The sequence below is a fragment of the Candoia aspera genome, chromosome 5, assembly GCF_035149785.1.
Source record: "Candoia aspera isolate rCanAsp1 chromosome 5, rCanAsp1.hap2, whole genome shotgun sequence".
Taxonomy (NCBI): domain Eukaryota; kingdom Metazoa; phylum Chordata; class Lepidosauria; order Squamata; family Boidae; genus Candoia; species Candoia aspera.
In genome coordinates this window covers 65,107,533-65,251,711 of record NC_086157.1, presented here as the reverse complement: position 1 = coordinate 65,251,711, position 144,179 = coordinate 65,107,533, and positions in this window count along the sequence as shown.

Here is a 144,179-nt window from a genome sequence, read left to right as displayed (position 1 = left end):
GCCCCCCTCAAAAACTTTACCTTCTCTTCAGGAAACCTCTCATACAGTACATAATAACCCATTCTTTTCCATGGCATTCCATCAGAAGATCAATTTCACTTATGGATTGCAACTCGATCTCTCCCTTTAATTTCTTCAACTTGACTATCCAATCTTCATCCAGCATTTCAACAGAAGTTGAAGAGACATTTCTGTCACTGTTAAATTCTTCAATTTCATCCACAACATCCCCAGCCAAGTGACACATTTTAAAGCTCATGTTTTCCACAATGTCCTGAATGCCTTGCATAAAAACTTGGTTAAGAATCAGAAATAATCTGTTTGAATATTGGTGGAAGTCAGAGAAAGTTTGTTTAAGATTCTCCATGTCTCAGGCAGTAGTTTATGGCACCCCCTAGGAGGTTAACAAGCGAAAATCGATGATATGAAGGAGATACAGAATGCGGTTACACAAGTGAAAGTGATAATCAGCCAGTTCCCCAGGGAAAGTAGAAGCAGAAAACTGAAAGTTCAAAACAGCCGATTAAATATGTAGGAAAATGCTAATATCTTCAAATTTAGTAAAACAAAACAAAACAGGGAAACAATTATTTACTCTTAGTCCTCCTTACTATTTGGATGGAAAACAAGCCAAAACTTAAAAATATTTTTTTTAAAAGAAAATCCCCAAAATAATGATAAGCACCAAGAGAACACCAAGAGAATATATATATTTTAAGTATATGTACCCTAAGAGAGACTTTCTTGCTGTAGAAAGTCTCTCTTAGGGTACATATACTTAAAATATATATATAAATTAGGTGATTTAGAAATGGGGTGGCTGGTCTTAGTGTCCCTTTAAGGCTACAGCATGGCTTGGAAAATGGTGATCTCCCAGCCTCCCAGCTACTCTTACCAGTCGAGCGCAAACTCTGTTTGTGATATTCTGGCTGCAAGCCCCCGTTTGGAGGGCAGATGGGGTGATTCCAAGTGTTTTCCTTTCCTGGAAAAACAATCCTGGGCTTCAGGAAAAACCTGCCTGAGCCTGAAAAAAATGCTGCGTTGTCAGTTCTGCCCGCTAAGCCCATGGGCACAGCTGTTCAGTCTGCCATATCCCCACCAGAAGTCCCTGGAGTTGGTTTCAAGTGATTGGAAAGGTCTTATAGGAGCCCAGCTTTGAGATATGTAGGCTCTAAACACAGATACACACCCTTTTAGTAGCTAGGGTAACACTTTTAGGATGGATTATTCAGAATGGTTTAATGATGTCATGCAAGTAGACAAGGTTATGTTTTGGGAAGCTTACATCCGGACTTTTTTATCTTTGCAAAGATTTCCAAAAACATGCACACTTTTAATATGCAAGGAAAGACATTATACCTTTGCATTTTTTTAAAAAATATATTTTTTATTTATTGGAGGCAAAAAAAATAACTATATAGGGTCTTCATGTGGTCTTGGATCATGGGTTATCCAGTCCTCCCCTAGGTTTATTTTTTAAAACAATTTATTATAATTAGGCCTTTGAACTGAGCCTGGAAGTGAATTGGAAGCTAGTTAAATCAATGTTCATATATGTGAATACAATGGGGGGGGGGAGCAGGCTGCAATTTCTAAATACTTCCCAAGGGCAGCTCATCATAGTACACATTTCTGAACTCTAACAGGGATGGATTTCAATAGCCAGAGTTCCTTGTGTATAGTACTCACCTATACATCAGTGCTAGATCTAACAGCATTATCAAAGGCTGTGTAAGCATCTTCAAAATGGCATCTTTGTCCAGTCAAAAGTACATAAAAACATGGCATCAACCTGCTTCTAAAAGTAGGTGCAGAGCAGCTGTCCCACTGTCCTGCAGCCAAGTGTTTCTGTGCATGTAGAATTGATGTGCTTGATCACATTAGATCAGCCATATCTCAACCCTTTGCAAAACCAGAGTGCTCTGCTTCCATAATGCAAGCATGCCTCCAGAAGCTGAGCACCTTATCTAAGCCAAGCAAAGTCCCTCTATAGCAGTGTTTCTCAACCTTGGCAACTTTAAGATGTGTGGACTTTAGCTCCCAGAATTCCCCAGCCAGCCAAGCATCTTAAAGTTGCCAAGGTTGAGAAACACTGCTCTACAGTTTTACAACCATAATTAAAACATTTTGTTACTGGTCTGCTTGTACATACTGTATAATCACATGTAATTTTACCTTTTAAAACAGGTATACTTATGGCAGACAAATGAAGGTGTCATTTCTTTTCAAAAGGAGGAGAAAAAGAGACTGGCTGCATCACAAGCCTGTTACATGATATTTGGGGAAAGATAAGTGTTCTCTGCCCTGCTGCATAAATGGACAAGACAATGTATATCCATCTTCACTAATGCGTTCTGAAAATGGAGAAGGATTATAATAACACAGACTACAATCTACCTCTCAGTGAAGTTAATGGCAAATTTCCAGTGATTCCATAATATACTCATTATTTTCATAGTTCTGGAATACACAAAGGATGTCTCAGCATATCTCTTCACCCTTTATTGCAGTAACATACATAGTATTTTAAAGTAAATGCAACAATATTGTGTTTTGCTTCACTAGAACGAGGTAGTAGATTCTCCTTTGCCAGAAGTCTTCCAGCAGAGGATGGATGGTCAGTCATCTGTCAGAGATCCACCTGTCTAGTGGATCCGGATCCTGCACTGTCCACTGAGTTGGGTTCTATGACCTCTATGATAACTTCCAATTCTATAATTCTTTGTTGCATTTGGAAGAATGATAATGTATCAATCAAATATAGTGTCACTTAGGAATAGTTCATTTCAGGTTAGGAAAATGAAGATGTTCCAAATAATTATATGATAAATGGAAAAAAATGACGTGTTTTATCACATAATTGCAACTTTCCCCAGTGCATGAAAATAGTTTCATTAAGGATAGATTTCAGGACAGGCATAGAGAATGCTGACCAAAAGCATTATAGAATTTGGTTCCTGGAAATTCAGGAAAAAACAGATAATGTAGTTAGAAAGAGAAAGTCTACACTGAAGGAAAAAAAAATCTGGAATACTTATAGTCCCTAACAGTATAAATGTACAGTTATTTATGTGTTAGTCTGACCCATTATTAGATGAAATACTATATCAAGCTGAAATAATTTGTTTTACAAGGAAATATGTCATTTCATCTGTCCTCTTTCTTTGTGAATGTATCCTTGCGTCTGCATAGCTAGAGCATGCCAATAAACATGAAAAGGGACAAAATGGTCAAAGGATCATCCTTTTTCCCTCCCATGTTTCCTGTACCAGCAATATAACAAAACCCTGAACAAATAAGTGCTGTCTCACTTCTGCAGTCTTTTCCTGAGTTTTTCCTCTGGTTTCAATTTTTCTTGGCTTTGTGATTTCAACCTTCATGCATTGATCTTGCCAGCCTTGGCTGATAGTATCTGCTTGACACAGATTGCTCACAAGAGTGAATGGAATATCCAAACCTTACTTTGAAGGTTAACTTGCAACAAATTAGTTACATTTTAGGAAGATGGAGTCTGTTTCAAGGTCTTCTTGTGTATTATGCAAAATGTTGTAACGGTCCTGTTCAGTACTCCAGCAGACATCCATGCTGTCTTGAAGGAAACTATATGATTCCATTTTTTAGCTCCCCATTCTTCAGCTCCTCACTCTCAAGCAACAGTTTATATTGGCATGCAGGTCTCTGCACCCCCACTGTCCATCTGTCTTTCCAACATTTCTCCTGCAAACTTTGGGTTTTCCATGATTATAATAATAACTTTCTTTTGAGCTGTGACATTTTAGTGAAACAGCCCAAACAATTCTTTCAAGAAGAAAGAAATACAAATTACATCTAAGTGATCTTCCACAGTACAGGTGGAGAACTTTAGACCCTGGATTTAATAATCTTATGGGTAGCCTTCCTTTAGACAACATTTGAAAAAAGACAAATATAGATCAAAAGTTGTAATTATATTGTATTAGAAAAATAATAAAATTAAGATTTATAATATTAAAAAGTTTTTAAAATAACCTGAAGAACATGAAGTTACAGCGAGCAACATCAATCTCATTGGTCCAGCAATCCTATCTCTGTCAGCCCTTCAAGGCAGATCAGACTAGGAAACCAATGTCATATAGACCAATATTATCTTTATTGTAAAGTAATGGTAACAGAATCTTGCAAGTCTAAATGTATTTTCACCCTTCCTCCTATCTCCTCAAGGCCATTTCTTCTCCGTTCTACAATCTCAGCCCAGGAATTGATGTTGGTCCTGTATGAATCTGTCCTGCCAACTTTGTTTCTTGTGTGCTAGTTGGGGGACCATAACTTTGATTTAAGGTCCAGCTCCCCCACTGATCACAATTTTTAGATATATCAGATGTTATAAATTAATTATATTTTAAGCATCAATTGGAAAAGTAGCCTTTTGTGTGTGTGTGTGTGTGTGTGTGTGGCTTTTGAACCATTGTTATCTGTTCATATTCATAGCTAAACATATAGGTCCTGCATGGTATTCAAGCAACAGAAAACATCTTTGTGAGTTGAGTTTGTAGTTTTTGGGGAGAATAGTAAGGAAGTAGTTTGTGGTTGCCTTCTGCCAGGATATTTTTCAATTTACCTATCTAGTCTACAGTCATGAACCCTGATGGTGTTCCATCCCAGTACTAACAAAGGTCAATCTTGCTTAGTTTCAGAGTCCAGACAACGTTAGGCAAAGACCACCACTTATGAATACGAAAATAAATATTTAATTTTGTCCTTTCTCAGAAATGAGTCTGAGAAGTTTTTATTTGATTTTATTATTCATTCCATAGTAATACTTCATATGTTGTAGCAATAGAAAATATAAGCTTTTTTGTAAAATCCAGAATTATTTGCAATTTTTGATCTAAACCAAATTTGGAAGTGAAAAACCAGTAAGCCTTCAGAAACAAAAAGTACTGAAAGAGAGAGTTCTAGACACAGAATAGTGCCAAGATATTACTGGAGCGATAAGGCTTATTTGGATGCCAGCTGACTAGTACTAATACCTAACAAGACATTATGGACATCACAGACCATTTGCCCTAGCCAGGTTTGGTGCACTACCTTCAATAATCAATAAAGGTGGGTACAGAAATATTCCCTATCAAAAACATTTCCCATTTGCCTCTCAAATGGTAGAGGATGAGCAACACAAATTATTACAATTTTTATAGGGACTTACGTGCTATATTAACTAATCCCCTCAGAAAAAAGTCCAAGTACAGATTATGTTGGTATACTGTATCTCTTTTTCCTGTCAGACTATAGGACCATTGCTACCCAATAATTCCAGAGTCCACTGAAGTTGGGCAGCCAATAAATTTGAATCAATAATAATAATAAATAAAATGTGATTATGTTTTGCCTAGCAACTATGAGAACTCATTAGCAAATATTATCCAACACACTGAACTTTTCAATGTTTATAATCCCCACAGAGATTATTTTTTTTTTTGCCTCTTGGATCCCTTTCTACTGTTGTATCTACAGATTATGAAGGATTTTATATGAATATGCTGATTACTTATTACTTAGCCATCATACTTTGCATCCTTTGTTATCTACAGTAAGTAGTGACAAAGTATGCTGTGATAAATATTGTAAAATTTGACCCTATAGAAATTATTTTGATAGTATAATATGTTTTTTGTGGAATCAGTTACTGTAGCAAAGTCAAATTAATATTTTAATTTGACAATACCTGGTCATGTTGATCCTTTGTGGTTTAGTTATTGTGTATTGTAATGGTTACTTAGCCAAGAAATCATTCTCAACTTTGTTTCTGCAATTGTGCCAGAAGAACTTTGTTAATAACTATTTCAGAGTAATGGAAAAGAAACATGAATATGTTGTATTTGTAATGTGCCAGAACTTAAAACAACAGTTGTAACAAAAATCAGTGTATACTACAGACTACAAGTTCATGTTCTTGTTCTAATGGAAACTTCCATGAATACAGAAGTGCATTTCCTAGACACTAGTTTTATTGATCTGTGTGCCAGCGTAATACTGCAGCTGACAGATATTTTACCAATGAATATCTTCAGCAGCCTCATTGTGTATAGATTAATAAAGAACTGAACTCATGCTATTTCTCCATCAATCAGCTGCATATACAAGGCTAAATGCATATTAGAAATTGCTTTGGAAATGGATGAAGAAGAGGGCTAAACAAGGAGCATCCATCAGAGAAAATGGGATTAAAAATGAAACTGATTAAATGATTTGGGAAGAAATTTCAGGGAGGGAATGCTGGAAGAAGGATTTTAGATATTTTTATGGGAGTAATATTATATTGAAGACAAATGAAACCAATGCTATAAATGATTGTGTCCTAAAAAAAAGACGAAAAGGAAGTAAGATATGTTGTAAGAGTGTTGAAAAATGATTAAGCTGCAGAAATATTAAAATATGAATATGACTTGCTGGTAAGTGTCTGCATGATTTTTTAATGGGTGTGAAGATTGCAGCTGCATCTGTTTATCTGAAATATGTTGCTATTCCTCTACACAAGGAAAAAAATAGCAAGAGTGAATGCAAAATCTATAGGAGAATTAGTATGTTAAGTTTGCCAGGGAAGGTGTTTCATGGAATTCAGACTGAAATGATATTAGAAGTGACAATGAACAAAAATTGTTAAGTGCAGCATGGTTTTATGCAGGCAACTGAGATCTGTATGATTATAACAAAGTATATTTGTATGTTCGTTGTCTAATAAAATGAATAGTTTTTAATTATATATTGTTTTGTATGAATATGAAGCTGATGGTTGGTTGCTGAATGTGGTAAGAGCAGTATATAATTAAATGTGCACAGGAATAAATGCAATGATACAACATTGAGCAGGAAGTGAGAAAAGGTTGTGTTATGCCCTCTCAGTTGTTTATATGTATTGTGATCATATTAGAAGTGTTGTTGGGATCATGAACTTACAGTCTAAGTTCAAAATACAGTTGAAAAGTTGAATGAACAATTATAAATTCTAAATATATGGCAAAAACTAGAATTGGTAGATGCATATTTTGGTGGAATGTTTACTAAAGATAAAATGGAAAAATTTTACAACATAAAAATATTGGTAGAAAGGTGGTAGATAGTATATAATGTATTTTGAGGAATGAATATTTGTTGAAATAAGTAAAAATGGCTATCTAAGGAAATCTTTCTGTTTTGTTGTATAGAAGGGAAATTTGGATATGTGTCAGGAAAAACATAAAAACAAATTCAGTGCAGTGGGAATGGGATATGTAAGACTATAAAGTACAGTAAAGCAAGATGATATACGCCCAAGAATGAATAGTTACTGAATACAAAAATAAGTGATTAGTACAATAAAAGTAGCTTGTGGTGGTTTGGTCCCATAAAGAAAACTTTTGAGGACTGAATCATAAAACAAAATATGAAGGATATGTATGATTTGATAAAAAAGGAGATTGGGAAGGAGCTGGCCAGATGGCCAGTTGAAGAAATCCTCAAAAAGAAATAGGCAAGAAGTTTAAAGAACAAAAGCTGGTATAGCTATATGATGGAATCAAAGGTTATTTGCAAGGATAGAAAATTATGGAGATACCAACTTTCAGTTTCACAGAGTGTCACAGGGAAAACTATTGCTTGCACTGTTCTGATCTTTGTAGCTATAAACTGAAGAAGCAGGATAGAAAAATGATCGATGCTTTTGAACTTTGGTATTGGAGAAGAGTCCTGAGAATACCATATATAGCCAAGAAAACAAACACATAGATCATAGAACCAACCAATCCAGTTTTCCCTCAAGGCACAAGTGACTAGGCTCAAATTATCATATTTTGGACTCATTATGTGAAGACATAGCTCTCTTGAAAAGTTTATAATGCTAGGAAGGGTGGAGGGAAAGAGAAGAAGAGGATGACCAGCAATGAGGAAGACAGAGTTGATTACAATAGCAATGAGTTCACCATTGAATGACCTGGAACACCAGGTTGGAGAAAGATCATCCTGGGGAAGCTCTATCTACGTGGTCACTTAGGCTGGATGGCACATAATCAATCAGTCAATCAACTATAAAAACCTTTACCGGACCACCTGCTTCAACCAGAATTAGCCCCACCCATTAGATCTTGTAGAGAGCAACTGCTTGTAGTCCCATACTTCTGGGAGGTGAGGGAAACCAAGGCTAGGAAGTACTGCTCTGCGATGGTCTCCCATGAATATCAGACTCAGCCTCTTCCCTGCTGGCTTTTAGGAAATTACTTAAAGCAGGTTATTCCAAAGGTCATTAACTTAATCATCATAGCACTTTTAATTTTTTATTCTTGTTTTTTGTTTTCCTGTCTTCATGGGGGTTTTATTATGTCCTTATTTGTTTTAATAATACAGTGATATTTTAACTATTGTTATATTGTATAATCTATAAGCCACCAAGAATCCTTAGATTGCTGTGGGTTTAATAAATAAAATAAGTACATTTTCTTCATTTTATATTCAATACTCTCTTGCTGAACTTCAAAGGTTGCTTACCCAAAAGGAAAAACCATGAAAGGCATGGATGGATGGATGGATGGATGGATTACTTATTGTAGTTTAATGAGATCTCTCTACCAAGAATATGTGATTATGCATCATGTGACTCTTGTACATATTGCATGTAACACAATGACTAAATCCACTACATTGATTATGGAAAAAAAATATTTTAAATAATTACCTTTTTCATAAAGATAAAATCATTCATTGTCTACCTGACAGTGACAGAAAACCATGATGGACATGTCAAAGGCCAATCACAGTGCAGGGTTTATTCTTATATGTTTGCTTATTGGAAGCATATTTTTGTAGAGTTCAAGTATCTTTAATTATATATTAGTTTCGAGTTATGATAAATGGATAGATCAAGATGCTGGTTAGAGATATGACATTATCATCAACATAGGCTGAAAATATTATAGCAATTACTTTTTTTTTTGAGTTCCATCATAGATGACCAAGAGGGCTGTTTATAATGCCAGCACTATACCAAGGTCAACAAATGTCTTTCCAAGACTTCCCTCCAAATTTTGGAAACATAGAGGATACTTCTTATTCTTGTGCTGTTAGATTCTGTTTACACAGCTTTCCCCAGTCTAGTGCTGTAGCTACCACTACATGAGCCATGCTGGCTGGCAATGATAAGATTTGCAATCTAACAAGATCTAGAGGATTCCAGGCTGGGAAACAGCGCTCTAATACTTTGCACAATAACCTTTTAGCTACCTGTAACAAAACAAATGGCAAAATCTGGCAAAGGATAGCATTCACCAGTGATAGCTCCATTCTAGAAAGAGAATGCTGAACTTTTGCCAACAGCATGTTCTATGAAAATTGACATGTTTACATGACAAGTGCAAACAATGATTTTATAGCTAGATTTTACAATGGGAGATGGAAAAAGTTTGATCTTCAATCATATTTAAAAAAAACAAAACATCCTGACGTAGGCTCCATGGTATCTCCCCTTGGAGAGGAAGACCCTGGACTGCAATCTTGCTTTGCAAAATTTACTGTGATGGCATATTCATTTTTTAAAAACAGGATATCAAAACAACTGCAGACCTAGAAATTAATTCAGGACAGGAAAACAGATTAATCAATTATGTATATGTGGCATTGCTTTCACTAGCATGTTGTTAGAAGTGAAGTATTCACTTCAGGGACAAATCAATATAGCCAATGTTTATAAATGAGCATATCTGAAAGTAGGGTAATAGAAACTATAAAGGTGTAAAATGTTTTGGCCCTTTACACATGAATTGTTTTGTACATAATTTTATGTGGAAAAAAGTTACTATGGCTTTTCAAATATACAGATAGACCTGGGATACATTTGGAAATATATAATTATTAGTGATGGTAGTTTATAATTGATCATGGAAAGCAGTATCCGCATTTAGATGTCACAATATGATTTATTTATTTAATTTTTATCTTGCTTTTATTATTTTTATAAATAACTCAAGGCGGTGAACATGCCTAATACTCCTTCCTCCTCCTATTTTCCCCACAACAACAACCCTGTGAAGTGAGTTGGACTGAGAGACAGTGACTGGCCCAAAGTCACCCATCCAGCTTTCATGCCTAAGGCAGCACTAGAACTCACAGTCTCCTGGTTTCTAGCCCAGCACCTTAACCACTAGACCAACTTCCTCAAAGGTAAGATCATTACTATCATGATAGGGCAGTTGGGTCTCTCTATTAAGTAATCAAATGTATAGTATTTGGCAGTTTTCCCCAACCTAATATTCCCTGGAAGTATTGGGGCTATAGCTCTTGATATTCTCCATCCACCTTTTAGTTGGCAATTCAAGGAGATGTAATCTGAACACACCTGGAAGTCACTTGCTTGAGTCTACTGAAAGGATGTCTTTTGATTTTTAATGAAAACAACTGTCATTTCATTTTCTGTTACTGGCAATTGATGCAGTTTTCAGATATGCTGATTTCCCAGCTAAAATTGCAATTCCATTTACAACTTTTCTCCAGCCATTCTAATAGGAGAAAGCTGTTACCAGTCACTTACGAGAAAGGATTTCAAAAACCCATCCATCCTCGTCCCTAATTTCTAACAAGTAATCTTATCTAGGTTTTTATTGTATTCACTGCAGACAAACTAGAAAAGTCTCCCAAATAATGGCTGCAATATGTGTTGAATGAAGCTAACTCACTAACAATAAGTTGCTTATTTGCTGCTCTTTTCTGTCTTCCAGGGTTGTCTGGACAGTTCAGAAATAAAAGTTAATAATTATATTGTAATTCAGATGTGGAGGAAACCTGACTCTGTTTCTGTAACAGATTTATATTTACCTAAAGTAGAAAAGATGGCTCTGATTTGTCTTGTACTGTTTGAAAAAACCTTGTCCTTTTCTGTTGCATCAGTGCACTTCAAATACAAGAAGGAAACCAAACTTTCTTTAGATATTTTGGCAATATGCCATGATAGGGAGTATTAGGTTCAGTTGTTTTAATAGTTTTGCTCTGAAAATAAATATATTTGCTTTCAGTGGTATGTTTGAATTTGGGTGTTCTGAATCCCACTTGATTAGAGGAATTAATTCACAAATATTCAAATATTGTAGCTTACTGGTTCAAGTTCCCTGGCATGTATGTGAATCTATGTCAAGGGCTGCAGGATGTTTTCGTTTTTCATTTTATTTTCTTTATAGTTGCTCTTCAGGTTAATATTATCAGTTATGGTCACTAATTTTAAAAAAATACTCAGTAAAAATAATCAAATACAACAGCATAAACATTAAAGCTAGACTAAAGATGTGAATCAACTAAAACAAAAGAAAAGCATGAGGAAAAAAAGAAAAGAAATAGTAAAACTGGCATCAGGGAAGCCTTGATGAAAAAGCTAAAGCAGCTCGATAGCAATTCCAGGAACTCTCAGTAAAAAAAATGGGGGGGGGGGTGGCAGAGGGAGGGAGAGTAACTGATGTTTAGGTCATATCTGCTTTGCCCTTATTTACAGGGTGAAATTTGTTTTGACTTTAACACCTAGATTTTGTATTTTCAAAAATGGAGAAACAATAATGATTTGCTCTTGGTTTTCTGTGTGTGTGTTTTCCTGGAAAGCTTTGGAATAATTTTGGTGGAACCCAACATCTCTTTAGTAGGCAATACAGAAGATTGTTGTTTATTCATTCAGTTGCTTCTGACTCTTCGTGACTTCATGGACCAGCCCACACCAGAGCTTCCTGTCAGTTGTCAACACCCCCAGCTCCCACAGGGACGAGTCCATCACCTCTAGAATATCATCCATCCATCTTGCCCTTGGTCGGCCCCTCTTCCTTTTGCCTTCCACTCTCCCTAGCATCAGCATCTTCTCCAGGGTGTCCTGTCTTTTCATTATGTGGCCAAAGTATTTCAGTTTTGCCTTTAAAATTATTCCCTCAAGTGAGCAGTCTGGCTTTATTTCTTGGAGTATGGACTGGTTTGATCTTCTTGCAGTCCAAGGAACTCTCAGAATTTTCCTCCAACACCACAGTTCCAAGGCATCTATCTTCCTTCTCTCAGCCTTCCTTATGGTCCAGCTCTTGCAGCCATATGTTACTACTGGGAATACCATTGCTTTAACTATGTGGACCTTTGTTGTCAATGTGATGTCTCTGCTCTTAACTATTTTATCGAGATTTGCCATCGCTCTTCTCCCAAGGATTAAACGTTTTCTGATTTCCTGACTGCAGTCAGCACCTGCAGAAATCTTTGCACCTAGAAATACGAAGTCTTTCACTGCCTCTACATTTTTTATCCCTCTATTTGCCAGTTAGCAATCAAGCTTGTTGCTATAATCTTGGTTTTTTTGAGGTTTAGCTGCAAACCAGCTTTTGCACTTTCTTCTTTCACCTTGATCATAAGGCTCCTCAGTTCCTCTTCGCTTTCAGCCATCAAAGTGGTATCATCTGCATATCTGAGATGGTTAATGTTTCTTCTGAAACTCCCTGGCTTTTTTCATTATCCAGAGGATATTGGCAATTTGGTCCCTAGTTCCTCTGCCTTTTCTAAACCCAGCTTGTACATCTAGCAATTCTCGCTCCATGAATTGCTGAAGTCTACCTTGCAAGATCTTGAGCATTACCTTACTGGCATGTGAAATGAGTGCCACTGTTCAATAGTTTGAACATTCTTTAATGTTTCCCTTTTTTGGTATGAAGATATGTTGATTTTTTCCAATCTGATGATCATTCTTGTGTTTTCCAAATTTGCTGGCATATAGCATGCATTACCTTGACAGCATCATCTTGCAAGATTTTGAACAGTTCAGCTGGGATGCCGTCATCTCCTGCTGCCTTGTTGTTAGCAATGCTTCTTAAGGCCCATTTAATCTCACTCTTCAGGATGTCTGGCTCTAGTTTACTTATGTCATGCACTGCCTACCGCTGAGTAAAGCACAGACACTGGTTCCGTTGAAGCAGGTTCTGTTTTATTCATCACGTAGTGTCAGTTGTAGAAAAAAGCTGAGAGTGAAGGGAGCGCGCCGGTGCGGGGTTTAAATACCCCGCGCCGGTCAGCGCCCCCTCTCCTTAGGTTACGTCACCCGCCCTTTGTCCCCCTTCCTTCTGCTTCCTTGTCTTTGTCATGTGTGCCGATGTGCTGATGTCTTCAGCTCATTGACACTCATGACAACTGACCACACCATCAAAGCTATCCCTCATATTGTTATCCTTCCTATACAGGTAATCTGTATATTCTTGCCACCTTAACTTGATCTCTTCTTCTGTTAGCTCCTTGCCATCTTTGTTTTTGGTTATACCCATTTTTGCCTGGAATTTACCTCCAATGTTTCTAATTTTCTGGAAGAGGTCTCTTGTCCTTCCTATTCTATTGTCTTCTTCCACTTCTGCGCATTGCTTGTTTAAAAACAATTCCTTATCTCTTCTGGCTAACCTCTGGAATTTTGCATTTAATTGAGCATATCTCCCCCTATCATTGTTGCGTTTTGCTTTCCTTCTTTGTTGGGCTACTTCTAGTGTCTCAGCAGACAGCCATTTTGCCTTCTTGGTTTTCTCTTTCTTTGGGATGTATTTTGTTGCCGCCTCCTGAACAATGTTGCGAACTTCTGTCCAGAGTTCTTCCGGGACCCTATCTACTAAGTCCAGTCCCTTAAATCTATTCTTCACCTCCACTGCATATTCCTTAGGAATATTAGTAAGCTCATATCTAGCTGATTAGGGTCTTCCCTAATCTCTTTAGTCTGATCCTAAATTGTGCAATAAGAAGTTCGTGATCTGAACTACAGTCAGCTCCAGGTCTTGTTTTTACCGACTGTACAGATGTCCGCCACCTTTGGCTGCAAAGGATGTAGTCAATCTGATTTCACTGTTGTCCATCTGGTAAAGTCCATGGATAAAGCCATCTCTTAGGTTGTTTGAAGAGAGTGTTTGTTATGCAGAGTGAGTTGTCTTGGCAAAATTCTATTAGCCTATGTCCTGCTTCATTTTTTTCTCCCAGGCCATGCTGACCTGTAATTCCAGGTGTCATCTGACTGTCCACCTTAGCATTCCAGTCTCCTGTGATGAAAATAACATCTCTTTTAGGTGTATTGTCCAGTAGGTGCTGCAGATCCTCATCGAACTGCTCTACCTCAGCTTCTTCAGCATCTGTGGTTGGGGCGTATATTTGGATCACTGTGATGTTAGATGGCTTGCCCTGAATTTGAATTGAGATCATTCTATCTTTTTTTGGATTTTATCCAAGCACTGCTTTAGCCACTTTACTATTAATTATAAAGGCTACTCCATTTCTTCTGTGGTCCTCTTGTCCACAGTAGTAGATCTTGTGGTCATCTGACGTGAAGTGGCCCATTCCAGTCCATTTCAGTTCACTGATGCCCAAAATGTCTATCTTTAATCTTGACATCTCACCAATAACCACATCCAATTTGCCCTGGCTCATAGATCTTACATTCCAGGTTCCAATGGTGTGTTGATCCTTAGAACATCGGATTTGCTGTTCACCACCAGCACCGTCGGCCGCTAGCCGTCCTTTCGGCTTTGAGCTAGCTGCGTCATCATGTCTGGGGCTAGTTGAACTCATCCTCTGTTCCTCCCCAGTAGCATTTTGACCATCTTCTGACCTGGGAGTCTCATCTTCCGATGGTATACCGAAATCTCTGGTTGTACTGATCCATTTAGTTGTCACGGCAAGAATACTGGGGTGGGTTGCCATTACCTTCCCCAGGGATCACATTTTGTCTGACCTCTCTGTCATGACCTTCCTGTCTTGGGTAGCCCTTCACGGTTTAGCTGATGACATCATTGAGGTGCTCAAGTTCCAGCACCACAGCAAGGTAATGATCCTTTGCTGAAGAATACAGAAGATACACTATAGATTTCCTAATGCCCCATCCAAGTCTAAAGCCTGAGGAGACATGACCTAAATGCCAATCACATATTTTGTCTTCCTCTCTTTTTTAAATAGACTAGCAGGTATTTTGTAAATCTTTCACTGGCCTCATAAAGTCCATTGATTTTGGATTTATTTTTTCCACTGAAAATAGCATTCCACTGAAGGGATGTGATGGCAGACATTATCTGCTATACTCCAAATAGCTGAGAGAGAAGCAAAAGGGCCTCCTTGAAAGATCTTAACATTTCAGACAAATTCCTGTGAAAGTCCTGATCCTGGAGATCCCAAACCATCCCTGTCATGGGACTGGATCCAGAAACAATCACTTAGCCTAAAAAAGTCATTCTAAGATCGCATGTCCTACTGCTTTGGCATATATTGTTTACATGTCTTTAATTTTCAGTATCTCTTCATTTCCTTCTCCCAGGAAGTAAGTCATAGAGCAGAACATACTTGGTTATCATTTAGACTAACCTTTCTTGTAGAATGGCTTATACCATCAGCTATTTTGTTAGACAGCCCTGAGGTGATTAGGTGTGAAACTGTATAACAATCAACCCAAATTACTCATCTTGAATCTGAGCAAGCTTTTAAAATCACATAGGGAATGATTACATCATTCTTGACTGTGAATTGCAGAGATTTCACAGGTAACATGCACATTTAATAGGCATTATTATGCAGCAAAGCATTAAGGCATTAAAATCCTGAGTCTTCCACTATTTTACTTCTTACATTTGCTCTGATTCCCAATCAGCAAAGACTGTTGCTCCAATACTACGGTGTTACAATTAACATGAAACAATTGGTTTTATGAGGAGCCTTAATGATGAGAAAATTATCAATAGAAGCTCATGAAACAGAAACAATCAGGAGGACAGCATAGAAAGAGATAGTCACTACTGTGTGTGAATAAGAAAAATTAATCATCTTTGCTGGCTGACTCAGAAAAAGTAACTTAATATGACAACCGAGTGGAGCCATTGAAATAATAATGACATACTTACAGTAATAACCCTAATAGTGCCATTAGTAAGTGTTACAAGAAATAAAGGAGAAATTTCATTTTCTAATTTCTCCAGTTCATGGGAAGTTTTCGAAAGAGTTGTGACTTTTCTTTAAAAATGCTAGACGTTGATGGAACTTGAATCTACTGGTAACAAGTCATATCAAGATTAAAATACTCATCTTAGAAAAATTCAATTCATTGGATATAATTGATATTACATTTAAAAGTGTAATATAAAAATGACTACTTTTTTATAATTAATTACAATGAGCTATAGATGCATCTGAGAAACTGTCATATATAGGCAGAAGTAAATATGATGGTAGCAGTTACATAATTTTTCCTTTTCCCATCCAAGGAACTATAGTGCTATAGTTTTCTGTGCTGATTGAGTTAATTTGTGTTTTGTGTTTGTTGTTGATCATTTTTGTACATCATCCAGACTAACGTTGCTTTAAATAAATGAATAGTCTATAGTCTGAAACGAATATATTAGTTTAAACTAAGACATTTCTGCATCTGTCTGAGCTGCTACTTTCTTCTGCCATTTGCAATGTTCCATGGAAGAAAACTGCTTAAGTCAAAAAATCACATTACTTGTTTTGGCCAAACTGGGAAACAATAATTACAAACTATCATTTGATTTGGTTTTAGAACCTGGGTTGTTCTGAACCTGGTAATCTTATTATCCAAGTATTCAGGTAGGAGAAAACTCCAGATAGCTAGACAAGAAAATATTCAATTGTGACATGGGGGCATGGAGTTTAATGAACGCAGACAGTCATTTTGCTGGGTCAATTCATTAGCTAAGTTCACATGACATACTGAGTTGCAAACTAACCAATCAAATATTTAAGCTAGTATGTTGTGTAAACCCAGTTCATGTAGTTAGCTACTGCTTAGTGTGCTGTACAAATCCTGTCAAATATGGGAAGTAAACCATGATTAAATTAACCATTTATTTATTTATTTATTTATTTATTTATTTATTTATTTATTTATTTTTAACATTTCTACCCTGCCCAATTCTTAAGGCACTCTGAGTAGTGAACAACATCAGATAATTAAAAAAAACCAAGTAAAATTAATGCATTTTGTTTATTTATAAACCTTATATTATAAGGTGCCTCACAATCAGCTCAGGCTAAAGACTCATTTTTCATACCTTTTTTTTTTTCCCCAATATGGATGTGCTTACTTACATAAGAAATACATACTGCTTGCAATTTATCACAGTAAAAAAAACATGGAAGTCCAATAGCTATGATGTAGACAATGTATCTGCTTATGTTGCATTGAGAATAACAAGTGTGTCCATGATATAAAAATAATGATTTTGTATTCTTTGGAGACAATTAAAGAGATTCGAACAAGTAACTCCCAGGGAGAGAACAACACCCCTACCAACACAAGCAAGGCAAGCCATTGTATATAAACAGAGAGCAAGGCCCACTCCCTCTTTGCACTGAAGATGTTGCCTAGTCTGGCAATGAAACGTCTGCAAGAAAATAACAAGGCTCAGAGAGCACCAAGGACTCCACAGTTCAACCCTGAGCTACAAATATTCTCTTCGATTAGATCCGAACAAGTCAGCAGATGGATTTAAAAAATATGTTTACAGCAAGTGTATATCTCAAAGACACTTAATTAAATAACTCATTTCCACTGAATCTTGCTCCAGTTCTGCCTTGAAAATGTAACTGGCAGCTTCTGTATCATTTAGTACTTTAAATAAAAACTTTGGACATTTCAGTGAGAATTCTAGAAGTCTTTTATGATATGACTACAGAAAAAAGCTCTCAGTTAAAACGTCTAATGATAATTCAGAACATAAAATACAAATAGTAGTAATTCTTTTGTGACCATCCTAGGTTGATCAGTCAATTTTCCTTTTTTCCTATTAGCAAACACTGATATAGATGTTTCATAAAAGAGGACCAGTGGTTTACTGTAAACATATATGCAAGTTCTATAGTAGGCAAACTATATCTTGGGTACAAAGATATATAGCCAATGAAGACAAGCACTCAGCTGCAGCAAAGAGATACGGAAATTTTTCTTGTACCCTTTAAAAATCATCCTGATTTTTGCAGCCCACTTAAAGTAGCCCTATCCTATAAAGAAGCATAAAATGATTAAATGATAATTAAAATTCAAGATGGATAATGGATAATTTCAAATTCATGGCCTAAATGTAATGTAGAGATAGGCTGATTGCTCTAAGAAATAGAAAAAAGTTGAAAACTGTAGTGTAAGCAGTTATATCTGTAACTTGTTTTTATTTTTATAGGATTTTAATTGTTTATTATTATAGTGTTAATTTTATTGTAATTTGCCCAGAGTCCCTCTTTTGGGGGAGATGGGCAGTAACAAAATTTGAATAATTAATAATAATAATAATTACAATTAAAAACACCCCTAAAAACACTGCAAACCCCTTTCTCCCTCAGATGTGTGAGTCAGTTTTCTGAACAATGCTAAGTGTGTTGTTTGGTAACCAAATATTACTCAACCATTTTTTTTTTTAATCTGTTCAATCGTGTCCAATTCTCAGAGCCTGCCTGAACAAGTCCTTCCAGTTTTCTTGGCAGTTTTTTCCAGAGGTGGTTTGCCATTGCCTCCTTCCTGAGGAAGAGAGTGACTGGCCCAACGTCACCCAGCTGGCTTTGTGCCCAAGGTGGGAGTAGAACTTCTCTCCCAGTTTCTAGCCTGATATCTTAACCACTACACCAAACTGGTTCTCAACTCAACCTTTAGGAAATACTTACTTGTGATCACATTCCTAATGCATTGTTTCTACAGGTGACCAGGATGTTGACTGTTGATGCAGAACAGAAACACAAATAAAGCAAGTTGAAGTTCTGCGCCTGGAATTGATCAGAGAATGCCTGCAGATGCTGTAGTTGGCTTCCCTTAGAGGAACATTTTGCGAACAGACCCCACAGCCACATTCAGAACAAATGGAACCTGTTCACCATGGTGACTGTATTATTACCAGAACAAGCAGCCATTTCTCAGGTAGCTAAGAATTCTTTCTGGTTCAGTGAGGAAATATATATAGCAAAAGTTTCAAAATATTTACCCATGATTAAAATATTAAATGGTAAAAATGGTAAAAAATATTATAAATTTACCCATGATTAACTGTGAAATGATTTCGCTATTGAGTTGTGCAACATACACAACCATAAATTAACTACACAGGCTGAGTTTTTGCAGCACACTAGGTTAGCATGTAGTTGGTTTGTTTCTGGTTCACTGTGTTTTATAAATAGAGTTCACATGTTATTTTGGTCTGAATTTCAAAGCCCATGGCAATTGTCTAAACTGCTACTGCCTAACAGTCCAGAAGTTTTCCAAATGCTTCTTTTATATCTTAAGAAAGGGATTCTCTCTCTCTCTCTCTTTCCCTCTCTCTCTCTGTCCCCTTGATTGTCGACTCTTCTTGTTCTTTATTAGCAGTGACATTTCTTTTCTAGAAGAGATTGTGTTGGTGCTCTTAAAAGCTAACCCAAAAAATTTATTTAAGGGCTTCTATTTGCTCTGCAGCATTTTTTAACTCTTCTAAAACAACAATTTTATACAAGTAAAAATAAAATTTGCTGTTTGGTTTGGAGGATGGGGAGTGGATGATAGGTCTGTGGAACTGATTTGAACAGGTGCTTCAAAGCATGTATAAATCTGAACTCAGCACCTATTAATAATTCGTTAAAGAAGCCACATCTTTTTCCATTATCATACACCTCTATCTTCATTGACAAGTGATACATTTTCAGATCCATGCTCTCCAAAGCACATTTTTGAATGGAATCCAAAGCATCGCACAACTCTGGAAACATGGACCTTTGTAAAGATAAAGAAAAGCAGGTAGACTATCTAGAAGTGATGGGTGATGGATTTTCAAAGAACAGCTTGTTCAAGGAGCTTTACTGCTTCTCTTGTTACTCTTTCCCCAAATTATTAATTGGATCCAGGCTCAACTACCTGCACTTAATTTCTACTGAAATCAATGCAACTCAATCATTACTAATTGTTCACAGTGATTTCAGTGGAATCTAAGTTTAATAGGATTAAATTCTATAGTGACTTAAACAGGAGTGGATATTTGCTTTCCTGTTTATGATGTGTTACAGTATATTTATTCCTGCATTGCTCCTTATACATATATAAAATCAAATCTGTCTCACAGATATGTTCTCCCTGCATATTGATCGTCCCTTTTAACAATAATAAACACTTAAACTTAATTTCAGAAGTGTAGCAAGGGCTTCATAACTGAAACAAAACCAGTTTTTTTTCCAAACCATTCTTAGGAGGAAAGGATTAGGTTGATGATTAATATAACATTTTGGCCAATCAGAGCTATGATTCCTGGAAACCAGAAGAACAAATCCCTTGATTCTAATGTTGGAAAGAAGGACATATATCTACATAACTTCTACAGAGAGCTGGTGTCTAAGATCATGTGCCACATTTGTGAATATAATTATGTTATTGCAGCAAAACAAGAAACCATAGCTGGATTAGCTCTTTCATAGAGCAGCTTTAATGATTGGCTAAAGGTAAATGCTTTGAGTGTCAGCACAAATATTCCAGCACCTTGCGTACTTAAGTTGAAGCTTTAATTGATGATCTAACAAAATACTAATAAGGGAAAAGATGTAGTTTTGAAATGTTATCTTCTTGCGTTTTATATTGTTCTTATGTTTCAAATTTCAAGGAACAGGGAGGTGAAAACTGAAAAGAAATGGAATTGTTGTTATTTATAATTGAGTATTATATCTTGGCAAATACCAATGTACAGGGCATTGTGACATAGTGTGATATTATTTGGTTGTAAGGAAAAACACTTTTCATGGGATAAAGCAGAGGCAATAGGAAAAAGTTTGTAGTATCCATCAATCACAATTCAGTGGATAGATGCTATATATAAGTAGCATATCCAAACTTAATGTCTTCTTAATGTGTTGTATTACAGCTGGACATAATCACTGGGTGTGTGTCCAACAAGTCAGAATAGGAGCAGGCTAATATAAACAACACAGAAATAATACACCATAGATTTTTCAAACTACCTGTAAATATTCTCAGAACAGCTGAATAATTCTAATTACATTTCTACCATATTTTTGCACATTCTTTCTTCAGTCAGAAGCATATGAATGGATCTTTTCCTTTTGAACTGGAGGTTCCTCTATTCTACATTGGAATCACAAAGGGAGGCATTCATCTACACATGTAGAAAAATGAGCTGATGAAACAGGAAGTGTTAGAGTAGGGAAATTCTAATTTTTAATGCTCTACCAAGTGTGAGTATCTGTGTATTTATGTATAAAGCCTTACATGGTATGGGACCTTGTTATCTGAGGGACTGCTTATCTCCATGGTGTCAGCCTGGCCACTACAAGCTATTAGGATTGATGTAAATCAGTATCAATCTCTTACTCCAATTCATATTATAGTAAACATTATTTCTATAAAGCATTTAGATTCTCATTATTGCATTCCCTTCTAAAACAAAATTACCCTCCCAATTAAAGATAAACATATAAAACCCTTCAAACATGATTTGGGATCTAATACAGTAACAAACACTACCCTTCATCACTATAATTTGCTCCTATCTGCCAACTAAACTAACATTAACCAAAAATATAAAAATTATCCAAACAGCATAAACATTTATCCAAACCCTTAAAAAACCATCTGGATAACCACATTTAAACAATAATTTAGGCATTTACCAAAAATGTAAAAATTTGCAAAACAGCATAACCATTTATTCAAACCTTTAAGAAACCATCCCGATAAACATGTATAAACAATTATCCCACTTCAAAGTAAACCAAGGCATTTACATATCTCAGTATTATCTACTGAGCTTTCTTCTTGTCAATTTCAAACTCTACAACCTGCTTTAAAAAGCTCAAATATTTGTCCAAAATCTTCCAGCCTCTAGAGTTTAATTTTCTTCCTTGATCATGGTGTGGCGGCAACACTGTCTTCTTATCTTCAACTTTTGACAACTCAATTTTCTTTTGACTATTTAAACGTAAGTCACCAATTCTCATCTTTTTCTCTGGAGAAACCACTTTACTCTTAAGGTAGTTTTCAGCCTTATCAGTTTCTCTCTATTCTTGTGACAATTTGGACTCGACAAATTCTGAGAATTCCTCCAAGACTTGAATAACAGCATTGTAGAGATCTTTAAATATCAAATTAATTTCCTCCTTATTTCTTAACAGTAGGATAGATTATGGTGTCCTCTAGTGCCTCAGGAAGGTAAAGTCATTAACTCTGTAACTGAACACTCTCTCCAGCCTTTTTATCTCTGGTGTGGCCAATCAGGAAAATAAAAAGTAATAACAAACAGCATTCCCATGGGAAAGTGAAAGCAAATAGATCTCCCATCTGCAGATTTTCTCTCAACGAAAAAGAGAAAGTTTTATATTCCTCAAAAATCACTTTAATAAAAAAAGAAATAAAAAAACAAAATTCTTTAAATCTCAATTTAACAAATTATATATAAAAAGCCAAATTACCAAGTTAATAATTTTCAAAAATAATGAGTCTCACCAAGAAATTCCAAATTTCTTTGTTGTAGAAAGTGTCTCTTTGGTAAAATTCAAACAAAAAAACCCTTAGTGCTGTAGAAATGGGGTGGGCAGCTTTAAGATCCATTTTGGCTTCATAGTGGCTTGGGAAGAAGATGAGAGCCCCGCCTCCCAGATGATTGCTTACTAGTCGATTGTGAAATTCTTTTTTGCGGTCTTCTGGCTGTGACCAGCCATCTGGAGAACACATGGGGTGATTCCTGGGGTTCTCCTTAATCCAGAGAACACTTCTGGGCTCCAAGGAAGCCTGCCTGAGCCCCAAAAAAGCCACTCTGACAGGTCAGTCTGCAGACAGGAGAAAAAAACCAGCTAAATCCGCCATTGTCCCCACTGGAAGTCTGTGTGGCTCCCATTCTTGGCCTTCTGTAAAGTTTTAAAGACCTGCATTTCTTCTAGCTTTGTGATGGGTGGATGGAGCCCTTGTGGGCTGTCTTTTCTTGTTGGTGAACTGCTATTTTCTTTTGATTCTTGTTCTTTATTCTTTTAATTTCTTTTCTTTTTTCCCTTTATTTTGTCTCTGATAATTTATATTGTATTTTATTATTGTTTCATTGTGATAATAAATCAAATTACATCTGTGCTGTGTCTATCTATCTATCATCCATTTTCCTGAAAGAAAATTGGCATAGCAGAATAAAAGTGTGTCCTGAGCCCAGCCATCACATTTTTCAAGGAATAGGTAATTATTCTGATAATGGTAAGGTTCTGCCTGCTCCCCAGGAAAAAAATAGGGGAGGGTGATTAAACAGCTTAGCCCAGTTCTTCCTTGAGGGTTGGTTGAAATGGCCAAACTATGAATAATGAGTGTAAAATAAGCGTTTAATAACTAGGGTGAGGATTTTTATGACCTAAAATGTGAGAAATATGGAAGCATTTGTGACCTTAAAACCATTTAAATATGACCAATTAAACCAAAAATATGACTTTTAAAGCAAAGATATGACTTTTTTGACAATTTTGACAAAAATATGACAATTTTTCTGAAATTAGCACCCAATTTTTAAAAATCTGTGCTTACACACACATACACAAACACAAATTAAAAGTTTTATTCTTTTTCACTTCCAATGCAGAAGTGCTAGTATTGAAAGACTCAAATGAACATTTTGAGAGTAAAATGGTCATCCCTGGATTAGTTTTCATTAACAGCAGAATTGCACTGGATGACCATGTGCATCTTGAGGTTATCAAACTCAAAACTCCTTCTGTTGTCCGCCAGTATGTTTGTGTATCTGGAGAACTCTGTTCAACATCATTCAACATCACAAGAGGTTATAGGAACAAATTTGAAAAAAAGCAAACTCATCTGGAGAAAATTCTGGCTCGAAATCTTCAAACTTTGCTTTGAGTCCATTTAGAACGTTACTTATTTTGCAAAGTGTTGAATATCCCAGATTAGATTGCAGCACTCTTTGCAGTTTATCACTAACTTTTTCAGCCACTTTCCCCTTTGCTTGCTTTAAATCACTCTCAGGTTGTTTTACAATGTTCAGGGCATCTCTATGTTCCATTCCTACAATTTCAAGGCAACTGACTGATAATCCACTGAAGTTAGATCCTATATATGCTAATTTTCCAGCCAACGTTTCAGAAAAGGAATCTTGCACAATCTTGTTGGAGAAAGATTCACATTCTTTAACTATCCACTGCAAGGAAGCATAATTTGTGAAATAATACATAGCTGCATCCAACCAAGTCCCCCAATGTGTCACAACAGGTTGGGGAAGGAGAGCCAAAGTAGGAACAATTTCTTTGAACTTTTGTACTTGAAGTGGAGCTTTAATGAACATTTTTCCCATTCAAAATTATCTATATCAGGATAGTTGCTTCGAATCTCTTTGGCCACTCTGTGTAAACCATGTGCAAGGCATGTGATATGGATCATTTTTGGATAAAGAAGTTTAAGTCCCTTGGCTGCTTTAGTCATGTATGGAGCAGCATCTGTTACAAAGAGAAGGATATTTCCCCTTTTTACACCAACTGGCCAGCATAGTTTCATAGAATCGTCAAAGAGCATAGCAATTGTGGAATTGTTTACATTTTGTAGAGTTTCACATGTTAGAAGAAATACTTCACCAGGCTTGTCACATTTCAGAGTGCCAATAATAACATTGGCTACATATTTTCCATTTACATCACTTGTTTCATCTATTGAAACCCATATCTTCTTGTTGTCAACAGCAGATCTTATCTTTTCTAACACATCTTCATAGTAGGCAGAGATCTAATTTTTTCTTACAGTTGATTCATTTGTAATCGGGTGACTGGTGTACTTCTCCAAAAAATGCCTGTGTCTACCACTATCTTCTTTCTTTAGGGGAATATTTGAAGTAACCATCATTGTACAGAGGTCCTTACAAAATTCTGACTGGGTATTTGATGAGCCTGCAGTTGAAGAAGAAGCTCTCTCAAAAAGGAGATGTTGCCTGTTCTCAGTGAAGGTAAATCTTGCTAAACAACTCTTGTGTTTCACAGTGTCACAATGTTGTTGAATATTAAAATGCTTTTGGGCCAATACCTTAACTTCACACAATTTACAAAACAAAATATCACCATCACTACTGAAAATTGGCTCCCCAAACATGATGCCATAATTTCACACTCACTAAACAGCTACTTTTAGGCATGCTGATATCAGAATGCAGCTCTCACGTGACTCCACCACCTCAAACACACATACACCTGAGTTGGGGAGGAAATGAGAAAAAGAAAAAAAAAGGCAAATTTTCACTCTTTTTTTCAGGCCTGGTCAGGGGAGAAGCCTCTGCCTGCTGAAGTCATTTTAAAAAAGGTTGCTCTCCCTCTCTTACACACACACACACACACACACCCTTGAGTTGGGGAGCAAATAAGAAAAAGAAAAAACAGGCAAATTCTCACCTTTTTTTCAGGCCTGGTCAGGGGAGAAGCCTTTGTTCCCACTTCTCTCTCTCTCTCTCTCTCTCGCACACACACACACACCTCCCTGAGTTGGGGACAGAATAAGAAGAAAAAGGAAAAAAAAGGCAAATTCTCACTTTCTTTGCTGGCTCGAATTTGCTGGCTTATCAGGAGGGTTGCCAATGACCAAAATATGACCAATATAAGACATTTGTTACAAAATTAAGTAGAAATATGGCATAATACCTTTAAAAAGTCAAAATATGACTTTTCAGGCAAAATAAAAAGCATCTAATTCTCACCAGATTACTCTAAAACATGTTTTAACTTGCTTATAAATTCAAATTAAGGGTCCAGAAAAAAATATGATATGTCATAGAAATCTTCGCCCTATTAATAACTTTAGCCAGTGGCTGTAATCACATACTATGCTTAGCTAAAATGAAGATTTTGTCTGGGTTCAGTTTATTACGTGAATCCAACCATTTTTGTATTAAGTCATGGTTTATGTGTGCTTTTGATCTTAAATGATGTTGAATGGATATATGCTATTTTTCATGCACTGTTATTAATAATAAATTAATTTAGTTTTTTGTTGTAAACTGTCAGATTTACAGTAGCACACTAAACTGGAAAACCAAATATATCTTTCTTCAGATCAATGGTGTTTAAAAGTGTGGGAAATGGTAGTGGCTTAAACAACAGCAAAGAATTGTAAAGAAGTATTTAATTAAAGATTGTGACATCCACATTTGATATCTACTTTAGAGTTATATCAATAATGTAATTTTCAATAGATTAGCTTATATTATAATGTCATTCTGGATAAAAATATTGAATATGGACATTTAAAATTCTGTACTTGATCGAAGATGTATATTCAGTCCCAAGCTATGTATTTGTTTTTGAACAGTTCCTATTTTGGGGGGTGGGGTGGGGTGGGGTCTTATGCTTTTTAAATTTTCAATATTTTGTTGATCACTGCCTGTTTAATTTTTTTTTTTTTATGTGTAAGAAAAATGTAAAAATACATTTAATGAGACATGGCAGTTAAGTACCATTAACCTCAAAAATTGATCTTTGTAATCAATATAGTAAAAGCTGAAAAATACATTGGTATGTCAATAGCACCAATCATTCACTAAGCTATTATTTTATTACAACCCTATACAAGCCGATTGAATAAACAAAACATATTTTACTCATTCTTACGTCATAAGGCTTTCAGCATTTCCATTACTGTGACCTCTTGGGAAACATCTAAGAGTCACAATTTGTATTTATGTCTAGAGAAATGGGGGCTATACAAACATCACTGTAAAGCACTTGTTTCCTTGGACAGTCTTAAAAGGCAATTTATCTTATGTGTGGGTTTAGTAATATTAATACATTTTTTTTTTAAATTTCTGGCCCTATGTCCAATCGCTATTCAGTGTGGTAATACAATACAATTGTTAATCTGCAAGCTGTCTTAATATTTAGTAATGCATCCCTTGGATAACTCATTTTTACATTATGAATAAATATATGAATACAAACACTGGAAGTTTTTTTGAACACAAAATATCTAATATGTCTGTGCTGAGAATACTGTTGAAGATTTTGCCACAATACTGGCTGGCAGGCAGGCATGCACACACACACATACATAATGACTTTTGATGCTGTATTGGATTTTTAATAAGCACAAATCTGGTTACGTAGCAAATTGTAGCAGGCTATTTTTTTTTTAAATAAAAACATTAATGCATGCAATAGTACCCTTAGATTATAAAAGGGAAAAATTTAGAGCAAATCATCCTGTGTAGATAAAGTTTACTTTTTCTCTGCTCCAAATCTCTGCCATCGTTTAGCTCTTTCACTTGGTGGTATTGGTAGGGGGCTGGGTTTGGTAGGCAATAAGCAGTTAAAAACCTTAGGTGTTCTGTGTCCATTGTCACTTGCCTACCTTAACTTATACTCCTGAACTATGATTTAACATTTGGCATGAAAACCCTGCTACTTACAAATTAGCTACTTCTCTGAGAAGTTGAAAAGCATCCCGAAAGAAAGAAGTGGTATTGTTACCAAGCTAATGACCCAAATGTCCATGTAAATACAAGGAAACATGCTTGACTTGAAAGAGTCTTTACTTTTCACTTATTCTTCATTTAATACTGTGTCTAGCACAATGGATAATTCTTTAAGTACTCTGCACCCAGACAGTGCATGTTATTTATTATAATCATAACAAAATCGGAATGGAACAGACACTTAAAGGCACATTTTGGCTGCTATTGCAAATTTTGTGGTGCAAGTCACACAATAGCCAGATTCGGATTTAATTACCAATTCTGCTTGTTGTCATGAGAATGAGCTGCAATGAGCTTCTAATTTATACATCTTCCCTTTTATGCCTAAAGGAAAGAACTGTGATGTTTCAGTTAACAGTGTATCAGAATTCAAGTTTCCTATTTTTTTTTTCCAAATGAATAAAAGAGTTGGTTGGGGCAACTTTTAACTGAAACATATTTATCATACCTTTGATCCAAAATGTGTTATCATAGAATCACTGAGTTGGAAGGGACTTAAGAAGTTATCAGGTCCAACCCCCTGCAGGATTCACTACACCATTCCCAATAGATGACTATCCAGCCTCTATCCAGTGAAGGAGAAGAAACTACTCCATGAGGTAACCGATTCCACTCATTGACAGATCTTAATGTCAAGAATTTGTCCCCAATATCTAAACTGTATCTATATTCTTGAAGTTTTATCAGGTTTATGTATTTATACACCATCTTTCCTTTAGAAGCTGAAGCTGGCATGCATAGCATTCTCAGCTCTTCCCCACAACAACACTGCGTTGAGAGAAAGTGACTGGTTCAAAGTCACCCAGTGACTTTCACGGTGAGGATGAACTTGATCCAAGGTCACCCTGGTTTTAACCCTACACTACATCAGCTTCCAGAGTGTCTTGTAGATATGGGTAGTGAGTTCTCATTGCATGTGTACATGGTAATTGGTGTAAGCCCATTGGGAACAAAATAGTTAAATTATGTATCAAAATATGAATGACAGATTAATGTTTCTTCCAGAAAAACAGTGTATTTTCATTGTAAATTTGTGTACTGTAATGTGTCTTGAAAGTGATCTTTGAGGGAATTTATAATGGCCTAGCATTTTAGAAATGAGCTCTGAACGGCTTTATAATGTACCTGATAATGTCTTAGCTTCTTATTTTGTAAAGAATCTGAGTCAATGACTGGATTCACATATTAGGCTAACGTAATGCTATCTGCTGGCTTGCTTGTTTGTAACTTCGTATTTTGTGTAAAGCAGATGTTTTGCTTTTTAAGTCATGGTTTAGAGTTTCCAATTATATATGAACCAAGTAAACTAAAGTTTAATCAGTAAGATATGACTCAAGAAAGCATAGCTTAGCACAGAATGTGAAGTCAGCTAGTATGCCTGTCTTGGTTACAGTTGCTATACAGTGAAACTTCAAAGTATTGCATTAGAAATGACAAGTCAGCATGGAAGGAACAAGGTAGTATAGTACTGAAGTACCCAGAAAAATCCTTCTCTTCAGCTTATCTTATCATTAAATCATAATACTGCATCATTTTAAGCATATACAGGAGGAAAAGCCTTCATAATATGGCAGGTATGGAGAGAGAAAATGGATGACTATTTGTCACTGCTTATGAGAAATCCTCCCTCCCTTATTCCCACCTGCACCTCTAGATGTGACCTTTTGTTCACATGTAATGCCACTGCTGCCTATTGACAGAACCCTTCCACTATGAGGGATTAAACAAACAACTAGACTTCCTTTTGAGAGTTGATGAGATAACAAACCTCATCAGTGTTGATCACCTTGAATACAAGAGGAAGAGGATGTTTTAAAGACAATTGGAAATTGGGAAGCCTTCTGCCCTGGATGACTAAGGAACAGCTCTGGATTATTTACATTAGACAACTATAAAAACCCTGACTTTCGGCCAACTAGTGAGAAAAGAATTTTTTCATTCTGTGCTTTTCTTTCCATCTTCAGATGAAGTCACTCAGTCAGAAACTGGATTGCCTTGAGTGCTTCCTCTCCTTACAAGGCTTTGCTTAGTCTAAAGAGAAACCTCATTTTAAGATCATCTTTCCTGTTGTGGGAAAAATGCCAAATTACTTAAGGGACCAAAACATTTGAAGATAAATGCAACAACAAATCTTTTATTGGCATGCACAAGTACAGTGATCACTGGGTTCCTATCCAAAAGTATGCTAAAGAGCCTGAACTAGGCAAGATTATGGGTTGTATACTCTATGAAATTTATGTAGGAATGATAAGGAAAGTAATGTAAATCAAACTGTGACCTTTACAACAGGAATATAACATCAGGGGAGCTGGCAAGGTTGCAGGAGGAGACTGTGGTAAAACAGCGGAGCGGAATTCCCTGACCCTGAGCTGGAAAACTGGAAGAAGCTAGGGCACATGGCCCTACTGGAACTGGAGGCAATCGTCCACGATCTGAAACACCACTCGAACTAGGCTGGCACCAGGAAGCTGGGCGAGACGGAACTGGAACCACTTGGCTCTAGAGGCAGGACTGGACTAGACTAGGTGACTCAGGCTGGACTGCAGGCTCTGGGCTCGGATTTGGAACAAGGCTGATAATTTGAAGCAAGGCTGGACTCAGCTGAAGATTCTGGGCTGGACTGGAAGCTTGGCACACGAATAGGCTGGACTGGAAGTTCTGGACTAGATGAAGGTCTTGAAACAGGACCAGACTGGACCACAGGTTCTAGACATGGCAAGATAGATCCTGAACAACATTGGGCAACCAGGACATGGTTAGACTGGACTGGAGATCCTAGGCAAGACTGGAGGTCAAAAGCACAATGAAGCTGTACTGGAGACTCTGGATGCTAGAAGCCTGGCAAGGCTGGGAGCTGGAAGTGCGACAAGGCTGAACTGGAGACTCAGGGCAAGGCTGAGGACTTGGAGCACAATGAAGCTGGGCTGAAGATTCTGCACATGACTGGAAGCTCAAAGCAAGGCTGGAAGCATGCCTGGAATGCGCAGAATGGCGATGAAGAGGTCCAAAGCTGGACATGAGGCTGAGGTTGCAGGGTTCGGCAGGGAGAAGATCCTCTGTGGCAGCAGTTGCAGAATACAAGTCCTCTCCAATAGGAAACACTGGCACTGATTCCCCTCCGGCTACAGACAAGGTTTCCAACGTGGGTAATTACTCTTCTGTTAGAACTGCAAGCTTGAAGGATTGGTTGTCTCCAGCAGCTTGCTCTTTGCACCTCTACCTTTTATGCTGATCCTTTGCATGCCTATTCCCTTCTGCAGCCAATCGGGCTGCCTTTTCCTTCGCACACCTTTTCTGCATGCCTTTTGTGAGGGCTGATTGGAGGATTCAAATCCTCCTCTGAAGACTGGCCAATCAGCATCCGTGACTTTTCCTGCGCTGCTGAGTCATTTCTGGGTTTTGCTTTTCCGGTTTCTGCCTGGTAAGTTTCTGTTTCCCCTTCTGTCTCAGAAGGAGTTTTGTTTTCTTAGTCAGAGGGTGGCTGGAACCTCACAACATACACAGTCATATTACACCAGGTCTCCCTCTGCTGGAAATGGGATAAGTTTGATCCTTTGAAAAATAAAGGACAAAAGTCACAGAACTAAGGCTGGAAAAGAGTGGGGCTTAGGATCACTCCTATGGCCTGTTACAGTTTGGGAATTTCCAAGAAGCTTGAACAGTCCATTTAACTGAAGCAGGGGGAATATGTCTTTCAAGAATGTGTTATCTGTAGGAGAAATTTAAAAAATTCAACCAATAATTGTGCTAGGGTTAATTTCTGTTTCTTTGTGTTGTCAAATCTAATTTCCTATATTTCTCTGAACAAGCTACTTTGTAATATCAGTCTTTATCCATCCTTCAGGATAAATATGATTAGTAGTATTTACAGTATGATCTTCACATGATCTGAAATAAGTAGAAATCCCTGCAGAATCTTTCAAGTTTCTAGCACAGAATATTCTACTTTGTAATATCTTCCGGTCTGCCTAGAGCACTGCATTTTCTTTTGTAATTTTCCTTTTAAGTTGCTGTTTTAGCTTGATCTGAATGGCTTTTGCAGTTTATCTTTTTCTTCTCTGAATGTTTGCATTTTAATACTAAAAGTTAATGAGGGTTTATATCTTGTTATTTTTAAATAAAAAATACTGCTTTTCTTATTTCTAGTGAGATTTGTCTGTCTTTAAAAGAGGGAAGGAAGTGTTGAATAACCCTAACTTCTATGCTATTGGAATTATTTCACATTTTGTTTACTTTTCATGTACCAGCAAGGCACCTCTCTCTCACACACACCAGGATAAAGAAGAGGGTGCCAGGGGAAGTACTTCCTGAAAGATAAATGGTAGACATAATAGCTACTGCCTTTATTTATTCATTTATTTATTTATTTCTCATATTTCTTCACCACCCATCTCACCAAGTGACTCTGGGCAGTTTACAATTCATACTTTGCTTAATAGTTCTGCATACAAGATAGATCAAAGAAACCAATATTCACATTTGTATTTGGCATATAAATGAAACAATCTGATTAAAAAAGTCCAGCCTACTAAAGATAAAAGGTGTCATTATGAATTATAACAGCCCAATGATCATCTGAACTTTTTGTCACCTGTAATTCTCTAAAGTGAAGACTCACCAATTTAAATTATGTGGTTTTATTTGGAGGACACTGATTTGTCATTAGACATGCTATACAAACATTACCATCCTTTAGTAGTATCCTATAACTGTAATTTAATTAGTGAAGGTAGTTTGGCAGAATTACATGTTAAAGTAGTAATTATAGTATGTTATTCCTGATAGTTTTACTAGCTTTTCAAGCCTAAGTTGTTTCACCAAGAAGAAAACCACCAACAACATTGAAACTCTGAGCCAAGGTTTTCTACGTGATAAAAATATAATTGAGTTCCTGTTTTAGATCAAACTTCCTAATATGGTTTTGAACAACTCACAGGTTCTCTATATCTGATGTGGCAATCTTTGATAAATTAAAAAAGTAAAGTTACCTATTCAGAACTAAAGACAATGCCATGAGATTATTTGTATAAATGCTTATTGACAAGGATGCATTGTGGAACTACTCACAATGTCAGCTATTACTTCTTCTGTAACTGTTATGAATAAGGAGGATTTAGGTTGAAGAATCTGGTCACAACAGGCCATATACTACTTATGACCTTTCTATCAACATTTTCACGTGTTAAAACTTTTCCATCTACATCCCCATCTTTAACAAACATTCCATCAAGATGCACAAGTTCTTCTATTTCAGGGTTTCTCAACCAGTGTTCCATGGAACCCTAGGCTTCCGCAAGACGTCACTAGGGAGATCTTGATTTATTTAAAAAAATATTTCAGATTTGGGCAACTTCACATTAAAGAACTAAGTTTCATTATTTTTAGTTTAAGAACACTGTTAATGCATATATACAGGCCTACACATGAAATGAATATAATAATTTTGTAATGTCTGGCCTATATTTGAGCGTGAATGTGCAGGGCTTCCCTGAGGCCTGAAAAATATTTCAAGGATTCCTCCAGGGTCAAAAACTTGAGAAAGGCTGATCTATTTGTTTTAGTTTTTCACCAGTTATGTATAACTTGAATTGTTCATACAATTTTTCCAGTCAAATGCAACAACCATGGTCTTTGATACAGAAAATTTCTGATCTGTGTTCTTCATTTCATCATACATCATCTATCCTGAAACTATTTTTTTTTCTCTGTGTGTCCCTTTGTTAAGTTTACCCACACATTTACCCCCACAGACTTGACCTGCACAAAAGCCCCCTAGCTCTTATTTTTTATTTAAGATTGCTTTATCAATTTCTGTTCCTACTTTTTCTACAGTCAGTCTAGGTCACTGACCACTGTGGCCTTCAACCTCTGTGTTAGATTTTATGTTCTTCACTGCTGGAGATCTCTGTATTAACCTCTAGACTGTTAATATTGAAAAATTTCTTGTCTTGTTAATTTGCTTTTTACCTCTTGACACTGAACTGAATGCATTAAATTCCTTATAGATGGTTAATTACTTAATTTCTCCACATTAGCCTGAGAACTATTAATCTTCAGCAGCATAACAACAAAAGGGGGAATACTGAGGAATTTTACTGAACTTGTTTGAAAATCTTATAACTCATAATATTGAAAAATTGTTAGGCACATGTTATAATTTATTAGTGAAATACAACTTGAACAAGTAAAATATTGTATGATTAAATGGATGCAAATTTTGAATATAGTTACAGAGAGGGAACAGTGGGAATTTCAATGGAAAGAGAATAGTTAATTTATCTCAAACTTTATACTTAGAGAGAATTGATATAAAATATTTTACCACTAGTATATTATTCCAGTCTTGGTTGTTAAAATAAGTAATTCCTTTTCTACGAAATGATGAAAATATTCAGTTCCGTATGTGGTGGTAATGTTGCAAAACTCAACATTACTGGAAAATAATTTATTGTAAAATGAAACAAATTTTGAAAGTAGTAATCCCATTTTATCCCAAGATTTTGTTGTTTATTCGTTTAGTCGCTTCCGACTCTTCGTGACTTCATGGACCAGCCTACGCCAGAGCTTCCTGTCAGTCGTCAACACCCCCAGCTCCCCCAGGGACGAGTCCATCACCTCTAGAATATCATCCATCCATCTTGCCCTTGGTCGGCCCCTCTTCCTTTTGCCTTCCACTCTCCCTAGCATCAGCATCTTCTCCAGGGTGTCCTGTCTTCTCATTATGTGGCCAAAGTATTTCAGTTTTGCCTTTAATATCATTCCCTCAAGTGAGCAGTCTGGCTTTATTTCCTGGAGGATGGACTGGTTTGATCTTCTTGCAGTCCAAGGCACTCTCAGAATTTTCCTCCAACACCACAGTTCAAAAGCATCGATCTTCCTTCGCTCAGCCTTCCTTATGGTCCAGCTCTCGCAGCCATATGTTACTACAGGGAACACCATTGCTTTAACTATGCGGGCCTTTGTTGTCAGTGTGATGTCTCTGCTCTTAACTATTTTATCGAGATTTGTCATTGCTCTTCTCCCAAGGATTAAGCGTCTTCTGATTTCCTGACTGCAGTCAGCATCTGCAGTAATCTTTGCACTTGGAATACAAAGTCTTTCACTGCTTCTACATTTTCTCCCTCTATTTGCCAGTTATCAATCAAGCTGGTTGCCATAATCTTGGTTTTTTTTGAGGTTTAGCTGCAAACCAGCTTTTGCACTTTCTTCTTTCACCTTCATCATAAGGCTCCTCAGTTCCTCTTCACTTTCAGCCATCAAAGTGGTATCATCTGCATATCTGAGATTGTTAATGTTTCTTCCAGAGATTTTAACTCCAGCCTTGGATTCCTCAAGGCCAGCTTGTCGCATGATGTGTTCTGCATACAAGTTGAATAGGTAGGGTGAGAGTATACAGCCCTGCCGTACTCCTTTCCCAATCTTAAACCAGTCTGTTGTTCCGTGGTCTGTTCTTACTGTTGCTACTTGGTCGTTATACAGATTCTTCAGGAGGCAGACAAGATGACTTGGTATCCCCATACCACTAAGAACTTGCCACAATTTGTTATGGTCCACACAGTCAAAGGCTTTAGAATAGTCAATAAAACAGAAATAGATGTTTTTCTGAAACTCCCTGGCTTTTTCCATTATCCAGCGGATATTGGCAATTTGGTCTCTAGTTCCTCTGCCTTTTCTAAACCCAGCTTGTACATCTGGCAATTCTCGCTCCATGAACTGCTGAAGTCTACCTTGCAGGATCTTGAGCATTACCTTACTGGCATGTGAAATGAGTGCCACTGTTCGATAGTTTGAACATTCTTTAGTGTTTCCCTTTTTTGGTATGGGGATATAAGTTGATTTTTTCCAGTCTGATGGCCATTCTTGTGTTTTCCAAATTTGCTGACATATAGCATGCATTACCTTGACAGCATCATCTTGCAAGATTTTGAACAGTTCAGCTGGGATGCCATCGTCTCCTGTTGCCTTGTTATTAGCAATGCTTCTTAAGGCCCACTCAACCTCACTCTTCAGGATGTCTGGCTCTAGCTCACCAACCACACCGTCAAAGCTATCCCCGATATTGTTATCCTTCCTATACAGGTCTTCTGTATATTCTTGCCACCTTTTCTTGATCTCTTCTTCTTCTGTTAGGTCCTTGCCATCTTTGTTTTTGATCATACCCATTTTGGCCTGGCACTTACCTCCGATGTTTCTAATTTTCTGGAAGAGGTCTCTTGTCCTTCCTATTCTGTTGTCTTCTTCCACTTCCGCGCATTGCTTGTTTAAAAATAATTCCTTATCTCTTCTGGCTAACCTCTGGAATTTTGCATTTAATTGGGCATATCTCCCCCTATCACTGTTGCCTTTTGCTTTCCTTCTTTCTTGGGCTACTTCTAGTGTCTCAGCAGACAGCCATTTTGCCTTCTTGGTTTTCTCTTTCTTTGGGATGTATTTTGTTGCCGCCTCCTGAACAATGCTGCCAACTTCTGTCCAGAGTTCTTCCGGGACTCTATCTACTAAGTCCAGTCCCTTAAATCTATTCTTCACCTCCACTGCATATTCCTTAGGAATATTAGTGAGCTCATATCTAGCTGATCTGTGGGTCTTCCCTAATCTCTTTAGTCTGATCCTAAATTGTGCAAGAAGAAGTTCGTGATCTGAACTACAGTCAGCTCCAGGCCTTGTTTTTACCAACTGTACAGATGTCCGCCACCTTTGGCTGCAAAGGATGTAATCAATCTGATTTCGGTGTTGTCCATCTGGTGAAGTCCATGTATAAAGCCGTCTCTTAGGTTGTTGGAAGAGAGTGTTTGTTATGCAGAGTGAATTGTCTTGGCAAAATTCTATCAGCCTGTGTCCTGCTTCGTTTTGTTCTCCCAGGCCATACTTACCTGTAATTCGAGGTGTCATTTGACTGCCCACCTTAGCATTCCAGTCTCCTGTGATGAAAATAACATCCCTTTTAGGCGTGTTGTCCAGTAGGTGCTGCAGATCCTCATAGAACTGCTCTACTTCAGCTTCTTCCGCATTTGTGGTTGGGGCGTATATTTGGATCACTGTGATGTTAGATGGCTTGCCCTGAATTCGAATTGAGATCATTCTGTCGTTTTTTGGGTTGTATCCAAGCACTGCTTTAGCCACTTTACTATTAATTATGAAGGCTACTCCGTTTCTTCTGTGGTTCTCTTGTCCGCAGTAGTAGATCTGGTGGTCATTTGATGTGAAGTGGCCCATTCCAGTCCATCTCAGTTCACTGACGCCCAGAATGTCTATCTTTAATCTTGACATCTCACCAATAACCACATCCAATTTGCCCTGGCTCATAGATCTTACATTCCAGGTTCCGATGGTGTGTTGATCCTTAGAACATCGGATTTGCCGTTCACCACCAGCACCGTCGGCCGCTAGCCGTCCTTTCAGCTTTGAGCTAGCTGCGTCATCACGTCTGGGGCTAGTTGAGCTCATCCTCTGTTCCTCCCCAGTAGCATTTTGACCATCTTCCAACCTGGGGGTCTCATCTTCCGATGGTATACCGACATATCTCTGGTTGTACTGATCCATTTAGTTTTCACGGCAAGAATACTGAGGTGGGTTGCCATTACCTTCCCCAGGGATCGCATTTAGTCTGACCTCTCTGTCATGACCTTCCCGTCTTGGGTGGCCCTTCACGGTTTAGCTCATGGCATCATTGAGGTGCTCAAGCTCCAGCACCACGACAAGGTAACGATCCTTTGCTGAAGTATCCCAAGATATTTTTATTAAATTTAAACAAACCATATATTTCTTCAAACATAAATCTGATGTAGAATTCAATTCTATTTGGAAACCATTTTAGACTACAATTCCACACATGTGCCACATGAAAAAATAGAATTTATATTTTAATTTGACAGATAATCTATATATAATTGGCAGTGTATTATTTATTACCTGTAATTTTTATCTCTTCTTCTTATTCACTTTACTTGTGTTAACCAATTACTGTCAAAATTTAATGGAGACATCTTTTGATTAGAATATTTCATACCAATATTTCATTTGGTATGAAATATTTTATAGTATTTTTAGCTTCTAAAGATCTATTAAATAGATCAGTCATACAGTACTTTAGGTTTGTTGATTATCTGCCTGTATTTTGTTATTATATTGGGATTTTTAGTATCTGTAACAACTATTTTTATATTATTTTGAACTTGTATTATTTATTTTTCCTTTATTCTTTAAAAATTATGAAGCTTGTAAAAATAAATAAATACATAAGAATGAAAAATAAAACTAAGTGGGAGAAAACTGTTAATATGTTTTCTACTACAGATTAAGGTTACTATGGTAACTAATCATTTTGGCCGGGTGAAGAGGTTGAATTTAATTGTCCTCTTTTCGGATGTTAATTTTTGCACCTGGGGAGAAGAACTTGCCTGGACTTGTTTTAGGTTCAGTTCCCCTTCTGTGCAGGCTTGCAGAGAATATGCAGCTGAGAGAAATCTCTCCTCTCAGCAAACAGCCTTTAAATATGTTTGTTTTCTGTAAATAAAATTATTTTTATAGAAATGCCTGGTGTGTGACTTTTCTGATCTCTCCTGGGCCAAAGGCTTTTCTAGCACTCTGCCAACACAAACTTCACTGAAGCACATATAACTTAGGTCATTCATTATGTATGTATGTATGTATGTATGTATGTATGTATGTATGTATGATGCTATCTCAGTTTTAAAAAGGAAATCATTCTGGAACAACACATTTGAAGACAGATTTCCTGAAATATTTAATATAACTGCTTCAGTTATGTTAGAGTAAGCTTAACATCTAGCAAATCTAATATTCACAAGAACTGACATCAAAGTCCATAAACATATATGACAGCTTTTATAACTTGTGCCAATGAATTTAGAATGACACAAAGTAATTTTATGAAACTTGGCACTTTTCATATGCTATGCATGTTAAAGCATTTCAAACTGAGGACATTTTGCAGTTATTTAAATAATGTTCCCCAGGGCTTTAAGAATGTTTTTTCAGTGTGTAAGAGTTGCCCAAATGGATCTCAAAACATGACATATTTCAGATAATTTATTTTCTCTAATTTTAATCCTTCATATGTTATATGGTTTTAAGAAATATACAAAGGATTTTCTAATCCAACATCTCAAGGAAGTATAGTAAATTAACCATTTGATGGCTGTATGAAAATTTAGGGAAGAACCATGATTATGGAGCGAAGAAGTTCCATTGTGGCACTGAGCAAGCATAAAATTCTTTTGCTCATCCAATTTAATAATGCTGTTTGATTGGTAAATGTAAACACTCCATGAGATAGCCATACTACTGTAAAAGGAATGCTAATCCTCAAAGGAATATTTGCAGGATATGTTGGCTGCAGTGAATTAGTCAAACCTGTTGTTTTATATAGAAATGCTTTCTGCTGTAACTGAAGTAATCATGCAATCTTTTACTTTCTAAAGCATTTTCTTTCATCATCTCTTTCTCTTCATAGTAATAACAAATGCCTCAGCAGGTGAGGTCATGGCTAGAGAATACTTGCAATTCTGGACAAAAAGGTGCTTTGAAAAGTGTGTGGGCACGAATAGAGCACCTGTCAGCAACTTTCTAAATTAATAAAGAATATAGGTTGCTCTTCTCCAACCATGAAAATACAAATATCACCCCCACCCCCATTTGTCTCCTGCTGTAGCAAAGCAACAATGATGTTTAATATTTCTACCACCATGGCTAGAAAAGAATTTTGGTTTATGCACTCAGTCAGAAGTCATTAAGCATAGTATTACCGATGTGTTAAAGGGAACTAAAAACTCAAAATATGATATGCTTCTTTAAGTTGACAAAAATAATTTTCCTCTGTATTAACATCTTACTTGATGAAGAGTTCTGGAGAAATGAAAAGCTTCTATGTGCTGTTGTGTCATTTTATTGAAATGATTAATTATGTTGTTCTCATTTCTCATAGAAGTAATCAAAGGAAAGGGTTAAGCTACTGTATGTGAAAATGGTGTGTGTGTGTGTGTGTGTTTAAGAATTTAACAAACTGTTAAATGTGCATTATATTTTATGAATTGAGCAAATGGTTATTCTGTCCTGACTTATTATAAGCTAAATTAAAATATTAAAATAATTAAATTATATACTTTTATTATTTATTTACAACTCTTTATGCTGTTTTAGTCATGAGAATCAAGTGACTTACAAAGGCTTTATAATAATAAAAACAAGAAAATATGCACACACAGCACGTACGCATATATGCACATAGTCATTTAATATCAGTAACACTAAACAAAATAAAATAAGCAGTGCCTTTACACATCAAGTACATATTTCATCATATTCTCATATTCCAAATGTTTCATGCTCATTATACTGTAATCAGTAGTAATAAAAAGTCCAACATAGTCCCAGTTTAAAAATTTAATATATTTACAATATTTTGATTCAGAATTGTTGACTGTTGAAATATAATACCCTTTACAGAGGGCCAGAAAAATCTCTAGCTATTGAATGAGATATTGAGTAAATAGATTTTCTGCATCTTCTGAAAAACAGTGAATCCTTATGTAAAGGAGCAAAAAAACAAACCTTAATTTCATTGTCTTAATTATGGAAATCAAATATTTTTCAGCTTTTCTTGACTGATTGTAAAATACTACTTTTTCTTTGTAAAATCAAAATAATATGGTTAGTTCTTCTTTTTACAAGTAAAGATAAGCGACATTTTCCAGTATTTATCTCTCTGCACTCAAGTGGAAAATCAATTATCATTTTGAAAGGTCTATGTGTTAGGAACTGACATTTGGGTAACGTGAACCTCAGACATACACAGAATGCCTGTTTTTACACATGCTGAGTAATACTCCTGGATGGCCACCTTCAAGAAGTTATTTTTACACACACATATACACAAAATTGTTGTTTGAATATATATCCTGTTCTCTTTCCTTGGCAAGTGTAAACAACATGCTGCACTCTAGCCCTGCTTCTCTTAGTCTCAACCTTTTTACCCTGGAGGAATCCTTGAAATTTTCAGGCCTCAGGGAACCCCTGCACACTCAGGCTCAAATATAGGCTAGAATTTACAAAATTATTATATTTGTTTCACATGTAGGCCTGTATATATACATTAACAGTGTTCTTAAACTAAAAATAATGAAACTTACCTCTTTAATGTGAAGTTGCCTGAATCTGAAATAATTTTTTAAATAAATTGTGATCTTCCATAGAATCTCTAGTTATCTCTCGCAGAACCTCAGGGTTCCATGGAACTCTGGTTGAGAAACCCTGGTCTACATTAAGAGAATTATCTCAGGTTGGGTCTCAACTATATTTCTGATCAATTCAATGAAATTGTTTTAAGAATGGATTTCTATTGAGGTTAATGTTTCTATTTTGTTCTAAGACAAAATATAATTAATTGTTCTTATAAAACACTAAGCTTTTTAACTAATAGGGGCAGTTCGAAGATTATTAGTTTATTCTTCTTTATAAACCAAATAACCAAACCTGGGATATAAAAAGTTAAATAATTTTTACTGCCCAATAAATTGATTTCTCTTGAGACTTGGAATTGTCACTGGCATCAAGAGTTCTACAATTTATGATCCAATGTGAGACATAGCTGAAATATTGAACTTGTGCTTGTGGGTATTTCCACAGATAGAATATCAATTTCAACCACAATTACTATATACACTATCAAAGCAAAAGTCTGAACTAGAGAACCTTCCTCAGTAAGAGGAGACTATTCTAAGTGTCATCTGACCAATGCAGAATAGAAAGGAATGTTGATGCATTCAACATCACATTTTGGTTTTTTTGCAGGCACATCACACTGTTGGCTTATGTTCAGTTTATGGTCTACCAAGATATTTATTTATTTATTAATTATCAAATTTTATCACTGTCCATCTCCCCCAAAAGGGGGACTCTGGGCAGTTTACAACAAGAAATATACTTATACCTTCTTTGCATGTGCTGCTGCCCACTATGGTTTTCCCTATTCTATCCTCATGTTGTTGTTTTTTTATTTTTCCTATACAAATGAAGGTCCTGGCATTTATCCCAATTTAAATTTATCTTATTGGTTGCTGCCCATTGTTACAGCTTGTCAAGAACCTGCTGAATCTTGATGCTGTCCCTTAAGGTGTTTGCTGTCACCCTATCTAGTTGTCATTCACACATTTGATAATCCTATTTTCTAATCCTTCATCTAAACAGCATAGTTCAGCCCACATTTTGCCATCTTCTTCACTGGTATCATGTGGGAGACTTTCTACAATGTTTTGCTGGAAATCAAATAAAAGAATGGTTCCAGTAGTATCTGAAGTGGCAAGCTATGGCTTTGGTTACCAGGTAACAAGATATATAAACATGTAAAGCTGCTTTATGCTGATTCCAGCTGCTGGTCCTTTTAGTCCGGTACTATCTGATCTGACTATTCAGAGAATATGTGGAGAATATTTTCCAACAAAGACCAGTTTTTGGGAAAGAAAACACAAATTTATTTCAATCTTATGTGTAAATGTATTCTTGCTATAATGCTTAGATATGAGATAGAAAACTAGACATGAAGAGAAATACCTGAAAAGCAGGGAAGTCCTGTATCAATGTTATTTGTCAGTGCAAATGCATTGATTAGACTGGCCTTATAACTGTTGCTATGTACAATGGAGATGTGCAAATTATTATTAGTGCGGAATTAAACAAGCAACCCCTCTCCCAGAAAAGGAAACACACGTATCATTTACTTTTGTATCCCTTCCATTTCTACGTTTTTGATTTGATGTTAAATTTCCTTGACAAGTAGAGCTTTTTTATCTTATTTGAGAAAATGTGTTTAAGCTCAAGGCAAGTTTAAGTATTAAAAGTATATCCCTCTGCTCTATACCTAATATTGGCATGCATACTTCTGACCACACTAAGAACCTATAAAACAAAAAATGTATTGGGGGGTTGAAATAAATGTGATATTTAATATTTAATTTAATATTTCATATTAGAATTCCCTGAAATTATATGAAGTGTTGATAGTAGCCATCACAGTGATCCAAATATACGCCCCAACCACAAATGCTGAAGAAGCTGAAGTAGAGCAGTTCTATGAGGATCTGTAGCACCTACTGGACAACATGCCTAAAAGAGATGTTATTTTCATCACAGGAGACTGGAATGCTAAGGTGGGCAGTCAAATGACACCTGGAATTACAGGTAAGCATGGCCTGGGAGAACAAAACGAAGCAGGACATAGGCTGATAGAATTTTGCCAAGACAATTCACTCTGCATAACAAACACTCTCTTCAAACAACCTAAGAGACAGCTTTATACATGGACTTCACCAGATGGACAACACCGAAATCAGATTGATTACATCCTTTGCAGCCAGAGGTGGTGGACATCTGTACAGTCGGTAAAAACAAGGCCTGGAGCTGACTGTAGTTCAGATCACAAACTTCTTCTTGCACAATTTAGGATCAGACTCAAGAGATTAGGGAAGACCCACAGATCAGCTAGATATGAGCTCACTAATATTCCTAAGGAATATGCAGTGGAGGTGAAGAATAGATTTAAGGGACTGGACTTAGTAGATAGGATCCTGGAAGAACTATGGACAGAAGTTGGCAGCATTATTCAGGAGGTGGCAACAAAATACATCCCAAAGAAAGAGAAAACCAAGAAGGCAAAATGGCTGTCTGCTGAGACACTAGAAGTAGCCCAAGAAAGAAGGAAAGCAAAAGGCAACAGTGATAGGGGGAGATATGCCCAATTAAATGCAAAATTCCAGAGGTTAGCCAGAAGAGATAAGGAATTATTTTTAAACAAGCAATGCGCGGAAGTGGAAGAAGACAATAGAATAGGAAGGACAAGAGACCTCTTCCAGAAAATTAGAAACATTGGAGGTAAATTCCAGGCAAAAATGGGTATGATCAAAAACAAAGATGGCAAGGACCTAACAGAAGAAGAAGAGATCAAGAAAAGGTGGCAAGAATATACAGAAGACCTGTATAGGAAGGATAACAATATCGGGCATAGCTTTGACAGTGTGGTCAGTGAGCTAGAGCCAGACATCCTGAAGAGTGAGGTTGAGTGGGCCTTAAGAAGCATTGCTAAGAACAAGGCAGCAGGAGATGACGGCATCCCAGCTGAACTGTTCAAAATCTTGCAAGATGATGCTGTCAAGGTAATGCATGCTATATGCCAGCAAATTTGGAAAACACAAGAATGGCCATCAGATTGGAAAAAATCAACTTATATCCCCATACCAAAAAAGGGAAACACTAAAGAATGTTCAAACTATCAAACAGTGGCACTCATTTCACATGCCAGTAAGGTAATGCTCAAGATCCTGCAAGGTAGACTTCAGCAGTTCATGGAGCGAGAATTGCCAGATGTACAAGCTGGGTTTAGAAAAGGCAGAGGAACTAGAGACCAAATTGCCAATATCCGCTGGATAATGGAAAAAGCCAGGGAGTTTCAGAAAAACATCTATTTCTGTTTTATTGACTATTCTAAAGCCTTGACTGTGTGGACCACAACAAATTGTGGCAAGTTCTTACTGGTATGGGGATACCAAGTCATCTTGTCTGCCTCCTGAAGAATCTGTATAACGACCAAGTAGCAACAGTAAGAACAGACCACGGAACAACGGACTGGTTTAAGATTGGGAAAGGAGTACGGCAGGGCTGTATACTCTCACCCTACCTATTCAACTTGTATGCAGAACACATCATGCGACAAGCTGGCCTTGAGGAATCCAAGGCTGGAGTTAAAATCTCTGGAAGAAACATTAACAATCTCAGATATGCAGATGATACCACTTTGATGGCTGAAAGTGAAGAGGAACTGAGGAGCCTTATGATGAAGGTGAAAGAAGAAAGTGCAAAAGCTGGTTTGCAGCTAAACCTCAAAAAAACCAAGATTATGGCAACCAGCTTGATTGATAACTGGCAAATAGAGGGAGAAAATGTAGAAGCAGTGAAAGACTTTGTATTCCTAGGTGCAAAGATTACTGCAGATGCTGACTGCAGTCAGGAAATCAGAAGACGCTTAATCCTTGGGAGAAGAGCAATGACAAATCTCGATAAAATAGTTAAGAGCAGAGACATCACACTGACAACAAAGGCCCGCATAGTTAAAGCAATGGTGTTCCCTGTAGTAACATATGGCTGTGAGAGCTGGACCATAAGGAAGGCTGAGCGAAGGAAGATCGATGCTTTTGAACTGTGGTGTTGGAGGAAAATTCTGAGAGTGCCTTGGACTGCAAGGAGATCAAACCATTCCATCCTCCAGGAAATAAAGCCAGACTGCTCACTTGAGGGAATGATATTAAAGGCAAAACTGAAATACTTTGGCCACATAATGAGAAGACAGGACACCCTGGAGAAGATGCTGATGCTAGGGAGAGTGGAAGGCAAAAGGAATAGTGGCCGACCAAGGGCAAGATGGATGGATGATATTCTAGAGGTGATGGACTCGTCCCTGGGGGAGCTGGGGGTGTTGACAACCGACAGGAAGCTCTGGCGTGGGCTGGTCCATGAAGTCACGAAGAGTCGGAAGCGACTAAACGAATAAACAGCAACAACATAGAGAGAAGACCACTTAAAATGCTCTCTTGGATCTGCTGTTTGTTCCATGATCTCTATGACTTTATTTTATTTTGCTTCATGGGAGAAATACAAGCTTTAAGGAAAATGTGAGAAAATAGCATAAGGAAAAACATTGGTTTATCCTCTAGTTAATTAAATAATTAAAGGCTTTAATAAACTTAGTGCTTATTGATTTTATTTTTTAATGATTCATGTTTAGGAAGTCCCTGAGCCTCTTAAGAAAAAATGTTTGGAATCATTTAATGAAAAATTTGATGAGAAATCTTTGTTGTGATGTCACCCAGCATTCATAACATTGACAGCTACTTCCCAGACACAGGATACATGAATGTCTGAAGCAAGATCTTTCTTTTTTCTGTTTTTTCTTATTAATTAATGTGACATGCTCTAACTCACATAGGCAGGAAGATATTCCATCTGACTCAGAAACTGAAGAAAGAGACCTGATAGATTGTCAGGCCAGAGTGCCAGTAGATAATCACATAGCTGAAGCAACTCCCAGACACAATGAATCAGAGCATGCATGGAATCAAAAAATGAAGGGACAGACACTGACAGGAAGTTAAGGAGGACAGAGCAGAGGTGATCAGCCTGTCTACTCAAGAGGAGAGGGCAGCAAATCCCTAATTGTTATTCTAGCAACTTTGGCTATGTAAAAAAAACCCAAACAAACTCCAAATTCTTTTGTTTTTTCTGGAAACAGCTCTTCTACTTTGGAACTTCATTTCTGTGGCATTCTGCACAGAACAAGTTCCTCTTGTTCCTTGCCTATGCTTGGACCCCAAGCTTGACTCTGGTACTAGTTTGTGTAACTCTCTGGCTATAAACCTTTGGACTGCTTCATACTATTCTCATGTCTCTGCCTCTGAATTCTTCCTGTTAGCAGCGTGGGTACTGCTTAAGCTACAAAGTAGCAAAAAACTCCTTGAACTTACTAAGCTTTAACTGCTCTCTGTCTATCAATGTATCTCATCACCAGTTACTTCAAAATATTTACTAAGCAGTAATCAAGACTCTCAGACTCTTTACTGCCTCATCTGCTGTTTATATAAGCCAAACATTGTGTAAGATTGCTTTTATTTTGAGTTACTTTGAGTTCATGTTTGTCTAATGTTTTTGTTTCTGGAATTTACTTTCTCTGCACTAGTTCAGTTATGGTATGTTACTTGAAATTTCTTTATAAAAGTGGTTCCTCTAAGTAGTATCAAACCACCAACATCTTGTTGCCTGCCTCAAAGCTTTAATTTTCCTTCAGATTTTTCCATTGGAGGTTCTTTTAAAATCTAGTTTGTTATTTGAACATCTACATATTTTTATGAGTTTCATATATTTGTTGCATGATAATACTTAAAGTTAAAAAGGAATTTTTACATTCTCTTCTCTTTTTTAAAAAATAAGTTTGATTTTATTGATCTTTTTTGAGATTAGTTTAATTCCCAAAAAAGAAGAAGAAAGGGTTGATTTCTCTGGCCACATAGCTCAATACTATACTGCTAGGAAGTTGCTATAGAATTTATTTCATTTTTTTCCCTTTTAGTTTGCCAGAAAGTAACTATAGATAGTATGAAAGATGATCTTGATGGAAATATGCAGAAACCTGTTACCTAGGCAAAAGGTACAGAAATAATTTTTAAGTCAAGAACAATGAGATAACATTCGGAAGCTGCTCAGGCAGATGCCTCCCTAATTCACTGAAGTATAAGAAGGAGAAGGATATACAGCATAATCAGTCTTGCAAGATTCAATTATTGTAGCAGTGTCAATAAAAGTAGTTTTAGCTTGACTGTGGAGTTGATTTCCTGGTCTGCTCTACCTAGTGGGGATGACAATAATACAGTATGTGAAGCCATATATTTGTTACACCTTAGGATTAAAGAAAGGACACCACGAGGCACTTCTAAGAACGTAGTAGCAGAAGAAACTACCCACATGCATAACAAGACAGGAAGCAGAACTAAAACATAGATAGTAGAGGGTTACTGGGAGATCCTCCAACCTTTCTCTCTTTGGGCAGGAGCTGTGCTGCTACAGTTGTAAGGTATAAAGATCCACTAAATTTTAATTTTCAGTGTATAGGATCTTGAAAATATTAATTCAGATTTATGGCAAATGGGATTCTTCAATAGATGTGGTCCAATTTCATCTACTTGATGATGTATAACTTGGCAGGACAAGTTTTTTTTATTTATTTATTATTTATGTATTTTTATTTATTATTCAGATTTTATTACTGCCCATCTCTCCCAAGAGGGACTCTGGGCCAAGTTACCATGGCCAGGATTGGATTTTTTTTCCCCTTCTTTATTAAGGGTTGTTGAATTGTGTGTGTGCGTGTGTGTGTTTTGTCTCTCTGCTAGATGCATGACTTCTACCATATAGTTGCATCTGGAAAGAACTTTGTTGTTTATTCATTCAGTCGCTTCCAACTCTTCGTGACTTCATGGACCAGCCCACGCCAGAGCTTCCTGTCGGTTGTCGCCACCCCCAGCTTAGGCACCTTAAAATACCCCTGGAGAACAGGTTTTTGTTGAAAAGGGTTTAGCAGGCAAGGGGGGAGTTCTTGGTTATCTGTTAAAGTGCTGTCTGTTTGAAGTGAGCCTGACTGACAGAAAAGGCTAAATAAATAAGATGACCCAGATCAAAGCCTTGGGAAGCAGGAAAGATGGAGCCAGCTGGACAGCTGGTAGCAGAGCTAGAGGCAGCTCTAAACTCATAAGCTAGAAGGAGGATCATAATTTCCCTCCTTCAGTTCATAATGGATTGTTATATTTATGCTTTCCTACACATGAGTTCTCTCAAGATGATATTCCTCAAAGAACTAATGTATATAGAATGTTTAAAAAATGTAAATACTTATATAAACTCCCAACAATGCTATGAATATAAGGATAACTATATATTTGAAGAGCCTTATTACTGAAAGATCAAAGAATAAAAGCAATAACATGTCTGAACACCAGCAGGTTGAATAACAGGCAAGATGAATTTAATTCTGAAGTTGATTTAAATTTGAAGAAATCTTCCTCTTTTTGTCTATGCTATTTCAAGTGAATTTATAGTTAAAATAACTTTCTCTGGCAGAGATATTACTCAAGATACTCACTATATAAATTACAATTACCTGTTGATAAAGGTCAATTGATTTTTCCACATTTCTGGGTTTATCACAGGGCATTCATTTTCATTCAGTTGTTATTGAAATAAAGATTTTCAGAATTCACCCCCTTTTTATACTCAGTTTGGAAGCTACTACATGATCCCACTGAAGTCCTGGCAACTGTTAGGACTCTTGTTTGTTTGTGGATTCAAGTTCCAAACCTAATACTAAAGGAGGCATATGAAAAGTATTAGGATGCAGACATAATTTTTATCTTCTTACATTATGATAATATTTTCCATTTTCAAATAGAAAGTGTACTTTTAGGAGGGGTTATAAATTGTTGTCAACATCCAAGATACCTTAAAAGATATTCCCTACTTACAAGAACTTCTAATATTAGAAGATGAAGCTATATCAGCACTTCAGTTATTACCAAGTCCAGAGTCTACAAGAATTCATGGAATATTTGCAGAAATATGTCACACGACAGAAGAAGAATCGTTAAAGGTTCTAATCAAGCCGTGTGCATTGTTATTATTATTTGGTTGATTGCTAGAGTTATGGGCCCAAAAATATTCCATGGAAAATTTTCTGCTTTAGGTTTGGCAGTTTCAAAGTTGCACTGATGTTTGCTTTTCAGGTAATTTCTTTAAAAATGGGGAAGCTAGAAGTACCTTGCAATTACTTATTATTTTATTGCATGTTTTTAAAATGGTTTCCAACATTCCAATAAACATATTTTTGCCACATTTACAGATGGTAGTTCCTTTAAATGCAAATTCAAATCTCATGAAATAGGCTATAGAGACAAATATAGTAATTCCAATCATACTCAAATGCAAAAAAATCAGAAATTCCCAGAAAACCCACAACTCTATTGATTGCAGGTGCTGACCTAGCTCTGCCAAATTCAGATCTTATTTATGCATATGAAATGGATGCAAATTTCTTTTGAGTGAGAGGGAATTGCCAGTTCTTCCATGTGGTGGAGGCCCCAACTATATACACTTTGGTATCTGAAATTACCAGATAATACTTTTATCTGTTAGAATATAATCCTCAAAGTTATTTCAGCACTTGGGATTCCATTTGCTGAGTCATCGATTTCAAGAAGTGAAAAATACATTATAATAACTGTAAGAAAAAGAGGAGTCTTGAATGAATATTCTCTCCTGAGCCTTTACTGACCTCTGAAGGAATGGTAGTTCCTTTTTCTGATATTATAAAATCTGGGAGGAGATAATTTTGTATTTTGGAAATAGATAAAGATTAGTATTAATTTCTAATGAAACAAGCTGGTCTTGGTACCATTCTGATTTCTGGCCTGCACAATATCTGGGAATGTATATGCACTTTTGGACAATTTTGTCCAGCATCCTCACTGTTTCCATGTTCTAATGATCAGCAAGATGTAAAACAGAAACCATTAAATGGATCATTTTCTTCCACTGCCTTTGCATAAAGACACTGAGATAGCAGCTTTTCAAATTATTTTAGTATTTTCTACTTCTCAATATCATTTGGCATTACTTTAATAAATATTTTATTCTGTGAGTTTACACTAAATTGGGTTTTAAGTTTAACAATCTTGTCATGCATTTCACTGATTCATCCTACTGTCATTTTATCCAAAACGCTTCATGAAAATGCTCCCTTATGGAATGGTATGTTTAGCTTTAGGATGCTTCTTCTGGGGCCATGAGTACATTTCAGCTATTTAGAGAAAGGCTAAACACTATAAACAGTTTCAAAACAACTGTGTTTAACAACTAATGGAAAAACAGGCACTTTACTATCAGTTTATTTTATTTTCTTGACAAGCTATTACCTATTAGAACTGTCAAACTCTGTTAGCCATCAGAGATGACTCAAAACCTTTCACCTCCATAACATCAAAATTTATATACTGTTCAAAGTCATTTGTGTATATGAGGTAGAAAATCCCCAAAGGACCATGATAATAAAATATAACCATATCAAATTAAATACCTAACAATATCCTACTCTTTCATAACATCCACTTCACTCTGATGTGACAGTGCTATCTTTTTAGAACTCCAAGGAGCTTCATCTGATGGACTGTTTATTTCTGAAGATCTGTTAAACTTCTTTCCAAGAAGAGTCTTGAACACTGATTTCTTTATATCTTAATGCTTGCACTGCAGTAAGTAAAGTTGATTATATAATTATATTTGTTTTTAAATCTTACAAAAATTATAAGGGATCTTTGAGATAAAAATATCTATTTTTCAACACCAATCACGTCCTCTGAATGCATATAAAGTCATCCATTTTTTTCATTAACCCCCCCGACTGACGCAATTGTCTGCTCATGAATATTTGCATCTGCATCCTTCTATTCTCTGCAAATGATGTCCCTGAATACTTACAACTAGGCAGACTTGTATATCTACATGCCTATGTATGTCAGCTTTCCACAATATCTACTCAGCACCCAATCATGCAATCGTATATAATGATCATAGAGGGAAGTAAATATACCTAATTTAGAAAGTAGCTCATAAAGAGAATACTGTATGTCCTAGAAGATGTGAGCCAAAGGACTTAATATCTGAATACTTTAATGATCAGGATTGTAAATCTCAAACGCTAAATGTGAATCCTAGTTACAGCTGAGAGCAAACACTTCGGAAATATTTAATGTCAAGTCCTGAATGCAAAGTTTATATTAATGGCTTCATATTACCTGCAGATGCTGGCACAGCAACAAGTCAATAACTCTAATTACAACTATTTAACAGGAGGCTTTATGATCTCAGCAGAAAGTTGTTTAGATTGTTAAACTGATACAATACTTAAGAGATCTGAGACAATTTTGTTGCAATCATTGCTCCCTCAGCAGAAGTCCAGTTTGAAGAATTATGGTAATTAGGAATGCGCTTCAGATACAGTTGCTAGATAAAGGAAGACACAAGAAAATCTAAATATAGTTGCATGATGAGAAAAAATATTCTGTGCCATGCATTAATGATGGCCCACATCAAACTGAGACTGCAGATGGCAAAAGTTTCCTTTTTTCATTTCGTTTCATTCTGTTTTTGCTTTCTTAGTGTTAGGAGGTCTTTCAGGCATAAAAATTTAAAATCAAATTAAGTTACAAAGCTGAAGAAGACAAGATGTTTAGTGGCAAGCAAATAAAGCAACATGCTGTCTGAACAATCCAGTGCATATTGGAAGTTTTCTTGTGAGAAATCATGCAAAACTGTCTGATACTAAGTCAGTCTATTTCACCATTCTAGCTAAGTTTTGGTGACAGGCAGCAGCTGCCCCATGTCTTCAGCAGAACTAGTTAATCTTTTATTTTAAAATTGTAAAGCTTGGAGATTTAACTTGACATTTTCTGTACATAAAGTACAATTCTCATTCAATATGCCATGGTCTTTTAAAATAACGATTAATTATATTAGGGTTATTTCTGCTGCCTGTCTCTCCCCTCACCCCCAGGACTGCCAGATTAAATCCCATCTCTGACCTTGGACTGGAATGGATGGCCCCATTCAAGGGTGGTGCACAATTGGGGGACCTTCCTGGAATCACAGCTCAGTGAGCAGATGGCAGCTGTAGCCATGAAGGCCTTTGCATGGCTCTATCTGGTACACCAGTTGTGCCCTTTCCTAAATAGGGGGCCCTTCAGACAGTCAATCACATCCTGGTCACCTTGCTGCTTAACTACTGCAGTGTGATCTATATGGGGATGCTCTTGAAGACCACCCAGAAGCTTCAGCTGGTCCATAATGCAGAGGTGCAGATAGTAACATCCTTGCTTTTTGACCTACACTGGTTGCCAGTTTGAGTCCCATTGCAATTTAAGGTGCTTATTATTACCTATAAAGCCCTACCTAGCACAGGACCTGGTTATTGAGACTGCCTGTCTCCCATAGTATCTGGCTGGTCAGTCTGGCAGGGTTGCGCACTCTGGGTTCCTTTGATGAACCATTGCTATCTATCAAGACCCAGAAATATATCTTCTGTGTAGCAGCACCTTTCTCTGGAATGAGGTTCTACTAATATCCTGATAGCCCCTAAACCGTTGCTTAGAAGGGCTGTGAGGACCCTTTTGGACTATGTGCGTTTGCTTCCTTATGTTCCCATTCAGTTTTTTATTACCCTTCCCATCTTCACTCTTCATTTTTTGTCTATTGTCATACTTCTTCCCTTTGGTTTTTAATGTTTTTATTTGTAACTACTCAAAGTTGTTGGAAGTTGGATGGTATATAAATTTAAGCAGGTTATCTGGACTATTTCAGTTGGGATTTAGGCTGTGGTATAGTACAAAGACAGCATTGATTGCACTTGTTAATGACCTTAAGTGGAGCCAGGATGGGGCTGATGTATTCATTCCGTCCATCTTTATCTCTTAAAAACTTTTGATATTATCAACAGTATCCTTTTGCACTGGCTGTGAGATTTGGGAGTGGGAGGCATTGTATTATGGTAATTCTTCTTCTTCCTCTGAAGCTGGTTCCAGTTACTGCAGATATTTGGCGTTGGGTGGCTTCTAAATCTAAATTAATAAACAAATGAAACAAGCCCCAAAGGCCATAACCCCAATCTCATTTGTTCCAACATCTCAATTCCTATATCTTACATTCAGTGAAAAAGGACAGATGAACATCCACATTTCTCTTTCAAATATTGTGCTAAAAATGCAAGAAATATGGACAGGAACAGAGAGGGTGTGAAAGATGGACTGTTTTAAGATGCAGCCCATTCTCACATGCATATTACACTGGATGGAATTTGTTTGGACATTCCTTCATCTCTAAGAACTTCAATATAGCACTGCCTATATAATAATCTTGTTTACATTTTTGCTGGATCCTGCTCTTTCAAATGAACTCCCGTCTGATATTTGGTTGGCCCTGACCCTCCTGTCCTTTAGGCAGGGCCACAACTATGGGGAGGCAACTGGGCGCTGTGCTGGGGGAATGCAAAAAGGAGCGCTGGGGGGGTACCAAAATAGGTGTGGAATCCATGTTTGCCACGGGTGACACAGACCCTAGTTGCAGCTCTGCCTTTAGGAAGGGTTTAAAAATATGTTTATTTCTCTAAGCACTGTGGCCAGGATAGTAAATTCCCACAGGAAGAAGTAGGAATATGAGCCAGGTCACACATTAGTGATGATTACTGTATTGTTTTTGAAATAGAGTCACATTGTTGAGTTGGGGGACAATATACATTTTTAAAGTAAATGGCTGGCAGTATTTTTCCTTAAAGAAAAGGAAGTTATGGGGAAGTTTTGAGAAGAACAGTTTCCATATGAGAAAGGAATATTGGATGCTTATGGAAAAAACCATTCATACTTTATTTCCAGTGTGCAAATGAGAAAATAGGAAGCCAATGTGCATCACAGAAATGCTAGTTCTCAGCAAAAGCATTGTGCTAGCCCTGTAACATTAAGACTACTGAGTCAGTAAGGTATTCCAGCCCAGAAATGGCACCATCAGTGCACTGAAGGAAGGTGAGGCTTGTTGTTAGCAGTCCCTGTTGTTCACAATGAAATGTACATCTACATCTACAAGTGCCCCCCAAACATTATTACATAGAATACTTACATAATACCCTTTCACTTTCCACTCACCCAGCAATGTGGAAACAAATCATAACCAGAAATCAAGGACAAGGAAAAAGCAAAGTTAGAGATGGATGCTAGAAATGTTAACATTTCAAACACTTAATCCATAACCTTTTCCTTTCCGCATCTGGAGCAGAAAAAGCAAGACGGAGCAAACAGGGAGAGGAAAGACTTACAGGCTTTGATGCACAAACAACCACATCTTTCAGCTTAAGTTAAGCATGTTTACATAATCCAGTAGTTCAGAAGAATTAGTCACATGGAGAAGCTGCATTTATGCACAGGCACCTTTCACACTAACAATAAGTGCTTAGGAAATCACAGATACAGCCAGGACCTTTTTCTGCCTGGGACAGCATTCAGGTACACAAATTCTTTTGGCAGTTGATACCAAAATTACCTCTCCTCATCTCTAATAGTAGTTATTTAATAATAACAACTTAGATGATGTACAATTTGCCTCAACTTCATAACATTTAAAATGTGTTATATGATCCACACTGGCTAAGTACAGGGCTTGCTCTAGATGGAGCCATCAACCACAAGCCCATTTCTCGATGGATCATCTTCAAGGTTTGAGGTTGGGCTTTGTTCTCAAAAGTGAAAGTAAGTGTTGGATCCTACCTTCTATTTGTCTGGCAGACTTCAAGTCTCATTTCAGAATATTTGAGTTTTACAAAGTCTTAAAAGGAGGAGTGGGAGAGGAGGGAGAGGCAAGCTCTGAAGACATGGTCCAAATTAATTTCTTCCATTGCTTCACAATGGGAATCATTAAAAAAAAACTGCAGCAAAGGCAACAAATGCCATTTTCCTTTCTTCCCTGCCATTTGTTGCTGCAGGGCACTGAGCTTCCAGAAGCACTCCAGGGTCACAGTATTCCAATTCAGTGATGGGATTGTGCAGTAAGTATCCAGCTGAATATCTTTCAAAAGCTGAAATTCTTTTTATTTCTACACTTTAGGTTGAAACCCTTTAATTAGGTAAGAAATTTAAGCAAAGATATCTGGGGGAAACTGGTCTTTATCCTTTTTGCCACATGTGAAGTGAGAATATTCTGTAATGTTGAAATGTATATTTTTAATAAACCACTAATGCAAAATTAATTAGAAGAGTGAGTAAGGTAATAAAGAAACCTGAGGCAATATTAAGGCATTCTTCACAGTTGAGAATCTAAAGATGGCCTCTAAGTAAACAGATTATGGTGCACAGGGCAGACCCCAACAGGCAATCTGTAATTACACCTGCCCACAAAACTGCTGTATTGTGTTATTGTGGGCAGTCCCAAAGAGAGGGATGTAGTGACATAATGATTATTACAGATGCATTATTAAATCTCCGTTTCTCCTCAACTATAACTAGGTGCTAACTGCATCTTCCCCTCTCTGTTAGGTGGCAAATTAAAAAAGCTGGCAACTGGAATACCCAGTAATTATTCTATGAATACAGAAATACTTTATGTAGTATGCTTGGAAAACTAAAATGAATAAGTTTTTAATACAATTTTCTAATTTTTAACCTATCAAACATTTTTTCAGAAAACATTTTTTAGGGATTCCCTTCCTATCCCCTTCATTGTCTTGTGCATATTTGCATGGAATAATTTCAGTTATTACGATAAATTACTTCTAAAGATTTCTAAAATTAAGTAAAGGGAAATCAATTTACATAAACATAGTTTAATTATAGAACACATTGTATATACATTTATTCACCCTAGCATTAGGAGAATTGAGAGACAAAAAGGTGTATGAATCATTCTATCATTTCTGGAGCAGAAGGCAGTTACCTTTTGTAGCAGATCCCTGGGCCAGCTCTGGGATGGAAGGCTCGAGGTCTCAAACTTTTCCCAGTAGCCATGTGGATTTTCACATCTTCATAGCCTGTCCTTAATCCTACTTTGGCATAGCCACTTGGTAATTTCTGATACCATAATCTATCTTCCAGGGAGCACCTTGTATGATATCTTAATTCTGGAGTGTAAGAGATATGGTTCTCATATCTTGTGCTAACAATTTGGCAACTAAATATAAAAATAGGAATAATGGAATAATTCATATAGCGGACACTTTCTGGTCATATCGTATTGAGGCATGTTACTAGAAATTTTAGCCCTTCCGTGGGAGATTGATCAATCTCACAAGACAGAAATAAAATAAAAATTTATTAAAAAGAAAAGAAAATATACAGCATAACAACTCTATACTTTATATGTTGAAATGGCAACACTTAATATTGAAGGAGGCAAATATGGGGCTGTTCAAATGATAGGAAAACAGCAGTTTTCAAAAAAGTTTTTTTTTTTAAAAAAGGTAATCCAGACAGACACCAGAGTGCTGATAGATAGATAGATAGATAGATAGATAGATAGATAGATAGATAGATAAAAACTTGCTGTAAAGAAGTTGGAGTAGGATTTCAAATTCATATTCTGAATCACAAAGACTCTAAAGCTAAATATTACTCCTGCGCAATCTGATAAAAGGCTGAAATACACACAATTATTAATTCTGCACAGAAAAATAAGTCAGGAAACTTATGCAGTATTGAGAAAGTATTAGAATAACATTCTAATGCAAATGCCTTCTTAGACTTGTTCCTTCAGAAATAGTAACTCAAACCTCTATTCCCCTATTTCAATTTTCAAGAATTTCCGTTTTTCCTGGACATTTCAGATTTTAATATAAGGCACAGGATGATGTCAATCTTCTCTTTTCTCAGGTTGAGTTCAGTAACTTCTGCCTAATAATGACAAAAACAAAGCTTTATACTCCAGAATAGAAGAAAAGGCTGAATCATCTATGTGTATTTGTGGGATGGGGCTTCTATCCCAATGTCACAACTGATATTTTGCTTGTTTTGATTCTCTCCATAGATGCTGCTGGCCAAAGCAGTTGAAGGAGAAATTCTTATCTTAAAATAACTGCAGTGTTTGGATTAATTCAACTACAACAGCTGATTGATTGATTAATGTGCTTTCTATTTTTTTATTCTATAAATCACCTTGAATAATAAAAGAAATATATACAGGCAAACTATGACTTATGGCATTGTTTATCCAACTTGTAGAGAACATCGTGTTGCTTGTTGATGCACTAGAATAGAAAGCAAAAGAAGAAGAATTTAGAGGCAAAGATGAAGTTAATTCTTTCTGCTTGATGGCAATGCATTCTTTTTTCTATCTTGGAAATTATATATTAGATGGTAAATAAGCTACCCAACCAGAATCTAGATGCCTATAAAACTGATCTTGCTGAATCTTAAGGCATTCTACTTCCAAGAACAAAGAGATGCTCATTCTTAAGCTTGACTTTCAAGGAAATGAAAAACATAAAATATTTTTATACAAGAAGAACAACAGTCCTGTCCTTTGTTGTGTTTTTATTCCTTATCTGACGATTACAAACTTGCTATCGGACCACTGATCACACCACAGTTTCCTTTATTATTGCTGCACTTTTATTATATGCGCTTTTTGATCTTCTGAGTGTTTTTTTTTTTATAATGTTACATGGAAAAGCAACAAGCAATAGCTATTGGATTAATTGGCAAACTAGTAAATGATATGAGAATCAGTTTAATCCATATTATTGGTGCCATGTGAATTCATTTATATGTCAATCTGTCACTTTTTATTTTTTTATTGAAATAACCTACTTTTATTTAGATTGGGGCTTATTAAATATATGTTCAGTTGTATGAAATTTTAGAGCTATGCATATTATGCTGGCAATATCTGTGCATTTTTGCCATCTGTGCAATGACCAAGTACATATTGCCAAACCAATTCTGCTCTAAAAGAAATCTGTGGGCACATTCTGTTTTATTTTGTTTTTTAACATCCTACCAAGCGTATCAGCAATTTCAGTATACTGAGTATCACTATTTCCCAGCTTAACCTCCCTGCTAAATGTTTTGTGAGGGGAATAGGGAGAGTAATGAAAAAACCCATTCCCTTGGGTAATGAAAAACAGCAATAAATGCCTTAACAGCTGTGTTGAGAGATTTTTTTCCCCTGCATTTTTCTCACTGCTTCTCCATTCTTTCTCTGGCAGAAACTTTGGGGCTCATTTGCAAGAACCCTGAATGGCTACAGCAAGCATGGTCCTGGACTGGCTAGGGATGACAGATTTGTAGCCAACTCATTTTGATAGCAGTCTGAGAGCACTGATTTAAAATATCAAGGTGATTTTTCCAAGATATTCTGTGATAAGGTCAGCACTGTGTATATTTTATAGCACATATTTCCTTAGGTTTATATACATAATAGTCTCACCCCATGATGTATGCTCAAGGGCTTCTTAAAACATGATTTTTAACTCTCCTCTTGAATCATATAAGTACTGCTTAGACTCACCTTGGGGCACATAACAAAAGGGTGTGCTTTCCTACTGAATTTCCCCTAATGAATAGGACCTATAAAAAGGAATTATGTTCACTGTAAATTATTCATTCTTCAGCAACTAAATGATGCATCCTCAATTTATGGCTCCACTCCACAGCAGCCATAAAGAGCCATTTTAGTAAGATTGCAATGCATGTTTCTCACTGCCAATTAAAATATATATCATGCACAATGCAATACAGAGTGACAACTCAAAAGGGGAGATAAGACCATTTGGAGAATACAAAGCCAAGCCAAGCCAGGTTTCTACAGAACTCTTATCTACAAGCAGTTTGCTTTGAAACAGTGACCTCCAGTTTTAACAGAAAAACAAATCTGTTCTTCCCTCCTTGTTAAATATTCTCTGGTATCTAGTTATAATTTACAGTTGAACATAGTAAAAGCACAACACTGGGCACCAAAAAATTGGCTTATAGAAGATTCCAGTATAGTTTGTATTACAAGAACTAGTTGCTCTTTATTTTTGACACATTGGTATCAAGACATCAAGACTTTATAAGACTGAACCTATCTTTCTTCTGGCCTATGGTATATCCACAAGGTTATCCCAGCTGAATTTGTGACATGAAAGATTGCCTTACTTTCATGGTGCTGGTTAAGGTTTTCATGTGTTAGCGGGAAAAGACATCTGGCCAAGACCACGAAAAAGTCATCTCCTAGTGTACTGTTTCTCAACCTTGGTAACTGGAAGGTGTGTAGACTTCAACTCCAAACTCCACATGGCTGGCTGGGGAATTCTGGGAGTTAAAGTCCACATACTGACAACAAAGGTCTGCATAGTTAAAGCAATGGTGTTCCCCGTAGTAACATATGGCTGCGAGAGCTGGACCATAAGGAAGGCTGAGCGAAGGAAGATCGATGCTTTTGAACTGTGGTGTTGGAGGAAAATTCTGAGAGTGCCTTGGACTGCAAGAAGATCAAACCATTCCATCCTCCAGGAAATAAAGCCAGACTGCTCACTTGAGGGAATGATATTAAAGGCAAAACTGAAATACTTTGGCCACATAATGAGAAGACAGGACACCCTGGAGAAGATGCTGATGCTAGGGAGAGTGGAGGGCAAAAGGAAGAGGGGCCGACCAAGGGCAAGGTGGATGGATGATATTCTAGAGGTGACGGACTTGTCCCTGGGGGAACTGGGGGTGTTGACGACCGACAGGAAGCTCTGGCGTGGGCTGGTCCATGAAGTCACGAAGAGTCGGAAGCGACTAAACGAATAAACAACAACAACAACAAAGTCCACATATCTTCCAGTGGCCAAGGTTGAGAAACACTGCCCTGGTGTGACTGGCAGTTACAAAAAAGATGTCAAGAGGCAGAGAGGCTAGCAGTTAGTCATGGCTAGGCAGCTGGCATACAGAAAGACTAAGTGAATTACAGATTTCATATACCAAAGGATAATCTTTGCAATGAATTGTCCACACTGAGGCATTGCAACAAAAATTGAAGACCACATCTTATTCCCAGATTCAAGACAATGACAACTTGAAAATAAAATGATTCTGGAAGCTGCCACTTTGCTTTGTAGTATACCTTTTAAAAAAAATAGAATATTTCCATTTTTTTTAAACAGCTAAAGAGTTAGGGATTGTCTCAACATACTGGGCATTCTGGGATTAAGGTAAAGGTCTGGAACAAGGGAAACCCAGATTCAAATTCCTATTTAATCAGAGTCTTGATTAAATGTTTGAATAACATTGTCAGTGTCTTTTACAATAGCCCAGCTTATAGGTTATTGTGAGAGCCCCCCCCCCCCCAGTTGTTACTTTGAGGTCCAAGAGAAATGACTTTTTCTCTCATTACTAATGCTGCAAACCATTTGTATAGTAGCAAGATTATGAACTGTGGTTTATACCAATGTTTGTGTTTTAATTCTCAAATGTTATAACACAGCAGTTTATAATGATAACAAATCATTTATTAAGCATAGGTAAAGGTAAGGCTTTCCCTTGACATTAAGTCCAGTCGTGTCCGACTCTAGGGGGCGGTGCTCATCTCTGTTTCAAAGCCGAAGAGCCGGCATTTGTCCGTAGACACTTCCGTGGTCATGTGGCTGGCATGACTAAACAGAATGCTGTTACCTGCCTGCCAAAGCGGTACCTATTCATCTACTCACATTTGCTTGTTTTCGAACTGCTAGGTTGGCAGGAGCTGGGACTAGCAACGGGAGCTCACCCTGTCACGTGGATTCGAACCACCGACCTTCCAATCGGCAAGCTCAGCAGCTCAGCGGTTTAACCTGCAGCGCCACCACGTCCCTTTTATTAAGTATATCAATAGATAAAAAATGAGACAAAAAAACCCTTAATATTTTATAAACAAATATTATGTTCAGTTATCATATTACAATGTTCTGCCTCTACCACTGTGTTTGCCAAACAGCAACTTCAGAAGCACTAAAGTTTATATATATGACATGCAGTTCTACCTTCTGTTGCAAAAGAATATCCCCCAGCACTAATTCCAGTCACCACTAGACATAATAAAATATGATAAATCCTATGACAAGCCCATATAAGTTAATTCCAACTGAGAGGTCCGTATATATGGAATTCAGCTTTTCTTTCCCAAAAGAATTCTCCCATGCAATCTCATTTATATCAAGGCAGAATGTGGGAAACCAGACTGTGGCTTCTTAAATTCTGTTATGGGTCATTGGGGCAGGAGCTTAATTAATAAATAATATCTGATTTGCTGGCTAGATCTTGCTCTTGACTAAACAAAGCAACTATCAGTTTCCCAAAGACTTTAAATTCCACTAATCCTCCATGTTCTATAAAACTGGAGAAGTGCTCAGAGAAGAGACAAGAGAAAAGGAAAGAAGAAAGAATGAAGAGCCTACCTATGAACATCCAAACAAGAGGCCCAGATAATCTCTCTGCCATCATTCTTGCTGTAGTGCATGGGAGAGCTTATTCAAGGAGTAAATGAGTAACTAAATTAGCTAGATTGACTAATGATTTTATCTGGACTTGTGATCATTACTTTCCCATTTTATCTATATTCCTTTCCCCCCATAAACTAATTTTTATACTTAGAGATTTTGCTTCATTGGTCTTATAAGAGAATTTCTCATAATTATATTTTACTGGAAACCTCTTGGAAGATGGAGTCTGCCAGAGAACTTTGTAATTATTCCCCTTCCTAGATCTTAACAAGTTTCTCAAATAGATTATTAGCTCTGGGGCAGATACTTCTTACTGGTGTCTTATGTGCTTTAAGAGATATATTAATAATTATAGACACACTGGGTGAATGATAATTCAGTCTATGTGAATAAAACTCTTAAGAAAAACTTTGAAAAGCACACAGAAAAAATGACCTATTTCACTATTATTAAAACATTCCAAAATAAATCACTTCTGAATTTTGCTGAACAAACATTTGATGCGGCCTGATTCTTGGCCAGCCCCAAGATAAAGGGCAAATCCAGACAGCTGGTTGAATGGGCTTTCTTCCAATCTGTGACACAGCACAAAGTATGCCAGTACTGTATAAATTTGCTCTTTCTACTTGCCTCGTTAATGAAGCAGGAAAGTAATGTTTTCCTAAATAATGAGGGTCAAGTTAAGGTAGAAATTGGCTATTTCCCCTCTTACTAGCATTCCCGCACCACCAAGCATTTCCCATTCTCAGTGGAAAAATCAAGTACCAATCACTTACATTTACATAATAGTGGGCTTTTTGACTGAATGCTAAAATCAACAGCAGGATCACCACAAAGATCAATCTTCTCTGCTGCATGCAATGGGGCAGGACTGAAAAACAATCTGTGTAGGAACTGAGCAGCCAACTTCCATGCATTTCATAAAGCACCAGTAAGAGAATACAGCATGGGTAGTGTGTGTGGAGCTGACAGTGGGCAAAAAGATGGATACAGACTAGGAAAGTGATGTTGTATAAGGCTGCCCTTATCTTGCCAGATTATATAAACATAGCTGGAGGTAGATGATATAAGGACTAAGGTTGTTACTGAAGTGTCAAATATTATACCTTTAGCAAACTTCAGTTGGGATAAATTGGAAAATACCATTTTGTTCCTTTGGAGCAAATAAATACAAGGTTAGGCAGCTATGGATAAGAGGGAGCTCTATGGATAAAAGGATCACATAGGACATAATATTATTAAAGAATGGTTAGCAAGGCATCTTTGAGTCATAATTAAGGAAATGTGGATATACAAAGTCACGCAGACTTCTTATAAAAATGTGGGCAAGAAAAATAATTTCAGTCAAAATACTTCTTAAAGTCTTTGGATTTGTTTATTTACCTTCCCATATCTTTAAACAACCAGCAATAAGATCCATACCTTGATTGTAGATTCAGAATACCAAATTGGTCTCTGATGGCTCCTGTGTCAGTTAGGGCACAAGAAATTTCCATTGACATATGATTTATGAAGTGTAATGCACCTACATTTCCTGTGGCTGGATAGCTTGAGAGAAGGGACAAAAATAAATGGAGAGTTAGCCATTAGTCAAAGGAGGCCCTGTGTAAGCTATAAAGCTAGTAGCATCATTTGTACAACACTTACAGTATGAAGTCTGAAGGTCAGCATTGAATTGACTGCAAACTAAAAATAGTGGCATTGTCTACCACCAGATCCAGTGGTTGAGTTGCAAGCCACAAGACTACACCATATTATACCCTAGCAGAATAAGATCTATTAGATGGCAGAATCAAAATGTAGACGTTCTTAATCTTGCCATAATTTATTGGATAGCAGATTAGTTAGAACGGCTTAGAAATTATTTGTGACCAACACTTAGCAAGGATGGTAAGAGATATACTGTATCATATTCATTTTCACTGTTTCCATTTTCTCTTTAGAGAAACCTATAAATCCCCAAGGAACATTTTCATTTATCATCAGGGAAAATAATCACCCAAGTAGATAGAGCAACTGAGTATGGATAGGCAATGTGTGATGTGTGTCTCTGTGTGTGTGTTTGTGTGTTTTGAGTACAGAAGCCACTGAAATAAACCTTACTTTCTTTATGTAAGTATATATAAATATACTTACAGAATAATTATGCAAAGGTAGCAGTTGAGGAATAAATATGCTTTGATGTTATAAAATGGCTACTGTATCTTACATCCATTCTGGATACGAATGAATATAGAATTAAGCAGTAAATCTGAAAATGCCATTAAAATAGCAGCCACACTCCCAATACCCATAGAAACTCTGCCAAAGTACACCAATCAGACAGATATTATCCACAGCTGCTGTCCAGACAAAGAGAGAGCCTTGATAGAGAACACATCCCAGCCACACCCCTGTATAACACTGGTGTCATGCCCAAGGAGACCATAGATCACCCAATACTTTATTTCAATGACACATCCTTGTGCTTATCACAAACACTGTTTTGGAGCACAATGTAGCAAGGTTGAAATGCTCAGACAGGAACCTATGTGATACCATATCCTAGACTTCGTCAGAGAAGTAGTCAGGGCTAAGTTAATAGGTGGTGATGGCTTTTGGAATTCCCTCTCCTCCAGTCTAAGGGATGTTGATGGGGAATGGCCAAGGACTGTAATGATATAAGGTTGGACAGTTCTATGCTCCTCTTCAGTGCCACTCATGTCCTGCATTGTTTTCACTCTGTTTTGACTACTCTAAAATTTAATATTTACCTTTACTAGAGGTGTCTTGCCAATGTACCAGCAGAGTTTGGCCAGCTTTTCTTTCTTGCTGACATGATATGTCAAGTTTCACACCATCCATGGTGTTTCCATCTTATTCCATAGCTCTTAAGCTGGTATACAGAAGCAAACAGTCTGAACTTTAAGGGGAAGAAAGTTCATCAAAGGTGGTGCTGCTAACAAGAAAGCCCTCACCCTACAAGATTCCAAAAGGGTCTCCTTCCAAGGGCATTCCTGCAATAAATCTTCAACAATGACTGGAGCTTCCAGTTAGTAATACTTGGGGCAAGCCACACCTTTAGGGAGGCAGGATCCAAGCCATTTAGGGATTTACAGTATATATCAAGACAAACTCTTTATCTTAATCCAGATATCTACAGGCATTTAATGTAGCTTTGCCAGAACAGTTGTCATATGCTTTCAGCTGGAAGCATCCAATAGAATTCCCCCCACATTCTAGACATACTGCAGTTTCTAAGTTTCCTTCAAGAAGCTCTGCATATAAAGTGCATTACAACAATTTAATCTGAAGATAATGAATGCATGGAGAATAGTGCCTAGATCAAAGGAAGGGAGATGGTATATCAATTGCAGCTGAAATTAGGCACTCCATCTCAGCATGCTGACCAGGGCCCTAAAGGGCAGCACAGTATCGAAAAAATCCCTAACCTGCCTCTTCAATGGGGAAGTCACCTAGTCCCACCCATATGGATTGAGTCTCCTTCAATCACCAAACCTTCTGTTTTGTCTGAATTTGGTTTTAGTCTATTGCACATAATCTAGTCCAGAATTGCCAGCCTTTCCAAATAGCCAAACAGATTCACAAATCTGACTGGAACTACACTTATTATATCAATAGATATAAGCTATAGTAACAGAATCCTAAAAGCCTGGCTGAATTCTCCTGTCTATTCTTCTTATACTGTAGTGAATTAGGGAGGTCCTTCTTTCTCACACTTTTGCTGTTGCCAGACTTAAATAAGGTTTTGCTTATGTAACCATTGCTGCTTCTGCTTAGCTTCAAGATCATCTCCATGGCTCTCTATAAGAATCCAGCCTAAGTAGGAACACCCCAAAGACTCTGGAACATCTTATGAAGAAAGGAGAAGTAGATTTGAGTGTCATTTGCATAACATGGGCCCTAGTTCCACACCACCAACAGGTTCATGTAGATGTTAAAAAGAATGTGGGACAAATGGAACTTTGGACATCCTGCAGCCCAAGGGCTGTGGTGTAAACCCGTAATGTCAAGACTAATATTTGGAATCCATTCTCAAGGGAGAAGTAGAGCCACAACAAAGCTGCGCCTCTAAGCCCCAACTACTTAAAGCATCCAGGACAAATGTTATCTTTAGTAGTGTGTCAGCCTGAAATGAAAGTGAAACAGATCTAGAAAATCAATTTTATCTAGAAGTACCTGGAGCTCCTCAGCCACACATACTCAAACCATCTTGGTCAAGAATAATACATATGAAACCAGACTAGGGTTGCCAAAAAGGGAGGCATCCAATGATGGTTTCTTCAGCAAGGCATATCACTTCTTTCTTCTATCTTGCTAGCATGTACCCAAATTAAGATTGGAAAATGGATGAATTTTGAAATAGTGGATAGGGCATGGTATGTTATGAGAACTGAACACTTGTTGAAAGAAGCAAAAATGACTGTTCTTAAAAGTCTGCTTCTCCCCACTTCGTTATATGAAAATAAGATATGGATATATCAGCAAAACATAAAAATGAATTGGCTACAATGGAAATGGATTATTTAAGAAGAATGTATGGTAAAACAAGTAGAGATAGGGTCAAAAAGGAATGAGTTTTAAATGAATATGGATTGAGTACCAAAGTGATTAGTATGAAGGAAGTTACTTTGAGGTGGTTTACTCATATACAGAAGATGAATGAAATCTGAATTGTCAAACAAATATTTAAGGAAGGTGAATAGGTTGAAAGACCAAAAAATCCATTGTTAGATATAGTTGATGATATCTCAAAAGACAGAGGTAAGAAGAACAAAAGACAGTGGATGTAGTGCTGTATGGGCATGGTAGAATGAAGGATGTTTTTCAAAGATAGAAAAGTTTAAAAAGCTATAGTGAATGGTATGGGTATAAGCTAGTTTGGTCATGTTTTGTTTTCTTTTTCTTATCTCATGTTTTAAATTTCTTTGGCTTCTTACTCCTTTCCTGCACTCTACATAATGCTGTTTATTGTAAAAGGTATTGTCACAAATCACTTTCTAATTAAATCTTTCTATGTTTTACAAAGCTTTTAAGAGCAGATTACAGAGTTATCTTTCCTCTTTCCTCCTCCTCCTCTTCTGGTTTAGGCATAAAAACATAAAGTCAAAATACAATATACAATAGGACAAGAGGCATCGCTAAACAATCTGGGTCAAAAATCAGCACAATCTTTACAATAGCCAGGGTCCAGCTTAGAACTCATGACAGTCAAGTCCAGTGTGAGCAGTAAAGACTTGCTAGATCCAGTTAAAGGTCTTTGCTAAAAGTTTATAGCAGGCTTGGAATCATGAAACAATTACAGATTGTCAAATGATTCAGCAGTTGAATGAACCTAGACAAAGGCATTTATCAGTGAAACACCTGGTCTCCACCTAAGCATGATTGGTGTTGATACATAGGATCTGTAGCTTCATGATTGATGTTTAGGAGCTGTAGCCTACTTAGGAGCAACAATCTACTTCTAATTACTCCCCACATGCTCATCCCAGCAATCTTGATGATGATGATGATAATTATGAGACATCAAGTCATTTCTGATTCCTAGCAACTACATAGATACATTTTTCCCATGACCATCTGTCCTCCAGGTCTTCCAATGGTACACCCTTTGCCAATGTAACCAAGTCCATCCACATCGCTGGCCATTCTCTTATTCTCTTTCCTTCTATCTTTCCCAGCATTATAAATATATAATGTATATATTATAGATATATAGATATATATACATTATAGATATATAGCATTAGAGTGTTCTCTAGCAAGGTAGGTCTTTGCATAATGTGTCCAAAGTAGGATATTTTGAACCTGGTCACTTGTGCCTTGAGTGAGAACTCTGGGCTGATTTGTTTGATGATCCATTTGTTTGTTGTTGTTTTGGCTATCCAGAGTACTCTCAGGAGTCTTCTCCAAGTTTAAAAATGTCATATTCTTCCTATCTTCAAAGTCCAGTTTATATCTTTACCTGTTGGCTCTTGATGCAGTGCCTCTAATGTAGTACTACAAATCTCAGGACACACTGAAACTAGAAAGGAAAAGGAAGGAATTAGGACTGGGAGAGAGAGGTAAATGACTAACTGTTAGAGTACACTGTCTAAAACTGTTATGTAATAACAAATGTTAAGTTATGACTTTCCCTGGAATCAGTGTTAAGAGCCCTTCAAGCTAGAATACAGAATATTGGTATGAATCCTGGAATGTCACATAAGCATGGCTAATTCTGTCCTAGTGGCTCACCAGCCTCTGAATATGAATGTAGATGAACTGTATACAGGCTGTTTACATTGGGAGTGAGCAAGGCCCACACCCTCTTTGCACTGAAGATGTTGCCTAGTCTGGCAATGAAACGTCTGCAAGAAAATAACAAGGCTCAGAGAGCACCAAGGACTCCACTGTTTACATTCTATTAAATTGCTATCAAGCTGGACCAGGAAGAATATGCTGTTTTAAGGACCACACTGCTGCATTGCTTGGACCTCTAGTACAATGAATAAGTTTTTAAATGTATGAGAAGGGGAAAAAAACCCCATTTTTTACACAAGCTAATTCTGCTTTCTTCAGCAAAGGATCGTTACCTTGTCGTGGTGCTGGAGCTTGAGCACCTCAGTGATGCCATGAGCTAAACAGTAAAGGGCCACCCAAGACGGGAAGGTCATGACAGAGAGGTGAGACAAATGAGATCACTGGGGAAGGTAATGGCAACCCACCCCAGTATTCTTGCTGTGAAAACTAAATGGATCAGTACAACCAGAGATATGTCGGTATACCATCGGAAGATGAGAACCCCAGGTCGGAAGATAGTCAAAATGCTACTGGGGAGGAACAGAGGATGAGTTCAACTAGCCCCAGATGTGATGACGCAGCTAGCTCAAAGCCAAAAGGACGGCTAGCAGCTGACGGTGCTGGTGGTGAACGGCGAATCCGATGTTCTAAGGATGAACACACCATTGGAACCTGGAATGTAAGATCTATGAGCCAGGGCAAATTGGATGTGGTTATTGCTGAGATGTCAAGATTAAAGATAGACATTTTGGGCGTCAGTGAACTGAAATGGACTGGAATGGGCCACTTCACATCAAATGACCACCAGATCTACTACTGTGGACAAGAGGACCACAGAAGAAATGGAGTAGCCTTCATAATTAATAGTAAAGTGGCTGAAGCAGTGCTTGGATACAATCCAAAAAATGATAGAATGATCTCAATTCGAATTCAGGGCAAGCCATCTAACAGCACAGTGATCCAAATATATACCCCAACCACAGATGCTGAAGAAGCTGAAGTAGAGCAGTTTTATGAGGTTCTGCAGCACCTACTGGACAACACGCCTAAAAGAGATGTTATTTTCATCACAGGAGACTGGAATGCTAAGGTGGGCAGTCAGTTGACACCTGGAATTACAGGTAAGCATGGCCTGGGAGAACAAAACGAAGCAGGACATAGGCTGATAGAATTTTGCCAAGACAACTCACTCTGCATAAGAAACACTCTCTTCCAACAACCTAAGAGACAACTTTATACATGGACTTCACCAGATGGACAACACCGAAATCAGATTGACTACATCCTTTGCAGCCAAAGGTGGCGGACATCTATACAGTCGGTAAAAACAAGACCTGGAGCTGACTATAGTTCCGATCACGAACTTCTTATTGCACAATTTAGGATCAGACTAAAGAGATTAGGGAAGACCCACAGATCAGCTAGATATGAGCTTACTAATATTCCTAAGGAATATGCAGTGGAGGTGAAGAATAGATTTAAGGGACTGGACTTAGTAGATAGGGTCCCAGAAGAACTGTGGACAAAAGTTTGCAACATTGTTCAGGAGGTGGCAACAAAATACATCCCAAAGAAAGAGAAAACCAAGAAGGCAAAATGACTGTCTGCTGAGACACTAGAAGTAGCCCAAGAAAGAAGGAAAGCAAAAGGCAACAGTGATAGGGGGAGATATGCCCAATTAAATGCAAAATTCCAGAGGTTAGCCAGAAGAGATAAGGAATTGTTTTTAAACAAGCAATGTGCAGAAGTGGAAGAAGACAATAGAATAGGAAGGACAAGAGACCTCTTCCAGAAAATTAGAAACATTGGAAGTAAATTCCAGGCAAAAATGGGTATGATCAAAGACAAAGATGGCAAGGACCTAACAGAAGAAGAAGAGATCAAGAAAAGGTGGCAAGAATATGGGGGTGTTGATGACCGACAGGAAGCTCTGGCGTGGGCTGGTCCATGAAGTCACAAAGAGTCGGAAGCGACTAAACGAATAAACAACAATTCTGCTTTGGATCAATATTTCCCTCCATGCAGAAATGTTGTAATAGAATAGCTTAAATGTATACACTGAATACAAACACCTAATGAATCTATAGATGTATATGTTAATACTCTTGGGGGATTAGCTAAATCATATGAGTATATGTTCTTTACCCAACTACTGCTCTTCCCACCCTTCTTCCCCCCCGCCTCCTTAAAAAAGACTTGTCTGAGGTAGGGACAAGTTGGGAATGGTAAAGAAATAAATACAACATCTCTATCAGCAGAAACTATAGCTCGTTATCTAAATAATTACTGTCTTGGATCAACACTGTTTTGGAATAAGTTCTCTACTGTTGTAACGGAAAGACTGATCAATATTATTCCATGTGCTCAAGATTGTATTATGTGTTAAAAAATTAGGTTGAATGATTTTTCTTTATGCAATATGCTTTTTGTTGTTGTTGTTTCTTGTTTTCTTTTCCTCTGTTTGGTTTGTGTCTGTTTTAATGTTTTCTTTTTTATTTTTTTCCCATCTTGCCTCTATTTGTATATTAAAGCAATAATTATAAATCTTTAAAAGATTTGAGAAACAAATGAAAGAAAATTAAATATTGCTGTGTGAATATGTGAACTGATTGACCAGTATAGATAAAACTAAAGTATGAACTGGGAAATGTCTGTAAAAACTGAGCCCAGCAGTGGTTCCCAGCAACCGTTAATCTTACGAGGTAGTCCAAACAAGGAGCAAAACCAGGAGTAAAACCAGGAGTACTAGCTCAATCTTTATTGTAAGGTTACATTAACAGAATCTTGTAAGTCTGAAAGTACCACTCCCATCCCACATTTTTACTCTCCTGAAAACTAGAGACACTTTTTCCTCCTCCTTTGGGCTCAGATTTCATTTATTAGTCCATTGTCTAGGCTGCTGCTCTTCTTCCTGTCTCCCAAGGTCATTCCCATATACCATTACACTTACAGCTACTAGATCTATACTTTCCTTTCTCAGGCCATGCACCCAGAAACACACAGAGGGGTCATTGCAAACTTTATTGAGAAGTTTGTGAAGTAGATAAACAAGTGGCAAGTTTGTGAAGTAAATAAACAAGGAAATGTGAGTACAAATGCATAAGCACACACACTAGATAGCCCCAAAGTTCAGCAAGCTTGCCTTGAGAGAGTACCAAATCCAAAACAACAGGCATAAGAGTTGTCAAGCGAAGTCCAAGGGTCCAGGTGTTGCAGAAGGGTTGTCAGCCAGTCCAGGTCCAGAGTCAAAGTCACGAGGTTTCAAGTCAGGAGACCAGGCACACGGAGTCTGGGTAAATGAATTGTTGCTGCCAATGGAGAGTTGCTCTCCTCTCTGCATGGCAAGCCCTTGCCCCGGGAGGGGGTGGCAGCTCAGACTCTTCATTTTCAAGGACTGGCAACAGCTGTGTCTCCTGGTTACCAGGTAGCGCAGCCTCTTCTGGCTGCATCTGCTGAGGCAAAGTGTCGTGGGCTTCTCCCCTAAGGATCAGCCCCATATCATATTATAACGTTCCTCGGCCAATTGACCACATATATGAAGAAATGGAGAATCCTTTGTCTCCACCTACTGGTGAAGGAACGAGCTCTCAGCAGACTATTGTTGCACCATCACCTCCTGTTCCTCCACCAAGGCCCTTAATAATTCCTACTACACCAAACTGGCACTCCCCAGCAGAGGTAAACGCATGGGTGGATACATTTCTTCCTGAAGGTACTGCAATTATTTTACCTGAAGGAAAAGGTCATAGCCAAAGGTGATACATAGCTGGGCCTTTCCCTTCCCCTAGTGGAGGTTTTTCCCCTAGGCGTAGTTATTGGCAACCCTTTAAACGTAGTAACAAGAAAGCGAATGACACAAAATAGTTTAGCAAGTTGCTACAAGAAGAAAAAGCTATGCTAAAGGCAACTTATATTTAGTTAAGCCCTTAATTCCCAATAGTCCCTGTACAACATCCCAGACGCTGAAATTGAACAAAGTTGGTTCAAGTCTCCACAATGATTAAAAGGGAATTAAGTGTCTACATGACCTAAGCCTCTCTCTTGTAATAACTATGACGTTCAAGACTTGGTCTAGGTCTCATGGGTATTTTTATGGAAAAATGCTTGTTGCTTTGCTTTACCTACAAGTATTAGTCATAATCAAGTTATCTTAAACTAATGGTCATAGTAAGGATAAGATATCTTGACTGCTAATGAATCATTATTAGATTGTATAAATACTACTGTAAAAGATTGTATGGGCAGCTTCTCTCCTATCTGGCTGCGTCTAGAGAGAGGACTCCTGCTCAGGATTGGTAATGTATTACTTATCTTTGTAAAAGCTTGTTCTATATTCATATATGACTTAGCCTAAGATTTTATTCTGTACTGATATACTGCATCTTGCTCTCCCCTAAATCCTCTTCTAATAACTGTTTCAATAAACACTTTATAATTAGGAAATATTGAGTCTAGCTACTCTTTTGAATATAAGATACTTGCTTAGGTTTACCTATGGCCTCAGGGTCATATATTTAACTTAAGAGTCTCCAAAAGTGTTTGACCCGCGACAAAAGGTTCATCCAGCAACTCTGGAACTGGCTGCTCATTGTCAGCCTCTTCGTCAGAGTCTGAGCTGACCATGACATATACTGCAAAAAGCCAGACAACCAGCAAAACAAGATGGCAGCAAACCATTTGAATTTTCTCTATCTCTTTGCTGCTATCTACTAGCTCTCTAGATTTCTGAAGCTCAGACATGGTAGTCTGACATTAAGAGACTGGTGAAACATTTATACTCTGGCTATTGAAAAATGGGACATAGTTTTCTAATGGAACTAAAAATTAAATACAGAAAAGATAACCTAAATATCAAGAATTAGGTACCACTGGAACTCTGCAGTACTATTAATCTGAGTAATGAAGCATAAGGAAGTAATTGGCACATCAATCACACATGGAGAATCTTAGAACGTAGCAATATCTTACAGGTACATCTTCTGAAACAGAGTTGTGGCTTTATGACATGCCTTTGCTAACCCTTTGAAATGATCAGTATTATATTCAATTGTTTGGCCAGTCTACTGAAAAGGTTAGCTTTTAAGACATGGATTTAATGCATACAAAGTGCCAGAATACTGCACCTAACCACAAAAATTACTGAAATGAATCTTTCATCTTTGTTATTAACAATGCATAGAAGAATTATTGGGATAAAAATAACTTTGTAATTATTATTTTGTTGAAACCATTTATCCTAACAAAAATTGTCATTCCTCATAGACCTTCCTTGGTAAAGAAGAAGGAAGAAAAGAAGCTAGGATTTAAAAAATGGACTGTAGGTAAAATGGGACCTATAGAAGAAAGAATAAGCTCCTATTTCCCCAATATCTGTTTATGGGTCTGAGTTGAAGTGGTATATTCATCCTTGAATTGTCAGAAAACTAAATGGCATGAAATTTGCTTTTCTCATTGGAATTCCTAATTTGCCTCTGTTGCCTCAGTTTCAAGTCACTATAGTCATTTGACCTTTCTCTGAAGGTCAAAATCCTAACAGATGCTATACCCCTTGAGCCTGCCCTTAGATGGCATTGGAATAAGGATAAAAACACTACTTTAATATAGCCAAGGATGGCTTAAGCCTATCTTACTCCTGGGCTGGATATAATATATTAGGATGTTATTACTGATTTACTTTACATGCTTGTGATCTTGCACTGTTAGTTGATTACCCTAGTCTGCCTGTATATGTTGTAATTATTGAAAACTCATTGGAATTAGTTCTTCTAAAAGTTTCAAGCAAGTAAGGAGTAGAAAAAACTATTAGCTTTATGTTTGATCAGTAGAAAAGATGCAACATTGCGGTGAAATGATATGATGTCACAGGTACGTGGCAGCATTATGACAGGTGAAGGAAGGTCTTGTATCTGGGATCAAAATATCTACTTGACATGTACAGGGTCTGAAAAGCAACTATGGGTGCTTATGCGGGTAATTCATATTCTACAGTAATTTAATGAAGCTTGGTCAAGTCCTTCTTTGATAAAAGTTCATACGCATTTATTTGACTGAAAGGCAATTTGCTATCAATGAAATAAATATTAAACACATTCAAAAGATGGTTATTTTTATATATACAATCGAAATGTTATGTTTAATAACGACTATTCTTTAATTTGTGGTAAGAGAGTAAAACTTGAACTTGTAGATCTAAGTAACTTTTTAAATATGGTGGAACCATAATCATATTGCTTTTAGATCAGCCCAATGAGGGTCAGAACTTTCACATGTTATCTGTACAAGGCACATTTACCTCCTTCTATATTTTATCCTAGATTCTGTATCAAGAGAATGTATCATTTCTTTCCCTAATGCATATTTCCCTGATTTTTTTCTCCAGAATTCCTGTTTTATTCTTCAGTGCTCAACTACTGATGATTCTTGGATGCTGAAAAAGCCTTGTCAGCAGTTTTATGGTTGTAACTGCTAATGATGCCTCTCTTTAGTGCTCATTTCAATTGGGCAAAGTAATGCTCCTATCATGAGGATGATTATAATCAGGTCTACCAGAGTGGCATTGTAAAATTAGAAGAAGGAAAGGTAAAGCATATATGTAAGAATCTGTGGTGAGATGAAAAATGGAAATCTGGCTGTGTAATTGAATATGAAGCTTGCCCCAAAAGTGTAACATTGATTGGGACTATAGTAATCAGCTTTAGGGTATCAATGGGCAAGCTTTCTATGAATCAGATTTGATGACATATTAAAACTAGATATGTTTTTAGCTATTGTAACTTAAAAGTAAGAACTGTGATGCCACAGCATGTGAGGAAGGGAGACAGCATTTGCCATGAAACATAGTCCCAATAAATTTGTCCCTCACCTGGAGCAGGGAGTTGATTTCACCAAGACTACAGAGCAGGAAGAAAAGGAAGAAGAAAAGTGGAGTCCTCTCTTCACTCAAGCACTCTATTTTTGTATTTTTTTAGAGTTGTGAGATGATTAAAGGGTAACAACGGTACTTTAAGCCTTAAATCACTGAGTCTTTCCTTCAAATGTCCTTTGATCCTAACCACTTTTGGAATGTGGCACTCAACCTGTCATGGAAAGTCTGGTGCAGCTCTCAGATTGATGCAAGGTGTATAGAACAGCTTTAAATGGACCCTCTAATTTTATTATTCTAGGGTATTGGTAACACAAGCACTGATATTTCCTTTCGGAGAAAAAGCTGCTACATTATAATGCATGAATGCTAGATTGAATTTCTCCTATGTTCCATTTTTTTTTCCTTTTGTATATTTACTTAGCCTCTGACCAGGGAAATGATAAGATTGATGAGCATCATTCTATTTTAAGCAATTCAATTCTCATGGTGCTCTTCACAAGGTAGAATATAATCCTATTAACTCCAATTACAACATAACACTAAATATAATTCCAGCTATTGCTATACTATAATACATTGTTCAAAATGAATTATTCATAAAAATACAAACTCACCCCTATTAAACACAGTTGTACTTCAAAATAAAGATGTGTAAGACTGCACAGTTAATATTACAATAGCTGAAGAAGAAAAAATCTCTGTATGTTTCGGCTTTTCTCTGGCTTACAAGATGCTTTGGAAAAGATGTTGTACTACAGAAGTTAGCTTGGAAAACTGCCCAAATGGATATCGCTGTAGGGTTTGTTTTGTTTTTTGTTTTAAATCTGGCAAAAGCATTATGCATGTTATAAATAGTACGATTTGCTGGCTTGTATGCAAATTAAGTGAGAAAGATTTTTGTTTGTTTTTTGAAGTTTCTTTTCTCCATGCAGCCCTTTGGATCTTTGGAATATGTGTGTTCTGGAATGTTGTATACTATGTGGAATAGAGAGGGATGTGATTATTTAGGTCGGTAGTAAGTGGAGGAGGAAATCCACAAAAAGTGCATGCTTCCTTCAATCAGAAAAATCTCCATGTTTCATTAAAATGCCTTTCATGGAGAAAGGAAGCCTTCTGTGAATGGAGAGTAAATATGGACCAAATGCAGTGTGACTGTAGTGTCAGGTTATATGGCAACAGAACATAATGGGTTGTGTCCAGTGTTTATACAAACAGAAGATCAATCTCTCAATTCATATCTCCCTCATACTCGCTCATTGGCTCTTCCTCCCAGCAAAAGCCGGGTTCTGGAAGGTTGGGAAACTTTTTGAATATCATAGGCTGATTTACAAAGATGCAGGAGAGGAAAGGCATTTTCATAATAAACTGGCATACCATTCTAGAGAAAGTGAAAAATTCGTTGCTTAGGCAGTCTTCTATCTGTGGCCTTCTTTGAAAATAGTTCAGTGTCTTATTTTTCATTTTCTCTGTCGCAACTCTAATTTGTTTTATTTTTGCCACTATTTTAGGTTACCTTCATATGTTTGTTGCTAATTTATTTTAGATGTGCATTGAATGTTATACTTAATGTAAGTCACTTATATGAGAGGCCTATATAACAAGATTATATGGTTCTTTTCCTTTATGGACAATGCTGAATAATAATAATTGTAACTTCTATAATTATTTAATGCTAAAATTGCTGGATGGTCAAATATCTGAAGAAAAATTAATACATTATTGATATAAATTAATATACTATAAATGAAGATAACCAGTAACATTTCCAGCTCAAGCAAATATTAAAAGGTCAGTTATGATGGATAAAGAAGTTGTTTAGAGTGACTACCATATACCTGTACTGCTTGAGAAAAACAAGTTAAATTCAAGCTATTCTACTCTGTATGAACCACTTATAAACCAACAAATACTGCAATCAGTCTTCATTGCCTAGTTGGACAGCTTTCAGCCATGTCGTACAGATACAAATGCTATAGGTGAGTGATCCATAAGGAATCTCTATCAAACTATTCATAAAGGTTTATAGAGTAGAAAAATTTATTTTTATATTTTAGAAATATAATTAAGAATATGGTAAGATGAATTCAAAAGGTTCACTGCCAGTTGTCACTGCCAGAATGGTTAAGCATGAGAATCAAAACAGAAATGCTATCAATTTTAGGATCTACCAACCAGAAGTCCAGTTTTCAGTTAAGTCCTCTACTGTGTTGGAATTAGATGTCAACAAGCTGCTAGTTACTCTCAGACTACATTTGAACAACCCATTTTCTGGGTTTGTGCAACTTGCTAAGTCACCCAAAAACCTAACCAAAGGACATATTAACTAAGTTTAGTATGTTGTTGTCACCTATTTCATTAAGTATGCTGAGTCACCTATTTCATTAAGTATCCTTTAGCTGTCTGACCACTGATAGTTACTGTGTGTAGACAATTCCAGTCCTGGAGAAGCCAGATAGATAAATCTATACATTTCGTAGTAAATTGCAAGTCACTACTTTTGTACAGTAGGCTTTTGGTAGGATCCAATTTATTCTGATATTGTATGAACAGTCTATATATAAATGAAAGCTTGTTCCATTTATACAGGTAAATGAAGAAATTTGCACCTGACATGAAAAATCCACTTGAGACAGAAACTTAACTGTTTTTTTTAAAAAGTGGTAGTATTTCTGTCTCTTTTTGTAAAATTTGATGGATTTGAGGCCTCTAGAAAGGAAAATTATGGTCTGTAATCGGCACCTTGGTCTGTTTTGCCATCACTTCAGTGCTGCCTGCATCCCAATCTAGCAACCAACAAGCAAAATTTGTCCAAAGAATTGAAGCTATTTCCTTTACCATGTAGTTGATCTTTCATTCCATTCATAATTTGTGTCATATACTGGATTTTTGTTACTACTGGTTTATTAACACATCTGTGATCCAGCATTATTGCTTGGTTACCTTGGCCTGCTATGATCCTTTTTAGGGTCTGTTAATCATTATTCAGATTACAGCCAATTTTAACCACTGTGATCTACCATTGAACACTGTGCTATATATAGGAAGAACATTGCAGTGAACAAAACATGGGGATAGACTTTCACAGAAGGAAAGAAAAAGTGACATGGTAGTCACATGTTATAATCTGCACTTACCAGTGAAATTGGTTTGTGATACCTCAGCATATAGCGTTGGTATAGTAGTGTCAATCATGGAAGTGGCAAGTGTGAACACCAAAGAAAAATTATCCATAAATAGAAAGGGAAGCATTGAATTTGGTTTAGGAAATTAAACATTTCTGCTAGTACTTCTATAGAAAAATTTATCCTCATCACTGCTTAACAGCCACTACTGCCAATCCTCGGTCCACAAGAAGGAATACTGATTAGAGCAGCTGCTTGAATGCAACAAGGGCTTTGTTCCTTGGAAGGCACAAATACAAAATAGAATTCAAATGGGATAGCAGTCATGCAATTATAGACTGGTTGTCTTTTACTTTTAGAGGATAAACAATCCAAAAAAAACACATCTGGAATTCCTGTGATGTGTTTTCTTTCAGAGATTGAGTCTTCCCATCACAAATTTTATCTAGTCTCCAATCTTCTATTTTTAGGGAAAGATGTTTTAAATGGGGTAGTACTCTTTGGATAGTACTAGTGTGCAGCTTAGGGATCCTCCTGGACTCACAGCTCCTACTTGAAAACTAATGGCAGCTATGGCCATGGGGGCTTTGTCTGGTGCACCAGTTTTGCCCATTCCTGGACCAGGAATCCTTTGTGACAGTCACTCTCAAGCCTTAGTCACCTCGCATATGGAGTATTGCAATGTACTCTACATGGGGCTGCCACTTGGAAGTTGTAGCTGGTCCAGAGCACCCTTATAACATCGCTGTTATGCAAATTCCGCTGGTTACCACAAAGCTTCCAGGTGAAATTCCAGGTTCTGCTTGTGACATATAAATCCCTTAATGGCATAACATTCTAAGGATATGGCTTAAGGGACCACGGGTCTCCCATTGTTTCTACCCATCCAGTAAAATCGATCAGTGTCATGGTCCCTGCCTTCTGGAATAGAATGTCCCCAAGAAGTCCTTGCCATCCTTTAAATGGGCCTTGAAGACTAGAGTTTTCCCCCAGGGGCTAAGTTAGGAAGTGTGTGCTACTGTTGGATGTTTATTGTGTTTTGAATGTTATTTTCCAGTTATCTTCTTTTGTCTGGATTGGATTGGATTTATTTTATCTGGTATAGTGCCTTGAGCTGCTGTGAGTTCAGTGACCTGTACATTTGATTTGTAAATAAACAAATCTTTATCTGAACAGTTTCAGACATGCCTAGAAAGAATAGAATCAAGCATATCTTCAGCATCATATTATCCAGCTACAAACAGAGTGGATGAAAAGTTTCTTTAAAGATTTAAGAAAATTTTGTGAATGATACCCTATAGAAAACATTACACTGAATCAATAGCTTGGCTTTTTTTCCCTGTCTGCTTATCACAACACTGTGCACACAACAACAAATCAAGTACAAACAATGTTGTTGTGTCACCCCTTAAATTCAGGACTGGACCTTCTCTAAATAAGAAGTGTTTGGGACAAACAGCTGGAACTAACTGACCAAGCTGATCGAGCTGAAATATGACACACTGATCAGCTGAAGGAAACAGATACAGAAAGAAGATGTGACTGATGTGCTTAAAGACTCAATTGTAATTCCTGAGTTCATTATCAGCAGTACTTTCCCCAAAGTAGACACAAAACTGCTGATTGCTCTACAGTTGCCAGGAGATTTCGGCACACAGGTGTTCCTGTTTCTGGAGCAGACATCCTATTCTCATATAAAAGCCACCACAGTGCATAGATTTGAAAATATAACAGGTTCTGTATCTTTATATGGAGTGGTGTAATTATTGAGTTATTCTTATTGAATGATTAGGCACATCTATGAATCTAGTACTGTTGCTGAAATATATTGATCTGCCCCCTATGTTATAATTCTTACAGGCCCCCTGAAGTTGATTCTTCACTTTAAAAAATGAAAATAAATCCATATAATAGTAGTATCGAAATTCAATATTCTTGTTAATAATGTTCCATAATCCAATTTTTCTAGAACATTATTTTTAGTCCTTTAGAAAAATTAACTTGGGTGTACTAGTTGCCCTAAAAAAATAATAATAAAAAAGCAATCCAACTCAAAGCTAAAAACACAAGAAGACTTGTATTTGTATAATAATCTAAACTGCTGAAAAATGCAAGGTATGATTAACAGAATTTACAGTTTATTTAGCTATCTAGCTTTTTTCTTGGGTGCAAAATTGTCAGTCCATAAAACAAATGATGCAAAAAATAAACTGCTGGTGTAATGGGAAACACACAAATGTAACTGTCTCTTATCTCTGTTGAGATTTCTTTTGACATTTCTACAATAGCTGTACAATATAATAAATGCTTCATTTGTTATAAATTATTGGAGAACACGTGACACTTCTCTCTTACAATTCAAGAATAAATCATGGTGACCTTTCTCAGGGTAAACCAGTATAAAATTGTAGAAAACCACCTGGTAGAAACTATCTGCTATATATCTTAGCACCAGAAGCTGTGCTAAGATATGTAACAGATGTCTGTATCTAACACATTTAAAATAACATTAATTTGAATTTTGCAATTAATTCACATCTGTTTTATTATATAAACAATCAGTGGCTCAAACTCAACTCCGCTAGAAAAAGAATTTTGAGTGAAACTCTAGAAAGGAACGTTTCTATCAATAGAAAAAAAGTTGGGTCCAATCCAATGATTCTTAAATTCCAGGAATGGATTACTATGCCCCTTTTCTTAGTTTCTTTCTGTAAGTTTCTTGTCCTTATCCAGGTTTGTTTTCACTACAATCTCTGTTCCTTTGTTTTCTGTTGTTTTTGTGTTTTTGCATTGTTCCTTGTTTTTAAATGATTTTAACAATTTGTAAACTGCCCAGAGACACTGGGAGTCAGGCAGCATATTACTATTATTATTATTATTATTATTACTACTGCTACTATTAATCCAAGAAAACTAATTTCATTTTGTGAAAATGACCCATAAATATCCTGAGAGTATTGTCCAATTCCTCTTTTCTTCTGTGCTTCCAAACTGTATCTAAGTGGGGTGAAGGTGGCATTAAAAGACAGAATGATGAATGCAGTGTCTTGATGCTAGCTTCTCTCCTTTTGGGTGCTGTGTTGTTGACTGCATGTTCAAATGTGGCAGAGATTGTGGTACAATACTGCAGTGCTGCTTTTGTCATTCTAATGAAAGCAAGCCCCTGTGGATGCTTTTAGTGCTTCTTGAAAATTCATTTTGAAAGATGGGAGTACCCAGTTGGTCATGAGAAGATTCAGGAAAAAACTGCCTTCCCCTTTTTTTCATGTCTACCAGTCTTTCTTGAACTCTTCCCAAATTTACTCTGGGTGTAAGCCCTTTAAAATAAGTTTTGAAAATGCATTACTCAACTGATGGGATGACTTTTATTTGAAATATTTAAACAAATCAACCTAATTAAAAGTTACAGCCTATACATATTCATTACTCATACATATTTCTCAGGGTCCATATTTCCAAAACAGCAACCACTGCAGATTGTTTCAAAACAAAATGGCAGCATGGCTGTCAACTAGAGATAGACAATAATAAAATAATAATAATAAAAATGAACAATAATTAGGTTTCAGTTTTAGTAATTGGCATTTCATGCAATTTTACTTTTTGGGGTCATGAAGTCCCACAGTGGTTATTTCTTTATTTAGCAGCATTCTAAAATTCCAAAGGAACTGCAAATATCAGCAGATAACAGTACTTATGGACTGAATACTCAAGCAGAGTGTAAGCTGTTATTACAGTGAATCAGAAGTGCACAAAAATATACCTTTTATCTAAATTATTTGTAACTATTGTGCTTCAAAGGATGGCAACAGTATTAGGATCTACTTTACAGGAAAAGAAGAAAAGAAAAGTTGCAGATGAAAACACATAATGGCAGGCTGAGACCAGACACAATTTTAAGAGAAGAGAATGTTTTGGGAGAGATTTAGTCAAAGTGAGAAAGTTGAATATTTAGCATTTCCCCATGTGAATTCTTCAAGGCTATGAACAGCTCATTCTCTAGATTTCAGTAGTGAATTATGGACTAGAATGTACAGACTCAGCCATACTTAATTAACCATTGTTAGAATTGGGCTATAATTCCAACAGTTCCCCAGCCATATAGTCCCAACATCTTCTGAGGTTGAAGACTGGCAAAGGCAGATTCTGATGTACAGAGAACAAATTAGAGTGTTGCTTGCCCATTCCCAAATTACAGTTTCAGAGTATATACGTTAAATTATTAAGGCCAAGTTAGAGTAACCTTCCAAAAGTTATCATTTGCAGAGGAATTTCATAACCAGTGGGCCAAATACAGTTCAGGCAGAAGGACCTCAAATACTACCGATTGGAAGGTCGGCGGTTCGAATCCGCACGACGGGGTGAGCTCCCGTTGCTAGTCCCAGCTCCTGCTCACCTAGCAGTTCGAAAACATGCAAATATGAGTAGATCAATAGGTACCGCTTCAGCGGGAAGGTAAAGGCATTCCGTGTCGTCATGCCGGCCACATGACCATGGACGGGTCTACGGACAATGCCGGCTCTAACGGCTTAGAAACGGAGATGAGCACTGTCCCCTAGAGTCGGACATGACTGGACTTTACGTCGAGGGAAACCTTTACCTTTACCTAGCTATTCATATGCTGAAGATACTTCTTACCATAAGTGGAGACAGAACATGATCCTGCAGGGATATATGTTCTTATATCAAAGGATATTGTCTATAATCACTATTATCAAAATGCCTTGCTTCGACTCTGAACTGAGAAGCTGAATTTGAATTCCACAGGCCACCTCAACCTAAAGATATATTGCCTTTCCACACTACTTTTGTTGTTCTATTTTATTCTATCAGTCCTACTCTCTTTCCTTTTAGCATGTTTGTTTCTAGTTTCTGTTTACTTTTATAAATCACTGGAAGTAACTTCTTGGACTATGTCAATACACAAGAACTTGATGGAATCCTATGTGATCAACCAGAGATGATGGTGACCTTTGAATGTAAAAGCTGAGGAGTGGAAAAAGTTCTCACTGCCACTTCTCTCTCTGTTTTTCTCTGCAGCATTTTTTTAGGCCAGTGCTGTTATAACACCATTAATAACATAATATAGAATACCATAAATTATTAAAAATAGAATACAAAATAAAATAACATTAAATTTAAACTATAAAAGGCTTGTGAACCCATGCTTGCCATGCAAAGTCCAGTCTGGACTTCTTTCCTTCCTTCCTTCCTTCCTTCCTTCCTTCCTTCCTTCCTTCCTTCCTTCCTTCCTTCTCCCTCCTAAGGAGGGACTCTGGGTGGTTTACAATAAAAAACAAAATTAAAATCAGAACAGTTATAAATACAATAAAAATAAAAATGTGATGGAATCTAGATAGCTGAGAGTTCTTTATCAGTCCGTGAGTGTAAATAGTTCATCAAAAGTCACTCTAGGGCGCTAGCCATCCCCAGGTGTGGCTATTCCCCCTCCCATTCCAAGCCTGCTGGCAAAACCAGGTCTCTAATCTTTTTCGAAAGTCCAGGAGCAAGGGGGCCTGTCTCACCTCTGGGAGAAGGTTATTCAAAAGGGCAGGAGCTACTGCAGAGAAGGCATGTTTCCGAGACCCCGCTAGATGGAATTCTTTTACGCATGGGGTCCATAACATGCTCTCCCTGCATGACTGGATGGGGCAGGTCGATGTAGTAGGGATGAGACGGTCATCCCTACTCAGATATCCTGGTCCCATGCCATGTAGGGCTTTAAAGGTGATAACCAACACCTTGAATTGGACCTGGAAGCAGACTGGAAGCCAGTACAGCTCATGCAACAAAGGTGTTACATGTGCAAACCCTGGAGCACCCAAGATTGCCCACGCAGCTGCATTCTGGACCAGTTGTAGCTTTCAGATATTCTTCAAGGGTAGCCCCATGTAGAGCGCATTACAGTAGTCTATATGGGAGATGACCAGGGCATGAGTGACCGTTCAAAGGGCCTCTTGCCTTTATGCTGAGGGAAGATACACATCCCTGTTGATAGCTGTTTTACTTCCAACCCCAGTTAAATTACAATTACAATTTCCATAGGTTTTAGTAGCTTTATTTCATTCTCTAATCTGCTTAGTTTGTCTATTATCTTTTAGTCAACTTCCCTATAACTCACTCGTTTAACTGTATTTTATTCTATTAAAGTTTTGTGTCTAGTTGCAAATATACCTTCAGTGAAATGTCTACTTTTTGAAAGACTATATGTTTGTGCGGTTTTGTTTTATGAGAAAGCAGGACTTCAGTTCTTAATTTAGAATATGGACCATACAATATTGTCTGATTTCTTTAACTTTTCTATTTGTTTACTTCTAGTAAAAATACTTTAGGTTAACTGGTATTATAGATTAGTGAAAACTTTTCTTAGCTTTGTTAGAAAATATAATAATTACCCACAGACCTTCTAAAAAGAGAAGCTTAAACATCAATTTCTATAAAACTTCCATCACTGAAACCATGAAGTTGTTTGTTATGACCTGTGGTTGAAATAAGAAACAGATTAAATTGAATTGAAACCATGAAGTTTCTGACTTATAAATTATTGAAAAGAAATTTAAGTATGATTTGAAGGATTGATTTAAAACAAATAAAAAAATTGTCATTTTTAGCCTTTGCAGTTTTTCTTTAGTACTTGCAACTCCTGCATAGTGTGGAAAAACTGTGCCATTGTTTTATAATTCAAGTCTCACTCATTGTCTCTATATGACCAAGATACCTAACACACTTCATTCATACTTTATGTTTCTATTCAATTTACATTCATTCAGTACCCACTTATTTGACCATATTTTGTTTTTGTTTTACTACATACATTTCTAGCTACCCACTCCAACAACATTCACCTTATTTTTTATATTCCTTGTGATATATCAAACTTTTACAACAGAAGCATGCTGTCATGAACAGCCATTTCACTTTCTTTCAAAAAACAATTCTCACAATAGGCCACATGAGACTCACTATCTTTGTACCAGCATTTGCACACCTTAAACTTTCTCTAACCCTTTTCCTTTCTTTAATGAATATTCTACCTAGGCAATTAAAATTAAACTACATGGACTTATTTTCTTTATTTATGCATAACTTGTAATTGTTTGCTCCATTTTCTCTATTAAACACAGCTTCTGTAGTCACTGATACACTGATTTTCAGATTCATACTTGATGTTGCTTAATATAATCTATGAAACATTTGCTGCGCACATTTGGGTTCTCAACTAACACCTCACCATCACATGTGCTTAACCAATATACCTTTAACATTACCACATTCCTTATATATTTGTTCATAAATATATTAAATAACTAAAGGGACAGCACACATTCTTCTACTTCCTTGGGCCATTCACTAAACATTTCATTACATGCTTTATTTTTTTATCATACACTGCTGCTATCACATTCACCATCCAACCTTCCATATTTGTGCAAAACATTCCATAATTTAAGATCATTCACTTTCTCATATATTCTCTCTAAATCAACAAGTGCTCAAGAAATATTATTTTTCATATTCATGTATTTCTGAGGATCCTATAGAACAAAAGGCTGGCCTTACACCATCTTTTTAGCATAAAATTACACTTAGAATACAGGTAAAAACAATGGTTCCAGAGGCAGGAAAAATGGTTTTTCATTGTTATAGAAGATGTTGTAGATCTCAATGTTCCTTCATGCAATGATGCAATGCTTGGCCCCTACAGTTTTTAAAAAGAAACTACTGATACATATTTTTAAAAAATCTCTGCCCAATTAAAACCTGATAGCTCTTAGTCAATCAAAATGGTTTAATAAATTAATCTAATCAATAAATTAATTAAACATTTCAAGCTTATTAATCACTGTGACTGCTGAACTGTACATTGGATGAAAAATGACTAAATTTTATCTTTTCAATAACCTTGATCTATATCTTCATTTACTAATTAAAAATGAATATCATATTTACATAGATTACATGTGAAGCAGCAAGGATCATTTATTTATTAGATGACTTTTGTTTACACTTTTTGCCACTATGTTCTTTTCGAACATTTGAAAGAATCTAAAATGTAAAACTCAACTCAAAGCATCTACTATAAAAGAAGATTTTTGCCAGAAACAAATGATGATGATGGATGCAGTTGTCTATCAAAAGGAATCAAGATGAATGATTAAAACACTCAGGAGAAACCAACTGGTTTCTAACAGTCATTTATAGATAACTGCTGTCCTAATGTTGGACAATCTTTAGTTCACAGTAAAATCTATGTTATATAATATATTACCTATGTATAATATCATCTGTTGACAGAAACTCTTTGCTGTGTTTTGAAAAAACTATAATCCTCCATGGAATAAATTTTCCTTCTCCACTGCATGTCTTTAAACAAAAATTCCCTAAGAAAAAGATCCTGTCCTAACAAGCAGGAACCACGCTGAGACAAGGAATAGGTCTCTAGTGTTTTATTACTGCTACATTAGACAGAATATCCTAACAAACTGAAGAAGCGTGAGAAAACCCAGACAGATAAACCCCAAAAGTCAAGGGGGTTCTGTTCTGTGTCTCTTTGAATGGCTGCTCAACTCACTACTATGCATGTGTTTTCCCCTCTGGATAGGGGCCCCCTCCTGCTCACCATCAGTGCTCATGACAGATCCAGCAAATATAAATCTTTTGGGTTTTTTTCAACAAGAGTTTTGTAATGCATAATATTATTAACTGAAGAATTGTATTCCTCTCACTAGAAATTTCTGAGCTACAACTGCCAAAACCACATAATCCTGGAAATATAAATATGTAGGGTAGAGTTTGAGAAAGGAAAATATATTGGGATTAGTAAAAATAAAAAATAAAAATCAATCAATACATTTATCTAGCTCCTCTAACAGGTAAATAATTTCATCCTTTAATTCTCAGCATTATAATTATCAAAATGAAAAGACAGGGACATGTATACAATTGCTTGTCAGAAAGAAGAAGTACAAAATGTGATCTGAATGTATGAACACAGGAAGTAAATTATTGCCCAAATAACAGCTGACACCAAATACAAAAACATAGCCAAGAATGTCATCAACATTGAATCAGTAGTTATCGATAAGAGTAACCTAGGAGCTTTTGCTGCTATGCACCTACGTATGTTGCCTAGTGTGGTAGTAAGCGATCAGTAAAGACAATTACCAAGTATCCGCTAGAAAGGACATTATGGACTTTTTGTCCTTTCTGTTGTTCAATGTAAGGTTAGCATCTGCTCCATGACCAGTGAAATATTGCCCATTGAATGGTTATCTAGACTACTCCGTAAATATCTCAAAATGTGTGAAAAAATGTTGGCTGCCAAAGTTGTTCTTTATGCTCAAGATTTATCAGTAACTTCTGCTTTATTTCCAGTTTAATTTATTTTTAAGTTTTCTTTCTTTTTAAATTAGACTTTGTAAAATGTAGGCTGTTGCTGCTGTGCTAAAAGTGAAGCAAAGCTAGAAATCATCCAGTGGATAATTTAAAATGTCTCTTCCCCCCCTCCCCATAATTACTAACCTTATTAAAGATGAATTATCACTTATGTTGAACTACTACTGAATAACTGGACAAGTCCATGCAATTTCTTGACAGCAGTATAGAATGGCTTACCATTGCCTCCTAAAGTTTTATTTTTTTTAAATTATTATTTTTATTCCTGCTATCCACAGTCCTGGTGGTCTCACAGTCAAATACTACCTAGATATGATCCTACAGGTAGTCCTTGAGTTATGACAGTAATTGGGACCCATCACTAAGCAATGTGGCCGTAAGTGCGACATCACGTGACTGCATCACTTAGAGACAGCAATCCCGGCACTCCCAGTTGCTGTTATTAACTGAATCCCACCTGCTGTTAGGCAAGGACCCACTCCCATCTAAGCCACTCTTGGCTTGGTTCCTCCCAGCCCCAAGCTTCAGTAAGGTAAGGGACTGGTTCCTCTTCAACTCCCCCCACCTGCCTATCTACCCCCCATCTCTGTCCTTTTGGCTGCTTTGCATTCTGCCGCTCTGCCAGCCTTGCTGCCCTTCTCCACTCACCCTGACACCCTGCCAGCCCTGCTTTCCAAAGCATTGTGAGAACGGGATACGCTATTTGGCGAATGGTGGGTGCAGCCTTCTTGTGACGTTTTAGAAGGCCTCAGAAGCCTTCTGAAGCATTGCGAAAACAGTGCGAGTTGCCTTGGGAAGAAGGGCTGGCGGGGCCAGCAGCTGCCTCACATAGGGCAGGCTGGGTGTGCCTCGTTAGCAGGAGGAGGAAGATGGTGAAGGTCAGCTGGGGGCGGCAGGGTGGCAGGGCCTGTAGGGCCAGCCAGGTGAGCAGAGCAGCGGGGCCAGCAGGGTGGCAGGGCGAGGTGGCACTCCTCAGCAGTGGCAGCACCAGGGCTGAAGCACAGGCCAGAGGTGGTGGTAAAGCAAGATACAAATATTTTAAATGAACAAACTTTATGAAGTCCAACACTGGTGCTTTGAAGAACGATTACTAATCTATATCTGCCATTCCAATATGTGAGGCTATAGCTCCCATTTTTCCCAGTCAGAGACCACTCTGGTTATGAACAAGCAGAGCTATAGCCCAATTTATTGGGAAACGGTCAGGTTGGAGGTGGCCACCATTGGGTATCACTCATCCTCCAAAACAGCAGTTTATACCTAGGGCAAAATATTATCATCCAGGCTTTCCTTATGTGGCAAATATGTGCTTTTAACAGATGATTTCAAGAGATGTACAACCTAACCTTCCTTTTGTGTCAAGGGAGATTGGGCAAAACTTGATGCTTGCTGCACTGTAGACTATTTCCTTCAAAGCTAGATGCAAACATCCACTTTAAAGGATTGACATACAGTATCAACTAACTTGGCAAGTATCAGGCAGTTTAAAGGAAGCAAATGAATTCAGCATACTGTTTTGCAATAGCAGCTCTTCTTTTTCTAGCTTAGCTTTTACAATTAATTCTGCAAAATGCATTCACTACTTGTGCCATCTTGAGGCTGAAGAATCTATTTATGATGTATCTTTGAATGAGTGAACATACTTTGATTTCATTATAATGTTAAAGGAACAACAAATTCCCCAATGCTGGTGATACTCTAAACCTGGGCTCCAGATTTAGGTCATCTGGATCCAGGTCTCTGGTACTATATATTATAAAGAGTGTTATTATTCATCATAGGAAAGCTGAACACAAATTGCAGATATATTGGTTGTCATCATGCATGCTATTGCAAATATAAATTTTGCTTGAAATTAAGAAGAGTTATATGCATATAACATAGTGGCTAGTACTGGCATAATTATTTTCAGTACTGAAATTACAGTATTTTTAAATTGTCATACTGTAGATAAATTAAACATTCAGTAGGAAAGGGCCATTATTGTTTTCCTAGGAAAATCTTCCCACACAGTCTTTGTAAATATGCACTAGAAGAATGGGAATTTTCAAAATACCTCAGTGAAACATTTATATAGGTCAGGACTGGACAGCACAAAGCCTGCACACAGCTGAGAACTCGTTCTTTGCAGTACCCCATGCTCCCAAACATCAACCTGTACAAATTTGGTGGGAAACAGTTTTTGATGCTAAGCAAACCAAATGAAAATGTGTAAGCTATGTGATAGGTTTCACAGACTTAGAAAAGCAAAACCAAGAAGACCCTGCCCAAACATTCTAAAAATATCCCACACTAAAAAATTATCACAAATTATATACATTTGAAATTATTGCATCATTATCGTCCTTGCTTTTCCTGGGGTCGCCTTTTTGATAGGGTATTGCCAAAATATTGTCTGTTTACTGATACAGGATGAACCAGAGTTTCCAAATGATGCATATGGAATTTTCAGATGAGTAGATATTTAGCTGGAAGAGTTTTATCAGTGAAGTTAAGAAAGCTATGATATGAAGGAAAGAAAAGAAGGAGAGTAGGTGGAGAAAGAAGGTGAAGTTGGAAAATAAAGAAGGAGTTGAGAGTTGGCAGCTGAACCTTGTGAAGCCCAAATGATTAGAAAGAAAGGCAGGCAGGCAGGTACTGTGGACTTTGGACTTCACCGAAGTCATGCAGGTGGGTGTTTCAGCCTGGAAAGTTATGCTATAACTTTGAAAATGATAAAATTTAAGACTTTTAAAAAATATAGTTGCTATGGAAGAAGAGCTGCACCCATCTTGGAGAAATATAGTTCACTGGGGCTAAAAATCCAAAGGTATAATTCAACATATAGTTAAGGAAACGTCATTGTAATCACTAAGGTTTAAACAGATGAGTATTTATAGCTCAGATTCCAAGAGGATGGATTTTTTTTTACTAACTTGTTGCAGTTAATAGAAGGCATACAATGTTTTCTTACATAAATCTGAATAGATCCCTGTACCTACTCTTTATCACTCATAACTTGATCCTTTCAGAAATTTGTACACTAACTAATGTTCCTAAATATGCCAATTATGGCATATTTAAAGCACAGTGCTTTAAAATTTCTTTTTATTGTTGTCCATTCGTTTAGTCGCTTTTGACTCTTCGTGACTTCATGGACCAGCCCACGCCAGAGCTTCCTGTCGGTCGCCAACACCCCCAGCTCCCCCAGGGACGAGTCCGTCACCTCTAGAATATCATCCATCCATCTTGCCCTTGGTCGGCCCCTCTTCCTTTTGCCCTCCACTCTCCCTAGCATCAGCAGCTTCTCCAGGGTGTCCTGTCTTCTCATTATGTGGCCAAAATTTCTTTTTACATAGCATATATTTTCAGTTAAACACTGGGTGTTTCATTCAGGATTGGCATTAGTAGCTTAAATCTCTTCTTCATCTATTTATTATTGGATAACAGGTAGCTTCATGTAGTGGAAAGAATGCATGGAGAAACACTGAGAATAAGGCTCTAACTTTTATAAAAAATGTATTCCTGAGACTGGTGCTTGCATGAAAGAAACTTTATTTAGGAAATAACATGGTGGTAGGAAAGCCAGAGTTACTTAAGTATGTTTATAACTAATGGTTAGGAGCACTGTTCTGAAATATGCTGATGGCACATCAGTCCAAGCTGAATGGGAGATGCAGTAGAAGACCTGGGAGGCTATCAAGGCCTGGTTAAGGAAAAACACCCTCAGACTCAACCCAAACAAAATGAAACAGACATTAATTCAGAAGCTTACCGATTCTGGGATGAAACCAATTTTATCTGTGTGCCTCATAAAAAAGAAAACCTGCAATCTGAGAACATTTCTTTTAGCAGACTTAAACCCAGGCATATCTATAAGCTGCAAAATTGTCTCTGGGACTATGTTTATTAGGAAATGAATAGTACTGCAGGTGCTATAAAGATGGGCTTCTGTGCTTAGATTTGACTTTACCACTGTCGCTTATATTCCAACCTTGGAATTATCTTTGCTGCTTGTGCCTGTTATGTGTTCTTTTCCCTTCAAATTTTTGATCTTTGATTGAATTAAATAAACCAAATCTACAATGTATTAATGTAAATTCTTGGTTTAATATATCTAAATAGTCAATACTATTTGATCTGCCAACTACATTTTATAGTGAGATGGGCAGTGTATAAATGTAACAAACAAACAAACAAACTTAGTCTTTTTGCTTTTGTTTTACTCACTTCTGCTACTTGGCTTTATTGTATATAATGTGTAGTGATATCATAGCCTTTAATAGGCTTAATATTAGTGGTAGTGTAAGAACTATTTTTATGGTTAAACTTCCAGTTTTTTGTCAATAACCCCTACAAGACTGATATAAATCTTAAATTCATATTCCTGTAATTTCATGTAGCCCATTTAAGGTACCAGTGAGTTCCTTATGTCATGAAATGTATGAGATCATGATACAGTTTAGCTGTTCATTTTTCCATAGTTTAGATTAGATTGGCTGATTATTTAAAAAAATATTTTTATTTATTTATTTATTTTATGCTACTCTGTTTTACTGTTTGTATGTCACCATATTATAGAACATAGAGCTTTTATATAAATTATTATAGTTAGATTTTAGTGTGCTAAAGCTTTACAATTTGATATTAATAATCCCAATAATTATGTTATTAATATATTATTCTATAACTTACATTTTGGCTGTTCAAATGGTTGTAATTCTGTATGTTTTATACTGGTCTATGACCAAAATAAAGATTGCATTACTCACCTGGAGCATTCCTGGGTTCCTGGCTCCTGATGGAAAAAAAGGTGCCTGTGGCAAGAGGGCTTTTGCTCAGCTTTGGCTAGGACACCAACTGGGTCCTTTCCTATTTTAGGCACACCAAGAATTTTTTTATTTTTTTATTATTTTTTTATTATTTTTTTAATTTATTTATTTGATTGATTGATTGATTGATTGATTTCTATAGCCACCCATCCTAACAAGTGACTCTGGGAGGCTATAGAAATGATCATTCCCTTATTACCTCCCACTTGGGCTGCTGCAATTCACTCTACATGGGCATGCCCTTGTAGGCTACAAGTCAGAACCCTTCAGAAGCCATTTAGAAACTTCAGCCAGTGCTAAGCACAGACACTCATGTGGTTAAAAACACTGCTGCCTTGGGAGCGGAATTGGTTACCACTTTGTTTCCAAATGCAACCAAAGTGCTGCTTATCACTTATAAAACCTTAAATGGCTTTGGGCCTGAGTATCGTTGAGGCCGCCATCCCACAAAGTTTATGCTTGTCCAATCTGAGTGAACAGAGAGTGCCAGCTAAAAGTTCACACTTATCAAGAAATGCAATGGGAGGGAGCATGGGCACAGGTATTGTCAATGGGGGCTTGGAATAGTCTTGAAAGAGTCCCCCTTTTTGGGGGAAGATGGGCGGTGATAGAAATTTGAAAAACAAACAAACTATAAATAAATAGTTTGCCCACTGAGGGAAGAGTAGCTGTCCCACTCTTATGGCTCTCAGGAGACTCATCAAGACTTGGCTTTTCCAGATGGGCTTTGGAGACTGATGAGGCTGGCGTCAGCATGCAAAGATACATTTCTTACTATTTATTGTAGTATTACTGTATTCTTGACTATTATTTCTATTTTACTGTATATTGCTTAGAGTCCCAGAGAAATAAAGCAGTATAAAAATATTATACTTAAATAAATAAATTTGTAAGCTGTAATAGAAATAATATTTTTTTATTTTTAATACAATGACATCCTTGAGTGTCATAAGTAAATCAAAACTCACAATGAAATAACACTCAGTAAAGAATTCTTAATGAACTAGAAGAACATTTTAATATACTCTGAATATGAAATTCAAATCAAACATGGATCCAAGACAGCACCACAAACCTTTTTTTCATATTCCAAGTGTAAAATCTGAAAGAAAACTCACAGATATTTTCACAGTGAAAATGAAGCCAAAGCACTAAGGATTCTTATTACTCTTAGGAATAAAGCATGGTTTCTCTAAAATGATAGGAACATAATGTAATATTGGCGAGGCAGAAAAAGATGTATGATAAGACAGCAAACACCACTTATCTCAGTAGTAGCAAGCTTCTTTCATTTTCTTAAAAGTCACTTAGAAGAAGATGGTAGGTGAAACAAGGATTTGCCTACATAATATTTGATTTTCTATTTTTATGGTTTTAAGACAACATTCTGTTAACCTGATTCCTGATTAGTCATCATTCTAGAAAAGCTCAGGAAAAAAGGCTGTGAAAATGTTTTTAGACTATTCCTGTTCAGCCTGATTCTTCATGCAGCAATCATCATCTACAGATGTGGTGATGTTCTCTAACCTGATCTCATTTTAATTAGGCTTTTAATTGAAGCCTTGCTGGTATTTGCAAATGTTTAGGGACAATCTCAAGTATTCAGATAAACCAAATATAGCATTAAAAAAATGAGCCATCAATGGTAGCTAATACTGTCAGACTTCATTTTGTCATTGGGAGTTAATGTTTTGCTTGAAGAAGCTGCTAGACAACTGGAAAAGAGTTATGATTACTTGTAAAGAAGTAATCCAATATAAAAAAGTCCAATGCAGCTATTTCAGAACATGAACCCCACTGTTTTTCTCTATTTCCAAATGCAATTTCAGGAACGAATTGTGTCCTAAATCCATCTGCAGGTTCTGGTATCCAAGATTCACAAAAGCAAAAGCTAAATAAGGTGTTGGAAAAAAGCTGCAACATTTTGATTTTTCATACTTCAGCATTAAGGAGAGGATTAAATGTCCTTAAGTAGTATCTAATAAATGGGCCATTACAGTATATATATTCTATTTCATCTCCTTTTATAAAATAAATAAATCTTTGAGAAGCAGCATTTGGTTAAGGCTAGAAACCAGGAGCCTTGAGTTCTAGTCCCGCTTTAGGCACAAAGCCAGCTGGTTGTCCTTGGGCCAGTCACTCTCTTTCAACCTTAGGAAGCAGGCAATGGCAAACCACTTCTGAAAAACCTTGCCAAGAGAACTTTATGGACTTGTCCAGGCAGTCACTGGGAGTCAAAACTGACTTGAAGGCAGAAATAGATAGATAGATAGATAGATAGATAGATAGATAGATAGATAAGGACAAGAATGTTTTCTTAATGTATAACTGATCAAGGAAAATAATGTATGTATGTAAGTATGTATGTATATATGTATTTATTTATTTATCAATTTATATTAACCCTCCCCCCTATCATGACTCTGGGTGGCAAATACAATAATAAAAACCAACAGAACAAGAATAAACAGTAACAAACCAATAATAAGATGTCTCCATGAATGGAGAGACAAGCATCATTCAATATATCTCAAAGTGAGTTTTCAAAAGTAATACACACACACACATACCACACACACACACACAATCAGTCTAGCCATCCTTACATTCTCAATAAGGAAAATCCATTCCAATCTCCTTGGTTTCCTTCATTTTAACCCCCTGAACTGTAATTCTAAACATGGCTGCTCAAGGGTAAGCCCATCAAACAACAGTTTTCCTCAATCTTCAGTTGGGTTAAGTTTTAAATTTCATCATTTTGATTGCCAAAACCTGGAGGGTAACTTATATAAAAGTTAGCTACTTAGCATCATGGCCTTAAATATTTCTGTTTCAGTGCTATGTCAGCATACATTGCACTTACCATTACTGAGGATAAGAAAAATCTCTTGCAATTGTCTTTTTTTTTTTCGTGGTCTCCTGGTTTCTAGCCTTAACCAAATGCTGCTTCTCAAAGTAAAGATTCATTTATTTTATAAAAGAAGATGAAATAGAATACACACACACACACACACACACACATCCAGCAGAGGCAGGGAATATCCTCTTTCGTTTGGCTGGTTCCATTACTGTTGGGGAAGCTTTTACCTGAAGATATTACAACAGCTGTCACTATGTTTCCAAGTCCAATTCAAAATGCTGATATGACCTACAAAGTCCTATACAGTGTAGCCCTGGTTTACATCAGGCACTGCCTTGTCAGAATTGAATCTACGTCTGGCAACAACATCTAGGGAAGCTCTGTTCAGAGTTCCCATTCTATCTCCAGTCAGAGAGCATGGATGAAGTCTTCTGTATGACAGTCACAACACTTTGGAACGCTTTAGTTCCAGAGAGTCATAATTTGTCTTTCCTTGGTGCATTTTTCTTTCAGTGCCACCATTCTGAAGAAAACAGCATAACCTCTTTCCTCCTAATGCTATGGCAATTTTTTTTTTTTTTGCTTTTGAGCAATGAAAGAGAGCTGCTTATTAGATTAGCTACTGCAGCCTTCTGCAAATTCTAAGGGAGATCTAGATTTGCAACAGAATTCTGAACGAAAGAAATTTCACATTATCTCTCATTGATGGAAATATGTTGGTAATGATAGAATTAATAGCTACATATTTCTTCATGATAAAATAGCAAAAATCATCAATCTTAGCTCTCTAACCAACCAATTTCCTCTTGAGCTTTTATTGGAATTTCACCAGTATTTCCAGTGTATTAAATTAATTCAGTTATAGTCATGATCCTGATGCTGGGAGCCCAGCAAGAATAGTAGTAGAATAATTAACGTCTAATTTCATTGAACTTTAAAATGTAAAAAAAAATTCCATGCTTAACAGAACTGAACAAAAACATAGCCGAGTTCCATCGCCTCGCAGAGAAAGCCCATCTGTACTAACCTTACGTGTGATTCATATTTTCCATTTCACTAAGTCATGAAGAATTCAGTATATAGCTGAATAAATTGTTTAAATATGTAAATCCTCAGGGTATTCAGTAATATTTCTCCAAGGATCCCATCACAGTTCTTCTTGCCTGATTACTCAAAAGGGCATGAATCAGAAGAGGAGGTATACTGCATTTTAATTTACTACACATTTATTTTAGTGGCAAATGCAAACAGCATATTTTTATTGTCTCAGATATACTCAGTAAGTTCTACACTTTCTGAATAGAAAGGCAAATCAGAGATCATTTGGTTATGCTGACATGATTAGAAGACAAAATTAATATGGCACAACAATATTATTTAGTTAAGAGTTATCTATGATTTAATTTGGAAAACACCACAGCAGTTATCAATTGCACTTACAACAATGGGACCTAGAAATATTTAAAATTGTTAAAAATCAACATGCATCACCATTAAACCTTCATAAAACTATACTTAATTTATAGACATATACATTAGGTATAGTTTTATGCTATCAATTATATCTTCTTTTGGAGGGCACTTCTGTGTTTTAAGATCTTGGGATGCACAGAGGAAGTAGCATGCTAGTGAAATACACCAATGAAAGCCATTTAAAATAGTATGATTCAATAGTTTGTTCCACTAAAAAAACCTAGGTCAACCAAATAATTTTGGTCACATATTTTAATTTCTTTATAATTTCTTTATTCCCATATTGTAATACAGAATAGAAGTTCATGACTGAAAATAAAGAAAGGATCTGGCATTGTATTGTCCCATTATTGAAGAACTTTTGCAGTGGGGACTTTTTGAGGGTTCCAGTTTTACTGGGGAGACGATCAAATACATACACAGACATACAGTTCTGTAATTTTTGTCATTCCAGTAAAAAGCAAAAGGAAACTTCACATAGAAGATGCACAGAGGCTAAGACTTGGGTCTGGTAAAGTCTTAACATGGACATCTTACTCTTATTTTATGCAACAACAGAATCCAAAATTGCACACTGGGAGTGTCTTCAGATTCTCAAGACAGGCCAGGACAGCATTTAGCACTTAGGTTGTTCTTTATTTCAGGAATTCCTTTTTCTCACGAAAGGCCAGAATAGCAAATAAATATGAGAGATAGGAATAAATACCTTGTGGCAAGTCCCACCTGTTTGAGTCAAATAGTCTAAACTACACATTACTGATTGTCCTCTGAAAAGCTCCAATTAAAACCACCAATACATTTTCCACTGGTCAGATCCTGAAGAAAATAATGTCTTAGATTTGAAGTCAATCAGTGTAATCCTAAACCACGTAGGTGCTTTTTGCTAAAGAGAATATCACACATTCCAGCTTAAAGTACCTGCATTGAGTATTTTTCACTTACAAATTTCAGAAATGAACCCAGATTCTGAACTGATATCTTTAGCTTCTCTCCAGTTTCAGTTCTGATTTAATACTCCTTTTCACGTAAGAGTTTAGGGGGGAAAAAGGATTTGTTCAGGTTCCATATTCAGATTCAGGTTGCTATCCTGCCTACTGATGGCCAGTTATCTGATAGCAAAGAGAAACTAATAAAGAAGCATAATAAGTTATTGTAGTACTGTTCTAGGCATAGTATTTGGGAATACATTCTATTTAGTTCAATAAGTTTTTCTTAAACGTGCTTGGGATTTCAGTCTAGAGCAATCCTAGGTATACCTGCTTTAGAGTAAGAGGGCGCAACTTTGGGTTAGTCAGTATTTTTCAGCCTAATCCCCATTTCTGGGTGGTTGTGTGCATATACTGGGTGGGAAAATAAAAAACAGTGTTGTCATGAGTGAGGATGGCGAGCAGGGGGCTCCCATCCAGGCTGTAAAGCGCATGCGTAGTACTGAGGAATTAGGTGGCCATTCAAAGAGACACAGATCGAGCCCGCCTTAGTCTTTGGGGTTTATATGTCTGGGTTTTCCCACGCTTCTTCAGTTTGTTAGGATTCTCTGTTATGTAGCAGTAATAAAACACTAGAGACCTACCCCTTGTCTCAGCGTGGTTCCTGGCTGTTAGGACAAGTGTGCCTGCTTGAGCTCCTGCAGAAGACAGAATAGTATGTGAATAAATCTCACATCAGTATTTACTGTGTATCTACTATACAAGATGTGCTTAGCATTAATTACAATTAATTGGACCACATAATTGTAATATTCTAACCACTGGAGTTTCAATACCCATTGCAGTATAACAGGGAGAAATAGCATTATCTATTTCTTTTAGGTTTCTTATGATTAGAGAATATTTCTTCAGACAAAATGCTGTTTGTCCTAGAGACCAAATGTATGTTTCCTGAAAATATTTTAAATAATTTATATCTGTATTACAGTCATAAAGCAACCTATAGCTAGGGTGTGATTTGCTCAAACTAGCAACAAAAAGACTCAAATGCTGCAGGAAAATACAGACAAGTGCATGGGCAACAAATAGATTATCAGTTTAGGTTTGTTGAGAATCTATATATTCATTTAAAAGGAAAAAAATGAAAAAAAATGGTTATGTGTCCACTATTATTAAAATAGGCAAGTAATATTAATATAGATTTATATATTGATTCAGTTTTGGGTAATGAATCCTGCATTAACCTGGAAACTGAAGTTAATTTTAAAATTGGTTTCCAAATTTTAGCTTGTTCAGAAACTATTTATCATAGCCCTAATCAACGTAATTGAAAGCTATGCTTATTTAGGTAAAGGGAAGCACACAAAAGCATTAAAGAAGCAGCATGCTGATGTACCATAGTTATTAAGACAACATAGACATTAAGTCCAATCATGTAGTCTACACATACTGCAACCTTATTTCTCAAGTTTAATTATGACATTTCATTCTAAAAGTGGAAGCATGAGTAATACTCATAAAGAGGCAGGAGTTGAGTGCAGCCATCAATTAAGCAGATGCATGGGAAATTGCGAGGGAATATACTGTGATATATCTAGCTACTTCAGAATGCTAGACAATGCAGTTTTCAATTCTATAAGCTTAGTAGTATGAGGGAGATAAGCAGTCTGTCAATCCTCTGCAGACTTTTAATTTATTCAAAAGTGTTTAATCATTTCATCACCTTGATGAAACAGATGTATTTGGTATATAATTAAGAGAACAGTGTACTATACTTATGTTATTCAGAGATCTTTTTGCAATGACATTTATTCCATATGACTGCTGTCAAGGGTTCAGTTCTGCCACAATCTTTAGTTTGATTCCAGTAACTGTATGACCACATTTTGATGTTTTTCCCAAGGTAATGTTTTGTGTAAATTTCTTGGAAGGTGACTACTGGGGATGCTTCTGGAAAACAGCTTCGAAATCTGTTCCATAATTTTAAGGAAGTTTCGGTTGTTTCATGCATTCAGCAGATTTAAAGTGCCATGTAGTGCTGGCATCCCTTTTCAGAATATTTTGCCAGTAAAAAAAGTCTGATGCAATCTTCTCTTGATGCTTATCTTCTCTGATGGTATCTAAACTGCAGTCTCACTTCAAGCTTTTTCCACCATAGAATGGTCTTTTGTGATTTGCTTCCTCTTCATGGCAAGTCGTATATCGAGCCATATTTTTCCAGTCCTGGGGCATTAGATTGGAAGATTGCAGCATTCTAGTTTTTTGAATGCATAATCATGACCTCTTCATTTTGTCAGCAGTGAGGATTTCCTTTCTGTTACACATCTGTCTGGTAGATGGCTCACTTTCAGTCTGTACAGATTATAGATTGCTTTTGAGAGTTACAATTGAAGCATCCAAATTATCTGCCCACCTCAGACACTGAACATGTATAACCTTTCTGAATAAAAATCATGAGCAATTAAAAAAAAAAAATCTGTCATAGTAATGACACAATATTAGTTGTATTTTAGAAGCAACAGCTGAATTTGTAAATACTGCATACTGTCTTCTAACAAAGCTCCTCCTTTTCATACAGTGGTCAAGCCAATATTTTATGAAGATGAAATATGAAACTGCATATATGTAGTATTCCAAAAATAATATACTGTACTTTGTTTGTTGTTTTGGTGGTTAAGTCCTAATATTTTTTAATCTGATGCTCCATAGATTTGTGGCATTCATATTGTACACAAAGAGCCTGGAGGAAGAGCACTGTAAATTACATTTAAGATTCAGTACAATGCCAGCACAAAAGAGTAATATGAAAAAAATGTTACTTGATAGAAAATAGCACATACTATCTGATAGCAGATGCTGAGATGCCAATTCTTATGAGTTCATTACAAACTATTCAATAACTTGTGTTTTGTTAAAACCCCAGAGACTCTGTGCCTAGGTGAAGAGCTTGTCTTTCATTCCACAAAACTCATCTCTAGATTACAAAAAAGGCAATGTCTGTCCCTCCAGGCATGAAAATTTAAAAAGCTTTAAGGCAAAAAGGGGGAAAAAAAACATTATGAAACCTATTTTACATTGTGCAGATTATTGTCATACTTTTGGACATTTAAGTCATACATTTTGATAGACATCCAAGCAATACAATTCTGCCACAAAGATTGATGGAGTTTTTAAAGGTTAATAAAAGAACTCCAAGCAGCAAACAGCAATCTTGCAGAGTAGAAGCATGAACCAAAAAAGGAACTTGCACATTAAGCTTAATTATGTTTAGAAATAAATTCAGTCTTCACGCGGTAGTTAGATGAAGCAAAATAGAGATAGCTTACTTTTATTCAGTAGATCTGGATAGAGGTAGATTCACAGTAGAAAGCACTTAATAATCACTGATTCTTTGTAGACGCACATGTGGAATAGAAAGTCTGTGTGCAAGCGAGCTGGTAGGGGGAGGGGCTGCACGCAGCAGCACCTCCTGCTTGCCAGAAGGGTAATGGAGATTGTTAATCCCAAGCCCAAGAAGAAGGAGAAGTGGAAATCAGGTGACCCATGTGACATCCCACAAGCACAATAGATATGTGTTTGCTAGAGAGATAACCTTATGCTTATGCCCCTGATAATTCCAACAAAGATATCATTCTAATTCTTGCCAGTTTATTTTCATATTAAAATTTTAATGATTTGCACCCTATCCCTAGGGATAAAATATAGCTGCCATTACTTTTTATAAGCATAATGTTGTTGTAGAAGCAATCCAAAATAAACTTGTGAACAATTTACCATTCCTTAGTTGTTTTCAAGGAATATAATATTTTTAATTTTAATTCTTACTGAAAATAAGTTTGTGAGCAGGCAGCTGCTATGAGAAACATTTTCTATATTCATAAATAAATAAAAGATTGGTATAGAATTAGGGGACGCGGTGGCGCTGCGGGTTAAACCGCTGAGCTGTCGATCGGAAGGTCGGCGGTTCGAAACCGCGCGGCGGGGTGAGCTCCCGTTGTTAATCCCAGCTCCTGCTCACCTAGCAGTTCGAAAACATGCAAAATGTGAGTAGATCAATAGGTACCGCTTCGGCGGGAAGGTAACGGCGTTCTGAGTCGTCATGCTGGCCACATGACCCGGAAGTGTCTATGACAACGCCGGCTCCAAGGCTTAGAAACGGAGATGAGCACCGCCCCCTAGAGTCGGACACGACTGGACTTTACGTCAAGGGAAACCTTTACCTTTACTATAGAATTTTGGACTGTAGTATTGTAGAAGTGCCAATTGTCTGTATATGCCAGATATCATCTTTGTATGTCAGAAGTTCCAGCAAGTGACTAGAAAAAAGCCATTTACAGAAGACAGACAAATTATTAATTTAATAAGGTTAATGTGACTAAGCATCTTTTAATCTTTTCTGTCAACTGCAGTTCACACAGAAATTACATTTCATTGTGTCTATGTCTGCAGAAACAGAAATAGGAAAAATCCAGATTTGCAAGACAACAGAAAATATTTTATTTACTGGCAAAGAGATATTTTGTTGTTCATACCATCATGTATACTGCTTCAAGAATTTACTTACAGGAATAAAAGAAACCCAAATAAAACAGAATTTGTTGTCTGACATTTTTTTCTATAAAGCAGGGGTGATAAAGTTTTCAAAGATCCTGCAGGTCTTTTTTTTAAAACCAGAACACCAAGTATAACTTACATATTCCTTGGATGGATCCCGTAACTTTAATATTTGAACTCATTTCAGTCTTTTGGAATATGGTTGTTGTTGTTTATTCATTTAGTCGCTTCCGACTCTTCGTGACTTCATGGACCAGCCCACGCCAGAGCTTCCTGTCGGTCGTCAACACCCCCAGCTCCCCCAGGGACGAGTCCATCACCTCTAGAATATCATCCATCCATCTTGCCCTTGATCGGCCCCTCTTCCTTTTGCCTTCCACTATCCCTAGCATCAGCATCTTCTCCAGGGTGTCCTGTCTTCTCATTATGTGGCCAAAGTATTTCAGTTTTGCCTTCAATATCATTCCCTCAAGTGAGCAGTTTGGATTTATTTCCTGGAGTATGGAATGGTTTGATCTTCTTGCAGTCCAAGGCACTCTCAGAATTTTCCTCCAGCACCACAGTTCAAAAGCATCTATCTTCCTTCTCTCAGCCTTCCTTATGGTCCAGCTCTCGCAGCCATATGTTACTACGGGGAACACCATTGCTTTAACTATGAAGACCTTTGTTGTCAGTGTGATGTCTCTGCTCTTAACTATTTTATGGAGATTTGTCGTTGCTCTTCTCCCAAGGATTAAGCGACTTTGATTTCCTGACTGCAATCAGCATCTGCAGTAATCTTCGTACCTAGAAATACAAAGTCTTTCACTGCTTCTACATTTTCTCCCTGTATCTGCCAGTTATCAATCAAGCTAGTTGCCATAATCTTGGTTTTTTTGAGGTTTAGCTGCAAGCCAGCTTTTGCACTTTCTTCTTTCACCTTCATCATAAGGCTCCTCAATTCCTCTTCGCTTTCAGCCATCAAAGTGGTATGATCTGCGTAGCTGAAATTGTTAACGTTTCCTCCAGCAATTTTAACTCCAGCCTTCGATTCCTCAAGGCCAGCATGTTGCATGATGTGTTCTGCATACAAGTTGAATAGGTAGGGTGAGAGTATACAGCCCTGCCGTACTCCTTTCCCAATCTTAAACCAGTCCGTTGTTCCGTGGTCTGTTCTTACTGTTGCTACTTGGTCGTTATACAGATTCTTCAGGAGGCAGACAAGATGACTTGGTATCCCCATACCACTAAGAACTTGCCACAATTTGTTATGGTCCACACAGTCAAACACTTTAGAATAGTCAATAAAACAGAAATAGATGTTTTTCTGAAACTCCCTGGCTTTTTCCATTATCCAGTGGATATTGGCAATTTGGTCCCTAGTTCCTCTGCCTTTTCTAAACCCAGCTTGTACATCTGGCAATTCTCACTCCATGAATTGCTGAAGTCTACCTTGCAGGATCTTGAGCATTACCTTACTGGCATGTGAAATGAGTGCCACTGTTCGATAGTTTGAACATTCTTTAGTTTTTCCCTTTTTTGATATGGGGATATAAGTTGATTTTTTCCAATCTGATGGCCATTCTTGTGTTTTCCAAATTTGCTGGCATATAGCATGCATAACCTTGACAGCATCATCTTGCAAGATTTTGAACAGTTCAGCTGAGATGCCATCGTCTCCTGCTGCCTTGTTATTAGCAATGCTTCTTAAGGCCCACTCAACCTCACTCTTCAGGATGTCTGGCTCTAGGTCACTGACCACACCGTCAAAGCTATCCCTGATATTGTTATCCATCCTATACAGGACTTCTGAATATTCTTGCCATCTTTTCTTGATCTCTTCTTCTTCTGTTAGGTCCTTGCCATCTTTTTGATCATACCCATTTTTGTCTGGAATTTACCTCCGATGTTTCTAATTTTCTGGGAGAGGTCTCTTGTCCTTCCTATTCCATTGTCTTCTTCCACTTCTGCGCATTGCTTGTTTAAAAACAATTCCTTATCTCTTCTGGCTAACCTCTGGAATTTTGCATTTAATTGGGCATATCTCCCCCTATCACTGTTGCCTTTTGCTTTCCTTCTTTCTTGGGCTACTTCTAGTGTCTCAGCAGACAGTCATTTTGCCTTCTTGGTTTTCTCTTTCTTTGGGATGTATTTTGTTGCCACCTCCTGAACAATGTTGCAAACTTTTGTCCATAGTTCTTCCGGGACCCTATCTACTAAGTCCAGTCCCTTAAATCTATTCTTCACCTCCACTGCATATTCCTTAGGAATATTAGTAAGCTCATATCTAGCTGATCTGTGGGTCTTCCCTAATCTCTTTAGTCTGATCCTAAATTGTGCAATAAGAAGTTCGTGATCTGAACTACAGTCAGCTCCAGGTCTTGTTTTTACCAACTGTATAGATGTCCGCCACCTTTGGCTGCAAATGATGTAGTCAATCTGATTTCAGTGTTGTCCATCTGGTGAAGTCCATGTATAAAGCCGTCTCTTAGGTAGTTGGAAGAGAGTGTTTCTTATGCAGAGTGAGTTGTCTTGGCAAAATTCTATCAGCCTATGTCCTGCTTCGTTTTGTTCTCCCAGGCCATGCTTACCTGTAATTCCAGGTGTCAACTGACTGCCCACCTTAGCATTCCAGTCTCCTGTGATGAAACTAACATCTCTTTTAGGCGTGTTGTCCAGTAGGTGCTGCAGAACCTCATAAAACTGCTCTACTTCAGCTTCTTCAGCATCTGTGGTTGGGGCATATATTTGGATCACTGTGATGTTAGATGGCTTGCCCTGAATTCGAATTGAGATCATTCTATCATTTTTTGGATTGTATCCAAGCACTGCTTTCGCCACTTTACTATTAATTATGAAGGCTACTCCATTTCTTCTGTGGTCCTCTTGTCCACAGTAGTAGATCTGGTGGTCATTTGACGTGAAGTGGCCCATTCCAGTCCATTTCAGTTCACTGATGCCCAAAATGTCTATCTTTAATCTTGACATCTCAGCAATACCACATCCAATTTGCCCTGGCTCATAGATCTTACATTCCAGGTTCCAATGGTTTGTTCATCCTTAGAACATCGGATTCGCCGTTCACCACCAGCACTGTCGGCTGCTAGCCGTCCTTTCGGCTTTAAGCTAGCTGCATCATCACGTCTGGGGCTAGTTGAACTCATCCTCTGTTCCTCCCCAGTAGCATTTTGACCATCTTCCGACCTGGGGTTCTCATCTTCCGATGGTATACTCACATATCTCTGGTTGTACTGATCCATTTAGTTTTCATGGCAAGAATACTGGGGTGGGTCGCCATTACTTTCCCCAGGGATCGCATTTAGTCTGACCTCTCTGTCATGACCTTCCCGTCGTGGGTGGCCCTTTACGGTTTAGCTCATGGCATCATTGAGGTGCTCAAGCTCCAGCACCATGACAAAGTAATGATCCTTTGCTGAAGAAAGCATAATTAGCTTGTGTAAAAAATGGGGTTTTTTTCCCCTTCTCATACATTTAAAAACTTATTCATTGTACTAGAGGTCCAGGCGATGCAGCAGTGTGGTCCTTAAAACAGCATATTCTTCCTGGTCCAGCTTGATAGCAATTTAATAGAATGTAAACAGTGGAGTCCTTGGTGCTCTCTGAGCCTTGTTGTTTTCTTGCAGACATTTCATTGCCAGACTAGGCAACATCTTCAGTGCAAAGAGGATGTGGGCCTTGCTCACTCCCAATGTAAACAGTGTGTATACAGGTCATCTACATTCATATTCAGAGGCTGGTGAGCCACTAGGACAGAATGAGCCATGCTTATGTGGCATTCCAGGATTCATACCAAGAATACTGGGGTGGGTTGCCATTACCTTCCCCAGGGATCGCATTTAGTCTGACCGCTCTGTCATGACCTTCCCGTCTTGGGTGGCCCTTCATGGTTTAGCTCATGGCATCATTGAGGTGCTCAAGCTCCAGCACCACGACAAGGTAACGATCCTTTGCTGAAGGGAATATGGTTACTCTTGTGCATTATTGCTTTACTTAATGAAACTTTTGTTAATTAAAAATAATAATTAGTAGTGTTTGATGAAATGAACAACAATATCTGGGATAACATTCCAGATTGTCTGAGGAGTTAACTTTCTCACTGACATTGTTGCTGATAGATAGACAAACATACAGACAAAACTCAATGTATACTAATGTTTTCTGATACTGATGTGTGGGCCTTAAATGTGGAAGAAAATGCTTATCAGCTCATTTTCCCCAAGGAATTTGAGACTTCTAAAATCCTTTGATATTCAGAAGTCCACATGCTTGTGTAATATTGGAAGCAGAAGAATGAGAGTATAGAAAATGAACAAGGGCTATCTGAACTCTTTAGAAAAACTTTGAATTATATTGCTTGGTTTAGCCATTTCAAAACCTGGAAGTCTATTGCTAGTTTATGGAACTAGAAAATCCATATTTTGGATTTGGTATGTTTTCTAATCCATGTGGTTTTCTTGGTAAAAATACAGGAGTGGTTTACCATAGCCTTCTCCAGTGCAGTATGAATTGGATGCCTTTGCTATGGTCACTAAAATGATCATCTGCCACTGGCATCTATCTGTATCTCTGCTGCCCAATATAAGGGCCTGCTTGCTTTAGCTGGCAGCTGGAATGACCTTCACAACTTGGGTAACACTGCTGTAGATATATACTTTTGCCACACAGTCCTGTCATTCTTCGCCCATCTCTTCCAGGAACACCCACCACCACCACCATGTTGAGGCAGCACAGCAAGACTTGTGTGGTGGGGGAGGCTCTGATGCTGGGAAAGGTGGAAGGGAAGAGAAGAAGAGGATAACCAGCAGCATAACCCAGTTATAGTGGTGATGAGCGCACCATTGGAAGACCTGAAAGACCAGGTTAGGGATAGATTGTTAGGGCATTGTAAAATGAAATCAAGAGAAAAATTGGTGGCAGAGGGATATACAGTAATGTGGTTCTCTTATTTACAATTATTAGAAAGATTTAAAATATACAAATGAATGTATGGTTTTGAACATTGTAAGACTGAGTTTGAAATAGAATTGTGTACAAATGATGAACATGTAATTGCTAAAATGTATAAACTTTTATTGAAATTTGACAGAAGAAGAAGAAGTGAAAGAATGTATAATAAAGTGGGCTAAAAATATTGGTTATAATTTACAGATGGAACAATGGGAAAACCTGTGGTTGAAAGGATTGAGATTTACACTATGTTTTAATCTTAAAGAGAATGTTTATAAAATGATGACAGTCACCAGAGCAATTATCTAGAACATATAAAGGCACTTCAAATTTATGTTAGAAATGTAAACAAGAAGGGACAAAGGTTTGTCTTTTGGGATTGATGGACAAACAATTGGAAAAAAAGTCATGGAACTTTGTTTTTGTATGTGATAACTGCAGTGTGATTATTGTATACCCAAAGATGGAAAGATGGAGTAATGGAAGAATGTTTGGTGAAGATGATGGAACTTGCTGAGATTGACTTCTTTGATCAGAGAAAAGACAAAATCTATGTTTATTGCTGACTGGAAACCCCTTATGGACTTTTTGCATAAAGAGAAAAAAATGAACTTATGATTTATGGTTTTGATGCTTGGACAAGATAGGTTATAGAAAGAAGAGAGTCAAGTTCTAACCACAGAGTAAGAGGTAAATTTATAATTGTACTTATAACTGCTGTAAAGAATATTGGAAGCTACTTCTTCGTATCTTTTTTCTTTCTTTTCTATTTTTCTATTACCTTTTCTCCCTTTCTTGCATTTTTAACTTTATCTTTGAATTCTCTCTCTTTTTTTCCTTTTTCTTACTTTATATTAGGTTGTATTAGTTTTATCTTCCTTTTTAAAAATCTTTAATAACAATTATACATACTGTGTGTGTGTGTGTGAGTGTGTGTGTGTGTAGAGAGAGAGGTCACTAGGAGTCAAAAACAACTTGATGGTACATAAACAATCAATCAATCAATCAATCAATCAATCAATGTTTATCTAATCTACAGTACGTACTGAGACAATTGAGGAGGCTAAAGTTTTAATTCCCAGCCTGGAGAGCTGGTTTGAAGATGAAAAGTTGCAGCAGATCTTAATGGCATTCAGACCAAACAGAGCTTTCAGTTATTGGAAGGAATTGCCAGATTTTTCTATAGCAGGGAGAGGCCAATATAAATTAATGTTTTGTATTCTACCCAAATTACTTTTCCTAGCTTTTTGAACTTCTTAATGGTAAGAGTTGACATTACAGCATGAAGGCCCATTTAATTAATAGAATTCATGGGGCTTTTATCAGATCATGCAAGAACAAATTATGCCTGCAAATCATGCATCAAAAGTGAAATGGTCTATCATACAATTACAAGTTGATCTGGAGAAGGCTTTGATGCTGGGCAACCTGGCAAGAAAGAGAAGAGGATGACCAGCAGGTGGATGGACTCAGTTACAGTGGCAGTGAATACTTGAAAGAACAGGTTGGGAGACTTGAAAGAACAGGTTAGGGATAGATGTCATGGAGAAAATCTAGCTATATGATTGCCAGGAGTCAGAAAAGGCTTGATATCACATAACCAATCAAAACAACATACAGTACTTCATGTGGAATACTATTTGGTTAAGGGACGTATTTATTTATTTATTCAAATTATATCCCATGTTTCCTACAGTTCAAGTCCAGGTGCATTTCTTTTCTTTTATTTAGGAAATTTATATACAAACCTATGTTCTTCTCTCTCCATTTTTTCCTCAAAACCTCGTTGTGAAGCAGGTGGGGCTCATAGAGAATTACTGGCCTAGAGTCACTTGGCGAAGTTGCCATAGCTGAGGGGAACACTGGCTTGGCTATCCTAACTTTGAATCTAATTTCTTTAACACAATAACACACTGCAGTAATAGGAGGTAAGAATTTACACAAGTTTCTATAAGGATTTTGTGGGCAATTAATATCCCAGATTCAGATAAGAATCTACTGGTGAAGACAATGAACTCTACTAAGCTACAGGCTTTGTACTTCAGCTACTGCTAACACTGTCTGGCCTTCAGAAGACTTCCTGAAGAGACTGTGTATATTGCAGACTGAGGGTAGAACAGCAATATTTATTTATTTATTTATTTATTTATCCAATTTGTCCCCGCCCATCTCCTCCCATCCTTTCTCATCTGTGAACACAATCACTGGTGCCTGAATTAGAAAATTCTGCAATCTACTTTCCATACCTTAGCAATAAAACAACAATAAAGCTTAAAGGATTGACAATTTGAAGCCACATCCTCCTTCCTAACAATTTAGTCTCTATTGTGACTTGCAGGACAAGAGTGTACATTAAACAGAATAAAAACTAAGTATAAAAATTCCCATAGAATTCTTTATATTCTTGTCTGAGTCTTTAATGGGTATAGTCTTCAAACAATTAACAAGAAAAATGCTCAGAAAATAAGAATGTTTTATTTTCAGCTAATTTTTTTTGTTAGATTTTTTGGTTTGTTTTGACTTTCTAATTGTCCACAACCCACACATACCAGTAACAATAATAACCACAAGAGCTTCTTGCTATATTGAGAAATGTGAAGCAGTGGTGTCTGTAGGGGGATAGCCTGTTGAAAACAGCATCGTGCTTTAGGCCTCATCCCTTTGCTACATGTGTTATGATGTTGCACCCATGTCCAAAAGTGTAGAACTTGCAACACCACATCACATGGTGTAAGTTCTGCCCTTTGGAACATACTTAGGCCATCATGGATGGCAATAATAATAATAATAATAAAAAAATAAAATAAAAAATAAACTTGTATTCTGCCTGACTCTCAATTTCTCTGAGTGGCTCACAACGATCAGACAAGGAAATCACAATAAAATCAATAAAAAATAAAAATAAAAGATGGAAAGCACAATGAAGTGAGGAGTCTCCCTCTCCATCACCAAAGGCCTGGGTAAAGAGCCATGTCTTCAGGGCCGCAACTAGGGTCTGTGTCATCCAGGGCAAACATGGATTCTGCGCCCATTTTAGTGCCCCCCCAGAGCTCATTTTGGTGCCCCCCAGCACTCATTTTGGCACCCCACCAGCATGGCGCCCAGGGCACATGCCCCGGTTGCCCCCCCTCCCAGTTGCTGCCCTGCACGTCTTCACAGCTCTTCTAAACAGCAGCAGAGTGGAGGTCATCTGGATCTCAGGAGGGACCTTATTGCAGAGGGCAGACACTTCTACAGAGAAGGCATGCTTCCAGGATCTTGCAATATGACATAGTGTAATTGAAGGAACCTGGAATATGCCAGTCCTGCAGGATTGAATCAGCTGGGCAGATGTTATGGGGGACAGGTGGTCCCTCAAGTAATCAGGGCCTATGCCATGTATGGCACTATAGGTAACAGCAGCACCTTGAATAGCACCAGGAAGCAAACCGGCAACCAGAACAGCTTGTGAAGCAGAGGTGTTATATGGGCATACTGAGGCATGCCCATTACTGCTTGTTCCCCTGCATTCTGGAACAGTTAAAGCTTCTGGGTGGTCTTCAAAAGCAGCCCTATGTAGACTACATTGCAGTAATCAAGCTGTGAGGTGATCAGGGCATGAGTGACTGCTGAAGAGTCCCCTGGTCTAGAAAAGGGCACGACTGGCAGACCAGATGAAGTTGTGCTAAAGTCTTCCTGGCCACAGCTGATACTTGCTCTTCAAGCAGGAGCTGCAAGTCCAGGAAGACCTCCAGATTGCGTACTAACCTTGAAGGGGAAAGTGCTACCTCATTCAAGGTCAAAAATGGAATATCCCCAAATCTGGGTGGTCAACACCCATAATCACTTGGTCTTGGTAGGATTGAGTTGAAGATGATTACTCCCATCCAAACCCACACAGCCTCCAGGCTGTCATGAGTACTGATGGCGAGCAGGAGGGGGCCTCTATCCAGGGGGGAAAACGCATGTGTAGTACTGAGGAATTAAGCAGCCATTCAAAGAGACACAGATCAGACCCACCTTAACTTTTGGGGTTTATCTGTCTGGGTTTTTCCCACACTTCTTCAGTTTGTTAGGATTCTGTCTTATGTAGCAGTAATAAACACTAGAGACCTACTCCTCGTCTCAGCGTGATTCCTGACTGTTAGGACACAGGCACTGGGACAGAACCTTGGCAGCATCACTTGGCTAGCCTGAGGTTAAAAGATATAATTGAGCTGAACCCCAAACTGGTGGATGACCTCACCCAGTTTCATGTAGATGTTGAAAATAATGCCAATTAAAATGATGTTAATTAAAAATAGCTGGTGCAATAGGGTATTCATCTGGAATGGAGGCAGTGGTCAATGGGGCAGTACCTAATGTGTCAGTGTGGTAGTACAATATCTAAGATATTATTTTGCTCCTTCTAACAAGCTATAAGAAACAATAGATAGAATAGGTGACAGAATAATTCTTAGAACTACTTATCTGTACATTGGATGCAGACTTAATCATATTTAGATCCAATCCCCAGAAATGTATCAAAGACCCAGCATTTCTATTCCCCAAATGCCTATTTGCTTTCTTTACACAAAGCCATGAATTAAAAGAACATAACAACTTACTTGCTACTCCTCCCATAATTATGAATACAGTTGAAAAAAAATATTGATAAAAAATAGAAGTCCTGAAAATTTCAAATAAAGCTTTCAGTATTAAAATCTACAGTTTTAATGCAATTTTATTATGGAATATTGAAATTATTACCATAACCCCCTTTTGCTGAAAGGTACATGAATCAGTAGGTGACAAAGGAAATTAATATTGCCTGTATATCTTTGAGAAAATGCATACATGAAAGCTACATATTAATCAAGCAATTTCTTCAGTCAAATCTTTTCTTTTTATTTCAACATAAAGCATCTAAGAAAGACATAGGGTTCTTTCACTCTAGACTACTTGGGGAGAGTTTCAGCATGTCTGATACAGTCACACACTTTTTCTGTACTTATAGAAGTGGCTGTTAATCATTATTAATGGAACTTCAAGAAATTATCTGCAAAGACCTAGTCTAAGTTTATTTGCCCTGCAATATGATCAACAATTAGTTCTTTAAAAAGTGGCCACTATAATGTTTATTCATATTTTTTCTACAATTAAAGACCATTTGTGCAATAAAAAAAAAAAATTCAGAGTTGCTTCATACAGCATTTATTTAATTTATTATTAATTTAACCCCAGACTTTCTGCATGTATAAACACTCAAGGGGAATTAAAATAAACAAAATATGAACTGTACAATATTGTAAAATACAATTAATATTCCTTTTAAAGTTAATATTAATTTAATTAAATATTAATTTAAAATTGTAAAATCAATGTACTTAAAATTAAAATCATTTTCATTAATGTCAATTAATAGTTAAAAGCTTGAGTAAGGAGATGCATTTTTGCATTTTCCTAAGTATTGGTTGAGTAGAAGGCAAACACATCTCCCTGGAGGAGCATTAGCCAGCCTGGGAGCCACAGAGAAGGTCCTTTCTCAGATAAAGAAGGTTCTGCCATGTACCTTGCATTGTTAGCAGATGGCCCACCATATTTTGCATCAGTTGCTTTGCAACACTTTAAAGGGTAACCAATGCAGAGCCCATTGCTCTTGTCAATGAATTGTAACCAAGGCATAAATGTGTTCCAATTCTGACTTGCTTAGGAATGGTTACAGGTGATACACTAACACAGTTGTGCAGATGTGATACTCACCACAGTTGTTGTCTGTGAATCTAATTACAACTCAGGATCAAGGAATGAACTGCACTGCACACCTTTTTCTGGGGGAGCTCAGCTTTACCCAAACCAGTCCCTGAATCCAGGTATCTCATTACTGACAGCATCTCTGCTTTGTCTAGAATAATTTCAGCTTGTTCTTCCTCTTTCAGCCAATTGCTGAGATTAGGTAACATTCAAAGGTGCCTGTTGCTTCCTTAATTTTAGGTGATAAGGATGCCTTTTGCTGTTTATATGTTTCATCCAAGAGTGAGTCATTTGGAAATAGGTTGAATGAATGCTACAGATTTTAGCTTAGCTATTATGAAATATGTGACTTGCTACCCCTTCAGAACAGCATAAATGTAACTTACAGTTTCTTTCACCATAGAAAGAAAAAATGGAAAATGGAAAATTCAGTTGGGCAGTTTTCTTGCTTGGTTTTTAAAATGAATTGTGTGTGCTATCTGACAATGGAGTTGCTATGGAGACCACTCACTCTTGGATTCTGCTATATTTAATGTAGAAGAATTTGGGTTGTGAGCATTTAGTAGTCTTTTATGTTGATAAAAAAGTAACATTTTGTACCATGAAGCAAGATACTTGGAAACAGTCTTCATTGTAGCAACAATGTGTAAAGAATAATACAGCCAATATTACACCGTATTGTTGAAATAGAGTTACCTATGCATACTACTTTGTAATTTCTTTCTAGTTAATATCTTTGGTTATATTGGGATAATTGTCTAATTGAAGTACTGTATATATTTCTCTTGATTTGTATCAAAATTAGAATATATGGAAACATGAATTACTTTCTTTACGTGTGCAGGCAAATCTGCTACTGTATGACATAACCAATTACTGTTTCTAGTCTCAGAAGGACTAGTTGGCAATTTTAAATACAAAGCAGAAAATAATTATGGCATCCTTGGTGCTCCACAGTTCAACACAGTTCAAGGACTCTACAGTTCAACTGTCATGAGTACTGATGGCGAGCAGGAGGGGGCCCCGATCCAGGGGGGAAAACGCATGCGTAGTACTGAGGAATTAAGCAGCCATTCTAAGAGACACAGATCAGACCCGCCTTAACTTTTGGGGTTTATCTGTCTGGGTTTTTCCCACGCTTCTTCAGTTTGTTAGGATTTTCTGTCTTATGTAGCAGTAATAAACACTAGAGACCTATTCCTCATCTCAGTGTGATTCCTGACTGTTAGGCCATCAACCCTGAGCTACAGATATGCTCTTCTATTAGAAAATAATTAATCTAGCTCTTTAAACTTTCCCAGTAACAGTCAATGAAATGAATATCCAATTCCAGCTATTGAAATATTATTGGTTATTGGTTGTACATAACTTTGTCTGAATCTACAAATTTTTATCAGCTATTTCTCAGAAATAGCAGACCTCAATTAGCTATTCAGAGATTTCTGAATACTATCTACTTTTAGATAGTAGATTAATTCAGAAAAATTACCATCAACAATAATGTTATTTATGTAACATTACATAAATATTAATTTATGTAATATATTTTTTTAAAATAAGCAGATGACAAACTGTTTTAGATTTTTAGTGACTTATCAAAATATTTTGAAATCTATAAAATTGTTCTCAGTTGTACATTTATTACTAATACAACTGTAAAAAAAATCAGATTTACAAGTAGAGGGTAAATAAATAGTTTTCTGTTCAATATTAGAATTATTACTTTCCCAAAGGCCAAATATTATTTCTTCTCCATTTCAAAATTCACAAAGAAAAATGTAGCTATATTTATATATACATATTAACACAGATAAATGCAGTTACAACAATGTATTGTCCAATGTTGAATATGTCTATTCAACATCAGGTTTTTTTTATTTTAAAGTTCTCCAAAGAAACCTTCAAGATGGTAAACACTATCTTCCACCTAATTTATTTAAGTAATAAAATGTGAGCAGGTTAGGATAAGAATTGGTAATCTATGCAAATTCACTGAGTAGAGATATGATAGCATCTTCAAATGTATGAAAGGATATCACATAAGTTGTCAACTCAAGGCCCATTCACTATCATTCCAGAGAACAAGACATGGAGTAATGGATGTCAGTTATAGGATGGCAGGTTCTGACTGAATTCTAGTAAAAACAGCTTGGTAGTGGAACCAGTTATGCAGATAATGGGGAGCTTCCTTTCCCTGGAAGATCTCAAACTGAGGCCAGAGAGCCATCTGATGGCAGTGTTTTATTTTGGATTCCTGTACTGATTGGGGGTTGGACTCATCTATGTAAATTTCCCGTTGCAACTCTGTAATTCTACCTACTGGCTAATAGTTGTATTTTTTTCTCATATTTATATGACATTTCAGAAGTATTGTTTATTCATGGATATAATTTATGGTAGAGGACTTAGGATAATTAGTGTAATATCAACAGCAATAACTGATTTGTGGAAGACAGGAATAATTTGTAACATACAGAGTTAACAAATAAATGTGACAGGAAGATGGAAAATGTGAATAGGTGAAAACTGTGTATTAGGAATTGAATGTGAAAGATTTTGTAGCTGTGGATGTTGTGGAATTGTTTTGGGTATAATAACGATGGCAAAAATAGAAATTGCCAGAAGAAAGAAAATAACAGATGGTCCTACAAAAATAGAAATTCTATGGAGAGTAAGGACTGTGTCAAACTGAACAAAAATAACAAAGTTGACTTGGTCAGAAATGAAAATGAATAATAAAGGAATGAGCCATTCATCTATTCTCCCATCATGTGAGAGTTACATAAGTTATTTTGTATTTCCTTTTATGGCAGGAGATGAACATTTGGATTTGTCTGATTTTAAAATGTGTTCTGTATATATTATATACTTGTTCTGATGTTGAGTACTGTCTATGTGACAAGTATGTTCTAACAATAAAACATTTTGGAAAAAAGAAATGGGAATGGCAGAGAATCCATACAGAAAGTTGAAAAGGGTGAGGTGAAGGATGTATGAAACATAATCCTTTTCTTAGCCCCTTTTATCTTATCTCAATATTTTGCCATCACTGTCCACTGAGAATTTTTTTACTTGCTTTGAAGAAAGGACACTGTAAGGATTTTTGCACAATTTAATTGGAATTCAGACACAATTCACAAATATTTCATAATAAATAATAATGAACAATAATTATGAATAGAAAATTATACCATATTCTGACTATCTTGGGTGCATAGAAGTGATTGTCATTATTTTTATGCAGAAAGAAAAGGTAATCAGTAACAATCAAATCTGGGCAGGGAAAGGAAATAAATCAGACATGGCAGGCAAATTCAAGGAAGACCCAATAGGAAAGAAAGCAGCTGGAACTCTAGATAACCCCACTCAGCCAATCCTGCCAGCTGCCATTCTTCCCTGTTGTCTCCAGCATACATACACAGTCATGGTCTGTAATGTGATCAGCTCTTCTGGAGGAACTGCCTGGACTTTTAAAGGGCATACTTGTCTAATTTTGCAGTTTCAGATCTGGGCAGATAGAGGTTCTTGCCAGGAATTCGTTCTCTGATTCAGAGAGTGATGGTAGCAACACCATGTGCTATAACTGAGAAGATCCAAATGTAGACAATCTCTTGAGAAATCCATTTTCTGCAGTTTTGTGAAAAAGGATGATGCTTGGAAGTGTGCAACCATCTCAGAACTGCTAGCTTTCACTAAAGGTACTTCATATGAAGAATCTGTCTCACGCATGCACATGCGCACACACACACATGCATGAATTCTGCATCAACCTTCAATTGAGTAATAAAAACAGAGAAAGCTTTTAAACATTAAAATAGTAAAAGGTAATATTTCCCTCAAGTTTGACTTTGACTGGTCACCACCTGGATACAACTTTGCCTTTTTGGGGGGGAGAACAATATGAAAGTGACAATCTCTGCTTTCTTCTCAGTTGTTTTTTTAATTATCCCAGTCTAGCCTACAGTCCTAGAATTCCCTAGTGTTTTCCAAGTACTAGTCAAATCTAACTCATTTTAGCAGGTTTTGAGATTAGCCAAGGTTAATTATGCCAGAATGATGCAACACTATTGTGACTGGCTTCCCAAAACACACCAATATTTGGGGTGTCTGCAGGGCATGACCTACTTAAAAAGAGGGTGCATGTTTACAATTGCATGGTTGTGGCTACCATCTTGACATTTTAACCCCCTGCAGTCACCCCTGCCATATATTACTTCAATGCAGCAAAATAACTTACATTGATTTAAACTTTGCAAACATTCCACAAATTGTTTTTCTTGACCACATTTAATTATTTGGATCTTCTCTCCATGTATTTATTGGATATAACCAAAAACGTATCATCTGAAGTCCTATTCTTTCTCACAAATGGAAGCTTTCTATAGGCTGGATCCAAAGGTTTCCTTTCATGAAAGACAGGCAACTTCTCTGATAGAAGGTGTCTCTCCCCATCCCACCAGAATTATTTCTTCTCTCAGGCAAAACTCCTTTCTTTCACAGATAGAAGATTTTGGAACCAACTGACTGATGAATTCTTTACTGTAAAATTCTCTATTTCAGATAGACACTTGAGCGTTTGTTCTTGAAGTTAGTAAATGGAAAACACTAATAATGACAAACCGATAAGCAGATGCTGCTGCCATGCATTTTATGGTATTATACTTATTAGTGTTTCAAGCTGTATGCATGCAGGTTGCTCAGTGCTCTTAAGACTGTTCCTGCTTATCTGCAGAATACAGAAAGAGTAAAGCATTATATCTAATATCAGCAGAATAAAAAATGACCTCACTCCTTTGCTTTTTGCTGTTAATCTATGTATTGATAATGATGTTTTTTTTAAACTTTATTCCCAAATAGTATATTTGGATGTAACATTGCAATTTGAATAGTATATTGTTATTATCTTCCCCTGGACCTTATCTTTTAAATTGTATGAGCCGAAGAGAATTTTAAAAAGAAAACATAACATACAAATTGCTATGCTTAACATAATTAGGTTATTATATCATAACATTCTTGCAGCTTGGGGTTAGTGTATGGGTTACATAAGCTTTATATAGATGGTGGTTTTTCATAAAATAATATGCTGGTCAAGTTGTATGAAATGATATTTCCTTCAGTTTTAGAGGACTGAAATAAATAACTAAAAATACTAAAACTCCATTTCCAGGGATATTCTTATACAGCTATTATTATATAAATATTATTTTGCCATTATATATATTTATTTTCTTTTATCATTCTCAATCCTTTATTGAGTTTGCTGTAGTGCTGAAGGTACCAGGCTAAAAACTGGGAGAATGTGGGTTCTAGTCCTGTATTATGCACAAAGCCAGCTGGGTGACCTTGGCCCAGTCACTCTCTCTCAGCCCTAGGAAGGAGGCAATGGCAAACCACTTCTGAAAAACCTTGCCAAGAAAACTGCAGGGACTAGTTCAGGTAGCTGCCAAGAGTCAAAAACTAACTCGAAGGCACACACACAAACCCTTTATTATTTCACATAGTTTATTATAACTTCTTCAGAGTAAAAATAAAACAGTGAAATATATCAATTCATGAATCCATATCTTAGAAACAAAATTGTATAACCTGTCACCAACAATATGTGACTGGGTTTTGCCATATTTTCCAGTTTACCAATTCACAACCTGTGTTACATACATCTGCCTTTAAATATTTTAAGTCATCAGGATATGAAATACTTGTAGCTTGCTAGCAGCTTTGTACCATTATTGCTCTGTACCAAACTCCCATCAGCTGTAACAAGTGGGATTCAAGGTAGATATAACAGCTGGACAGATGTGTGAATAAGACCATTGAATGTTCTGGTATTGTACCTTCTCAGTGCCTTATGTAATTTTATAGTATATTTTTGGTTTCTATTTTGTAATCCTGCAAATTATTCTTTATCAGTTGCGATACAAAGTGTAGACAAGGTGTGATGGTTGCCTTATTCGAAAAAAAACACAGACTCACCAGCCAGAGCTAAGGATATCTGGTTTATTAAGAATAGAATGCAGACACAGAGAAAGACGGGAATGAGCACATGGCGTGCGAGGTAGCTGGTAAATACCCATGGTGCAGACCTGATCCTTCCCCACCCCCCATTGTCCCAAAGTCTTGACTGACGGTGAACCCGGAGTCTCGATGGGCGATCAGGGGGCGATTCCGGAGTCTCGATGGGCGATCAGGGGGATTAGCACTGATTACCTCTGTCCTCTTCCTGTGTCCGGAGCAGGTGTGTCCCCCGTGGTAATGCAGAGCTGTCAGGGAGATGGGATGGTGGCTTCCTGGGTCAGGGCAAAGGTATGGCTCCTTTGTCCTTTTGTCTGTATTGTCTTTCAGTGCTTATGGGATTAGCACTGATTCTTTCCTCCCCCCTCCCCTTCACCAGAAAGGCATGTTCCCCGTTGTGATGTGTGTATACATCGCAACGGGGGACATGACATACTGCCTCCCCAAAAAAACACTTCAAGGTGCCGATTTGGAAGGATATGCTGCATGGAAGCATGTGACTAGCCGTTGTGCTGAGACATCCTGGGCATGCACCCACTCAGGGTGGAGGAAATGTCTCCAGCGGACCAGGTACTGAAGGGTGCCCCGTAGCCTTCGGGAATCTAGGACCTCCTTTATTTCAAAGTGTTGCTGCCCATCGATCATGATGGGAGGAGGCGGGAGGGTTTTGTTATGCCACTTTGAAGAGGTAGCCGGTTTCAGTAAGGCACAATGGAACACCGGGTGTATGTGTTTCAAGTTGTGTGGCAATTCTAACTTGAAACTTACCGGGTTGATTATTTCCACTATTGGAAAAGGGCCAATGAACTTGGGGGCTAACTTCTTTGAGGGCTGCGGAGACTTAATGAATTTAGTGGAGAGGTAGACCTTATCTCCGACTTTGAAGTCTGGCTGCGCAGCCCTGTGGTTGTCCGCGTAACGCTTGTAGGTTGCTTGGGCTTCGGAGAGAGCCAGCTGAATGATTGGCCAAATGTTGGCTAGCTGAGCAGCCCAGTCATCTGGGGAACAAGGCGGGGCAGCTGGCTGTGGCAACTCCGGGATCAGGACGAAGTCTCGTCCATAGACTACCCGGAAGGGGGTGTGGCTCGTGCTCTGGTGCACTGCATTGTTGTATGCCACCTCAGCAAAGGGGAGTAAGTCTACCCAATTATCTTGCTGGTAGCTTATAAAGGAGTGCAAAAATTGCTCCAGGGTGGAGTTAAGGATTTCCGTAGAGCCGTCTGTGTGGGCAATGCCTGCTTGGTGCCAATCAACTTCAAAAATTCTTTCCAGAATTGTGAAGTGAATTGTGTACCCCTATCTGTGACCAAGCGGGAGGGGGTACCGTGTAATTTGTAGATGTGATTTAAAAAGAGGCGTGCCAGCTGTTGAGCGGAGGGAATGGAGGTGCATGGAATAAAATGGGCCTGTTTCAAAAAGTAGTCCTTAACCACCCAGATGACCATTTTCCGCTGGCTGGGTGGCAAGTCTACGATGAAATCCATCGAGATTTCCTCCCAAGGGCAGGAGGGGCTTGCCACCAGCTGCAATAGTCCCTGGGACTTGCCCACTTTTCGCTTGGCCATAGCACACGTAGGGCAAGCAGCGACATAATCTTTTACATCCCTCCTAAGTGTAGGCCACCAGAATTGTCGCCTTACCAGATGTAACATTTTTACGAAGCCAAAGTGCCCTGCCATTTTGTCATCATGAGAATGTCTCAGAACCTCTGCTCGCAATTGCTCCGGCACGTACAAGCTATTTTGTTTCCAGGCCAAATCGTTTTCAAAAGAAACATTGTTTTTATTGGTTTGTAACCATGTATCCGTTTTTAAGGCTTGTATGAACTGCTGTTGCAATTGCGATGAAATTGACATGCGGCTCCCTCCCCTTGCGGGCGGTTGTGCTGGAGTACACTGCGTTCCCGTTTGGCTTCACGTGACAGCTTGGCAACCCAGCTCTGTGTTGGTCCACACAGTACCTATGATGTCTGATGCCTGACTGGCATCCTGGGGCCACCTAGAGAGAGCGTCAGCTAAGAAGTTCTTTCTTCCCGGTATTAACTTCAGCTGAAAATTAAAGCAGCTGAAAAATTGAGCCCAGCGAACCTGCTTGGGGCTGAGGCGTTTCAGGGTACTGAGCGCTTCCAGGTTTTTGTGGTCTGTCCAGACCTCAAAGGGGCAAGTGGCCCCTTCCAGGAGGTGTCGCCATGCTTCTAAGGCAGCTTTGACGGCAAAAGCCTCTTTCTCCCATGCATGCCATCTCCGTTCTGTTTTGGAGAACTTGCGGGAGAGGTACGCGCAGGGCTTCAGCTGATCATTTGGATCCCGCTGAAGCAGATCGCCCCAATTGAGAAATCAGAGGCATCTACTTGGACTACAAAGGGCTTGGTGGGGTTGGGGTGTTGTAGAACTGGTTCAGCTGTGAACAGGCTTTTGAGATGATCAAAAGCCCTTTGGCATTCAGGTGTCCAGTTAAGTAGTGCTCCCAGTTTTTGTGCCTTGCACGTGTCTACCAAACCCTTGGTGTGGAGTAAATTAGTTAGGGGCAAAATGATTTCCGCTAGTCCCTTGATGAACCCCCTGTAAAAATTAGAAAATCCCAGAAAACTTTGTAGTTGCCTCCTAGTGCGTGGGCGCTCCCATGCTAGGATGGCCTGGACTTTCCCAGGGTCCATTTCGATGCCCCTCTCAGAGATTCTGTAACCCAGATAATCTAGCTGAGATTTATGAAACTCGCACTTAGGGAGCTTGGCAAATAGCTCGGCTTTGCGGAGTTTCCTGAGCACCTGCTTAACCAAGCATTCGTGCTCCTCTTCAGTCTCAGAATATATCAATACATCGTCTAAATACACAAGGACCCCCTTGAACAAGTGTTCGTGCAAGACCTCGTTGATCAATTGCATGAATACCCCTGGTGCCCCTGCCAAACCAAACAGTAATACTTTATATTGGAATGATCCCAGTGGGCAATTGAAAGCCGTCTTCCACTCATCCTCCTCCCATATGCGTATGTGGAAATGGGCTTCTTGCAAGTCCAGTTTAGAGAATATTTTCCCCTTCGCCAGATGTGCTAATATGTCTTTGATTAGGGGCAAGGGATATTTGTTTGATATGGAAACCGCATTCAATCCACGGTAGTCCATACAGAGTCTCAATGTCCCATCCTTTTTTTCTCTGAACAACACTGGGGCTCCAACTGGCGAGTTTGCAGGCTCGATGAAGCCTCGTGCTAAGTTCTTGTCCACAAACTCCCGCAATGCTGCCAGTTCTTTCTGGGTCATTGCATAATTTTTTGGCTTTGGCAAGGGTGCATTGGGGACCAGTTCTATCGCACAGTCAGTCTTTCTGTGGGGTGGGTGTTTGTCTGCTTCGTTCTCCCCGAACACATCTGCAAACTCAGTGTACCTGTCCGGCAAGCCTTCCAGGGCCGCTGCAGCCAGATGTGTGGTTGTAGACGCTGCCCTCCCCACTGCAGCATGGGGAATTCGGTCCCCTGTAGGTGCTTGATAAAAGCCGTCTGCAAACTTGATCGTCCTGGTTTCCCAATTTATGTAAGGGTTCCTTCATACCAGCCACGGAATGCCTAAGATGATTAAAGGGTGGCCCACTGGTGCCACAACAAATTTCAGTCTCTCCCGGTGGCTGCCTAACTGCATCACCACTTCTCCGGTGAATTGGGTGACTGGGCCCCCTCCCGCTGCCGAGCCATCCAATTGCGTGAACACTATGTGGTGCTGAAGTGGAAAGCAGCGGAGATTTAAATCGGCAACCACGTCTGGGTGCATTAGGCACCTAGAACAGCCCGAGTCTATTAGGGCCCAGACTTCAACTGACTTCTCAGTTGAACTTAACTTTTACGTACAGGGTGGGACAGTTGGCACTCACCCACATGTCACTGCACCCATTCTCCTCCTCCACCTGCCCTCTGGCGCTTCTCAGGGCAGGTGACTGGCATTTCCCGCCAGTTCTTCCTGGTCATTCTCCTCCTCTTCACTGGAGTAAGGTAGTTCTTTTGTTCCGATCTCTCCCCTGGCCACTGGCATCTTTTGGGGCCCTACGGGTGGTTTGCCAGGCATTTTTCCTGGCCTGTCAACTGCCTTTGTTTTCGGGCACACCGCCACTTTGTGGTCCTCTTTCCCACAATGAAGACACTGCCCCTTGGCGAACCGTCACTCCCTCTCCTCTCTCCAGGGTTGGGATGTTGGCCTCACCGGTCCTGCAGTGGTTCGGGGTCCCTTTACCGTCGCTGCTTATTGCGCTACTCTCTTGGCTTGTAGGAAGGTTTCCTGGGCATTTTCCGCCTTACCGGCCAGCAGTATCTACTTGTGTAGAGTGTTTGGGTCATCTCTGCATAATGCCCACCTCAGAACGTTCAAGTTCAGGCCCTCTTTGAAACGTTCAATTAGGGTAGACTGCGACCAGTCCACCACCTTTCCAGCCAGTGCTTTAAATTCCATGGCATAATCTGCTACAGATTGTTGCCCTTGGCTGATTCCCCTTAGGGATCTCTTCGCTCTCTCCTTTTCTAAGGGGTCTCTGAAGTGCAGATCTAGTGCCCAGAGGAACTCGTCGAAATCATCCAGCTCTGGGGCTTCTGCCTGGCATAGCTGCACATACCAGTCAGCCACCCTTCCTTTAAGTTTGTTAGCAATGGCATTAATTTTGCCCTTTTCTGAGTGGAAATATGGCCCAAATTCTTCCATGTAGTTTTTGGCATTTGTTAGGAAGAAGGATAATGTTGCTGGGTCCCCATCGAATTTGACCCCAAAGTCTTTCACCCCCGCTCCTGGTGGGCTCCAAACCACATCTGGTCATCTGGGCATACCTTGGGCTCCTGGGGTTCTCCGGCCTCGGTGTGGGGATTCCCTAAGCCGGACTCCGGGCGGCGTTGCCTCAGTTTCATGCCGGCTCCAGCCTCTTTCCAGCGATCATGTCTCCAGAGTGGGAGGGGGGAAGATGACCTCCTGGCGGATTCCGCAAGGTGAACTCTGCCCGGCGCTGCCTCAGCCTCCTGCCATCTCCTTCCTCTCTCCGGCTGTCGCGTCTCAGGAGTGGGAGGGGGGGTGATGCACTTCTGGTACCTGGTTCCACCTCACCCCTTCCTTGGGATGCCCATGCCACCGACCATCTCAGGAACAGCTGTTTGATTGACTCCAGCCTCGCCTCCATTATCCTCAGCCTTTCAGCTGTTTGGGAGCCTCTCTCGGTTCGTCCGATCTGGCGCCTTCCAACGCCTCCTGCGATCGTCGATGACAGCAGGTCCCATGGCTTCCTAGATGCCCCGAGCGTCCCTGGCAGGGATCCCGGCATCTTGTCCAGGATGACCCACTCACCCTGCGACTCTCTGGTGGCTTCGGGTGTCCTGCTCCTCCCGGCCTCTTCCTCCTCCGAGCTTAATCTCAAACCCTCCTGGATTTCGTACCGTCTGGGAATAGGTTTCTCACCGATTGCCCGTGCCGTGGAGTCAGGTGCCCCGTTGCCAGTCCTCTGGTAGCCACCTCTTCGTGGGTTGACTCTTTCCATCACCAGCTTTGATCCCTCACAGACGAAACCTGGAATGGTGCTAGCGGAAAAAAAAAAAATTGGATTCCCGTCTTTATGTGATGGTTGCCTTATTTGAAAAAAAACACAGACTCACCAGCCAGGGCTAAGGATATCTGGTTTATTAAGAATAGAATGCAGACACAGAGAAAGACGGGAATGAGCACATGGTGTGCGAGGTACCTGGTAAATACCTGCGGTGCAGACCTGATTCTTCCCCACCCCCCATTGTCCCAAAGTCTTGACCAACGGTGAACCCGGAGTCTCGATGGGCGATCAGGGGGCGATTCCGGAGTCTCGATGGGCAATCAGGGGGATTAGCGCTGATTACCTCTGTCCTCTTCCTGTGTCCGGAGCAGGTGTGTCCCCCGTGGTAATGCGGAGCTGTCAGGGAGATGGGATGATGGCTTCCCGGGTCAGGGCAAAGGTATGGCTCCTTTGTCCTTTTGTCTGTATTGTCTTTCAGTGCTTATGGGATTAGCACTGATTCTTTCCTCCCCCCTCCCCTTCACCAGAAAGGCATGTTCCCCGTTGTGATGTGTGTATACATCACAACGGGGGACATGACAATAAGCTGGTTATAAATGGGCTGGCTGATGAAGAATATCTGAAGTACAGACATGGGTCTATTTATTCATCTTACTTTTATGTAGTAACACTGTCTCCAAATTCCTACCTTCAACCAGTTGTAACACTGCTGCTATATTTTTACCTTTCAGTAAAGACTAGTCCAGAGATCAAACTTTAGTCTTGTATCTCCCTGTGAGGAACTTCAAGATTACCCCATTTTCAGCTGCCTGAACTGTAAGAAGCAGCATTTTAGTACAGAATGACCATTAGATTTTTAAGAAGGCCTACAGGTAAAAGGATTTCCTTCTTTAAAATGTAGCATATTCCTTAAGTTTTGATTATTTTGGATATTCTGGCTGGTTCTATGGCTCTAAATTTTGAGATCATGTTTTCATAGGAATTGCTTTTGTTTTATGTTTTTAATTGCTATAAACTGCCAAGAATCCCTTTGATTGAAGTATACATTTGTTAAATAAATAAACAAAAAACAAAGTTTTAAAAATGTCCTCCTTGACCCACACAAACTACACGTGTCTCATCCTAATGCCTTTATGAATAGTCAGACTAGTGCTCAAGCATTAAATAAATATACCTCTCGCTCATATAATTAGCATTTGGCCCCACTCTTTGGTAACCCAACTTTGCTTTGTTTGACAGCCAAGTCTCAAGGAGAATCTATCAACTTTTGCTTCAACAGGAACTTGGCATACAAAGGCTGTGGATCATGCAGACTCCTACCTCCTTCCCCCATTCAGGTGGGGAATGTAGAAGGGAGATTCCCTAGATCCATATTTTTCTGCTCAGTATGGTCAAATCATAAATGGGCAAGACAAGATTGGGATATGCAATCGTGTCCTCCTTATGGACAGGTAAATAGATTGTTATTGCTTAACAGCTAACCAGGGATTAGGTTCCTGATCTGACCCATTAACGTATTTGCTTCTCAAACATGTTTTCTCTGGTTCTTCACTTAGATTCTACCACCTGTATTTATTACACAACATAATGAGGTTAGACACTGCAGTGCTGTGGCATCTTTACTTAGTTTTCTATGAAAAATAGGACATTTCTTGCTCCTATGCAAAAGGATAGCCAAGACAGCAAAGGGAAATATTTGATATAAGCAAGCAGAAGTTGAACTGCTCAAGGTAGAAATGATGCATTCAGGAATAAAAAAATGAAACTGCAATAACATTTGCTTTTCAGTGGATGATCCATTTTTTACTGGAAGAAGGTAAGTATGCTGTATTGCACACTTCAATCAGAATTAGTGAAAACAACAGTTACTTTTATCTGAATATAGCATTTATCTTGAAAGTGAAATATAAAATCAAACTTTATTCCAGGTCAGGTAAACAAGTAATGCAATTAAGCACTGGTTAATTGCATTACTTTTTATTTGACCTGGAATATAGTTTAACAAAGAAATATGGCAGTATAGTAATATGAATATGCTGCTTCTTCAGACTTTGCAGCTAGGTGTGTACCAGGAATTTCAATAGAAAATGAAAATAGAAAACACAATAGATGGCAATTCAGTAGATCTTATAATGCTTTGCTTGTTACCTTTGAAATGCCTAGACTGTTGAAAGAGAGAGCAAATATTGATTGCAATATTCCAATTGTGGGTCTGGTTGACATTTTGGTAACAGACCCATTGGATCTCAGAGTGGAAAGCTGGGGGCATAACCAATATAAATTCTAATATACCTTAAAAGACATCATAACTAGATCCAGACCTCAGCACAAATTTCCAATTGATTTTATTTTTCTGCAGACATGAGTGCCCTTGATTCTAGCTTGTGATGCTAAAGTGCTCAGTGTAATTAGATATAGCACAATAATGTTTGTGTCATCAGGTTTTACCATTCTGTTGCCACCATCTGCTGTCAAAAACCATCAAGACATCCAACATGTCTCACATGAATAATCAGGGACTGATGGCACATCACTCCCATAAATTAGAGTGTGTCAGAGAGAAGAAGACTCTGTTCACCAAAAGTTGAGCTAGTATTCCAGTTTAGTGTTTTAATTTTTTTTTAATGGACAATTGCTACTTTATACCTGCACCAGAAGTAAATAATAGACCGTTTCAGAGACATCTACAAATTCAACAATTTCATCAAAATGACAAACTGAGCAGTGTGGTGCAAACTCCACTTTTTTTGTACACGCATGTGATGTTATGATGAATGCACAAAAGATGCTGAGTTTGTGTGAGTCAGCATGACACTCACTTTGACATTTGCCACATCTCCCACCGCAGAAACCTCTGAATTCACTTACCATGAGGAACAGCATAATTGTGAAGCTATGAATTATAGCCATGCATGACTCTTATAATTAAGTAATTTCTGCTTAAAATATGTATTTTTTAGAGTGTCTTTAAGCTTCCACCTGCCACAAAGGCATAATCCTCACTTCAACATTTATAAATTTATAGAATAATTCAAAATAAATTGCAACCTTGTAAGTCAATCATTAATGTTTGTGAAGCCTGGCCAGACAACCTTATCACAATCTCTTTGGAGGGAAATTTGTGTTCTGTTCAAATTATACCTTTGTTATATTTTAGGGTAAAGCCCTTGAAAAACTTGCAACAAGATGTACAATTGAGTCAATTATACTTCCAAATGCCAACCAGCTTCCAAATACAAATCTAATCAAGATGTGAAGAAAGACTCTACTGTTAGCCTATGAACAACAATCTGAGTTCTTTTTGGCCCTTTGCCTTATGCAGTAAATTGTTTTGAGCTGGTCTGGGCAGGGAAGACTTTTATCAGTTCTCAAATCCAGAAATGCATCAAAATAAATTTCAGGGAAAAAATAAATTACCCCACATATGAGTGTGTAGGGCAGCAGTCCCCAATAAGGTGAGATTTTAACGGATTTTCACAGCTTGGGATCTGAACATTGTACCAGCACATTCCCACTGAGAACTTAAGCATAAAAATAATAGAAATGAGAGCTTGATTAAAGTCATTCATGCCTTTTAAATACCATGTTTTAATGAGCACTTTGAAATAAGGATATACCAAGCTTGATTATACTTTGTGGAATGAGAATTAGGTACTTACACAAAGTTTGGTGTTTCCTACTTTTTTGAGGAACTGATTCTGCAATTTTCTCCAGATAGTAACTCAGATAATTCAACACAAAAGCTACCATCTTGGTATAACTTTTTGTTGCACAGCAAATGGTTCAGTTCAACAGTACTGGTTTCACAAATATGGATGTTTCTGTGGTGATTTCCTTATCTGAAATTTATATTCATTTATTTGTTCATTCATTCATGCATTCATTTGGAAGAATTGTATATCTCCATTCTCATACAACTGCAGTGGCTTACATATATACAATAAAAGCACTCATAAAAGCAGCATTAAAAGTAGCACATATATAGTTATGTATGTGAGATGTGTAGCTATATTAATTGAATGAATGAATGAATGAATGAATAAATAAATAACAAAACTCAAAGTAGATTTAAAAGACCTATAAATGAAACACTGTATGCTTTGAGCCTCTCCTGAACTGTAAGAAGGGACTTGTTTCAATTCCAGCGGTAGCTTCTTCCATAATTTCCTCCAATTGCTATGTTCCCCATTTTAACACAACAGTAGTCTATTCTTTCTCCCCATATCAAATCTTAAGAGTCCTATGACAAATCTTTGCATTCCATAAAATAACCTGTTCCTGCTTATGGTATCAGTGATGTGTAAACTTGGTGCAGATATGTTCATGGGTTCAGATCAGTCTTGCTCAGGCATTAATCAATTTCTAGGGAGATGCCTGCATCTTAGAAGGGAGGGAGCAAAAATGAAACTATTCTTCCTATCTTTCACCAGTGAATATAATATATATTGTCAAACAGTTGACAATAGACATTAGTGTTGACCTTAGGTATGAGAGAACTGTTAAGGTGGAAGGAAGAAGCAAGCCTTTGAGAAGAGACTTGGTCATGAGACTGCATAATCTAGAGATAGAAGAAAGCTGGATAACCCAGCTCCCAAGCTCAAGAACCCAAATTAATAGGAAAACCACATTTGTAAAATGAGAAACACAAAACAAAGATGTAAGCATTATACTAACCTGTTCTAAATTTAGGGTAAGGTAAAGGTAAAGGTTTCCTTTGACATGAAGTCCATTTGTGTCTGACTCTAGGGGGCGGTGCTCATCTCCGTCTCAAAGTTGAAGAGCCGGCATTTGTCCGTAGACACTTCCATGGTCACGTGGCCGGCATGACTAAACGGAACGCCGTTACCTGCCTGCCGAAGCAGTACCTATTGATCTACTCACATTTGCATGTTTTCGAACTGCTAGGTTGGCAGGAGCTGGGACTAGCAACGGGAGCTCATCCCGTCACACGGATTCGAACCGCCGACCTTCCGATTGGCAAGCTCAGCAGCTCGGTGGTTTAACCCACAGCGCCACCAAAATCTGAAATCACGTGCATATCTGTTGCCTGCAGAAGAGACTTTATATGAGGAATCATATAAACCTTTTAGAAAGTGATCAGCAGGGGTCTGAGTTCATAAGCATTTGAAAAGAAACAAACTTGTGAGTATTGGTATCTGTGGGTTTATAAAGGAGGAGGGTAGTTCAGAAAGATTGCATTGCACTGAATACAGTGTTGGTACCTCTTACTAAAGTAGAAGGAAGCTAAGTGTTACATAGGGGGGATTTCTCATATGTATTGTATTGAACCAATCTCTTAGTGGGCTGATTTTATTTAAACAAATTACAGGTAGTCCTCGCTTAATAATGGTAATTGGACTGGAATATCTGTCCCTAAGCGACATGGTCATAAACTGCAATGTCATGTGACTGCACTGCTTAGTGACAGCAGTTCTGGGAGTCCTTGGTTACCATCGTTAAGTGAATCACTGTGAATCTTTAAGCGAGTCACGTGATTGCAACTTCTGACTTCCTGCTGGCTTCCCCATTGCATTTGCTTGTGGGAAGCTGTCAGGAGGGGTGTCATGAGTACGGATGGTGAGCAGGAAGGGGCCCCTATCCAGGGGGGAAAACGCATGCGTAGTTTAGAGAGTTTGAGCTGTCATTCAAAGAGACACAGAACAGACCCACCTTGACTTTTGGGGGTTTACCTGTCTGGGTTTTCCCACACTTCTTCATTTTGGTAGGATTTTCTGTATACTATAGCAAAAATAAAGCACTAGAGACTTCTTCCTTGTCTCAGCGTGTTTCTTGCTTAGTCAGGACAGAAGGTCACAAATGGTGATCACTTGACCGCAGGACACTGCAACGGTTGGAAATGTAGGCTGGTTGCCAAGTGCCTGGATTGCAATCACATGACTCTGGGGGCACTGCAACGGCCAGAACTTTGAGGATTGGTTGTAAGTACCACTCATTCAGTGCTGTCATAAATTTTAATGGTTGCTGAATGTGTGGTTGTTAACTGAGGACCACCTGTACAGTTGTGAGAGTTGAAAGGATTACAACTTGGAAGAAGAAAGTCAATGATTACTTTTCTAGCAAGGAGGAAAAAAAAAGATTTCTGTGAGTGATGAGTTGTTGCTGCAGGAATAAACAGCTATATGGATATAGTCATTAACATGTTTTTTTTTTGTTGTTAAAAAATAGAAAGAGTAAAAGTTTGACCCAGGTTGACAGCTTTGATATAATTATTCTGAAGCATAAATAATGAGGTACAAGATATAAATATGCATATGCTTTTAGAACACACTGCTTTCAATTAAACAGTGTAACTGTACATTTATTTGTCAAGCATTTAAGCCTTGTTTGCTATAAATGTTGCACCTCTTTTGATAAGAGACAATGACAATACTATATCATTGAATGGATATAGCTTACTTAAGATACATGAATGACAAACCTATATATGTAATAACACATTTATAGTTCATTAATAATTTATCTGCATGACTGAAGCTGAGAAGAGAGTTACGTATATGGCAGGCAGTGACTTGAAAAGTTAAGCCAAAGGATCACCTGTCCCAGTGATTAATGCAAAATTCCATTTCCTCTGGCACCAGAAGTGTTTGGCATTTTTGAGACATAGAGGCATATAGTTTCAGTAATTCCCATATACAGGCTAAATACAAGATTTAAAACTTCACATTTAAAACTTCCATTGAGTGCCTAACATTGCTGTGGTATTCTTGTAAAATGGATCCTAGCTCTTTGCATCTCCTTTTATTCTTTTCCAGAGGTACTTTAGGTTTAGATATATCCAGATGAAGGACAGCCTAATTATTCACTTTCTTGAACTTTGTTTCATTTCCAAATATAGCAATTGACAACTATACAGTTAAGATATTCAGTCACTTTCTGATCAATCTAGAATTTTTTAAATTAAATAATTCCCTCATCTGCTGTAAGAAATCTTTGAACAGTTATTTTGCATGTCCTGTCTGTCTGTCTCCATCCTGCATATCTCAGATCAGATCTGCTTGTCCCATGAGATCCAGCAGACTAGGCATGTTTGAGATTCCCTTCTATGCAACAGTGTCATCTGGTGAGACCTGTAAGATATGCCTTCTCTGTTAGAGTGTCTACCTAAAGGAACAGCATTTTCCCCAGGGTTCCAAAGGCTATGACTGTGCTGACCTTCCTTAAGGCCCTGGAAATCTGGCCTTTCCCCCAATTCCTCCAATTTGGCCAGAACATGGCGTGGACCCATCCAGAATTGAAAGGTCTTGAATGTTAATATGCTGCAGTTGGCCTTGTTTATTCAGTTTTGGATGTTTATTGGGATTTTATTGGGATTTATTTGGGATTTTTTTGTTTTTTGTTTTTATAGTTTTAACCATTTGTAAGCCATTTAAAGTCACTTTTGAAATATAAATAAAATAAAATAAAACCACTCAGTCAATAAAATCTATAATTAGTTCCCAACTGTAGTAAATGTCAAAATATGCCTATATTTCAGAAACAGTTCTTTGGGTAAATGCTTTTAGTTATTACTGAAAACTTGTGCTAAGATTTTGAAATGGAAAAATGTTTCTAAATTATTTTCTCCCTACAAATATTCATGAAACTGTGATTTGATTGTTGTGCATAAATTAACATGGTACAACTAGTATTAATTCACAGTATTTTATTTTGCAAAACATAGCATTAATTTTTATTTATTTTTTACAGTGTTTTATGTACTTTAGCCACAGTGAATTAATAAGAACTTAAAGTTCTGCAGAGAACACCATCATAAACCTTAGCCTTCTAACAGAGGGGTGGCAAAATTATGATACTTTTATTCATATTAGGCCTATCTTCTCAACATTTAATAACCATCCATCTTTCCCAAAATTAATATGAATACCATTCAAACCACTGCTGAGCTTGCAGTTGATTTTATTTTTAATTTTATATTTATAGAGAAATATATTCTATGGTTTGGATTACATAAACAGGCATAAATTAAACAAGGGGAATAATTCTGTATTTGTCAGCATAGAATCAGTTCAGTCATTTAGGAAGGATGCATAACAAATTCTCACTCTGTGAATATTCAGATGGGAACCATACATCCACAGTCATCAAAATATATGATGCATTAGGCTCATTGAAAAGATCAGCTGGTATTACTGTAAGAAGAGGAGAGATACCCATATAATCTTCATGGAAATAGGCAAGCCACAGGCGAGGCAAAATAGAGGAAGAGTCAGCAGATCATGAGAGGGCTGAACATGGGCTTCTATTTACAAACATGAGCTATAGAATGCAAGGGATTTACGGCTGACTGTGATGGAGATTATTAGAATCTTTTATTAGTTGCGAGCTATCACCAGACTAAATAGACCATTATCTGATGCATTTTAAAATGACTCCAGGCCTTAGTGAAACAGTCCCACACATACATTGATATATATGTATGTATGTATTTGCCTGCCTTTCGTCTTATATAATCCCTCAAGGTGGCTTGCCACATCCCTTTCTCTTTCCCTCTCTCTCACAGATACACACAAAGTGTTATTTATGTCTGCTTCTTGTTTTTATATCTAATGAATCTTGCTTTCCTTACATAAAATGAAATATGTCCATTAATTAGCCTTTTCTTATGAAACTATTAACTGAAACCCCAAAGCTGCTATATGTGCACTTCCCTGGAACCCAGATGACAAAGTGAGCGCAGAACAAATGTACATTACAAACACTTTTAACAGACTTACATTCAGGTTTGGAACTTGAGCAGCGCATAAGCATAGCTGTCAGAGCAAATATTTCACATTTACCCTCCACGGTAAAATTTCTTAGGTACCCAATGCCAGCCTCACCCTTACCTCAATGTCCCTTAATTTATTTTTTATTTTCTGGAATCCTTGTTTCCTAGCTTCACTGTCTTACTACATGTTGCCCAGTTGCAGTTAAAGCTGCCACCTTCTCTTGGGAGACTTATCTTTTCAGGAAATTGGGTTGGGGGAGGGGGACAAATTAATACATTAATGGCAAATAGCTGGGATGCAAGAAAAAAAGTAGTCAGGGATTCCCATTCTTTGCCTAAGACTAAATCTAGAGGCCGTAAATGGAGAACCTCTCATGGAGTGGGACAAAACAAAAATCAGTAACAACAACTCTAAAGCATCTATAAAAAAGAATATTTGTAAGACTCATGGTCACTTTGCTGTGCAACAGTGGTGGTGGCTCTTCCCCTTTCACTGCTCTCTTCTTCTGGTGGTACAGAGACTTGAACGGCTGCCTTTTCTGTTCTGTTTAATTTGATGAATTGGATTCTATAGTGGATGCATTATTTCTTTGCTTTCTTTTAAACTCATTACATGTAATTTGGTTTTGAGAACAATTTTAAGATAAGAAAGTCCTGACTTAATTATTCCTTATAAACATAAGATAAAGAAAATCTTATCTTCTTTTGGTGGGTGAGGTTGCTCCAAATCCCTCCTCCATAAAAGAAGTAGTGCCGCAGTGAAATCTCAAGAAGAAGCTGTCTTGCAGCTTAGGTTCTTGATATTTAGTTGGAAAAGTCTGCTATGACTTCTGATACAATACGGGGTGAGATTGGGGTTTCTTCTAAGGAAGAGCCTGTTCTCCAGTTTTTGACTAAGTTACAACCATGTGTAATCTTATGGAGTCTAACCATGATAAATTACATTCTGAGATGTAATTGAATCATCCAAAATATATACAGAAATTCTATTCAGAGGGAGATGGCAACTATCCATAAAGATATCTGTACATTGGATAAGAATATAACTACTTCGGATAGTAACATGAAATCGCTACATGATGAAATGAAAACTATGCAGGCACAGTTTGCAAAGACTTGGATAATCTAAAAACAATAATTGCATTTCTGGCTGGTATTCTTCTAAGTGTAATGGGTGAAAAAAACAAAGTCTCACATGCAAATATACCATCTAGCAAGGAACACTTTGGCCCTGTACATGGTGGTCTTCAATTTCCATAATACTTTATCACTGGCCATGCTAGCTGAGATAGTGGCAATGCAACTACTTCTGGAGGGCTGTAAGATCTACATCCTAATGTAGCATATAGAATCCATAGCCATGCAGACTTCCAATCTGGAACTTTTAAGTATTTCTCAACCCAAATAATTTTCTTTCAACTGAAAGAATATCTATCTATCTATCTATCTATCTATCTATCTATCTATCTATCTATCTATCTATCTTAAAAAAAGACACAGAACATGTTGTAATTCAGTACTTAACCACAATACATTTTCACAACCACTATTGTATCAAATCCATTCAGAGAGACCATACCTCAGATTTAGGGCATATGGTCTCTTAGGCTACACGTGTTAGAGATCCCAAGGAGAAATTTTGATGTGAAAAAAATGGACCAAACTAATTGTAACTTGATCTCATAATGCACATCAGAACTTGGAAACTTTATCAATATTTCTAACACATCTTAGCTTAGATGTTAAATCTTTAATGGTACCTTGCCGTGTAACCTTAGTTATAAACAACAAGCTCCGCTCCACTCCACTTCCCTTTGCTCCCTATCTATTAATCATTGTAATGGCATGGTTGGAAATTTCAAACCTCCTGTCCCAGAAGCCTGTTGGATTTATACACTCTGGCCCCACCTTTGGTAATGGTGTAGCTGATTGATAGTTATTGTCATCGGTACCTGTCTTCCTGGGAATTCCTGAGCTGGCATTCTGTCCCTAAGCTCAGAGGCATAGGGCTCCCACAACCTGTGCTGCCTTAGTGGGGTATTAGAAGAAGGAGAAGGAGAAGGAGAAGAAGGAGATTATTATTCTGCAACTTGCTGGCCATGTGACATAAATCTGTATGACTAGAGATTCTAGTCCATCTTGGGATGATAGACCAATCTCACAAGAAATAGACAAAACCAAATTTATTTTTTTTAAAAAAGGTAATATAAAAAGCCTTATTTAAAATGCAGGCAACAGGTGTTGTAAAATCTAAAAGTAAATATAATATTTGTTGATTGTCCCAAGGTCTCCATAAAAGAAGAGATGGGGTGAAGAGTTCCAAATTAAAATTATAGAACACAATGGATTTGAAAGAATAAAACCTGAGAAGATACTTAAAAGGCTAACTCTGTTCCTGAGTTCAGAGAATAATAACATGAGAAAATAAAGCTTAACTAGCATCACACAAGAAAAAGAAAATCAAAACTCTAGCACAAGATCCTGCTTAAATGTTGACTTATTTCTACTGAGAACTGAAGACCCTTGAAACAATTCTTAGGTCTTTGTCAGTTTACTTGGTTTTCCCGTTTTTCATGGAAATTAGTTCTGAGGCCTTCAGCAAAGGATCATTACCTTGTCGTGGTGCTGGAGCTTGAGCACCTCAATGATGCCATGAGCTAAACCGTGAAGGGCCACCCAAGATGGGAAGGTAATGACAGAGAGGTCAGACTAAATGCGATCCCTGGGGAAGGTAATGGCAACCCACCCCAGTATTCTTGCCATGAAAACTAAATGGATCAGTACAACCAGAGAAATGTCAGTATACCATCGGAAGATGAGACCCCCAGGTCAGAAGATGGTCAAAATGCTACTGGGGAGGAACAGAGGATGAGTTCAACTAGCCCCAGACGTGATGATGCAGCTAGCTCAAAGCCGAAAGGACGGCTAGCAGCCGACGATGCTGGTGGTGAACGGCGAATCCGATGTTCTAAGGATCAACACACCATTGGAACCTGGAATGTAAGATCTATGAGCCAGGGCAAATTGGATGTGGTTATTGCTGAGATGTCAAGATTAAAGATAGACATTTTGGGTGTCAGTGAACTGAAATGGACTGGAATGGGCCACTTCACATCAAATGACCACCAGATCTACTACTGTGGAAAAGAGGACCACAGAAGAAATGGAGTAGCCTTCATAATTAATAGTAAAGTGGTGAAAGCAGTGCTTGGATACAATCCAAAAAATGACAGAATGATCTCAATTCGAATTCAGGGCAAGCCATCTAACATCACAGTGATCAAAATATACACCCCAACCACAAATGCTGAAGAAGCTGAAGTAGAGCAGTTCTATGAGGATCTGCAGCACCTACTGGACAACATGCCTAAAAGAGATGTTATTTTCATCACAGGAGACTGGAATGCTAAGGTGGGCAGTCAAATGACACCTGGAATTACAGGTAAGCATGGCCTGGGAGAACAAAACGAAGCAGGACATAGGCTGATAGAATTTTGCCAAGACAATTCACTCTGCATAACAAACACTCTCTTCCAACAACCTAAGAGAAGGCTTTATACATGGACTTCACCAGATGGACAACACTGAAATCAGATTGACTACATCCTTTGCAGCCAAAGGTGGCGGACATCTGTACAGTCGGTAAAAACAAGACCTGGAGCTGACTGTAGTTCTGATCATGAACTTCTTCTTGCACAATTTAGGATCAGACTAAAGAGATTAGGGAAGACCCACAGATCAGCTAGATATGAGCTCACTAATATTCCTAGGGAATATGCAGTGGAGGTGAAGAATAGATTTAAGGGACTGGACTTAGTAGATAGGGTCCCGGAAGAACTATGGACAGAAGTTCACAGCATTGTTCAGGAGGCGGCAACAAAATACATCCCAAAGAAAGAGAAAACCAAGAAGGCAAAATGGCTGTCTGCTGAGACACTAGAAGTAGCCCAAGAAAGAAGGAAAGCAAAAGGCAACAGTGATAGGGGGAGATATGCCCAATTAAATGCAAAATTCCAGAGGTTAGCCAGAAGAGATAAGGAATTATTTTTAAACAAGCAATGCGCGGAAGTGGAAGAAGACAATGGAATAGGAAGGACAAGAGACCTCTTCCAGAAAATTAGAAACATCGGAGGTAAATTCCAGGCAAAAATGGGTATGATCAAAAACAAAGATGGCAAGGACCTAATAGAAGAAGAAGAGATCAAGAAAAGGTGGCAAGAATATACAGAAGACCTGTATAGGAAGGATAACAATATCGGGGATAGCTTTGACGGTGTGGTCAGTGAGCTAGAGCCAGACATCCTGAAGAGTGAGGTTGAGTGGGCCTTAAGAAGCATTGCTAATAACAAGGCAGCAGGAGACGACGGCATCCCAGCTGAACTGTTCAAAATCTTGCGAGATGATGCTGTCAAGGTAATGCATGCTATATGCCAGCAAATTTGGAAAACACAAGAATGGCCATCAGATTGGAAAAAATCAACTTATATCCCCATACCAAAAAAGGGGAACACTAAAGAATGTGGCGCAAACTATCAAACAGTGGCACTCATTTCACATGCCAGTAAGGTAATGCTCAAGATCCTGCAAGGTAGACTTCAGCAGTTCATGGAGGGAGAATTGCCAGATGTACAAGCTGGGTTTAGAAAAGGCAGAGGAACTAGAGACCAAATTGCCAATATCCGCTGGATAATGGAAAAAGCCAGGGAGTTTCAGAAAAACATCTATTTCTGTTTTATTGACTATTCTAAAGCCTTTGACTGTGTGGACCATAACAAATTGTGGCAAGATCTTAGTGGTATGGGGATACCAAGTCATCTTGTCTGCCTCCTAAAGAATCTGTATAACGACCAGGTAGCGACAGTAAGAACAAACCACGGAACAACGGACTGGTTTAAGATTGGGAAAGGAGTACGGCAGGGCTGTATACTCTCACCTTACCTATTCAACTTGTATGCAGAACACATCATGCGACATGCTGGGCTTGAGGAATCCAAGGCTGGAGTTAAAATCTCTGGAAGAAACATTAACAATCTCAGATATGCAGATGATACCACTTTGATGGCTGAAAGTGAAGAGGAACTGAGGAGCCTTATGATGAAGGTGAAAGAAGAAAGTGCAAAAGCTGGCTTGCAGCTAAACCTGAAAAAAACCAAGATTATGGCAACCAGCTTGATTGATAACTGGCAAATAGAGGGAGAAAATGTAGAAGCAGTGAAAAACTTTGTATTCCTAGGTGCAAAGATTACTGCAGATGCTGACTGCAGTCAGAAAATCAGAAGACGCTTAATCCTTGGGGGAAGAGCAATGACAAATCTCGATAAAATAGTTAAGAGCAGAGACATCACACTGACAACAAAGGCCCGCATAGTTAAAGCAATGGTGTTCCCCATAGTAACATATGGCTGCGAGAGCTGGACCATAAGGAAGGCTGAGAGAAGGAAGATCGATGCTTTTGAACTGTGGTGTTGGAGGAAAATTCTGAGAGTGCCTTGGACTGCAAGAAGATCCAACCAGTCCATCTTCCAGGAAATAAAGCCAGACTGCTCACTTAAGGGAACGATATTAAAGGCCAAACTGAAATACTTTGGCCACATAATGAGAAGACAGGACACCCTGGAGAAGATGCTGATGCTAGGGAGAGTGGAAGGCAAAAGGAAGAGGGGCCGACCAAGGGCAAGATGGATGGATGATATTCTAGAGGTGACGGACTCGTCCCTGGGGGAGCTGGGGGTGTTGACGACCGACAGGAAGCTCTGGCATGGGCTGGTCCATGAAGTCACGAAGAGTCGGAAGTGACTAAACGAATAAACAACAAAGTTCTGAGGCTGTAGGAAGTTGTTAAACCCAATTATTTATGACTTGGTCCAGCAACTTCTCTTCTGTTTCGTCCTGAAGTTCTGCCCTAGTTTTAAAAGGAGGAGCTTTTCCCCCCCATCCCTCTCCAGGAAAGACAGGAATTTTGTGTCCATTTACCAAAAATCAAGTCTAATTTGTGTAGAAGTGGATTCAGTTTTGGACACTATCCATCTGTCTGGAAGTGCCATTGGCTGAGATGCTATTGCACAACAGTCATGTACTTTTCTGCACTGATTGAAGAAAACTTGGTTTGGGACTGGGTTACCTAAGGGACCGTCTTCTCCCAGTTGTTTCTACCTGTCCAATTCAATCTAGCAGGTTGGGTATGCTTTGGGTCCTGTCAGCCAGGGAGTATTGATTGGCAGGAACTAGAAGGTGTGCCTTCTCTTCCATAGCACCTGCCCTCCGGAACAATCTCCCTCCAGAAGTTAGGATGTCCCCAACCCTGTTCACCTTTTGTAAGGCCATTAAGACCTGACTTTGTGTCTGGGCCTTGGGCCTCGAGTGTGTGGATGGTCCCACCTCTTGGCTGTATTAACATCCATACACAACTTACTTGGCAGCCATGTATATTTATTTTGTATTTATTTTATATTTTAATTGTTTTAACTGTAATTGTTTTAACTGTTTTATAGTTTTATCGTTGTAAGATGCCCAGACTCACTTGCTGTGATGGGCGGCTATAGAAATCAATCAAACAAACAAACAAACAAATAAATAAAACTTGTTCCACAACAGTGGTAGTAGCCAGGATGCTTCTGTACCATATTGAAGTAATTTTTCCAGGTATTCCAATTGTAAGCACCATCATTATGGCAGATAATTTCTCAATAAATGGAAGTATTCCCTTTCAAGATCTTTTCCATGTCACTTGCTAGCCAGTAAATATTTTCCATTACCACATGTATAGCAGTAAACAGGGCTATCTCTTCACAACATGCAGAAATTCAGAAAGTGATACATGAACTTTGAGGAGCATTAAGTCCTGCATGGTCCCAGCTGCAATCTGAGATGATATATTTCAGCAGCATTTGTACCATTTCAGTCTTCAAATTGATTGTATATTTCAATTTTGGACTGAGGGGATCCAAAGTCATATATTGGTGATTCCTATACAGTATTGTGCATATTATGGCTCCCCATAAGATATGTTATGTTTTTGTCCTGTCTAATTCAGAGGTTAATTAGACTCCAGATAACAATTTATAGCAGCTGTGGTATAACATGCCATCACATAATTTATTCCTGTTCAAGCTGTTTGTTCCTTCTCCCAGAAATAGATTCATAATTACTTTTACATCATTTTCATAACTTTGTATTGGACTACATTTTCACTATGAGACTTTAAAACAATTTTTCAAGTGTTTTCAGGACTACCAATATGTAAAGGAATTTTGCTGACTGTGATGAGCTAATAGTGAAGAACCTACTTTATTTATACTGGTCCTTATGTAGCATTTTATGCAGCTGAAAATAGTGGCAGAGTAAAAATCAAAAGGAAGGCTACTTTTCTTTGCATATGCTTTGAACAGTGGCTGGTCTAAAAGTATTTCAGTTTTAATTCACTGCTGTCAGTTACATTGATATGCCTAAAACTGTATCTAACCCTTTCCTCATAGTTTACTGCTATCATTTCCCCAATGTGAAAGCAGATAAAATCCAAACAACAGCTATATTTCTTGAGTTCTTAAAAATTAAATCTGGTATTATTGGTCAGATGATAAGCAGCATTTGATTAACTTATGCCATTAAGCTTCATTGATTTCAATAGAACATTAAACATATCCTTATTTAACTTTGGCTGAATTGTGCCTACATAATCCTTGCTGAAATGTTTAACCCGTATATTTATTCATTCATTTTACAAAGCTTATATGCGACTACAAACATGTTTGGCTCTAACAGCTTACAGACATCCACTGTATTTTGAGCATATGTCTTGCTTCTGTAGAATGAGAAGTGCTTACCAAGTTCCTTCTTAGGAAGTCGGCACTCCAACTGATTCCTGTTTCCCTTTAAGTTTCTAGTCTTACAGCATTTCCTACAGAGAACTACTGTAAGTCAGCTGCTTGACTTAGTTTCAGACCCAGTTCTAGCACATTTCTTTTTCTTGTCTGATGAATGGAGAAAAAAAGATGCAATTCTCACTAATTATCTATAACTTTTTCTTGGGCTTTTCAAATCCAATCACAATTGCCAACTGACTTTCTCAAATCTCAGCAAGGATGGCTGAGGAAGATTCATGGATCCCAAACTCATAAAAATCGGTAGAACCCAAGTTTAACCTTGTTCTGCTTTGCCATTGAATAGATTCTTCAAATAGGAAGAAGTGACTTCTAATAAGTACTTCCCAAATCTAGATATTATTTGAGATGCAAACGGAATACATTCATTGTATTTATTTAAAATGGGTGACCCATTAATTATTATTTAAACACCAATACAGATATGATGTCAATGTCTGTATTTCTTTATATTTAATACATGGTATCCTTGAGACCATGGCTTCTGTCATTTAAGTTCTCAGAAAGAACACAACATCATCTGCATACAAATATATGCAAATACATAATCAAATCCCTAGCCCACCTGCAATGTTATCAAAAATATTCCTTATACATTCATCCATAAATACATTAAACAACCAAGGCAACACTTTACCTGAATGCTCTTATGAAAAAACAACTCCATATCTGTGTAAAACATTCTGTAATTTAAGCCTATTCACATTTATTTATTTATTCAAATTTTGCCACTGCCCATGTCACCCCAGAAGAGGCACTCTGGGCAGTTTACAATAGAACACGTATCATGTTCTTTATCTAAATCAACAAACTTAGAGTAAGCTTTCTTTCTCATATCAATATATTTCTTGCAAGAGAGCAAAAATCTGGTCTGCACACCTCTATACACTCTCAGGCACAGTTAACAACCCACCCTCCACCTTTCTACCCTTTTCTTTGTATTTTGGAGCAATAGCAGCATTCTTCTAAGTGTTGGGCACCTATAGTCTCCACGCTCATGTTAAACAAGTTGCACAGCCACTAGATAAGCAGACCACATGCATATTTAATCTTCCAGTTGCGCTGTACTGTACACACCTGGAGCCTTTCCATTTTTCAACATTCTCACAACCTTTATGATGTCCTTTTATAATTTTTCTCCTTGGCCATGAACATTTATGACATTTGTTTCAATTCCATCTTTGACATCTCAATGTCATTTCCATGCAGTTCTTTAAAATATTCCTTCCAGATTTCTTTTACTTCAGTTTCATCTCAAATAATTTCATCACTTTTATTTTTAATTCCATCATGTTTTTGGAAGCTCTTTCATCCATTTTCAAAACTATTGTTTTTCTGTCAAAATCACTCATTTTTTCTGCCCATTTTAAACTTAACCCCTTCTTTCTCTCTCTTAATATGTTATTTGCAATGAATTATTTTTCCTTTCTATTATTTCACAGACAGATTAAGTAATTGTTTTTCTTTTTTTCATTATGGTTGTGAGTTCATATTCTCTGTGTTTTATTGCTGTTACATTCTAAAGCCCAGTCTTCCATATGCTTTGGTCATCACCAGTGTAGTCATAGATATTGACCTCCACACCCATCATAGCTTTCGTCAATCACAAATTTTATGTAATAATTTTTAGTAGGATATGAGTTGACCAGGTTACTAGCCTTAGTTGAACCTGTGCCATTTACATCATGCCCTTCTAATGGTAAGATCGGTACCAGTTAGTTTTGACATATTTTGGCCAGTATGCCACAAGTATTACCAAAAGTCACTTTTGTCTCAAGCCTGTCAATGCTATTCTGTGCAAGCTAGGATCTCCAATCTAGACCCTACCTTGTGATTAAACATACTGTTGTGCTAATTACATTAACTATGAGGTATATGAAGTACACTGACACACACTGGGGATGCGCATCCCATCTATAGTTGACTATTGTATGAAAAGATAAACTTAATACAGACAGTTTTAAACTGAATTTTTATGAAGTAGTGAAACCAAATTTGACTAAGTGAACTTCTCTCACACACACTCTGTCTTAGATATGAGATGCATGTTATATACTTTCTGTCAGCAATGTGAATCATGCAGATTTAATTACAAAATGTAAAAGACTATATAAAATTCCTGCCTTTATGACTGCAGACTCATCCCTGCTGTAGCCATTGCATATTTTTAAAAATTACAGATAGATTAAAAATTACATGTAGTATATGTCTTAGATTATTTCCCAAAGTGCTCTATAACCTCAGTAGTTATTCAAAATTTACTGGTGATACTTAATGGTCTACTGATTACTAATAAAGAAACAAATATCTTTTTAAGTCTTTAAATAGAAGATTCGTTCAATTTTGAATACATTTACCTTCAAGGGGAAACAGATTCATCATTTTGTACATGAATAAGGCATGAACATTTTTCAGTGGAATAATTGAATGAATAAATATAGGAAAACTTCATACTTAGAGGGGATATTGTAGACAATAACATCTGAGACTTTATCCTTGGCTAATATAAGTTAGTTCCCTGCTTGAGATAAAAATCATTATGTGTACAAATCTATGTCTCCCGTGGTACCTAAGAAAGCAGGCTATCTTAGCAGGTGCAGGGTTGACTAGGTACACAGCACCATCCTCCTACACCTTATTTGTGCATATTGGCACAAATTTATAAATAATTACCTTAATTTAAACAAGAAAACAATATAGTTCACCCTTAGTTAAAGACACAGTGTCCCACTGAGCTGTCCAGAAGCTAATTGTTAGATGGTACTTTCTTGTCACTCTTCTGCCCTCTTACATTTCTTTGTCTTGAATTGGATAGCCTTGGATAGCAGAGGCTGCCTTAAAATAAGACAACTATACCCTGTCAGCTTTCCAATATTTATTTCCAAAGGAAATAGGGATGATAATAATCTCTCTGGGGAGATTGGGCAGCAGTATGATTCTGAGTTACAGATGGAGAGAAGACGGTAAAGAGGTATCCAGTTGGTAGCTGGGTACAGATGCTTCTGTAAGAGCGATTTCTCATTTACCCCAGAATCAGAACATAATCAGGTTGTCAATGCAACATGTTTTGAGGACAAAGTTTCCTTATGCTTTTGAAGTTCTGTTATGATCCTCCTTTCTTTCCTTGTCATATAACAGCGAAGAAAGGGAAGCTGTAGCTTTCTCCAGGTGACATCTTAAGGCCAACTAAAAAAGGATACTATAGAATTCCATGTGTGTAAATTAGAACCTTATTTGAAGCCTACATTTATGTCTTTGTTATATTCATAACCCATCTGCCACTCAATTGTAGCAATTACATTCTGGCACCAAGAACCAAATGCTGGAATTAGTGGAATGCCCTCCTTTTATTTACTGCAGCCTCCATGCACAACTTTCATGCACTTCCAGAGAGTACATCAAGCCTAACAAGCAACTTCTGTTGAGGTGAAATGGCTTGGAGAGATAAAAACCGAGTGTCCTTCGTATGAGTTAAAGTTTTTTCTTTCTACTAACTCCAGTGTATTACATTAGGAATACTTGAGAGTGTGTGCGATAGTCACTCTGGCTCTGGGAAGCTAATAATATAAACCAGGGTTCCTAGTGATTCTCTTAAGATGGCTAGACAGAAGAAAAGGATCTGCAGATGGGCACAAAGGCCAACTTATGCTCAATGTGCCAACACCATGGGAAGTGGCCTCTTGTTGATGAGCAGGCTTCTCTTTACCCTGGCAATGCACCCATAGTTTGAATTGTAGTAACATGTGAAATGTGACTCCTTTTTGACAAATGAAACCTCAGACAGGATTTGGTTTAAAATTCAATGTACCATTCATTTAATCTGTTCTAATATGCTATTTTCCTATGCCTTAAAGATGTTAATATTAATCATTGTTAACAAATGATGATTAGTGACAGGAGCCTGAGGATAGACCGCCACCTAATGGATGTTTTAGGCAGTGCAGCTTCAAGTAATTCAAGAACATTTTATGATATAAAAGTTGCTTCTTTTTCATCTCATAATGTACCGTAATACATAATATTAATATAGTAGTATATAATATGTTACTTCATGACATAATATATTACCTTTGATAGCTTCTTA